The sequence below is a fragment of the Heterodontus francisci genome, chromosome 7, assembly GCF_036365525.1.
Source record: "Heterodontus francisci isolate sHetFra1 chromosome 7, sHetFra1.hap1, whole genome shotgun sequence".
Lineage (NCBI taxonomy): Eukaryota > Metazoa > Chordata > Chondrichthyes > Heterodontiformes > Heterodontidae > Heterodontus > Heterodontus francisci.
This window is the reverse complement of record NC_090377.1, coordinates 115,847,681-115,991,859: the sequence shown is the minus strand read 5'-3', so window position 1 is coordinate 115,991,859 and position 144,179 is coordinate 115,847,681. Positions and strand designations below refer to the sequence as shown.

Genomic DNA, 144,179 nt, shown 5'->3' with positions numbered 1-144,179 from the left:
TGAGGCTGCACTTGTGTTCAGCATCAGCCTTATTGTAAGATGCTAACTATGAAAAGCACACTTTTCAGGCGAGCGCCGTCCCTGTGTCCAGTCCACATCCCTCTTCATGTTCAAATCCCTCCATGGCCTTGCCCCTCCCTATCTGTGAAATCTCCTCCAGCCCCCACACCCCTCCGAGATCTCTGTGCCCTTCTAATTCTGGCCTCCTGAGCATCCCCAATTTTCATTGCTTCACCATTGGCGGCTGTGCCTTGTGCTGCCAAGGCCCTAAGCTCTGGAATTCCATCCCGAAACTTCTCTGCCTCTCACCTCTCTCTCCTCCTTTTAGATGCTCCTTAAATCCTACCACTTTGACCAACCTTTTGGTCACCTGTCTGAGTGTCTACAAAGCGCAGGGACCGTCTTGTTCATGGGAGATAATTGCAATTCCAAATCCCTATCACAAATGGGGTTGAATGGGCTACAAACACTTGAAGGCACAGGGTAGACATACATTGATCTGTTCGGTGAAGCGTGCATGTAGCCCCGGACATCGAAGGGCATCACAGAGTTGTTATTGCTCCATCTCATATGGCTATGCACCACCTGTCCTTCTAGGAAGTGGGAGATGACCTGCTAGGGTATATGGTGCTATCGTGTTATGTTAATGGCATAATAATCCAGAGGTCTGTATTAATGACAGGAAGACTTAGGTTCAAATCCTACCATGGGAGCTGGGGGATTTAAGTTTAATTAATTAAATCTGGAGTTTTGAAAAAAAAGCTACTGGTCAGTCATGGTGACTCTGAAGCTATTGGATTGTTGTTAAAAGCTATCTGGTTCACTAATGTCCATTAGGGAAGGAAATCTATCATCTTTACCTGGTCTGGTCTACCTGTGACTCCACACCCACAGCAATGTAGTTGACTTTTAATAGCCCTCTGAAATGGTCTGGCAACTCACTCAGTTATATTCATGAGGGTGGCTCACCACCATTTTCTCAAGGGGCAATTCAGGATGGGCAATAAATGCTGGCTTTACCAGTGATGTTCACAACCTGTGAATGAATGAAAAAAGTCTCCTTATGTGGTTTGGTGTCAAATTTTGCTTGATGATGCTCCTGTGAAGAGCCTTGGGAGGTTTTACTACATTAAAGGTGCTATATAAATGCAAGTTGTTGTTATTGATGTTGGATAATTGCATTCCAATGCTACACCTGTTTCCAGTGGCAACACAGCTTCCAATACTGGATGTGTTCACAGTGCAAGGTGTTTTTGTGACCCACAAAAAGTGATTTCACTGTGATTAAAAATATATTCAAAGAAGAAAAGAGAAAAATTATCTCCCTTGTAACTTCCCCATGGGTTCTACAGCTCACAGTATATTTTGTGTATGCAAGGTGGGCGTCAGTAGTCATCTAACAAATGTCAGTTGAATACCTTTACTTTGGCACTCGTCTAGAAACTACAAACCTTCTTCCTGATTTGTTCACAGGTTCCCAGAATCTGGGAGACTCCATTCACTCTCTCTGCAACCTACAACCTGTAACCTTTAACCTCTGCTTTGATAGGAGAGTGACTTTTCCTTCCGAGCAGGGACAATTTTCTTTCCTGCACTTCCTGTAGCACAACCTCCAAAGAGAGGGTTTTCCCACATCCCTCCATTACATTTATCAGCACAGTGACTGTCCAGGCGACAGGAAATAAAAAGATCATGTGTGCTCAATAGCAAGCAGCAGCACTTTAAGAGCTGCTGCCTGTTTGGATTATCTGCCTTTCAGCTAAGCTGGCCAGGTTTACAGTGCACAAACAAGACAAGCTATTAAAGTTAGGAGGACGGGCTAAGATCCCAACTCCAGCAAGGCCAAGCCACCTGGTGACCACTGCGAAGCTGCCTAGGCCATGAATACTGACAGCCTGATTCTGCGGTGTTGCGGCTCAGTGTCCGATGGAAGTGGTTTTATTGCAGTAGCTGTATCTGGGCTTCCTATGAACAAATTGTTTTTAATAAGAGTTTAATTTGAGCATGTTTGAACACACAGTATCGCAATACAAATCAGACCTATCATGCAATGTGTTAATTCTTTCTATTGTACCTTCTATTTAATGCCCCGGTGTGAGTAAAACAATGAAAATTATATGGAATGAATACAAGGCGATATTTGATGCTATCACTTTCCCTGACAAAGAGAGGTAAATGTATAGGGCACACAGCAATTTTAATACCAACTTCCAGAAACCATTAAAAATGACATCACATGGTTTCTTATTATCACACCTGAATCCTGTCTTGGGGAATATTACTATATTGAAGAACATAAGAAATAGGAGCAGGAGTAGGCCATTCGGACCCTCAAGCCTGCTCCACCATTCAATAAAATAATGGCTGATCTGATTATGGTCTCAACTCCACTTTCCTGTCTGCCCCCCATAACCATTCACCCCATTAAAGATCAAAAATCTCTCTACCTCAGCCTTGAATATATTCAATGACCCAGCCTCCACTGCTCTCTGGGAAAGAAAATTCCAGAGATTAATGACCCTCTGAGAGAAAAAATCTTCCTCATCACCGTTTTAATTGGGAGACTCCTTATTTTGAAACTGTGCCCCCTAGTTCTAGATTCCCCCATTAGGGGAAATGGGAAATATTCTGTCAGCATCTACCCTGTCAAGCCCCCTCAGAATCTTATATTTTTCAATAGGATCACCTCTCAATCTTCTAAACTCCAATTACTATAGGCCCAATCTGCTCAACCTTTCCTCAAGAGACAACCCCTTCATCCCAGTAATCAACCTAGTGAACCTTCTCTGAACTGCTTCCAATGCAAGAATATCCCTCCTTAAATAAGGACACCAAAACTGATGGCAGTATACTAAGTGTAGTTTCACCGACGCCCTGTACAATGGTAGCAAGACTTCCCTACTTTTATACTCCATTTCCCTTGGAGTAAAGGCCAACATTCCTAAGTACTTGCTGTACCTGCATGCTAACTTTTTGTGATTCATGGACAAGGGCACCAAAATCCCTCTGTACCACAGCATTCTGCAGTCTCTCCGTGTAAATAAGATTCTGCTTTTCTATTCTTCCTGCCAAAATGGACTGCCTCACATTTTCCCACATTATACTCCAGTTTATAAATTTTTGCCCACTCTCTTAACCTATCTATATCCCTTTGCAGTCACCTCGTGTCCTCCTCACAACTTATTTTCCTACATATCTTTGTATCGTCAGTAAATTTGGCTACAAAGCACTCGGTTCATTGTTAACTGTGCTATGATACCTCTGCCGGCAATCTGGCACTTAGGAATAAAATCATCATAGAACGATTACGGCACAGGAGGAGGCTGTACAATCCATGCTAGCTCTCTGCAAGAGCAATTCAGCCCTTTCCCTGGAGCCCTCAAGTTTTTTCTCTTCAGGTACTTATCCCATTCCCTTATGAAAGCCACAATTGAACCTGCCACGTTCACACTCTCAGGCAGTACATTCCAGATCCTAACTACTTGCTGCATAAAAATTTTTTTTATTACGTCGCCTTTGGTTCTTTTGCCAATTGCCTTATATCGTTGTCCTCTGGTTCTCGAGCCCTCCACCAACAGAACAGCTTATCCCTATTTACTCTGTCCAGACCCCTCATGATTTTGAACACCTGTCAAATCTCCTCTCAATCTTCTCTTTTCTAAGGAGAACAGCCCCAGCTTCTCCAATCTAATTGAAGACCCTTATCCCTGGAAACATTCTTGTAAATTCATTTCTGCACTCTCTTTAAAGCCGGCACATTCTTCCTAAAGTGCGGTGCCCAGAATTGGACTCAATGCTCCAGTTGAGGCCGAACCAGTGTTTTATAAATGTTCATCTTCCATCAGATGGTCCTGGAGAATGGCAGTAAGAGGCAGTGTGAGATGGGAAATTGAGTCCAACGGCCTCTTGCCTGCGTTCACAGATATTGAGTGGAAATGTGTGGTGCTGGTGTGGGTAGAGGGGGAAGGAAATCCAGGTGTTGACATGGGGGGGGGGGGGGGGGGGGGCGATGCGAGGGGTGGTGAGTAGAGGGATGCATCAATGCCCCACTCTCCTTCTATACCCAATTTGAGATGAAACAGCAAAGGAAAATCCAGCCCCATTTTTCAATGCAATTTCCTCCTCATCGAGTTAATTTCTTGTTAGAATCCATTCTTGTTTTAAAATGAAAACCTGATTGTGTTAAAATATTGCAATGGCTTAAATAATGTTTCAGCTTTGTGACAGCACTGGATTGGATAGATTTGTAGAATTAGTTCTAGAAACATAAGCATGATTCATTTTCCCCATCAATCACTCTTCTAACCTTTAAGTCCAGTTTACACCCTGATCACATTATTGGGATTATCCTCTTTAATGTTGCCACTGATATCCTTTGTGCACCATTGCTCCTTGACCTTATCACAGCCCTTGGCCAATCCATTCTCCCTCAGTACAGCACTGGACTGCCAGTATAGATTGTGTTCACATTTCTGGAGTGGAGACACTGTCACTAAGCCAAGTTAAACAGCGCAGTCAAACAAGGATGCCAACGGTTTCTTCCATTTTTTTTTCACAAAGCAAGCAGGGGCGGGGTGGTGGTGGTGAAATTGGTCTTTGACAATTCCTCAACACAAGCATCCTCTAACCAGCAGCCCAAACACTCTATATAAAAAAAAAAAACCCCATTGCACTGTTCTCACGGAGAGCAGGGGAGTTCTCCCTGGTGCCCTGGCCAATATTTATTCTTCAACAACATATCAGATTATTTGCTTCATTATCACGTTGCAGTCTGTGGGAGCTTGTTGTGCACAAATTTGATGCTGCGCTTCCTACATAACATTACAGAAGCACTTTGGGATGTCCTGAGGTGGTGGAAGGTGTTGTATAAATGTAAACTCATTCTTTGTTTATTTATTTTCTACTGAATGTGAGTGTTGTGGCAATTAATTGGTAGCTGTTCACTGAGACACTTCCTACAGTATTTCATTGGCTGTAAAGGTCTTTGGGACATTCTGAGGTGGTGGAAGGTGCTATATAAATGCAAATCTTTCTCTCTTCAGTTTCATTGGAAAGGAATCTGTCAATGTGTAAATGGGCATCTGATTCACTATCGTCTGATTTGTGCTCCTGCCAAAGGCTGATTTTATCCTTAAGGTTCATCAAAAAGAAAACCCAACAGGTAATGATTCGACATTGACCCATATTGGTGACAGTGGTTAAACTTTATTCAGCACAAGCAAGACTTAATACATTACAGTTTCTGAGCAGTAGTTTACAAGGTATGATTGGGAGTTATGTTACCTCCTTTATGTCTTGGGTAACAGTCATGGTAACAAGTTCCTGTATCACTGGCCCGAACCCCCCTGACTCATCCTCCAAGTGTCTTGGCAGCACCCACTGACCCAAGCTCTGTTTGATTGGATCCCCCTTTTTATACCTCTTTCTATAAAACCAAAACCACTAAGTTTCACTCGACCAATCATTCATTGACTTACAGCTATCACCTTATTGTCCAATTATAGGAATAACATGTAAACGAGGCCCTGTTGTTACTCAGGTTCTAGTCTAATAACCCCTGATGTCACTTGTTTTCCTCCTGCTGAAGTTGTTATCAGTGCGGTTGTGACCATACAAAGGGGTATACAAGGGCCTTGATTCTGGCTAAAGGTGACCCCCACCACCCCCCCCCCCCCAGGCACTTACCCTGTCTCAACCAAAGACACCTGTACTTCCTTACTGTCAACAAGAGTCACTCCCCAAGCCTTCACCTTGACTGAACTGTCACATCACTCAACTGGAGATGTCTACAGGAACACAGACCCTCTACAGAGATATTACCCAGCTGTCCTCAGAGGAGTCACTACCTGAAGCCATAGCTTCTTGACTTGATGGGCAGAACATGTCCAGAGAGATCTCAATGCTAAGTGATCAATGGCAGCCGTCAAGGTCAATGAAGAGTTTGTGGCCTCTTGGTGAATCTCCTTATCAGCTGAAACACATTCTGACTGAAATCCCTTTTTCTAATTGAACGTTACCAACAGAAACTCACATAAAAACTAGTGTTAATGCAAAGAATTAACCCTTTCCTTTCAGTCCGCCACACTGCCCAGCCCCCGACAGTCTGAATACATAACTAAGTGTGTCACAAAACATCATTTCATCAGCATCATGTATCTATCTCAATCTGTTCTGTCATGCAAATTGGTCCCCATTTGTTTGACACAGCATATCATCACCTGGAATTAAAACATGCTTTGGTCTTATTTTATCTCCAGTGTGGATAATTTAAATATCCATTTTGAGGATTTACACTGAACTGGAATTTCCATCCCTCATCCCACAGACAGGTACTAGTGTGGTTAATTCTATCCTGATGGGTTCCTTTTTTATATTAGTTTGTGGGATGCTGGCAGGCCAGCATTTATTGCCCATCCCTATTTGCCCTTGGACTGAGTGGCTTGCCAGGACATTTCAGAGGGCATTTTAAGAGTCAACCATATTCTTTATGGAGCACGTGTCAACTTCTCGATTAAAAGGTTTTCTCCCTCTCCTGAGCCACATTAACCATTTCATGTAACAGTGTTGTCAGCATGGCTGATCCTGGCTGAGCCCTGATCTTCCACAGAAATACATCACACATTCCACATACTGATTCAGGTGCAACAGATCACATCTACACACATCCCAGTATCCCAAAATAATGCCATACCTGACTGCAGATACAAACCACTCAGGGGGGGCTGGGAAAAGAGAGAAAGAGAGAGGCCGGGATCGGGGAGGGGGCGAGAGGGGCCGGGATCGGGGAGGGGGCGAGAGGGGCCGGGATCGGGGAGGGGGCGAGAGGGGCCGGGATCGGGGAGGGGGCGAGAGGGGTCGTGATGAGGAAGCGGGGACAGAGGCCGGGATCAGGAGGGGGAGGGCTGGGTGGGATTTGGGGAGAGGATGGAGAATGGGCTTTGACCCACATGGAGTGCTGGAAGAAGCACTACTTACTGCAGCTGTCTGCTCCCACCTCCCCTTCACTGCTGGTTTGCCCGACCCCTGGAAAACTCGCACAACAGCAGTGGATGTTAAAATGGGCTCCCAGTTGCACCTTGGGAGCCCAATTTAAATATGTTAGTGAAGTATCCCACCTCTCTGTGGCGAGACTCTCAGATGTCTCGATAACAGCTGCTGTATTAAAGGCAATAGATGCGTGCACAGTGTGTTAGGGACGCATTTCTGTATTTAACCACCCCCCACCCCCCTCTCCCGACCCCCTCCTGTCCATTGTGAGGGGTTTGACTATCAAGGCTGCAGTTTGTAAACTCAGGTTAGTTAACCTGACTTACTCCACTCTGATCAGACCCACAAAAAGAAGGACTCATAATTGTAAAATAATATAACACAGGACACAGATAGAGGAATAGGATGGCACATGCTTATGAATACCCAGTATGTTATGTCAATTTCCTGTTCGTCATTTCATCAGGTGCCAAAAGATTATCATAGAGAGAGAGAGAAACAACACTGAAACAGGCTATGAAACAGACTGAAACTGAATGTAACTGAACAGAAACGTAGCTTTCACAGTTAAACAAAATCTTTGTAACATTCTGACACAAAAGGCGTTAACATCTGCAGGCTGAGAAAGGATGGAGCTTCCCATAGTGAGTGGGCTCCGAAACCCAAGGGCTGAATTTTACCAAAAGAGGGGGTCGGGGTACAATACGGATCAAACGGGCACATGGCAGCTGGCAGGACATCCTTGGGGATTTTGCCGTCTGCAGCCAATTAATGGCCGTCTGGTGGAGGCAGTTCATGGGTGCCATTTATGACCTGCAGGGATGTGAGCTGGCTATTGTGAATATCACTCACCGTGCCAGACCATAGCATATCATTGAAATGCTTGGGGCACTGCACCCATGTTTGTGCAACGAAGTTCCGCCAGATTAAAGGCTGGCGCCATATTTAACGGGAACACAGAAGCCTTCCTACGGGCCACACACAAAGGGCATTACAAAGGGGGCTGAGCAGGAATGGCTGGAGTCAGAGGAAGGGTAGCACCAAGGTTTGGTGACGCCTCCCTGGAGGTGCTCCTGCAGGTGGAAAGGGAATGAGAGAAGTGCTCCTCCCAGTGGAAGAAGGCATGGCTGGAAGTGGCCGAGGAAGTCAGCAGCTGCGGGGTGGTCGCACAAAATTGGGTGCACTGCCCCAAGTGTTTAAATGATCTGGTACGGTCTGGCAAGGTGAGCCACATTCATAGTAGCAAGCTCACATCCCTGCAGGTCATAAATGGCACCCATGAGATGGAAGCCTATGTGGCCAGTTCATGCATCGGGCATGACCAGGGACCAGTGTCCACAGTGAGACGCAGAGTAGCCTCACATTGGAGGCCCAGAGTCAGTCAGAGTTTATTGCTGCAGTGCAAAGACTGAATGGCCACTTGGAGCAGGTCTCCCAGTGACTTAATGTTGGACCTGGAAGCTGGCACAGGCTGATGGGCGGCAAGGGGCGAAGAGAAACAAGTGACATGGTGTACATATGTGCTTGCAGGAGAAGTGCACTCACAATGCCAAGGAGTGGAGAAGAACTGGAAATTGTGTGCCATTCATAACTGTAGTGGTGGCAATGGAGCAGGAGGCAATACAAATAGGATGGGTTGCAATAAGGCAGCCTGTCGCTGAGGGCAAAGCGGGAAGCGTGCACATGCCTGTAGGATCCTTTCGTGATGATCCAGACTAATTGAACATAGAATCATAGAAGCATAGAAAGTTTAAGGCACAGAAAGAGGCCACTTGGTCCATCATGTCTGCCGGCTGAAAAACAATCCACCCATTCTAATCCCACCTTCCAGTATTTCGTCCGTAGCCCTGCAGATTACGGCATTTGAGGTGCATATCCAGACTCCTTTTGAATGAGTTGAGGGTTTCTGCCTCAACTACACTTTCAGGCAGTGAGTTCCAGACCCCCATAACCCTCTGGGTGAAAAAAGCTTTCCTCATCTTCCCTCTAATCTTTCAACCAATTTTCTTTGGCCTCCTTATCTCGAGAGACAATGGATACGCGCCTAGAGGTGGTCAGTTGTTTGTGAAGCAGCGCCTGGAGTGGCTGTAAAGGCCAATTCTAGAGTGACAGGCTTTCCTCATCTTCCCTCTAATCTTTCAACCAATCACTTTAAATCTATCTCCCCTAGTCACTGACCTCTCTGCTAAGGTGAATAGACCCTTCAGCTCCACTCTATCCAAGCCCCTCAAAATTTTGTACATTTCAATCAGATCATCCCTCATCCTTCTCTGTTCCAAGGAGAACAACCCCAGCCTATCTAATCTTTCCTCATAGCTGCATTTTTTCAGTCCCAGCAACATAGTCATAAATCTCCTCTGTACCCTCTCCAGTGCAATTACATCTTTTCTGTAATGAGGTGACCAGAACTGCACTGGGTATTCAAGTTGTGGCCTAACCAATGAGTTATACAGTTCCAGCATAACCTCCCTGCTCTTATATTCTATACCTTGGATAATAAAGGAAAGGATTCCATATGCCTTCTTAACCAGCTTATCGACCTGACCTGCTACCTTCAGGGATCTGTGGACATTAACTCCAAGGTCCCTCACTTCCTCTACACTTCTCAATATTCTCCCATTAATCGTGCATTCCTTTGCTTTGTTTGACCTCCCCAAATGCATCACCTCACATTTCTCCAGGTTGAATTCCATTTGCCACTTTTCTGCCCATCTGACCAGCCCATTAATATCTTCCTGCAGCCTATAGCTATCCTCCTTGTTATCAACCACACGGCCAATCTTTGTGTTGTCGGCAAACTTCTTCATCATGCCCCTCATATTTACATCCAAATCATTAATATACACCACAAAAAGCAGGGGACCCAGTACTGAGTCCTGCAGAACACCACTGGAAATGGCCCAACGGTTGTAAAAACATCCATCAACAATTACCCTCTGTTTCCTGCCGCTGAGCCAATTTTGTATTCACCTTGCTGCATTTCCCTCGATCCCATAGGCTTTTATCTTTTTAACCAGTCTTCCAAGTGGGACCTTGTCAAATTCCTTGCTAAAAGCCATGTAGACCACATCAACTGCACTACTCTCATGTATCTTCCTTGTTACTTCTTCAAAAAATTTGATCAAGTTGGTCAGACAAGATCTTCCCTTAACAAATCTATGCTGATTATCCTTGATTAACCTGTGCCTTAATCTAAGGATAGTTTATCCTGTCTCTCCGAATTGATTCCAATAATTTGCCCACTGCTGAGGTTAGACTGACTGACCTGTAATTATTTGGTCTATCCCTCGCTCCCCTTTTAAACAGGGGTACAACTTTGCAGTCCTCCAATCGCCTGGCACCACACCTGTACCCAGTGGGGACTGGAAAATGATGGCCAGACCTTACACTATTTCCTCTCTTGTTTCTTTTAATAGCCTGGGGTACATTTCAACCAGCCCTGGTGATTTATCCACTTTCAAAGATGCTAATCCCATTAATACTTCTTCTCTCCCTATGTTTATCACATCCAATACTGCACACCCCTCTTCCTTAACTCAACTACATAGTCCCTCTCTTTTGTGAAGACAGACTCAACGTATTCATGAAGAACAATACCAACACCTTCCGCCCCTGCACATAGGTTATCCTTTTGGGTTTTTTTGGGCCCTACTCTTTCCTTAGCTATCCTCTTACTCTTAATGTATTGATAAATCATTGGGTTCACCTTGAATTTGCTTGCCAACATTCTTCCATGCCTTCTCTTAGCTTTCCTAATTTCCTTTTTGATTTCACCCCTCCACTTTCTCTCCTCCTCTCAGCTTTCTGTAGTATTGAGTTCTCGGTGTCGGAGCTTTCCTTTTCTGCCTTATCTTACCCTGTAAGCTCCTTGACATCCATGGGGCTCTAGATTTGGCCGCCTCACCCTTTTTCTTTGTGGGAACGTGATTACTCTGAACCCCTTCAATCTCCCCTTTGAATGTCTCCCACTGCTCTGACACTGAATTACCTACAAGTAGCTGTTTCCAGTCCACTTTCGCTAAATCATTCCTCAGTTTAATAAAGTTGGCCTTGCCCCAATTGAGAACTCTCACTCCTGTTCTATCCTTTTCCATAATTAAAACTGACTGAATTATGATCACTAGCACCAAAATGCTCTCCCACTACCACTCCTTCCACCTGCTAATCTTCATTTCTGAAAGTCAGGTCTGAAACTGCACTCTCTCTTGTGGGACTTGCTACATACTCGCCAAAAAATCTCTCCTGAATGCACCTCAAGAATTCTGTTCCCTCAATTCCTTTCGCATTAAAACTACCCCAGTTAATATTGGGGTAATTAAAATCCCCTATTACTGCCCTATTGTTCTTGCACTTCTCAGAGATTTGCCTACCTATCTTCCACCGCCCTCCGACTGTTTGGGGGTCCATAGTACACTCCCAGCAGTGTGATTGCCCCTTTTTTGTTCCTTAGCTCAATCCATATGGCCTCATTTGATGAGCCTTCCAACATATCATCGCTCCTCACAGCTGTAATTGTTTGACCAAAATTGCCACTTCTGAAAACCCTGCAACCAGGAACATTCAGCTGTAACTAGGAATGTTCAGTGAGTTGAACCCCTTCCTGTTCATGGAGGCTCCTGGCTGATCTGCAGGAGCCTTGACAGCTACAAGCGTGCACTCAATTACCCGCTGCATCTGATGGACCCGAATCCTATTGTCCTGACTTGGCCTAAGCTTTACTAAACCTGATTTATTGCCCCTGCCTCTGGTACATAGCATTCATCATCTAAATGATGCAGTGATGGGCCGCTGACTGAGATGTCTCCAGACGATCCCCACAATGATCCTGAGGTGTAAATGTTGAGCACCACGATTACCTTCACTGCCACAGGGAATGGATGGCCATCACACCCTGTTGGCCTCAATTCCCCCTCCATCATTCCGCACAGGTCTGCTACCAACTGCCTGGACAGACACAGGCTTCGGAGACACTGGTGCTCCGACATCTCCAGGAAGCAGACCCTCTGTCTGTAAGCCCTTGCAATTGGGTAGCCTCTTCTGCGAACATTAGCCTGCATTCTTGGTCTTAGGTGGCCTCCTTATCAGTGTTCCCTCACTCCCTCATGAGGCTGCTGCTCCTCTGGCCCTCTTGTGGCAGAACCTGTCTCTCCCTCTCTCTCCTCCTCACTGGCAGATTTAAACTGATTCCGTACCACCCATTGAGAATTGCAGCCCTCAAGGCTCAAAGCCCCTCAATGCCCTCACTATCTGAAGTGGAACTGGGAGAGACCCTTCCAATAAGTGGCCTCTGATATGCACTCCCACTGTGGAATCCCTCACTGGGATTCACTGCCTAGCTTGAATGAACCTCAGTCCGCCTGACTGACCAAGCAGCTGTACTCAACGGCTTGCAGCTCCTGCCACCACTCACCTGCTGCTGAGCTCTCACCTCCTTTTAGCATGCGAGCCGCCGCCGCCGCTCTCTGGAATTTGTACGCCCCCAGTAAAATTTAAAATTCACCTGAAAATCGCTGACAATTGACTGCTCGACAACCTCAATTGCCTGATGTTTGCACGATTGTGATTCCGCTGCCCGCCTCTGGGAATTTGCCTGGTGGCAGGAAGACATCGTGGTTCCACACGAATGCGTTGCCCCGCCATTTTGCTGACCCCACCAGGCCTATTGTACAGGGCTGGTCAAAATCCGCCCCAAAGACCACACACACTTTGAAAGAAATTGTTGACCAGAAACTAAAGGAATAGTCAGGACTGAATTTCACAGCCCCCCCGAACTTCGGGGGTCATGGCGGGACGGGTGGGGGCTGGAAAACACTTCCAGCAGAGGCCCGCTATGGGCCTCGACGCCGGGTAGGCCCAGCCCAATAATGACGCCGGTGACGGGAGCACATTTATAAAAAGCGATATTGGTGCGCGGCACCTCCATGTCCGGGGGTCCTGAGGCACAACACTGGTGGGGAGGGGGTCGCGGGGTCAAACTCATCTGATTGGTGTCGGGGCTGGTGGGAAGGGTTAGAGTTTAAAGTTTATGTACTTGACGGGGGGGGGGGGGGGAAGGTCAGGTGGGCAGGGGAAGTCTTTTTGGGGAGAGAAGTCAAGTAATTAATTTTATGGTTATTGGAGGGAGAGGGGCAATTTAAATGGATCTAAAATGTTTTTATTACATTTAACCTTAAAAAATTTATATTGAATGTTAGGGCTCGAAGCCCTTTAAAAAGGGCATCAGCACCTGCGCAAAGGCTGTGATGCCATTGCAAGGGATGGACCACCCGCCTCCTCCATGTCATCGGGTGGGTTGTCCACCCCGGCCATTTAAATGAGCCACTCCATTTAATATCACAGCGGCTCCACGACGTGCAGTCCGGCCATTGTTTACGTTGGTGGCGGAAATGTAACATGCAGCCCTCAGCCTTTTGCTTGCATTATTTTCTGCTCACCACAGCTTTACTTTCTGCCTCTCGCTGTGTGGTTTTAGCCTTTCTCCTTTCATTCTAACTTCGGACAAAGGGTGGGGTGAACTGATGCAGAATACAGGTGGATAGTGGCATCAGGGCACCAGGCAGAGGTCTTAGATTTCCTGCATGTGTCACTGCTGGTTCCAATCTCGACACACCTCACTGAACTTATTACTCAGAGCTGAGACCTGTATCCAGACTTGGCAGATTATAAAGAACCCACAGACCATTAGGTTCTGTTTTGCCTTAGAACCCTCATCAAAGGGGCTCTGAGCCATTTAACTAGGCCTTTGTGTCCAACTGTATCCAACACAGGTTGTGATGATTGGATTGCAAGGATAAAATTGCCTAAGCTCTTATCTAGTTCTGAGTTTGATAATGGCCACATTTACTACAACATCGCAGAGAAATACAGGTCGCAATTCAAAAAAAATGGCCTACAAAATATATATGCCAACATGTCCGGCATGGTCTCGATGGACTGAATGGCCTCCTTCTGTGCATAATGCCTCTATGACTTTTGCCCCCTTCATCTGGATGTGCCAATGGTTAGGGAATCGATGTTCTTACTTAGAAATAATTCCTCATGATAATGGGGTAAATGGCATTTATTGACTTTCATAGGAATTAAGCATAGAATGATAACTATTATTAATAATAATTACACACCTATTGTACAAGTAACTGAAAATTCACCCATCACCGTTCTCGAGCTCGAGGGGATCTACTGGCCAAGCCTTGTTGAGTTCTGAAGTATCTTTTCTAACACCCACCTTTGAAACTTTTCTTTCTGCCCTGCTACGAGTCACATGCTCCATCGCATTACCTCATTCAGTTAGCTGCAGTAACATCAGTGTTAACAAGAGTCACTCCCCAAGCCTTCACCTTGACTGAACAGTCAATCAACTGAAGACTGCTACAGGGAACTAAGGCCCTGTACAGGGAGGATACACAGCTGTCCTCGGAGAAGTTACTACCCAAAACTGGTCAGTTCCTTGCAGCTCTCTCCACTCACATCCCTCTTCCCACTTCCCCCTCCCAACATCACTTCCTTCTGCATCCAGCTCTGCTACATGCTCTCGACCAAGTCATTTCCAATGGCATTTTCAAAATTCCAACTGTCTAGCCTTTGGCCTTCCATTTGCTATAAAATTTCTGCAGCTACCGATCTGTTATAAATGGGAAAAATTTATATCAAGTGATATGGGGATAGTATGGAAAAATGACATTGAGGGAGAAGATCAGCCATGATCTAGTTGAATGGTGCAGCAGGCTCGAGGGGCCGAATGGCCTACTCCTGCTCCTATTTCCTATGTTCCTATGCTCAACCCCCGTCCCCATTAAAACCATCACTATTTATCACCCTGGTCGTTACCACTTGTATGGCCTTCATTTTCACTCCCTTAAGCCCTTGGCCATGTGAGCCGCATGGAAGATGGCAGGATCCCCAAAGACACATTGTACAGCGAGCTCGCCACTGGTATCAGACCCACCGGCCGTCCATGTCTCCGTTATAAAGACGTCTGCAAACGCGACATGAAATCGTGTGACATTGATCACAAGTCGTGGGAGTCAGTTGCCAGCATTCGCCAGAGCTGGCGGGCAGCCATAAAGACAGGGCTAAATTGTGGCGAGTCGAAGAGACTTAGTAGTTGGCAGGAAAAAAGACAGAGGCGCAAGGGGAGAGCCAACTGTGCAATAGCCCCAACAAACAAATTTCTCTGCAGCACCTGTGGAAGAGCCTGTCACTCCAGAATTGGCCTTTATAGCCACTCCAGGCGCTGCTTCACAAACCACTGACCACCTCCAGGCGCGTATCCATTGTCTCTCGAGATAAGGAGGCCCAAAGAAGAAGAAGAAGAAGAAGAAGAAAGTCCAAAACACTAACCTGGTGCTCTCTCAATAATATTCCCATTAAACTGTTGACTTCCTTTCCAGGCCACCACATTAGCTGATACTGTTAATGGTTCTATCTCCTCAGGTACTGTCCCCATCCCCTTCTATTTTGCAGTTATCATCCCTCAAAATAAACCTTGGAACATAGAACAGTACAGCACAGTACAGGCCCTTCGGCCCACGATGTTGCGCCAAACATTTAACCGACTCTAAGATCAAACTAACTACCTGCCCTTCATTCTACTATCATCCATGTACCTATCCAAGAGTCGCTTAAATGCCCTTAATGTATCTGCTTCTACTACCACCGCTGGCAGCGCATTCCACGCACCCACCACTCTCTGTGTAAAGAACCTACCTCTGACATCTCCCCGAAACCTTCCTCCAATCACCTTAAAATTATGCCCCCTGGTGATAGTCCTTTCCACCCTGGGAAAAAGTCTCTGACTATCCACTCTATCTATGCCTCTCATCATCTTGTACCCCTCTATCAAGTCACCTCTCATCCTTCTTCGCTCCAATGAGAAAAGCCCTAGCTCCCTCAATCTTTCTTCGTAAGACATGCCCTCCAGTCCAGGCAGCATCCTGGTAAATCTCCTCTGCACCCTCTCTAAAGCTTCCACATCCTTCCGATAATGAGGCGACCAGAACTGAACACAATATTCTAAGTGTGGTCGAACCAGGGCCTTATAGAGCTGCAGCATAACCTCGCGGCTCTTAAACTCAATCCCCCTGTTAATGAAAGCCAACACAACATGCGCCTTCTTAACAACCCTATCAATTTGGGTGGCAACTTTGAGCGATCTATGGACATGGACCCCAAGATCCCTCTGTTCCTCCACACTGCCAAGAATCCTGTCTTTAAGCCTGTATTCCGCATTCAAATTCGACCTTCCAAAATGAATCACTTCACACTTTTCCAGGTTGAACTCCATCTGCCACTTCTCAGCCCAGCTCTGCATCCTGTCAATGTCCCGTTGCAACCTACAACAGCCTTCCACACTATCCACAACTCCAGCAACTTTCGTGTCATCGGCAAACTTGCTAACCCAGCCTTCCACTTCCTCATCCAAGTCATTTATAAAAATCACAAAGAGCAGAGGTCCCAGAACAGATCCTTGTGGAACACCACTGGTCACCCAGCTCCATGCTGAATACTTTCCATCTACTACCACCCTCTGACCTCTATGGACCAGCCACTTTTGTATCCAGACAGCCAACTTTCCCTGAATCCCATGCCTCCTTACTTTCTGAATCAGCCTACCATGGGGAACCTTATCAAACGCCTTGCTAAAATCCATATACACCACATCCTCTTCCTTCATCAATGTGTTTTGTCACATCTTCAAAGAATTCAATAAGGCTTGTGAGGCATGACCTGTCCCTCACAAAGCCATGCTGACTGTCTCTAATCAAACCATGCTTTTCCAAATAATCATAAATCCTGTCTCTCAGAATCCTCTCCAATAATTTGCCCACTACCGACGTAAGACTGACTGGTCTATAATTCCCAGGGTTATCCCTATTCCCTTTCTTGAACAAAGGAACAACATTTGCCATCCTCTAATCATCCGGTACTACTCCAGTGGACAGTGAAGACGCAAAGATCATCGCCAAAGGCGCAGCAATCTCTTCCCTCGCTTCCCGTAATATCCTTGGGTATATTCCGTCTGGCCCCGGGGACTTATCTGTCCTCATATCATTCAAAATTTCCAGCACATCCTCCCTCTTAACCTCAACCTGTTCGAGCATATCAGCCTGTTCCACGCTGGCCTCACAAACGACCAGGTCCCTCTCACTAGTGAATACTGAAGCAAAGTATTCATTTAGGACCTCCCCTACCTCCTCCGACTCCAGGCACAAGTTCCCTCCACTATCCCTGATCGGCCCTACCCTCACTCTGGCCATTCTCTTGTTCCTCACATAAGTGTAGAACGCCTTGGGATTTTCCTTAATCCTACCCGCCAAGACTTTTTCATGTCCCCTTCTAGCTCTCCTAAGTCCATTCTTCAGTTCCTTCTTGGCTACCTTGTAACCCTCTAGAGCCCTGTCTGATCCTTGCTTCCTCAACCTTAAGTAAGCTTCCTTCTTCCTCTTGACTAGCTGTTCCACTTCTCTTGTCATCCAAGGTTCCTTCACCCTACCATCCCTTCCCTGCCTCATCGGGACAAACCTATCCAGCAGTCGCAGCAAGTGCTCCCTAAACAACCTCCACATTTCTGTCGTGCATTTCCCTGAGAACATCTGTTCCCAATTTATGCTCCCCAGTTCCTGCCTAATAGCATTGTAATTCCCCCTCCCCCAATTAAATATTTTCCCATCCCGTCTGCTCTTGTCCCTCTCCATGACTATAGTAAAGGTCAGGGAGTTGTGATCACTATCACCGAAATGCTCTCCCACCGAGAGATCTGCCACCTGGCCTGGTTCGTTGCCAAGCACCAAGTCCAACATCGTCTCCCCTCTAGTCAGCCTATCTACATATTGAGTCAGGAAACCTTCCTGGACACACCTGACAAAAACTGCTCCATCCAAACTATTTGCACTAAGGAGGTTCCAATCAATATTAGGAAAGTTGAAGTCACCCATGACAACAACCCTGTTACTTTTGCACCTTTCCAAAATCTGCCTCCCAATCTGTTCCTCCATGTCTCTGTTGCTATTGGGGGGTCTATAGAAAACTCCCAACAAAGTGACTGCTCCTTTCCTGTTTCTGACTTCCACCCATAATGACTCAGTAGACAAACCCTCCTCGACGACCTCCCTTTCTGCAGCTGTGATACTATCCCTGATTAGCAATGCCACTCCCCCACCTCTTTTACCTCCCTCCCTATTCCTTTTGAAACATTTAAACCCCGGAACATCCAACATCCATTCCTGCCCCTGTGATATCCATGTCTCCGTAATGGCCACAACATCGTAGCTCCAAGTACTGATCCATGCTCTAAGTTCATCACCCTTATTCCTGACACTTCTTGCGTTAAAATAGACACACTTCAACCCATCATACTGGCTGCAACTTTGCCCTGTCAACTGTCTAACCTTCCTCACAGACTCTCTGCACTCTGTATCTGTCTGTTCAACAGCTACCCCATCCACTGATCCGTAGCTCCGGTTCCCATCCCCCTGCCAAACTAGTTTAAACCCTCCCGAAGAGCTCTAGCAAACCTCCCGCCCAGGATATTGGTGCCCCTCCAGTTCAGATGCAACCCGTCCTTCTTGTACAGGTCCCACCTTCCCCAGAAGGTATCCCAATGATCCATATATCTGAATCCCTCCCTCCTACACCAGTTCTGTAGCCACGTGTTAAGCTGCACTCGCTCCCTGTTTCTAGCCTCACTAGCACGTGGCACCGGTAACAATCCTGAGATTACTACTCTGCTCGTCCTGTCTTTCAGCTTCCAACCTAACTCCCTATATTCGCTTTTCAGGTCCTCATCCCTTTTCCTAGCTATGTCATTGGTACCGATATGTACCACGACCTCTGGCTGCTCCCCCTCCCCTTTAAGAATCCTATAGACTCCTTGACCCCTTTATTCTTGTAAACTACTGCCTCATTTCCAACCTATCTTTCCTCGCCAAAGTCCATGAATGTATTGTTGCCTCATTATTCCCACACTCCATGTTTGACTCTTCCTATCAGGATTTCTGCTCCTTCCACAGCAATGAGATGCCCCTTATCAAAGTCATAGATGACATCCTATGTGACTGTGACAAAGTAAAATATCCCTCCTTATTCTTTTTGACCTGTCTGCAGCCTTTGACACAGTTGACTCTACTATCTGACTCCAGCACCTCTCTTCCTTTATCCACTCACCTCACCCAGTTCCATTCTTATCTGTCCAGTTGTAGCCACAGAATCACCTGCAGTACCTTCTCTTACCCCTCCTGCAGGATTACCCCGAACCTTGACCCCCTCCAGTTTCTCATCTACATTCTGTCCCTTGGTGACACCATCTGAAAACACATCAGTTTCCACATATACACGGATGACACCCAGTTCTCCTTTAGCAGAACCTCTCTCAGCCCCTCCACTGCCTCTATATTGTCAGACTGCTTGTCCGACACACAGAAATTTCCTCCAGCTAAATATTAGAAAGACCGCAGCCATTGTCTTTGGTTCCTGCCACAACTGCATTCCCTCACCACTGACTCCATCCCTCTCCTTGGTAACTGTCTGAGGTTGGACCAGACTACCTGCTTCCACCTCTGTAAAATTGCTGGCTTCTGACTCAACCTCAGCCCAACTGCTGCTGAAACCCTCATCCATGCTATTGTTACCTCCAGACTTGACTAGTCCAATGCTCGCTTGGCTGGCCTCCAATATTCCACTTTCTAAAAAACTTGAGCTCATCCAAAACTCTGCTACCCGTGTCCTAATTCGCACCAAGTCCCGTTGCCCTGTCACCCCTGTGCTCGCTGACCTACATTAGCTCCTGGTCCCGCAGGTCTTGATTTTAAAATTCTCATTCTTGTTTTCAAATCCCTCATGGCCTGGCCCCTCCCTATCTCTACAATCTCCTCCAGCCCCTCAACCCTCCAAGACAACTGTGTCACTCCAATTCTGGCCTCTTGAGCATCCCCGATTTGGTGGCCGCGCCTTCAGCTGCCGAGGCCCTAAGATCCGGAATTCCCTTCCTAAACCTCTCCGCCTGCCTACCTCTCTTTCCTCCTTTAAGATGCTCCTTAAAACCTACCTTTTGACCAAGCTTTTGCTCACCTCCCTTAATATTTCCTTATGTGTCTCAGTGTCAAATTTTGATAATGCTTCTGTGAAGTGCCTGGGGATGTTTTACAACATTAAATGCGCCACATAAATACAAGTTGTTGTTATAGCTTCTCGACTTGATGGGCAAAACGCGAACATAGATATCTCAGTGCAGAGAGACCACCGACAGCTCTCGAAGATAAATGAGCAGTTTGTGAGTTCTGGTGAAACTCCTTATCAACACTGACTGACTGGAATCCCTTTTAAGAACTGAACATTGCCAACAGAAACTCAGTTAAAAGCTTTTGTTAATGTAAAGAATTAACTCTTTCCTTACACTTCAGTGATATTGAAATCATTTCAAGCTGGAATTTCTGGATTGCAGTCAGATTGAAACAGCAACTTTGGAATTTTCTGAAAATCTTAGTTTAAATCTGGCATAAAACAAGTGTAAACAATTAGAACCCGAGGAATGATTAGAACATAGACCATTTTTCTTCTTTAAGTCCCTCTTTATCTTTCTAGTTAGAGAATTAATGGTTGAAGCCATCACAAAATACAACCTTGGAAGCTTTCCTCTTTTTTAATGAAACACATTCCGATGTCATAAAACAGCGTTCAACGAGAATAGAAAATAAAGTTGTCAGTTTCAGAAGAGAAACGAAAAACTAGCTATTAAACACCAAAAATAGTGACTTCTGGTTCTAATGCGCCTAAAATTTTCTGTGTAAACCAGAGAGCAGGGGTAAACACAGGAAACTCGCTTTCTCTGGTCTTTTGAATGGGGTCAGCGTTATGGTGAATGAGCTGCAAATGAGAAATGTCAATTCACTATTTTATTTAGAGATACAGCACTGAAATAGGCCCTTTGGCCCACCGAGTCTGTGCCAACCAACAACCACCCAATTATACTAACCCTGCAGTAATCCCATATTCCCTACCATCTACCTACACTAGGGGCAATTTACAATGGCCAATTTACCTATCAATCTGTAAGTCTTTGGCTGTGGGAGGAAACCAGAGCACCCGGCGAAATCCCACACGGTCACAGGGCGAACTTGCAAACTCTGCACTGGCAGTACCCAGAATTGAACCCGGGTCCCTGGAGCTGTGAGGCTGCGGTGCTAACCACTGCGCCACTGTGCCGCCCAGTGCACTATGTTAATGAGATATGTTAATCTTCTGCATTACTGAGCTATGTTAATCCACTATGTTAATCTACTGGTTATAAGTTGTATTAATGAGTCAAAGCAGGTTTTTGGTGGTGACCGGCTAACCGGGGAGCAGCGCAACCGATCAAGGAAAATCCGACATAGCGATGTTTCCGAGTAAAACCGTTATAAACCAGTTTCTCACGAATTTCCTTGGAAAGAAAGGAGTTTTGTAGTAGGACCATGGGCACAGGTCTAAACTAGTAAAAGACACATTAAGGACTGATAGCAGGCAGCTCCTCTTCTCTACAGAGTGATGGACACATAGAATGGATGGCTCAGTAGGGTTTGGTAGTGGGGGCACAAACCCTGTGTAATTTGAATATCAGCTGGCCCTGGGATCAGAGGACTATGGATTCTGTCTGGATGGATGAAGGGCCGAGTGGCCATCCACATGCATACCTATTTTCTGTACCATCTACAAGATGCAGCAACTCCCCAAGGCTCCTTCGACAGCATCTTCCAAACCTGCGACCTCTACCACCTAGAAGGACAAGAGCAGCAGATGCATGGGAACACCACCACCCCTCCAAGCCACACACCATCCTGACTTGGAACTATATCACCGTCCTTCACTGTCGTTGGGTCAAAATCCTGGGCCTCATTCTCTAACAGCACTGTGGGTGTACCTACACTACAAGGACTGCAGCGGTTCAAGAAGACGGCTCGCCACCACTTTCTCAAGGGCAATTAAGGATGAGCCTGGACAGAGATGCTCATGCTCCATGAACCAACAAACAAAAATCCAGCTTGTTTGTTCTCAAATATCAGCTTGTCAGGATTAATTTCTCCACCTTACATTGTAAATGTATTAAGAGTTCACAGTGAGAGGTGTACAATTTACAATGTAACTGAACAGGCTACACCTATATGATGTGTATTGTCATTCTGGGAACGTAATGCTCTCCCTCAAAGAATTAATTGAGAGATCTGGGGGTTTACATACACAACTCTGAAGGTGGCAGGACAAGTTGAAAGAGCTGCTAAAATATCATATGGGATTCTGATCTTTATAAATAGAAGCGAAGAGTATAAGGGTGAGGAAGTTATGCTAAACCTTTATAAGTGACTGGTTGGGCCTCCGCTGGAGTCTTGTGTTCAATTCATGCTTTAGGAAAGGTGTCCGTGACCTTTGAGAGGCTAGGGGAGATTTACTAGAATGGTACAAGGGATGAGCAACTTCAGTTGCATCGAGAGACTGGAGAAGCGGGGATTGTTCTCCTTATAGTAGAGACAGTAAAGGGGGATTTACTAGTACCGGTCAAAATCATGCAGATTTTGATTGAGTAAATAGATGGAAACTGTTTCCAGTGACAGCAGGGTCGATAACCAGAGGACACAGATTTAAGGCAATTGGCAAAAAATACAGGGTTGAGATGAAAAGAATTATTTTTATGGAATGAGTTGTGATCTGGAATGCACTGCCTGTAAGGGGGTGGAAGCAGGTTCAATAGTAACTTTCAGAAAGGAATTGGATAAATACTTGAAGGGAAACCAATTGCTGGGCTAGGGGGAAAGAGCAGGGGGGGTGTGGGATTAATTGGATAGCTCTTTCAATGAGCCGGCACAGGTACGAGGGCCGAATGGTCTCATTCTGTGCTGTATGAAGCTGTGATTCTATTGTCTGTCCAATGGGCTCCACTTCACTCCATCGTCACAATGCTTTCTATAATTTTAATACAGTTTGTTTAGGTAGATTAAACTTTAATTTTCCCTCTCTTTTTATCTCCCTCTCCCTCTAGACTTCTGAAAGCCATGGGAGTGTCCAGTGAAACCGCCGTGGAATTCAGTGTCAAATATTTTTGCCTCTTGGCGAGCAAACCTGAGAGATGTTCACAACCTTTCTCCCAGAATCCTTCTTGTGACTCAGACTATCGTCTATCAAAAGACCCTCTGACTCTCCCAGGACAGGATTTAATCAGAAATGGATCCAATTTGAAAACGCCATAAATAGATGGATTGTTTGAGGAATTGAAAAATACATCCAATTATTGTCAGTTTTTATTGAATAAAGGACAGACGTCCGTTTTAAACAGCTCATGTACATCAGATACTGTCTCTTGTAGTGAATGAGAGTATTGTCTTATCATCTCTGGGACTGGGATACAAATGCACCCAGAATGATGTGATAAGAATCCCTTTAAATAGCGTTCCCACCCCTCCACCCCGTCCATGACCTGTATCACTTACAGTTTGCAAACAGGTTGAGGTAATAGAGGTGGGAGAGCTAATTGACAGAAAAATGGTGTTGGAAGGTTCTGTCGATGTCAGTTAACCCCTATTTTAAATATTTTCATTCCCCCTGCTGCCCCAACCTGCTTCCCATGGAAGCTCTGGAACCTAAAGAGTGAACTTGCATTCATATAGCGCCTTTCATGACCTCGCAACATCCCAAAGCCAAAGAAGTACTTTTCGAAGTGTAGTCACTGTTGTAATGTAGGAAACGTGGCAGCCAATTTGTGCACAGCAAGCTCCAACACACAGCAATGTGATAATGACTGGATAATCAGTTTTTGTGATGTTGGTGGAGGGATAAATATTGGTCAGGACATCGGGGAGAACTCCCCTGCTCCACTTTGAAATAGTACCATGGGATATTTTATAGCCACCTGAGAGAGTTGATGCGACCTCGGTTTAAGGTTTCATCCGAAAGAACTCACCTCTGACAATGCAGACTGGGAGCACTGACTTAATTTACCTGCTCAAGTCTCTGGGTGGCAACTCCTCAGATAATGAAGCAGTCCGTGCCCACATGTAACAAGACCGGGACAACATTCAGGCTTGGGCTGATAAGTGGCAAGTAACATGCAGGCCACGCAACTGGCAGACAGTGACCATCTCCAATCAGAGACAGTTGTAATTTGTAACAAAAACAGAAAATGCTGCAAACACTCAACAGGTCAGGCCGCAGCCGTTGAAAGAAAAACTGAGTTAACGTTTAAGGTCTGTGTGACCTTGAATCAGAACGTGCAAAAGTTAGAAATTTAATAGGTTTTGAACAAGTGAAAGGGGAGGGGGGAAGAAGCACAAAGGGAAAGTTTGTGATAAAGTGGAGGGTGGGAGAGATTAAATGACAAAAAGTTTCATGGTATAAAGCCTAGTAAAGAAATAAAAGATGTGTCTGGATGAGCTGTAAATGACAGGATAGCAGCTGTTCCAGCACAAAATAAAGAGTTTAAGAAAGAAACAAGGGATGGGGGATAGAAACGAACCAGCAAAAAACTCTAAAACAGAAAAAAATTGGGTTAGAGATTATGTTCTAAAATTATTGAACTCAATGTTGAAGTCAGGAAGACTGTAAATTGCCCAGTCGAAAGCTTGTGTTGAGCTTCATCAGAACACTGCAGCAGGCCAAGGACAGAAAGGTCAGAGTGGGAGCAAGGTGGAGAATTAAAATGACAAGCGACACGAAGCTCAGTGTCGTGCTTAATATTTAATATAATAATCTTACTGAAACATATAAGATCCTGAGGAGACCTGATAGAGTGGATACCAGGAGGATGTTTCCTCTTGAGGGGAAGACTAGAACTAAGGGACGCAGTTTAAGAATAAGAGGTCTCCCTTTTAAGATGGAGATGAGGAGAATTTTTTTTCTCAAAGGGTCGTTAGTCTGTGGAATTCTCTTCCCCAGAAAGCAGCGGAGACTGGGTCATTGAATTTATTCAGGGCTGAGTTAGATAGACTTTTGATAGACAAGGGAGTCAAGGGTTACTGGGGACAGACAGGAAAGTGGAGTTGAGACCACAAACAGATCAGCCATGATCTTATCAAATGGCAGAGCAGGGTCGAAAGGCCAAATGGCCGACTCCTGCTCCTAAATCCTATGCTCCTTGCAGACTGAACGGATGTGTTCTGCACAGTGGTCATCCAATCTGCATTTTGTCTCCCCAGTGTCGAGAAGACCACTTTGTGAGTAGCGAATACAGTATACTAAATTGAAAGAAATACAAAACAAATAATGTTTCATGAGGAAAGAGTGTTTGGGGCCCTGGAGAGTGGAAATGGAAGAGGTAAAAGGGCAGGTGTTGTGTATCCTGCGCTTGCATGGAAAGGTGCCGTAGGAAAGGGGGGAGTTGTTGGGGGTGACTGAGAAGTGGACCAGGGTGTCACGGATAGAATGGTCCCTTTGGAATGCTGAAAGGAGAGGGGAGGGGTGTTAATCTGTTAATTGTGTATCAATTGTTTGATTATATGCAGGTGGAGGGTGTTAACTGGGGTCTTACTTATAAGCAGACACTTACTGAGGCTGGTGAAGGGTTTTAAGTGAGGAGCTATATGCTTTTAATCCTTGTTATTCTGATACAATAAATGTGAAACTGAATAAAGATAGGCTTTAGCATTATCCTTCCATAACAAGCTTTCTGGAGTTTAACATGGTAGCAGATGGTTGCCGAAAGCTGAAGGTGGGAAACTAGGATTTTTTTTTACATAGAAAACTATAACCTCACAAGCTATTCTGGAAAATATGGCAGAAAGCAAGTGTACATTGTCAGGGTATGATTACCCTCCGATGTTCTCTCAGTCTGAACCATATGACCAGTGGAACAATTAAGTGGATATGTGGACACGGGTTACATCTCTACCAAAGAGGAAACAAGGTATGGCCTTGGCGTTGTCACTTTCTACCAAGCATAAAATCAGAAGTAAAGTGTTTTGTGAATTCGGTGACTCGTCAGATGGATGCTGATGAAGGGTTGGATCTTCTGTTAGAATTCTTGGTTGAAATTTACAAGAAAGATGACCTATTGAACATGTATGAAGCATAGCCAATCTTTGATAGATTTTGGAAAACAGATGTTTATTCAATGGAGGAATATATCATGGACTTTAACAGACTGTACAGAAGATTGAGGACATTCAATTTGGAGATCCCTGAAAAATGTGATAACATTTAACGTGCTAGATTGTGCTAGAGTGTCACATATGGGCAGGCTCCTGGTTCTAACTGGGGTTTCGTTCTTGGACAAAGACTCCCTGTTGGATCAAATGTCTGCTGCCTTAAATAAATTCCTGGGGAAACAGTCATTTCCTGCAGCCCTGGTAGAACAAGCAGGGCATTCTGCAGTGACACAAAGAATGGAGGACTCAATGTTTACTAGATTTTGAAATGGTCCAGATAGAAGCAGGCATAAGTACAATGGAAGAGTTAAAGACAGGAGGAATGAGGATGAAAGCACCTTTAACAGGTCTGACTGTTACAGTGGAAGACAGAATTAGATCAGCAATCATAGGTGAATGAATCTCAGGAACACCCAAGGAGCAGTTAATAGATGCTTCAGGTGTGACTCAAAGTATCATTATGCAATGAACTGCCCTAAGCGGAGGGGCAGAGTCCTCGAAATAACACATGACACAGAGAATACTGAGGCAGAAGAGGAAGATACTAATGAATCTGAATGAAGTGCATTAGTCACAAGGAGTTTTAGTCCTGTGATGAATGTGTTAGTTGCGAATTTGTTTAACTGTGCTGTATTGGATAGTCCTTACATGCTGGCAGTGTGTGGAACTGATTGGTTACAATGTTATCTGAATTCACTTAGTAGTAGAGATCACGCAAGGTTAAGGAGTATAAAAGTACTACCAGCTTTAGGTTTGGTGATGCCAACACATTGAAATCACTGAAAAGAGTAGTAATTCCATGTAAAATAGCTGGAGTAAGCCACTTTATCAGTACTGATGTAGTCTCTAGTGAGATACCTTTACTGTTGAGCAAGCCTTCAATGAAAAAGGCACAGAAGAAACTTGATATAGAGCATGATAAGGCAATTGTTTTTGGAAAGTTAGACAGGGCATTATTGTATACCCTTAACAAAACCTGAGTGTTAGACTCTAGTCAGAGTGTTAGAACAGTATGAATGGCATCAGGTGTAAAGAATCAGAGAGATAAAAAGCAAATTGTCTTAAAATTACAGACAATTTGCTCACCTTTATTGTCAGAGATTAAAAACCCTGCTAAAGGATGCAGGTGTGATTGATGAAGAGTATACAACAATAATAGAAGAGTTTACTGAAATGTATGAAATCTGTAAAAAGTATCAGAGGACATTATCACGTCCTACTGTCAGGCTTCCATTGGCACGTGACTTTAACAAAATAGTTGCCATGGATTTAAAGGTGTGGGACAAAGACAAGAGTATTTTCATTCTACATTTTCTAGACCTAGCAACTAGATTTAGTTTTTCTACAATAATAAATAGCAAGGACAAAGGGTGATTATAGAAAAAATTATGGAGAAATGGGTAGGGACTGGACGTGGGGCACTGGCTAAGTTTCTGTGATAATGGAGGGGAATTTGCCAATGATGAGTTCAGAGACGTGTGAAAACATGAACATTATGGTGATGAATACTGTAGCTGAAAGTCCTTTCAGCAATGGGCTCTGTAAAATGAATTTTGCAATGGTTGATCAAATGCTGCATTAAATCTTAGCTGACCAACCAAACTGCAAGTTGACAATTGCCCTGGCATGGGCGGTTTACGCAAATAATTCGCTTCAGATGGTTGGAGGATATAGTCCCTACCAATTGGTCTATGGGCGGAATCCCAAATTGTCTCTGTACCGTGTTACAGTCCTCCTGCTCTAGAAGATACTGCAATTAGTTTCATTTTTTTCTGCACATTTGAATGCTTTACATGCAGGGAGACGGGCTTTCATCAAGGCTGAAGTCTCTGAGAAAACTCGGAGAGCTCTGAGGCATTGTTTAATGCCATCTGAGGTGGAATTTGGTTCAGACGATTTGGTGTATTATGGAAGAGAGGGTCATAGAGAATGGAAAAGCCCTGGTCGTGATGGTAAGACAGTAGTTATTAAGCATGGAAATCAAACTGTTAAGGTTCATTCCTCACGGTTGATCAGGGTTGATTACAAAATCTCAGAATCTGAGCAGTTGATTGAGGGAAACGATGCACCTTGTACCTCAAATACTCATGTGTTTTGTAATGAAAGTCCTGAGAAACAGAATGAGGTAGATCAAGGGTTGGATAGTAATATGAGGGATCATGATGCTCAAGAAAGAGCTATCGCATCCAAAGGACATATGCCCCCAAGTAGGGATTCGGGTGATATATATTCCTGAGGGGTCTAATAGATGGACGGATGCAACAATTGTGGGACGTGCAGGATCAGTGTCTGTGCTGGGTTTAGTGTGTGTGTTGGGATCAGTTTCTCTGTGTGCTAGGTTCAGTGTGTGTCTGGGATCAGTGTCTGTGCTGGGTTTAGTGTGTGTGCTAAGATCAGTTTTTCTGTCTGCTAGGTTTAGTGTGTATGCTGGGATCAGTTTCTCTGTGTGCCAGGTTCAGTGTGTGTGCTGGGATCAGTGTCTGTGTTGGGTTTAGTGTGTGTACTGGGAACAGTTTCTCTGTGTGCTGGGATCAGTGTGTGTGCTGGGATCAGTTTCTCTGTGTGTTCAGTTTAGTGTGTCTGCTGAGATCAGTGTCTGTGCTGGGATCAGTTTCTCTGTGTGCTGGGATCAGTGTGTGTGCTGGGATCAATTTCTCTGTTCAGTTTAGTATGTCTGCTGGGATCAGTGTCTCTGTGTGCTGGGATCAGTTTCTCTGTGCTGGGATCAGTTTCCCTGTGTGCTGGGATCAGTGTGTGCTGGGATCAGATTCTCTGTGTGCTGGGACCAGTTTCTCTGTGTACTGGGATCAGTGTGTGTGCTGGGATCAGTTTCTCTGTGCTGGGATCACTGTGTGTGCTGTTGCTGCTGTGTTGATTGTGAGGAGAGCTGCATTCAGTCATGTGCCTGGGATAGTTATTGCGAGCACACACTGAGCCTGCAGGCTCGGCTCTGTGCAGCGTTTACACTGACACAGCGAGCCGGGCTGAGGCTGCCATCTGTGGCTGCTGGTGCGCTGGGATGCTGTGCTGGTTTGTGCCGAGTCACTCCACCACCACCGAAGCAGCGTGTCCGGAATGAAGACCCTGAGGCAGGCTGCAGCAGAGACACTAACCCGGTTAGGTGAGCAATGAACACGCAGACTGCCCAGAGCCCCACGATATCTCACTCAGTCTCTGTCCGCGCTAGGGCCCTTCTATTGAAACCGCAGGTTTGCTTCTTGCGACCTTCCTTGGGCTGTTCCAGCACTGAAACTACCAGCACTGGCTATATTCACAGATCGCTGTTAACCCTTCGAGGTCAAGGACAGATGGTTCTTTTCCTCTCTCATGGAGAGGAGAGCAGGTTGATGTTGTCCAGTTTAGGGGTTATAGAGGGAGGGGGCTTTCCACAGTGAAGGGGAATCAGTGGAGCAAGGACCAAAGCATTGTCAATCCAGAGACGCAGCTCTGATAGCTCAGCCTGGCGTGGAACGGAGATGCACAGTCCAGGATTCCTGCCGCTGTTCTCTTTCCCCACATCTTCTGCGATTCCTGTTCCGGATCTCTATCCCTTAATTCCCTGTGGAGATTCTAGCCCCTGAACTATATCCCTAATCCCCTTATGGATTGTCTGTGTTTGTGTACATGTGTGTCTCTGTGCCTGTTTGTGTATGCATGTCTGTGTGTGTGTCTGTGTGTGTAAGTGGCTGTGTGCCTGTGTGTCTGTGTATCTGTCTGTGTGTACATGGACGTCATATGAAGACAGGGCCAGGTTAGCTGCTGACACCGAGTTTCTCGACTCACTCTCGCAGATGACCTCTTGAGTGAGGCACCTGGGAGAGAATGTCCCAGCAGCAGAGGAGAACAGAGGAGAATATTCCAGCAGGGGAACAGTTGGAGTGATGGGGGGTGGGGAGGGGGGAGGTGGGGGGGGGGGGGGGTGTTGGTGTTAAGGGTGTTGGGAAGAATATACCAACAGCGGGTACGGCGGTGTAGTGGCTATGTAATAATGGCTATGGCTATGGGACTAATAATCCAAATTGGATCATCATTATAACCCACCTTGATGTCCTATAGGGAAGGGAATCTGCCATCCTTACCCAGTCTGGTTTATATGTGACTCCAGTCCCATGCTAATATGGTTAACTCTTGACTGCCCGTGAAATGAGCAGGAAGCCACTCAGTCACATCAAAGCTGTTGTTATCACTTCCAGAAGAAGGCAACTGACCACCACTTTCTCAGGGCAACTGGGGATGAGTAATAAATGCTAGCCTTGCCAGTGACGCTCATATCCAGAGAATGAATGAGAAACTGTGGGAGAGGAGATCGAGGGTGGAGGTAGGGGTCAGTGGGTGAGGAGAACAGAAAGGAAGTTGATATTAAATTTAAGGAGGGCTGCAGGAGGAGTTTTGTGTGGTAAAGATGCGACTTGTTGCCTCGCTGGGGTCAGTTCATGTTGCTGTTTGGGTTTAATACCCGAGACTCAGCAGCACTCAGCTGATTGAGGGAGCTGAGTACAGTGAGGCCCAGGGCACCACCAACTGAGCATGTTATAATCAGCAGGTAACTGGCCAAGACAGGGCGTGGCACTGGGAGGGCCAAAGGAACAGGAGGAGGCCATTCAGCCCCTCGGGCCTGATCCACCATTCAATGAGATCATGGGTGATCTGTATCTTAACTCCATTTACCCACTTTGGTTCCAGATCCCCTACTATCCACGCCTAGCAAAATCAATTCATCTCAGTTTTGAAATTGTTAATTAACCCCCAGCCTCAACAGCTTCTTGGGCGGGTGTGTGAATCCCAGATTTCCACTACCCTTTGTGTGAAGAAGTGCTTCCTGACATGACCCCTGAACAGCCTGCCCCTTGTTCTGGACTCCCCCACCAGAGGAAATAGTTTCTCTCTATCCACCCTATCAACTCCTTTAATTATCCTAAACCCCTCAATTCAATTACCCCTCAATCCTCTGTACTCAAGGGAACACAGGGCTAATCTGTACAACCTGCCCTCATAACTTAACCCTTTTAGTCCCAGTATCATTCTGGTGAGTTGGTGCAGCAGCCCCTCTAAGGCCTATATGTTCTTCCAGAGCTGCAGTGCTCACAACCGAGAGCCTTGGTGAGGCCCAGGCATCCTCCAATGTGCTATAATCTGTGCAAGGCCTCAGACTCCAGTGAGGATGACTTGGCTCAGTCCTTGGGGGTCCTGTGGAACCTTTAAGGGGGCCTTTGGCCCATTCAGGCAATGCCGTGGCGGCCTCACTGGATCACTGCCTGGATCTTCTGGGAGTGGGGGATGGGGGTCCAGGGGAAGCAGGAAAATCCATCCCTGAGTGGCAGACAGTTAGTTAACATGGGACAGGCTTTGGATCAAGTCTGGGGGAATCGCCTTTCCCAGCTGAGCCACTGAGGCCACCGTACATTGCTGGGATTGATCAAGGTTTCAATGATTCAGACAGCTTTTTCAGACGCTGATCACTCTGTGTCCTGGGTCACGGGACTCCCACAAACAAACAAGATCGTTTTCTCCCAGTTTAAAGAGGTTTGGAATGAAAATGTCCTGCAGCAGAGCAAGGAGGATTGCTATGGAAACTAAAAGGGTTGCCATAGCAAACCTTGCCTTTCACAGGATGAATGTGTATTTACTTCACGCTTAAAGGGGCCATCCTTTGGGTTTAGGAAAGGGAATGGGAATACTTCATTGCTTCGAGTGGTTAACTACCAAGAGTCAGTGAATTAAAGATCAGCTCTGTGGTAATCCCTTTCTAGACCAGGCATGGATGAAAAGCCAAGTAGTTGGGAGAAACAGCCAGAACAGCAGGATTTCTGACTCCACGAGTGATGCTGGAGTTTTCCTACTGATCTCACTTACTGTTGGCTATCCTGGGCACTGCTCCATAAAAAGCATTTACAGACATCAGAGGGAGTGCAAAGCTACAATGCTGATCCCGCTGTAAAGGGGGATGGGCAGTGGAGGCTTAGAGAAGTTCAGCCTCCAAGGCAGGAGGCAAGGGCTCAGGTCGAGACCCTCGGAGGGAGATCAATGTTTCGACCTGGAGAGAGAAGGGAGCTTAGAATAATCCTGTAAGTTAAACCAAGGAAGCGTAAGCAGACTGGAGAAACATCCATTAATCAAAAGAAAATTTAAATTAAATATCTGGGAGAAACGTTTTACTCAAATTGATGAAATAATCTACCAGGTGTGGGCTTCAATGGGAGAGTTGACACACCAATTGGAGCCCAGTGTTAGTATTGACATGTACACTGGCAACACTCAGCTCTCCCTCACCAAACCCTCTGTCGACTCCTCCACTGCTGCTAAATTATCAGACTGCCTATCCAACATCCTGTACTGGACAAGCAGAAGTTTCCTCCATTTAAATATTGGAAAGACTGAATTCATCGTGTTCGGTCGCGGTCCAATCTCTATTCCCTAGCTACCCACTCCATCCCTCTGGAATGCACTGCCTGAAAGTGTGCTGGAGGCAGATTCAATTGTGACTTTCAAAAGGGAATTGGATAAGCACCTGAAGAGGAAAAAATTTGCAGGGTTACGAGAAAAGGGCTTAGAGAGTGGGACCAGCATGTTCTTGTAGAGAGCCGGCATGGACACGAGGGCCGAATGGCGTCCTTCTATGCTTTAACCATTCCATAAGGCTATGAGTTTCCCTGGCCACTGTCTGAGACTGAATCAGATTGTTCACAATCTTGGTGTCATATCTGACCCTGAGATGATCGTCCAACCACATTTCCATGCCATCACTAAGACAGCCTATTTCCACCTGCATAACATCACTCAACTTCAGCAGCTCACCTGCTGTTGAAACCCTCATTTATGCTATTGTTACCACTTGACCATTCCAGTGCACTCCTGGCTGGTCCCCCACATTCTGTCCTCCATAAACTTCAGGCCGTCCAAATGTCTGCTGCCTGGGTCGCTACTTGCAACAAGTCTTGTTCCTCTATCACCCCTGTGCTCACTGACCTACATTGGCTTCCGGTCAAGCAAAGCCTCCATTTGAAAATTCTCATCCTTGTTTTCAAAATCCCTCCATGGCCTCGCCCCTCCCTATCTCTGTAATCTCCTCCAGCCCCACGACCCTCTGGGATATCCGCACTCCTTTAATTCTGGCCTCTTGTGACACTCCGATTTTAATCACTGCACCATTGGCGGCCGTGCCTTTAGTTGCCTGGACCCTAAGCTCTAGAATTACCTCCCTAAACCTCTCTGCCTCTCTGGCTGGAATTTTACTCCACCCCGCAGGAGCGGGCTGGAGATGGGTGGGACATAAAATTGTGTGTGGGGTGGGGGGGGGTGGGGTGGTGGATACCGTTCCCATCGCCTTCACGCCCCCAGTGCAATTTTACAGACGGCAGGGCAGGTGGCAAACGACCCGCCTGCCTCAGGCCAATTAAAGCCCAATTAAGTGGCCAATTACTTGCCACTTAAGAGCCTCCTCCCACCGCCGCTGATATATTACCAGCGGCGGCCGGGCACTCGTCAGCTGTGGAGGCTGCCCAGTAATATCTTGCGGGCCCGAGGGGGATGCCCTCCTGCTTGGGAACCCTCTGTCCCACAGAGCGCCCCCCCCCCGCCCAAGCGGGACAAGCTGCCTCCACTGGAGCAGCTCTCCCCTGCCCTCCTGAACGATCCCCGCCATCCTTGCCGGGTCCCAGCCGATTGTCCCCATCGAGGCCCAAAATTCCACTCACCTTTATAGAGGCCGACGTCCATTGCCCCCTTCTTGCTGGGTGCAGTCCCAGCACTGGCCACCACTCCCAGTGGCACTGTTGGGGCTGATTGACCGCCAGCTCTTGGAGGTGGGACTTCCTGTCGCAGAGGGGTGGAAGTCCCGCCCGGGGCCAATTAAGGGCCTGGGCCACGTAAAATGACTGCATGACTTCCAGGCCCAGTGGAGGTGGGCTCGCCCCCAACTTTTTGACTGGTGGGCGGGGCCTTCGACCCAATGTAAAGTTCTGGCCTCTACCTCGCTCTCCTCCTTTAAGATGCTCCTTAAAACCTGTTTGACCAAGCTTTTGGCAATCTGCCCTAATATCTCCTTATGAGGCTCAGTGTTGAGTTTTGCTTCATAACGCTCCTGTGAAACACCCTGGGGCGTTTTATTACATTAAAGGAGTTATATAAATACAAATTGTTGTTAAAATCGTTGGCCTCTTCTCCAGTTGTTGAGGGATGTGCAACGAATTTCTAGCATTTTCTGCTCTTATTTCTAATTTCTGCTTTTCTTTGTTCTCCTCATCATCGACTATATTTGATAACTCGTCAGAATACTCACTCTTGTTATTTATTCTTAACAGGTCTGACACACCGACATCCTGGATACAAAGAGGTAAAAGGTTGTGCTGGTCACTGATAGTGGGATTGATTCCCCCCCGCACCCCCCCGGAACTGTTTTTCTATCTGTTCCCAGGTTGTGGATGGCACCAGCAAGGCCAGCCTTTATTGTCCATCTCTAGAGCAGATAGGGAGTTTGAGGGTGCTGGACAGGTGAGCAGGAGCTTGGTGGGTGGGAGAGGGAGGTGCAGGTGGAGGGGGAAGAACAGGCCCCTCCCTGGACAGTGTCTCTTCCCTTCTTAGACCGTTTCTGGAGCCCGGCTTTGGGCCTCCACCCACTGGGCTCTATTTCTCCCCTAGATGCTGGCTCCTCCCCCATTCTCCAGCCCCTCCCCCTGGGCTCTAGCAGTGATCCCAGTACCCTTCCCCACTCTGGCTTTCCCCTTGCTGCTCTGTCTCTCTCCCTTTCCCCATTCACAGCCCCTCTCCTGTTTGTTACCTTGCCTGGATCTGGGTTGAGCAAAATGTGGAATTTTTATGTTCGCTCATCCTGACGGGCTCCCAGGTCTGGAAAATGCTGGGATTGATCCAGCAAACTGTGTGCTTGTTCTGTTTTGGAGTTGTCTGCATGCTGACAAGAAAGGGCCTTGTTGTAAAGAGTCATGAGACTGTGGCCCTGTGATTGAGCAGTGGTGTCTGAGGTCTAATCTGGAAGGGGCCTGTACATTCAGGCAGAATGTCGCAGTGGAGAACATGGGGAGGAATCTGCTGCTGTGCGGGACCTGAGTCCAAGCTAGGGAACATCCGGAATGGAGGGGAAAATTCTGTTGAGGTAATTCCGGCCTGTCAGCTGAGGGCTTTCCACTAAACAAGGGTAATAAAAAGACTGAGAATGAGTAGTTGAGGCGAATCATATTGATGCATTAAAGGGGAAGCTAGAGAAGCATATGAGGGAGAAAGGAGTAGAGGGTCCTGCTGAGAGAGTTAGATGAGGAAGGATGGGAAGAGTGTGTGGTGAAGCATAAACGCCAGCATGAACTGGTTGGGCCGAATGGCCTGTTCCTGAGCTGTGCATTCTGATTAATTCTATGTAAAATGTTCCTCGGAGTCTCTTAAGTGTGAGAGGTGTGTGTGGCCTTAGCTTCAAGAGAGTGTGGTGATGACCAGTTCAGGGCAGCTTGAGGGCTGAGGTGGGAGTGTGGCAGAAACTCCAACTGTTCAGGAAGGACGTCTGAACGTAGAGAATGAGCAACAAAGAGGAGTCACAGCCTCAGGGAGCTCGAGAACTAAAAGCAAAATTCAGAATCACAAGAAATATTGGCTTACATTTAAAATCTTCAGTTTAAACCACTGTCACCTAATGCCTTTCTTGGGAATTATGCCTACATTCAGACTGGATTTGGTGACTTTTCGCTGTGTTTGTTTTGAGTTATTACCTGTTTCCCCACAGTTGATGAATGTCCACAATACATGCGTCAGGATGTCCCCATAAACAGGAAGTTGTGCACTGTAAAGGGATAGGTTCCTGTTGGGAGGGTCTGGACAGGGACTGATTGTTTTAATTGTTTGTTAACAGCACGAGTCGTTGCTACTCACTTCAACAGTAGCCAACATGGGAGTGGTAGGAGGAACTTGCAATGGCCCTACTCACAGTAATAGAGCTGGGATAACACTACTCCTAATAACAGGCCTGTTTCACACTCTAGGAATTGGGTTAACCCTGCCCCTAAATACAGGCCTCCCTTCACTAGGGGAGCCAAGATAATCCACCCCCCCCGCCCCCCCCGCCACCATGTCCACCTAGATGATGCGCTATAGTCCCTAGAGTGGGGCTTAAACCCAGGACTTTCTGACTCAGGGGAGAGTGATACCAAGTGAGCCAAGCTGTCAGGGTGAGAAAGTTGTGAGTGTCACTGGAGATCACGTGATGTTGTAGATGGTCAGGGCGGAGTTTAGTGGTCTGTTTGAGACGGGCTTTATCACAGCGATGGTGATTATTCGGCGTACATCCTGGCACTGTCTCGATACGAACGCTGTTTTCTCTTTTTCCAGCTGACTGAGGCTGCTGAGTCGCCGAGAAGTCCATTCGTCTGTGAGCCCCGTCTCTACCACACACTGCAGGCCCGCAAACCCACCGGGCACAGGAACCGCAGCAACAGCATTCCGATAGGGTGCAAGAACTACACCCAGGGTCACCAATGGGTATGCTGCATCAACAATAATCTCCGTACAACAGCCCCCATCTGTATAACAGGCTACTTCCTCCCCAAGTCCAACACTCCACTTAAACTGGGATGTCTTTTATGTTATGATATATCCCTGACAGCCCCCTCGAGCCATTATCCCCAAACTCACAGCCCATACTAGCCATTATCCCCAAATGCACAGCCCCCTCTAGCCCTTCCTCCAAACTTGCATCTCCCTCTAGCTGTTACCCTGAAACTCACAGCCCTCTCTAAACTTTACCCCCAAACTCACAGCCCCCTCTACATCTTCCCCCAAACTCACAGCCCTCACTAACCTTTACCCCCAAACTCACAGCCCCCTCTACATCTTCCCCCAAACTCACAGCCCCCTCTAACCTTTACCCTGAAACTCACAGCCCTGTCTAACCGTTACCCCCAAATTCACAGCCCCCTCTACATCTTTCCCCAAACTCACAGCCCCCTCTAACCTTTACCCTGAAACTCACAGCCCTGTCTAACCGTTACCCCCAAATTCACAGCCCCCTCTACATCTTTCCCCAAATTCACAGCCCCCTCTACATCTTCTCCCAAACTCACAGCCCCCTCTAACCTTTACCCCCAAACTCACAGCCCCCTCTACATCTTTCCCCAAACTCACAGCCCCCTCTAACCTTTACCCTGAAACTCACAGCCCTGTCTAACCGTTACCCCCAAATTCACAGCCCCCTCTACATCTTCCCCCAAACTCACAGCCCCCTCTAACCTTTACCCCCAAACTCACAGCCCCCTCTACATCTTTCCCCAAACTCACAGCCCCCTCTAACCTTTACCCTGAAACTCACAGCCCTGTCTAACCGTTACCCCCAAATTCACAGCCCCCTCTACATCTTCCCCCAAACTCACAGCCCCCTCTAACCTTTACCCCCAAATTCACAGCCCCCTCTACATCTTCTCCCAAACTCACAGCCCCCTCTAACCTTTACCTCCAAATTCACAGCCCCCTCTACATCTTCCCCCAAACTCACAGCCCCCTCTAACCTTTACCCTGAAACTCACAGCCCCTTCTAGCCTTTACCCTGAAACTCACAGCCCCCTCTAGCCTTTACCCCCAAACTCACAGCTCCCTCTAGCCTTTACCCTGAAACTCAAAGCTGCCTTTGGCCTTTACCCCACAAAGTCACAGCCCCCTCTAGCCTTTACCCTCAAATTCACAGCCCCCTCTAGCCTTTACCCTGAAACTCAAAGCTCCCTCTAGTCTTTACCCTCCAAACTCACAGCCCCCTCTAGCCTTTACCCTCAAATTCACAGCTCCCTCTAGCCTTTACCCCCCAAACTCACAGCCCCCTCTAACCTTTACCCTCAAATTCACAGCCCCCTCTAGCCTTTACCCCCCAAACTCACAGACCCCTCTAACCTTTACCCCCAAACTCACAGCTCCCTCTAGCCTTTACCCTCAAACTCACAGCTCCCTCTAGCCTTTACCCCCCAAACTCACAGCCTCCTCTAGCCTTTACCCTCAAATTCACAGCCCCCTCTAGCCTTTACCCCCAAACTCACAGCCCCCTCTCGCCTTTACCCTCAAATTCACAGCCCCCTCTAGCCTTTACCCCCCAAACTCACAGACCCCTCTAACCTTTACCCCCCAAACTCACAGCTCCCTCTAGCCTTTACCCCCCAAACTCACAGCCCCCTCTAGCCTTTACCCCTAAACTCACAGCCCCCTCTAGCCTTTACCCCCAAACTCACAGCTCCCTCTAGCCTTTACCCCTCAAATTCACAGCCCCCTCTAGCCTATACCCCCAAACTTACAGCCTCCTGGAGAGATACAGCACTGAAACAGGCCCTTTGGCCCACCGAGTCTGCTCTCACCATCAACCACCCATTTATACTAATCCTACATTAATCCCATTTTCCCTCTCACATTCCCACCTTCCCTCAATTCTCCTACCACTTACCTACACTCGGGGCAATTTTTGCAATGGCCAGTTTTGTTTTTGGCATGTGTGAGGAAACTGGAGCACCCGGAGGAAACCCAGTCGGTCACAGGGAGAACTTGCAAACTCTGCACAGGCAGTACCGAACCTGGGTTGCTGTGAGGCTGCGGTGCTAACCACTGTGCCGCCCCTACCCCTTCCCCCAAATTCACAGCCCCCTCTAGCCCTATCCATAGGTTGAACAGTGTCAGCCATGGCTCAGTGGGTAACACTCTCATCTCTGAAGCAGGAGGTTGTGGGTTCAAGTCCCACTTTATAGACGTCAGCACAAAACTCAAGGCTGCACTCCAATGCAGTGCTGAAATGCCCTCTTTTCAATGGTCCATTAAATGGAGGCACCATCTGCCCTCTCAGAAGAGCAGGGGAGTTCTCCCCAGTGTCCTTGGCAACATTTACCCCTCTAACAACATCACTAAAACAGATTATCTGGTCATTATCCTATTGCTGTTTGTGGAAGCTTGCTGTGTGCAAATTGGCTGTCACATTTCCTACATTACAACAGGGATTACACTTCACAAGTATTTCTTTGGCTGTAAAACACTTTGGGACGTCCTGAGGTCATGAAAGGCCCTAAAGAAATGCAAGTCTTCCATCAAAGGAAATTGTAATATTAGTTTCTTTATTTCAGCGAAGGGGTCTACGATTTGGGACAGCAGCCTCCTACCTAAACCTGGAGAAACTGGGGGAAGGATCCTACTCCACAGTGTACAAGGGGATCAGCAGGTTAGTTATTTTTACCCTCCTTTGACCCCAGTAAGGGCTGGTCCCACAGCACTGAAAACCTTTGAGATCCATTGGGGTTGGGGGGGGGGGGGGAGGTGGGGGGAGCGTGGATAATAACCAACATGGCGTCCATCAATCTCAACAAACTATTATCTCCAATTTCCTGAAGGAGGGAAAAAGGGAAGGAGCAGTTACAGGGAGGGGGTATGATGGGGTCGGGGGAAGAGAGGGGGAGTGATGGGCTCAGGAGTCCGGGAGGGGGAGTGATGGGGTCAGGAGTCAGGGAGGAGTAAGGTGGGGTCAGGGGTCAGGGTGGGGGAGTGGTTGTGGAAGTGGTGGGAGTGATGGGGGCAGGACAGGGGAATGATGGGGGTCAGGGGTCAGGGAAAGGGTGTGGCGGTCAGATCACTCCTTTACTTGTAGCTCCCAGGACTCCAAATCGGTCCCTCATTAAATCTCCTCTTAGCTTTCTCTGCTCCCGTGGAAACAGTCCCATGATTTCCAGACTCTTCTCTTTACTATAGTTTCCCATCCCTGGCATCATCCTAGTGAATGTATGCTGTAAGCTGTCTCTCACTTTAATGTTCTTTCTACAAAGGGGCACCAAAAACTGTCTTAAAATGCCCCTATTTGTAGAACCCCAAATTGACCCTTTTATCTCCCCAGCCATAAAGGTGGGGCTAAAGTGTGGCGAGTCGAAGAGACTTAGCAGTTGTCAGGAAAAAAGACAGAGGCGCAAGGAGAGAGCCAACTGTGTAACAGCCCCGACAAACAAATTTTTCTGCAGTACCTATGGAAGAGTCTGTCACTCTAGAATTGGCCTTTATAGCCACTCCAGGCGCTGCTCCACACACCACTGACCACCTCCAGGCGCTTACCCATTGTCTCTCGAGACAAGGAGGCCAAAGAAACTCAAACTTCCGGGAATTGTGTATTTGGACCCCATGGGCTCCATTCATCCAAACACTTCACTGTCTTTTCATTCAGTGTTCACTCCCATTCCCTGTTTTCCCTCCAAAAATGTATTATCTCTCACCTGTCCACATTAAACTGGATTTTCCCCCCTCTCTGCCTATTCTGCAAACCTGCTTACCTTCCTGAGATCTTTCGCACTCCTGCTGACTGCATACCAAACCCTGTGTGTCATCAGCTAAGTTTTAGATTGTTCTCTCTGTGTCCAAGACCAAATCATCGATGCCACTGAGAACTGGAGTGTGTCTAGCACTGACCCTGGGATATTCCATTCTCAACACAAGCCCAATCTCAGTAATACTATTCATCCTAACTGTGACTCCTGTCAGTCTGCCAACTCTCTATCCATGTTGCTACATTTCCTCTTACACTAAACACTTGAATTCTTTGGCTGAGCCTCTTGTGGGTCACCTTATCAAATGCTTTTTGAAAATTCAGACACTCCACATCCAGTATTGCTGAAAATAGAGACATTTTGTCGAAGCTTTTCGTCTTGCACTCATTAGGATAATGCACAAGAATACCAAAGTAAGGGAAAACAACAAATTTATACTGTATGAGAAGAGAGTGCTGATTGGTTGGCAAGTGGTAGAGGCGTTGCCATGGAGAATGTACCAGTTTATGGTGACTGACAGTTAACTGCCAAGCTGTGTTTGAAATTTAAACCTTGACTCTGATTGGTCAAGGCATTGCCCTGAGGAATGAACCAGCGAAGGGCTGTCACTTATTTTGTTTAGCTGAAACAGGTGCAATGTTTGTACATGTTCTTTCTGTCTGCAACTCCACATCCACTTCATTCCCTTTCCCTACTCAATGACACCGCTTCAAAACTTGTTCGTCCATTGGTGTCATCTTCTTCCCAGAAGGTTGACTATCATGGATCTCCAGCTCTGTCTGTGCTGTGCGGCCCTTACACATTCCGCATTGGTCAACTGCATCCAGACCATTATATCCATCATCCATTTTCTCCTCTACATTTTCCGTCGATCTTTCCTTCCAACAATTGCTTCAAAATAAACTCTATTAAATATTTCAAATGCAACTAAGCTTTAACAAATCTGTGCTGTCTGTCTTTGATTAACCTGTGCTTTTCTGAATCATCACTAAATTTATCTCATTTGATAGATTCCAAGGCCAGTAGTTTCTGCTTTGCACTGGTCAGCTTGCTCTTTGCACCCATTTTGCCAATTACCTTAAATCTGTGTCCTTTGCTTTTGACCTACCCACAATGGAGTCAGGTTCATCTTATTAACTCTATCGAAACTGCAGATTTAATTCCTCGGCCATCCATTCAGCTATTAGATCCCACAGCACTATTCAAAAAGAGCTGGGATTTCTCCCCGAAGCATCACCAAATTAACTGGAAATCCCGACTGACACTGCTCCTGAAAGATGGTCCTAATTCCCCACACAACTATCACTACACCTCAAATGATGGCAAATGCTCTGGGATATTTCAGAGAGATGGGATCAGAGACTGTATAAGTGTGAGTATTAATATCACTGGTGTTAACCAGCGTCTCACTCTGCACAGGATAAATGGCAACCTTGTTGCCTTGAAGGTGATTAAGATGCAGGAAGAAGAAGGTGTTCCTTTTACAGCAATTCGTGAAGGTAGGTACAGAGTAAGGGTGTGTTTTATATTTATAATACCGTAAATCACTCAAGTGGGGTATAGTACAGAGTGAGGGTGTGATGTATGCACTGTATTTCACTCCAGTGAGGAATGGTACAGAGTGAGGGTATGTTATATATACCATACTCCAATGGAGGATGGTACAGAGTGAGGGTGTGGTATATATACCGTACTCCAGTGGGGAATGGTAGAGTGAGGGTGTGGTATATATACTGTAATCCAGTGGGGGATGGTACAGAGTGAGGGTGTGGTATATATACCGTAATCCAGTGGGGGATGGTACAGAGTGAGGGTGCGGTATATATACTATACTCCAGTGGGGGATGGTACAGAGTGAGGGTGTGGTATATATACCGTAATCCAGTGAGGGATGGAACAAAGTGAGGGTGTGGTATATATACCGTACTCCAGTGGAGGATGGTACAGTGTGAGGGTGTGGTATATATACCGTACTCCAGTGGGGAATGGTAGAGTGAGGGTGTGGTATATATACCGTAATCCAGTGGGGGATGGTACAGAGTGAGGGTGTGGTATATATACCGTAATCCAGTGAGGTATGGTACAGAGTGAGCGTGCAGTGTATCTATACCAGAGGTCACTCCAGTGAGGGTACAGAGGGAGCGTTTGGTGTATACATGCGGTAAATCACTCCAATGAGGGTAAGGAGGGAGGGTGTGGTGTATACATACTGTAAATCAGTTTGATGAGGAGGTGGGTCACTATGATTTGATGAGGAGGTGGGTCACTATGATTTGATGAGGAGGTGGGTCACTATGATTTTATGAGGAGGTGGGTCACTGTGATTTAATGAGGAGGTGGGTCACTGAGATTTGATGAGGAGGTGGGTCACTATGATTTGATGAGGAGGTGGGTCACTGTGAATTGATGAGGAGGTGGGTCACTGTGATTTGATGGGGAGGTGGGTCACTGTGAATTGATGGGGAGGTGGGTCACTGTGATTTGATGGAGAGGTGGGTCACTGTGATTTGATGAGGAGGTGGGTCACTATGATTTGATGAGGAGGTGGGTCACTGTGATTTGATGAGGAGGTGGGTCACTGTGAATTGATGGGGAGGTGGGTCACTGTGATTTGATGAGGAGGTGGGTCACTGTGAATTGATGGGGAGGTGGGTCACTGTGATTTGATGGAGAGGTGGGTCACTGTGATTTGATGAGGAGGTGGGTCACTATGATTTGATGGGGAGGTGGGTCACTGTGATTTGATGAGGAGGTGGGTCACTGTGAATTGATGAGGAGGTGGGTCACTGTGATTTGATGAGGAGGTGGGTCACTGTGAATTGATGGGGAGGTGGGTCACTGTGATTTGATGAGGAGGTGGGTCACTGTGAATTGATGAGGAGGTGGGTCACTGTGAATTGATGAGGAGGTGGGTCACTGTGATTTGATGAGGAGGTGGGTCACTGTGATTTGATGAGGAGGTGGGTCACTGTGAATTGATGAGGAGGTGGGTCACTGTGATTTGATGAGGAGGTGGGTCACTGTGATTTGATGAGGAGGTGGGTCACTGTGATTTGATGAGGAGGTGGGTCACTGTGATTTGATGAGGAGGTGGGTCACTGTGAATTGATGAGGAGGTGGGTCACTGTGAATTGATGAGGAGGTGGGTCACTGTGATTTGATGAGGAGGTGGGTCACTGTGATTTGATGAGGAGGTGGGTCACTGTGAATTGATGAGAAGGTGGGTCACTGTGATTTGATGAGGAGGTGGGTCACTGTGATTTGATGAGGAGGTGGGTCACTGTGAATTGATGAGGAGGTGGGTCACTGTGATTTGGTGAGTAGGTGGGTCACTGTGAATTGATGGGGAGGTGGGTCACTGTGATTTGATGAGGAGGTGGGTCACTGTGTTTGATGAGGAGGTGGGTCACTGTGAATTGATGAGGAGGTGGGTCACTGTGAATTGATGAGGAGGTGGGTCACTGTGATTTGATGAGGAGGTGGGTCACTGTGATTTGATGAGGAGGTGGGTCACTGTGAATTGATGGGGAGGTGGGTCACTGATTTGATGAGGTGGTGGGTCACTGTGATTTGATGAGGAGGTGGGTCACTGTGAATTGATGAGGAGGTGGGTCATTGTGAATTGATGGGGAGGTGGGTCGCTGTGATTTGATGAGGAGGTGGGTCACTGTGAATTGATGAGGAGGTGGGTCACTGTGAATTGATGGGGAGGTGGGTCACTGTGATTTGATGGGGAGGTGGGTCACTGTGAATTGATGAGGAGGTGGGTCACTGTGAATTGATGGGGAGGTGGGTCACTGTGATTTGATGAGGAGGTGGGTCACTGTGAATTGATGGGGAGGTGGGTCACTGTGATTTGATGAGGAGGTGGGTCACTGTGAATTGATGGGGAGGTGGGTCACTGTGATTTGATGAGGAGGTGGGTCACTGTGAATTGATGAGGAGGTGGGTCACTGTGATATGATGAGGAGGTGGGTCACTGTGATTTGGTGAGTAGGTGGGTCACTGTGAATTGATGGGGAGGTGGGTCACTGTGATTTGATGAGGAGGTGGGTCACTGTGTTTGATGAGGAGGTGGGTCACTTTGATTCGATGAGGAGGTGGGTCACTGTGATTTGATGAGGAGGTGGGTCACTGTGAATTGATGAGGAGGTGGGTCACTGTGATATGATGAGGAGGTGGGTCACTGTGATTTGATGAGTAGGTGGGTCACTGTGAATTGATGGGGAGGTGGGTCACTGTGATTTGATGAGGAGGTGGGTCACTGTGATTTGATGAGGAGGTGGGTCACTGTGTTTGATGAGGAGGGGGTCACTGTGAATTGATGAGGAGGTGGGTCACTGTGATTCGATGAGGAGGTGGGTCACTGTGATATGATGAGGAGGTGGGTCACTGTGAATTGATGGGGAGGTGGGTCACTGTGATTTGATGAGGAGGTGGGTCACTGTGAATTGATGGGGAGGTGGGTCACTGTGATTTGATGAGGAGGTGGGTCACTATGATTTGATGAGGAGGTGGGTCACTGTGATTTGATGAGGAGGTGGGTCACTGTGATTTGATGGGGAGGTGGGTCACTGTGTTTGATGAGGAGGTGGGTCACTGTGATTTGATGAGGAGGTGGGTCACTATGATTTGATGAGGAGGTGGGTCACTGTGATTTGATGAGGAGGTGGGTCACTATGATTTGATGAGGAGGTGGGTCACTGAGATTTGATGAGGAGGTGGGTCACTATGATTTGATGAGGAGGTGGGTCACTGTGATTTGATGAGGAGGTGGGTCACTGTGATTTGATGAGGAGGTGGGTCACTGTGAATTGATGGGGAGGTGGGTCACTGTGATTTGATGGGGAGGTGGGTCACTGTGATTTGATGAGGAGGTGGGTCACTATGATTTGATGAGGAGGTGGGTCACTGTGAATTGATGGGGAGGTGGGTCACTGTGTTTGATGAGGAGGTGGGTCACTGTGAATTGATGAGGAGGTGGGTCACTGTGAATTGATGGGGAGGTGGGTCACTGTGATTTGATGAGGAGGTGGGTCACTGTGATTTGATGAGGAGGTGGGTCACTGTGAATTGATGGGGAGGTGGGTCACTGTGTTTGATGAGGAGGTGGGTCACTGTGAATTGATGGGGAGGTGGGTCACTGTGTTTGATGAGGAGGTGGGTCACTGTGATTTGATGAGGAGGTGGGTCACTGTGATTTGATGAGGAGGTGGGTCACTGTGATTTGATGAGGAGGTGGGTCACTGTGAATTGATGGGGAGGTGGGTCACTGTGATTTGATGAGGAGGTGGGTCACTGTGATTTGATGAGGAGGTGGGTCACTGTGAATTGATGGGGAGGTGGGTCACTGTGTTTGATGAGGAGGTGGGTCACTGTGAATTGATGGGGAGGTGGGTCACTGTGTTTGATGAGGAGGTGGGTCACTGTGATTTGATGAGGAGGTGGGTCACTGTGATTTGATGGGGAGGTGGGTCACTGTGATTTGATGAGGAGGTGGGTCACTGTGATTTGATGAGGAGGTGGGTCACTGTGAATTGATGAGGAGGTGGGTCACTGTGATTTGATGAGGAGGTGGGTCACTGTGTTTGATGAGGAGGTGGGTCACTGTGAATTGATGGGGAGGTGGGTCACTGTGTTTGATGAGGAGGTGGGTCACTGTGATTTGATGAGGAGGTGGGTCACTGTGAATTGATGAGGAGGTGGGTCACTGTGATTTGATGAGGAGGTGGGTCACTGTGTTTGATGAGGAGGTGGGTCACTGTGAATTGATGGGGAGGTGGGTCACTGTGTTTGATGAGGAGGTGGGTCACTGTGATTTGATGAGGAGGTGGGTCACTGTGAATTGATGAGGAGGTGGGTCACTGTGATTTGATGAGGAGGTGGGTCACTGTGAATTGATGAGGAGGTGGGTCACTGTGATTTGATGAGGAGGTGGGTCACTGTGAATTGATGAGGAGGTGGGTCACTGTGATTTGGTGAGTAGGTGGGTCACTGTGAATTGATGGGGAGGTGGGTCACTGTGATTTGATGAGGAGGTGGGTCACTGTGTTTGATGAGGAGGTGGGTCACTGATTTGATGAGGTGGTGGGTCACTGTGAATTGATGGGGAGGTGGGTCACTGTGATTTGATGAGGAGGTGGGTCACTGTGAATTGATGAGGAGGTGGGTCACTGTGAATTGATGAGGAGGTGGGTCACTGTGATTTGATGAGGAGGTGGGTCACTGTGAATTGATGGGGAGGTGGGTCACTGATTTGATGAGGTGGTGGGTCACTGTGATTTGATGAGGAGGTGGGTCACTGTGAATTGATGAGGAGGTGGGTCACTGTGATTTGATGAGGAGGTGGGTCATTGTGAATTGATGAGGAGGTGGGTCACTGTGATTTGATGGGGAGGTGGGTCACTGTGAATTGATGAGGAGGTGGGTCGCTGTGATTTGATGAGGAGGTGGGTCACTGTGAATTGATGAGGAGGTGGGTCGCTGTGATTTGATGAGGAGGTGGGTCACTGTGAATTGATGAGGAGGTGGGTCGCTGTGATTTGATGAGGAGGTGGGTCACTGTGAATTGATGAGGAGGTGGGTCGCTGTGATTTGATGAGGAGGTGGGTCGCTGTGATTTGATGAGGAGGTGGGTCACTGTGATTTGATGGGGAGGTGGGTCACTGTGAATTGATGGGGAGGTGGGTCGCTGTGATTTGATGAGGAGGTGGGTCGCTGTGATTTGATGAGGAGGTGGGTCACTAAGATTTGATGAGGAGGTGGGTCGCTGTGATTTGATGAGGAGGTGGGTCACTGTGAATTGATGAGGAGGTGGGTCACTAAGATTTGATGAGGAGGTGGGTCGCTGTGATTTGATGAGGAGGTGGGTCACTGTGATTTGATGGGGAGGTGGGTCACTGTGAATTGATGGGGAGGTGGGTCGCTGTGATTTGATGAGGAGGTGGGTCACTGTGAATTGATGAGGAGGTGGGTCACTGTGATTTGATGAGGAGGTGGGTCGCTGTGATTTGATGAGGAGGTGGGTCACTAAGATTTGATGAGGAGGTGGGTCGCTGTGATTTGATGAGGAGGTGGGTCACTGTGATTTGATGGGGAGGTGGGTCACTGTGAATTGATGAGGAGGTGGGTCACTGTGAATTGATGGGGAGGTGGGTCGCTGTGATTTGATGAGGAGGTGGGTCACTGTGAATTGATGAGGAGGTGGGTCACTGTGAATTGATGAGGAGGTGGGTCACTGTGAATTGATGGGGAGGTGGGTCACTGTGATTTGATGAGGAGGTGGGTCACTGTGAATTGATGAGGAGGTGGGTCACTGTGATTTGATGAGGAGGTGGGTCGCTGTGATTTGATGAGGAGGTGGGTCACTGTGATTTGATGGGGAGGTGGGTCACTGTGAATTGATGAGGAGGTGGGTCACTGTGAATTGATGGGGAGGTGGGTCACTGTGATATGATGAGGAGGTGGGTCACTGTGATTTGGTGAGTAGGTGGGTCACTGTGAATTGATGGGGAGGTGGGTCACTGTGATTTGATGAGGAGGTGGGTCACTGTGATATGATGAGGAGGTGGGTCACTGTGATTTGGTGAGTAGGTGGGTCACTGTGAATTGATGGGGAGGTGGGTCACTGTGATTTGATGAGGAGGTGGGTCACTGTGTTTGATGAGGAGGTGGGTCACTTTGATTCGATGAGGAGGTGGGTCACTGTGATTTGATGAGGAGGTGGGTCACTGTGAATTGATGAGGAGGTGGGTCACTGTGATATGATGAGGAGGTGGGTCACTGTGATTTGATGAGTAGGTGGGTCACTGTGAATTGATGGGGAGGTGGGTCACTGTGATTTGATGAGGAGGTGGGTCACTGTGTTTGATGAGGAGGGGGTCACTGTGAATTGATGAGGAGGTGGGTCACTGTGATTCGATGAGGAGGTGGGTCACTGTGATATGATGAGGAGGTGGGTCACTGTGAATTGATGGGGAGGTGGGTCACTGTGAATTGATGGGGAGGTGGGTCACTGTGATTTGATGAGGAGGTGGGTCACTGTGAATTGATGGGGAGGTGGGTCACTGTGAATTGATGGGGAGGTGGGTCACTGTGATTTGATGAGGAGGTGGGTCACTATGATTTGATGAGGAGGTGGGTCACTGTGATTTGATGAGGAGGTGGGTCACTGTGATTTGATGGGGAGGTGGGTCACTGTGATTTGATGAGGAGGTGGGTCACTATGATTTGATGAGGAGGTGGGTCACTGTGATTTGATGAGGAGGTGGGTCACTATGATTTGATGAGGAGGTGGGTCACTGTGATTTGATGAGGAGGTGGGTCACTATGATTTGATGAGGAGGTGGGTCACTGTGAATTGATGGGGAGGTGGGTCACTGTGATTTGATGAGGAGGTGGGTCACTATGATTTGATGAGGAGGTGGGTCACTGTGATTTGATGAGGAGGTGGGTCACTATGATTTGATGAAGAGGTGGGTCACTATGATTTGATGAGGAGGTGGGTCACTGTGATTTGATGAGGAGGTGGGTCACTATGATTTGATGAGGAGGTGGGTCACTGTGATTTGATGAGGAGGTGGGTCACTGTGAATTGATGAGGAGGTGGGTCACTATGATTTGATGAGGAGGTGGGTCACTGTGATTTGATGAGGAGGTGGGTCACTATGATTTGATGAGGAGGTGCGTCACTGTGATTTGATGAGGAGGTGGGTCACTATGATTTGATGAGGAGGTGGGTCACTGTGATTTGATGAGGAGGTGGGTCACTGTGATTTGATGAGGAGGTGGGTCACTATGATTTGATGAGGAGGTGGGTCACTGTGATTTGATGAGGAGGTGGGTCACTAAGATTTGATGAAGAGGTGGGTCACTATGAGTGCTGCATGAAAACAGGACGGACGTCCTGTTCTAAATGATCTTTATTCCTAAAACGATCTCTGCTCTGGACACTTTCCTCTCTCGTTTCCAGCGTCACTCCTGAAAGGTTTAAAGCACAGCAATATCGTGCTTCTGCATGACATCATCCACACGCAGGAGACTCTGACCTTCGTCTTTGAATATGTGGTGAGTTAACAGTGTCCAGTCAGGAAGGAGTGCATCACCAAATATAGCTGGCGAGTGGAATTTCAACATCAGGATTTTATATTTAGAAGCAAAAGTGAAAGGGGAGAGAACTGTTCTTGTCAACCAAGGTAAATAGAGTAGGACGTGACATTCATTCATTAATGAGTTAGTGACACCAAGGTTGGTGTTTGAAAGCTTACCATTTGTAGAAAGACTGTGGAGGGGGGTTGAATTTTGATGCTCTGAATTAACAGCTGGCCTTTATATAGCGCCTTCCCCAGGTGCTTCACAGGAGCGTTAACAGACACAAATTTGACTTTGAGCCCCATAAGGAGGTATGAGGGCAGGTGAGCAAAGGTTTGGTCAAAGGGGTGGGTTTTAAAGAAGGAGAGAGTGGTGGAGAGGTTTAGGGAGGGAATTGCAGTGTTTAGGGCCTCAGCAGCTGAAGGCTGGGCCACCAATGGACGGGGCAAAAGAAATCCAGAATGCGCAAGAGGTGAGACTTGGAGCAGCACAGAGATCACAGAGACACTGTTGGGAAACATGGGATCCGGCGGGGAGGCCATTCAGCCCCTTGAGCCAGTTTGGACATTCAGTTAGATCACGGCTGATGTGTATCTCAACCCCATTTAGCACTGGTCTGGGAATGTCACTCAGCTTGCTGACTGTGATGTAGTTACACCCATGCACAGTGCTGATAGACCCACCAGATAACAACGGTGTGCATTCAGACACAGGGAGCGAAGGAGTTTGGGTGGAGGAGCACAGAGACCATGGCCACAGTGATAGATTAATGTGTCACACAGCTGGGTTATGGTGGCCTGGGGTGATGGTGGGTGATGAGTGTACTGCACCTGGAACCAAGGTGAAGATCAGTAGACAGATTTCCTTGCACTTGTTTGAAGAGGTTTGGTCTTTTGGGGGAGGAGTGATGAGGTCAGGGGCAGGGAGGGTTTTTTCTTTGTCCAGAGTGAAAAGGGTCAAAGGTTCAGCCTGTGGCCTATAGCTGGAGATTTCCCAGAGAGGGTTGAAGATGGTGTGGAGATTTGCAGACGACGGTAAGGATTTTGAATTCGATTTAAGGAGTGAGAAGCCACTGGAAACAGGACTGCTGGGGTGTGTGGGATTAGTTGTAGGTTGCCTCAGGCAGGGAGTCCAACAGCAAGAGGGTCAAGGAAATCAATGCTGGAGGCTTCGACCCAACAAGCTGGGATGAGAATAGGGGGCAAAGTGTTGGGGGTGCGGAAGAAAGTGATTTGGTGATGGAGCAGGTGGGGGTTTATAGCACCAACACGGAGCTGCATATAACACTGAGATTGTGCGGGCAGTTCGTATCAGAGTGGAGAGACAGGGATTGAGAGAGTTGGACTGAGAAGCATATTGTTGCTGGTGAGATCCACACAAACCAACTTCACACAGGCATGAGCTGGTAGGGCCGAATGAACTGTCCCTGTGCTGTATGTTCTGTGTAATTCAAAGTAGTTTGTGCAGACAGAGGAGAGGAAGGAGGGGATATTGAAATTAATAAGAACGTCACCCGCAGACAGGGTAACGTTGAAAATGGCGGCAAGCAATTGGACAAAGAAGGGGAAGTTTATCTATGATACACTCTTATGTAATATCACACCAGTGCTTAGTAATGTGATTCAGGATTTACTCAGGACTGTTTGCAGTCTTCTGGCCTTGCTGACTGTGTCTGCTATTGTACCCATTTCAGTTTCTTTCTCCCTCTAGCAAACTGACCTGGCACAGTACATGACTCAGCACCCAGGAGGGCTGCACACACACAATGTCAAGGTAAGGTGGGGTTCAGGAGGTCCAGGCCTTTGTTTCAGTGCCCTTGTTAACAATTCTAACACAGGGAGAGTGTGATCTCTGTCAGACGTCATCCACTAGTCAACCACTGAGTGGCAGCTGAGCCAGTAACACACAGAATGCACACACGTGCGATTGGTGGGCTGCATTAACTAATGATATTGCACCTCAACTGCACATCTCCCCCCTCATTCTGCTGATTCTACTCACCCTCCAGTTTTCACTGTTCCTTCCCTGAAGGTGCTGATACAAACTGGAGTGAATCTGCAATGGCAATGGTCACTCTTTGGTTGCACTGCTGCTGGTCACTCTGTGCTTCCATTAACGCTGGCCACTCTCTGTTCCACTGGCGCTGGCCACTCTCTGGTTCCACTGGCGCTGGTCACTCTCTGGTTCCAGTGGTTCTGGTCATTCTCTGGTTCCACTGACACTGTTCACTCTCTGGTTCCACTGGTGCTGGCCACTCTCTGGTTCCACTGACATTGGTCACTCTCTGGTTCCACTAACACTGCTCACTCTCTGGTTCCACTGACATTGGTCACTCTCTGGTTCCACTAACACTGCTCACTCTCTGGTTCCACTGGCGCTGGCCACTCTCTGGTTCCACTGGCTCTGGCCACTTTCTGGTTCCACTAACACTGCTCACTCTCTGGTTCCACTGACATTGGTCACTCTCTGGTTCCAATAACACTGCTCACTCTCTGGTTCCACTGGCGCTGGCCACTCTCTGGTTCCACTGGCTCTGGCCACTCTCTGGTTCCACTAACACTGGTCACTCTCTGGTTCCACTGGTGCTGGTCAATCTGGTTCCACTGACATTGGTCACTCTCTGGTTCCACAAACACTGGTCACTCTCTGGTTCCACTGGTGCTGGTAACTCTCTGGTTCCACTGAAATTGGTCACTCTCTGGTTCCACTGGCTCTGGCCACTCTCTGGTTCCACTAACACTGGTTACTCTCTGGTTCCACTAACACTGGTCACTCTCTGGTTCCACTGACATTGGTTACTCTCTGGTTCCACTGGTGCTGGTCACTCTCTGGTTCCACTGACATTGGTCACTCTCTGGTTCCACTAACACTGGTCACTCTCTGGTTCCACTGGTGCTGGTCACTCTCTGGTTCCACGAACACTGGTCACTCTCTGGTTCCACTGGCTCTGGCTACTCTCTGGTTCCACTGGCTCTGGCCACTCTCTGGTTCCACTGGCTCTGGCCACTCTCTGGTTCCACTGGTGCTGGTCACTCTCTGGTTCCACTGGCTCTGGCTACTCTCTGGTTCCACTGGCTCTGGCCACTCTCTGGTTCCACTAACACTGGTCACTCTCTGGTTCCACTGGTGCTGGTCACTCTCTGGTTCCACTGACGCTGGTCACTCTCTGGTTCCACTGGCTCTGGCCACTTTCTGGTTCCACTGGTACTGACCACTCTTTGGTTCTACTGGCACTGGTCATTTTCTAGTTCCACCGGCACTGGTCACTCTGGTTCCACCGGCACTGGTCACTCTGGTTCCAATGGCGCTGGTCACTCTCTATCATTCTGGTGAGTCTACACTGCATCTCTTCCAAGGCCTATATATCCTTCCTGAGGGTTGGTCGCCAGAACTGACTCTCGCTAACACTTATCATAGGAACATGAAAAGGCCATTCAGCCCCTCGAGCCTGCTCTGCCATTCAATTAGATCATGGCTAAAATGTATCAACTCCATTTACTTGCCTTGGTTCCATATCTGTTAACATCCTTAATGAACAAAAATCTATCAACCTCAGTTTTGAAATTTTCAAATGACCTCCAGCCTCAACAGCTTTTTCTGGGCGGAGAAAGTTCCAGATTTCCAATACTCTTTGTGCGAAGAAGTTCTTCCTAACATCACCCCTGAATGGCCTAGCTCTAATTTTAAGGTTTTGTCCCCTTGTTCTGGACTCCTCCCACCAGGGGTTTGACAAAGGCTTTAGACAGCCAAAGCATAACATCCTCTCCTTTATATTCCAGTCCCTCTCGGATAAAAGGCAATGTTCTGTTCGTCTTTTTGATTATTTCAGTGCTTTTATATGATTGTTGTAAACACCCAATTGATTTGCTAATGTCCTATAGGGAGGGAAAACATCTGTCCTTGCCCGGCTCGGCCTACACGTGACTCCAATCCCACACCAATATAGCTGACTGCGAAAACTGCCTCTGAAGTGGCTGAGCAAGCCACTCAGTTGCAGCAAACCATGTCACCGGCAGGGCTTCAGGAAGAAGGTTCAGCATCATCTTTCTCAGGGCTACTGAAGATGTGCCGGCTTTGCCAGTGATGCCCACATCCTGAGAATGGTTAAAGACAAAGTCCAGTGAAACCAGTACTTGTTGCGGAAGATCTGCTCAGCTCAGGGCTGACCATTCTTCAGTATTCTGCCATTCTCCTGGACTTGGCTCAGCTCTGACCCGGTCTGGAATTGCATTGTTTCCTGAATAACAAACCAGCTGCTTTCTTCCCTTTTAGCTCTTTCTCTTTCAACTCCTGCGAGGCCTAGCATACATCCATCACTGCCACATCCTCCACCGCGACCTGAAACCACAGAACCTGCTCATCAGCTGTGTTGGAGAACTCAAGCTGGCGGACTTTGGTCAGTCCATTGTATGTGTCTGTGTCTGTCTGTGGAGGGTTTATGTTCCAGAGGGAGGGAGGGGCTACGATGGGAGGGTTTATGTTCCAGAGGGAGGGAGGGGCTACGACAGGAGAGTTTATGTTCCAGAGGGAGGGAGGGGCTACGATGGGAGGGTTTATGTTCCAGAGGGAGGGAGGGGCTACGACAGGAGAGTTTATGTTCCAGAGGGTGGGAGGGGCAACGACGGGAGAGTTTATGTTCCAGAGGGTGGGAGGGGCAACGACGGGAGAGTTTATGTTCCAGAGGGAGGGGCTATGATGGGAGAGTTTATGTTTCAGAAGGAGGGAGGGGCTACGATGGGAGAGTTTATGTTCCAGTGGGAGGGGCTACGACGGGAGAGTTTATGTGCCAGAGTGAGGGGCTACGAAGGGAGAGTTTATGTTCCAGAGGGAGGGGCGATGACGGGAGAGTTTATGTTCCAGAGGGAGGGAGGGGCTCCGAAGGGAGAGTTTATGTTCCAGAGGGAGGGGCTTCGACGGGGGAGTTTATGTTCCAGAGGGAGGTGCTACGACGGAAGAGTTTATGCTCCAGAGGGATTGGCTACGATGGGAGACTTTAGGTTCCAGATGGAAGGAGGGGCTACGACGGGAGAGTTTATGTTCCAGAGGGTGGGGCTACGACGGGAGAGTTTACGCTCTAGAGTGAGGGGCTACGATGGGAGAGTTTATGTTCCAGAGGGAGGGGCTACGATGGGAGAGTTTATGTTCCAGATGGAAGGAGGGGCAACGACGGGAGAGTTTATGTTCTGGAGGGAGGGGCTACGATGGGAGAGTTTATGTTCCAGATGGAAGGAGGGGCAACGACGGGAGAGTTTATGTTCCAGAGGGAGGGGCTACGATGGGAGAGTTTATGTTCCAGATGGAAGGAGGGGCTGCGATGGGAGAGTTTATGTTCCAGAGGGAGGGAGGGGCTACAATGGGAGAGTTTATGTTCCAGAGGGAGGGAGGGGCTACAATGGGAGAGTTTATGTTTAGAGGGAGGGGCGACAATGGGAGAGTTTATGTTCCAGCGGGAGGGAGGGGCTACAATGGGAGAGTTTATGTTCCAGAGGGAGGAAGGAGCTACGATGGGCGAGTTTATGTTCCAGAGGGAGGGGCTACGATGGGAGAGTTTATGTTCCAGAGGGAGGGGCTTCGATGGGAAAGATTATGTTCCAGAGGGAGCGGCTACAATGGGAGAGTTTATGTTTTGGGGGAAGGAGGGGCATTGACGGGAGAGTATATGTTCCAGAGGAAGGGGCTACGACAGGACAGTTTATGTTCTAGAGGAAGGGGCTCTGACAGGAGAGTTTATTTTCCAGTGGGAGTGAGGGGCTTCGATGGGAGAGTTCATGTTCCAGAGGGAGGGAGGGAGGGGCTTCAATGGGAGTATTTATGTTCCAGAAGGAGGGGCTACGATGGGAGAGTTTATGTTCCAGAGGGAGGGGCTACAACGGAAGAGTTTATGTTCCAGAGGGAGGGGCTACAATGGGAGAGTTTTTGTCCCAGGGGGAGGGGCTTCGACGAGAGAGTTTCTGTTCCAGGGGGAGGGGCTTCGATGAGAGAGTTTCTGTTCCAGAGGGAGAGGCTACGATGGGAGAGTTTATGATCCAGAGGGCGGGGCTTTGATGGGAGTGTTTATGTTCCAGAGGAAGGGGCTACGACAGGACAGTTTATGTTCCAGAGGAAGGGGCTCTGACAGGAGAGTTTATTTTCCAGAGGGAGTGAGGGGCTTCGATGGGAGAGTTCATGTTCCAGAGGGAGGGAGGGAGGGGCTTCAATGGGAGTATTTATGTTCCAGAAGGAGGGGCTACGATGGGAGAGTTTATGTTCCAGAGGGAGGGGCTACAACGGAAGAGTTTATGTTCCAGAGGGAGGGGCTACAATGGGAGAGTTTTTGTTCCGGGGGAGGGGCTTCGACGAGAGAGTTTCTGTTCCAGGGGGAGGGGCTTCGATGAGAGAGTTTCTGTTCCAGAGGGAGAGGCTACGATGGGAGAGTTTATGATCCAGAGGGCGGGGCTTTGATGGGAGTGTTTATGTTCCAGAGGGAGGGGCTTCAACGGGGGAGTTTATGTTCCAGAGGGAGGGGCTACGACGGGTGTGTTTATGTTCCAGAGGGAGGGGCGACGACGGGAGAGTTTATGTTCCAGAGGGAGGGACTACGACGGGAGAGTTTATGTTCCGGGGGATGGGCTTCGACGAGAGAGTTTCTGTTCTAGAGGGAGGAGCTACGACAGGTGAGATTATGTTTCCGAGGGTGGGGCTATGACGGGAGAGTTTATGTTCCAGAGGGAGGGGCTTCGACGGGGGAGTTTATGTTCCAGAGGGAGGGGCTACGACGGAAGAGTTTATGTTCCAGAGGGTGGGAGGGGCTACGATGGGAGAGTTTATGTTCCAGAGGGAGGGAGGGAGGGGCAACAATGGGAGAGTTTATATTCCAGAGGGAAGGAGGGGCTACGATGGGAGAGTTTAGGTTCCAGATGGAAGGAGGGGTGACGACGGGAGAGTTGATGTTCCAGAGGGTGGGAGGGGCTACGATGGGAGAGTTTATGTTCCAGATGGAAGGAGGGGTGACGACGGGAGAGTTGATGTTCCAGAGGGTGGGAGGGGCTACGATGGGAGAGTTTATGTTCCAGAGGGAGGGAGGGAGGGGCAACAATGGGAGAGTTTATATTCCAGAGGGAAGGAGGGGCTACGATGGGAGAGTTTATGTTCCAGAGGGAGGGGCTACGATGGGGGGAGTTTATGTTCAAGAGGGAGGGGCTACGATGCGAGAGTTTATGTTTCAGAGGGAGGGAGGAGCTACGATGGGAGAGATTATGTTCCAGAGGGAGGGGCTCTGACGGGAGTGTTTATGTTCCAGAGGGAGGGGCTACGACGGGAGAGTTTCGGTTCCAGATGGAAGGAGGGGCTACGACGGGAGAGTTTCTGTTCCAGAGGGAGGGAGGGGCTACGACGGGACAGTTTATGTTCCGGAGGGATAGAGGGGCTACGACGGGAGAGTTTATGTTCCAGAGGGTGGGAGGGGCTACGACGGGAGAGTTTATCTTCCAGAGGGAGGGGCTACGTCGGGAGAGTTTATGTTCCTGGGGGAAGGGCTTCGATGAGAGAGTTTATGTTCCAGAGGTAGGGGCTATGACAGGAGAGATTATGTTTCCGAGGTAGGGGCTTCGACTGGAGAGTTTATGTTCCAGAGGGAGGGGCTGCGATGGGAGAGTTTATGTTCTAGAGGGAGGGGCCAAGATGGGAGAATTTATGTTCCAGAAGGAGGGGCTACGATGGGAGAATTTATGTTCCAGAAGGAGGGGCTATGATGGGAGAGTTTATGTTCCAGAGGGAGGGCGGGGCTACGATGGGAGAGTTTATGTTCTAGAGGAAGGGGCTACGATGGGAGAATTTATTTTCCAGAAGGAGGGACTATGTTGGGAGAGTTTATGTTCCAGAGAGAGGGAGGGGGTACATTGGGAGAGTTTATGTTCCAGAGGGAGGGAGGGGCTACGATGCGAGAGTTTATGTTCCAGAGGGAGGGGCTATGATGGGAGAGTTTATGTTCCAGAGGGAGGGGCTACGATGGGAGAGTTTATGTTCCAGAGGGAGGGAGGGGCTACGATGGGAGAGTTTATGTTCCAGAGGGAGGGAGGGGCTACGAAGGGAGAGTTTATGTTCCAGATGGAGGGGCTATGATGGGACAGTTTATGTTCCAGAGGGAGGGAGGGGCTACGATGGGAGAGTTTATGTTCCAGAGGGAGGGGCTATGATGGGAGAGTTTATGTTCCAGATGGAGGGGCTATGATGGGAGAGTTTATGTTCCAGACGGAGGGAGGGGCTACGATGGGAGAGTTTATGTTCCAGAGGGAGGGAGGGGCTACGAAGGGTGAGTTTATGTTCCAGAGGGAGGGGCTATGATGGGAGAGTTTATGTTCCAGAGGGAGGGGCTACGATGGGAGAGTTTATGTTCCAGATGGAGGGAGGGGCTACGATGGGAGAGTTTATGTTCCAGAGGGAGGGATGGGCTACGATGGGAGAGTTTATATTCCAGAATGAGGGGCTATGATGGTAGAGTTTATGTTCTGGAGGGAGGGGCTACGATGGGAGAGTTTATGTTCCAGAGGGAGGGGCTACGATGGGAGAGTTTATGTTTCAGAGGGACGGAGGGGCTACGATGGGAGAGTTTCTGTTCCAGAAGGAGGGGCTATGATGGGAGAGTTTATGTTTTGGAGGGAGGGGCTGCGATGGGAGAGTTTATGTTCCAGAGGGAGGGAGGGGCTACGATGGGAGAGTTTATGTTCCAGAGGGATGGAGAGGCTACAATGGGAGTGTTTATGGAGAGCTCTCTGTGATATATTTGTACAAAGACACTCCATGTACATCAGTGTACTCTGACTGACATTTTGTCAGTGAACCAATTTTTGCAACCCTCTTTCCTCCTGTGAGCTTTGTTTATCTCAATGTGCACCTGAAACAAATAGTTTCAGCCACTCCATCATCTCCTTTCTTGTTGGCCTCAGAAGTGGTCAATCTCAGTCTGCCTGTTCTTGTTTATTTTGATCGCAGGGTTGGCTAGAGCGAAGTCTGTTCCCAGCCAGACCTACTCCTCACAGGTGGTGACCTTGTGGTACCGACCCCCGGACGTTCTTCTCGGGGCCACTGATTACTCCACTGCTCTGGACATCTGGTGAGGGCACTAAACATCCTTTCAGATCAAAACCGGGGAGCTGCTGCATGAAGGTGTCGAATCAGGAGCACTTTCCTTGAGCAGGGTGGTCGTGGGAGTCATTAGAGGTGAAGTCCAGAATTAGCAGCTCACTAACGCATATCATTGCAACATGACTAGGCCATTCAGCCCCTCGAGCCTGCTCCACGATTCAGTTAGATCATGGCTGACCTGTATCTTAAGTCCATTTACCCACCTTGGTTTCATATCTCTTAACTAACAAAAGTCTATCAACCTCAGTTTTGAAATTTTCAATTGACCTCCAGCCTCGACAGCCTTTTGAGGGAGACAGTTCCAGATTTCCACTACCATCTGTGTGAAGAAGTGCTTCCTGACATCACCCCTGAACAGCCTGGCTCTAATTTTAAGGTTATATCCCCTTGTTCTGGAATCCACCCACCAGAGGAAATAGTTTCTCTCTATTCACCCTATCAAATCCTTTAATCATCTTACACACATCAATTAGATCATCCCTTAATCTTCTGTACTCGAGGTAATACCTATGCACCCTGTCCTCATAATTTAACCCTTGTAGCCCTGGAATCATTCTGGTGAATTGGCTCTGCACCCCTCCAAGGCCAATATATCCTTTGTTGTGTCAATGATGATCCAAGGCAAGGGGGCCTCACTGAAGGAGTGCTGCACTGTCGGTGATGCCATCTTTCGGATGAGATGTTAAACTGAGACCCTGTCTGCCCTCTCAGGTAGACGTAAAAGATCCGATGATGCAATGCCAAAAAAGAGCAGGGGAGATCACCCCAGGCCAAAATTTATCCCTCAATTAGTATCACAAAAGCAGATTATCTCGTCATTATCACATTGCTGTTTGTGGGATCTTGCTCTGTACAAATTAGATGCTGCATTTCCTACAGTACAAAAGTATTCCACTGGCTGTAAAGTGCTATATAAATGTAAGTTGCTTAACTCCACAACCGAAGCTCATCTTCCCACCAGGAGCGAGCCTCTTGTCAGCAGTGTAATCCTCTAAACTAGGGCCCCTCCGAACCTGTATCCTGCGCCGCTGTTACTGCTGTTGTTAGTGGTCTTGTTGCCGATTTTCTGCCACTATTGTACCCTCTTCTCCTGCCTGAAGCGATGCTGTGGATGTGGCATTCCTCCACCCCCTCCACCCTGACTATCCCTCTGGCCCAGTTAACCATTCTTCACTTGTAAATCTGGACAGCAAGCGCTGGCAGTATGAATGACCATGAGGGAGCATCATGCCAAGCCCCATTGCACCTCACCCAACATCCAGCACGAGTCACAGGGTAACAATTGGGGGCTGGGGAGCTGGTCCATCCTTCCACCTCAGGGGCACTGAGGCCAGTTCTCAGGCCTGGTTGAGGGCAGCTAACTCGGCAGTGGTGAGAGTCCTGGTGTGTAGACCTCAGTTATGCCCTAAAATAAAAGCAAAATACTGCGGATGCTGGAAATCTGAAATAAAAACAGGAAATGCTGGAACCACTCAGCAGGTCTGGCAGCATCTGTGGAAAGAGAAGCAGAGTTAACGTTTCGGGTCAGTGACCCTTCTTCGGAACTGGCAAATATTAGAAATGTCAAAGGTTTTAAGCAAGTGAGCCGGGGGTGGGGCAAGAGATAACAAAGGAGAAGGTGTAGATTGGAAAAGGTCACATAGCTGAGCAAAAGGTCATGGAGCAAGGTCATTTCATTGTAGTTTGTTCAGTTTGCTTACCCACTGTTTTTTTTCATGTTTGTTCTTGCTGCTGTTCATTCTTCAGTTCATTAACACCCTATCTGTACTAATGCTTTGTCTTTCAACACACCATTAACATATTGTTTGCCTTTGCTCCATGACCTCTTGGTCAGCTATGTGGCCTTGTCCAATCTACACCTTCTCCTTTGTTATCTCTTGCCCCACCCCCACCTCACTTGCTTATAACCTTTGACATTTCTAATATTTGCTAGTTCCGAAGAAGGTTCACTGACCCGAAACGTTAACTTTGCTTCTCTTTCCACAGATGCTGCCAGACCTGCTGAGTGGTTGCAGCATTTCTTGTTTTTATTTCAGTTAAGCCCTGCCTTTGCCAAACGGGTTATTGGGCGAGCTGGTTATGTGACTGTCATTGTCTTGCAGTGATGATTATAGAGAGTAATTGTGTGCATCCTTCACAGGGGAGCGGGCTGTATCTTCATTGAGATGGTGGAAGGTTGTCCAGCTTTCCCAGGTGTGTCTGATATCATGGAGCAGCTACAGAGAATCTGGGCAGTAAGTGGACTGGACTTTGGATGTTGCAGTAACCCAGAGAAACTCCTTCCCCCTCTGCAATCAGGATTCAAACCCAGCTGAGACTGAGGGGAGGGAGTGACCATCTGCCCATTGAGAGCAGCTCTGGAGTCTTGGTTTGAATCTAGCTCGGGTAGGGGAGTGGCTTCTTCCTTTTCTTGAGATTCTTTTTAATTTGCAACAAAGCAGGGCAGCAGCGTCTGGTGCTCAGAGACCATGATGGCATTGGAGGCCCAATAATGTCACTTGACCCTAATTTGCACATGTGCAGAATGGTGCATGTCTGTTTCCAGTGTGAGCTCCGGGCCCCAGTCTGGATTCAAGTCTGTCCGAAACTCGAGGGGGGGGGGGGGGGTCATTGAGACCGGAGCCTCTCCCTTGGGTCCGTGTTTACTGAATGTAAACGTGGTGAGAGTGAGGCTGCAGTCGACCATGGTGAATCTGAACTGCGGACATAGAAATTGCTCGTGTGAATGTGAAAAGTATTGAGATGCCATTGGGTGCAGTGTGAGGTCACGGCTCAGAACCTGACCATGCAGTCTCTGTTTCCAGGTCCTGGGAGTTCCCACAGAAGAGAGTTGGCCTGGAGTCACCGCACTCCCAAACTACAGCACAGGTAAACGCTCCAAACCACTCACCCATCAAGGAGTCAGTCTGTGTGATATATTGGGGTCAGACTGTGTGATAGATTGGGGTCAGTCTGGATGATATAATGGGGTTCAGTATGGGTGATATATTGGGGTTCAGTCTGGGGTGATATATTGGAGGTCAGTCTGTGTGAATATTGGGATCAGTCTGTGTGATGTATTTGGGGGTCAGTCTGTGTGATATATTGGGGCTGGTCTGTGTGATATATCGGGGTCAGACTGTGTGATAGATTGGGGTCAGTCTGGATGACATATTGGGGTTCAGTATGGGTGATATATTGGGGTTCGGACTGTGTGATATATTGGGGTTCAGTCTGAATGATATTTTGGGAACAGTCTGAATGATATATTGGGGTTCAGACTGTGTGAATATTGGGGTCAGTCTGTGTGATAGATTGGCAGTCAGTCTGTGTGATATATTGGGATCAGTCTGGATGATATATTGGGGTTCAGTCTGTGTGACATATTGGGGTCAGTCTGTGTGATATATTGGGGCTGATCTGTGTGATTATATTGGTGGGGATCAGTCTGTGTGATATGTTGGGGTCAGTCTGTGTGATATATTGGGGGGTCAGTCTGTGTGATGTATTGGGGTTAGTCTGTGTGATATATTGGGGGGTCAGTCTGTGTGATGTATTTGGGCTGATCTGTGTGATATAGTGGGGGGTCAGTCTGTGTGACATATTGGGGGGTCGGTCTGTGTGATATATTGGGGCTGGTCAGTCTGTGTGATATTTTGGGAGGGCAGTCTGTGTGACATATTGGGGCCAGTCTGTGTGATGTCTTGGTGTCAGACTGTGTGATATATTGGGGCTGATCTGTGTGATATAGTGGGGGGTCAGTCTGTGTGATATATTGGGGCTGGTCAGTCTGTGTGGTATATTGGTGTCAGTCTATGTGATATATTGGGGGGTCAGTCTGTGTGATGTGTTTGGGCTGATCTGTGTGATACATAGATGTCAGTCTGTTTGATATATTGGGATCAGTCTGTGTGATATATTGGGGGGGTCAGTCTGTGTGATAGATTGGGGGGTCAGTCTGTGTGATATATTGGGGCTGGTCAGTCTGTGTGATATTTCGGGAGGGCAGTCTGTGTGACATATTGGGGCCAGTCTGTGTGATGTCTTGGTGTCAGTCTGTGTGATATATTGGGGCTGATCTGTGTGATATAGTGGGGGTCAGTCTGTGTGATATATTGGGGGGTCAGTCTGTGTGATATATTGGGGTCAGTCTGTGTGATATATTGGGGCTGGTCAGTCTGTGTGATATATTGGGGCCAGTCTGTGTGATATATTGATGTCAGTCTGTGTGATATATTGGGATCAGTCTGTGTGATATATTGGGGGGGTCAGTCTGTGTGATAGATTGGGGGGTCAGTCTGTGTGATGTATTGGGGCTGGTCTACGTGATATATTGGGGTCAGTCTGTGTGATAGATTGGGGCTGGTCAGTCTGTGTGATATATTGGGGGGTCAGTCTGTGTAATGTATTGGGGCTGATCTGTGTGATATATTGCGGTCAGTCTGTGTGATATATTGGGGGGTCAGTCTGTGTGATGTATTGAGGTTAGTCTGTATGATACATAGATGTCAGTCTGTTTGATATATTGGGGCTGATCTGTGTGATATAGTGGGGGGTCAGTCTGTGTGATAGATTGGCAGTCAGTCTGTGTGATATATTGGGGGGTCAGTCTGTGTGATGTATTGGGGCTGATCTGTGTGATATATTGGGGTCAGTCTGTGTCACATATTGGGGTCAGTCTGTGTGATATTTGGCATGGTCAGTCTGTATGATATATTGGGGTCAGTCTGTGTGACATATTGGGGTCAGTCTGTGTGATATATTGGGGCTGATCTTTGTGATTATATTGGGGGGATCAGTCTGTGTGATATGTTGGGGTCAGTCTGTGTGGTATATTGGGGGGTCAGTCTGTGTGATGTATTGGGGTTAGTCTGTGTGATCTATTGGGGCTGGTCAGTCTGTGTGATATATTGGTGTCAGTCTGTGTGATATATTGGGGGGTCAGTCTGTGTGATGTATTTGGGCTGATCTGTGTGATACATAGATGTCAGTCTGTTTGATATATTGGTGCTGATCTGTGTGATATAGTGGGGGGTCAGTCTGTGTGATATATTGGGGGGTCGGTCTGTGTGATATATTGGGGCTGGTCAGTCTGTGTGATATTTTGGGAGGGCAGTCTGTGTGACATATTGGGGCCAGTCTGTGTGATGTCTTGGTGTCAGTCTATGTGATATATTGGGGCTGATCTGTGTGATATAGTGGGGGGTCAGTCTGTGTGATTGATTGGAGGCCAGTCTGTGTGATATATTGGGGTCAGTCTGTGTGATATATTGGGGCTGGTCTGTGTGATTGATTAGGGTGTCAGTCCGTGTGATATATTGGGGACTCAGTCTGTGTGATATATTGGGGGTCAGTCTGTGTGATAGATTGGGGGGTCAGTCTGTGTGATATATCGGGGTTGGTCAGTCTGTGTGATGTATTGGGGGGTCAGTCTGTGTGATATATCGGGGTTGGTCAGTCTGTGTGATATATTGGGGGTCAGTCTGTGTGATAGATTGGGGGGTCAGTCTGTGTGATATATTGGGGGGTCAGTCTGTGTGATATATCGGGGTTGGTCAGTCTGTGTGATGTATTGGGGGGTCAGTCTGTGTGATGTATTGGGGCCAGTCTTTGTGATATATTGGGGGGTCAGTCTGTGTGATGTATTAGGGCTGGTCTACGTGATATATTGGGGTCAGTCTGTGTGATAGATTGGGGCTGGTCAGTCTGTGTTGATATATTGGGGTCATTCAGTGTGATAGATTGGCAGTCAGTCTGTGTGATATATTGGGGGGTCAGTCTGTGTGATGTATTGGGGCTGATCTGTGTGATATATTGCGGTCAGTCTGTGTGATATATTGGGGTCTGTCAGTGTGATAAATTAGCGGGGTCAGTTTGTGTGAGATATTTGCGACAGTCTGTGTGATAGATTGGGGCTGGTCTGTGTGATATATTGGGATCAGTCTGTGTGATATATTGGGGCTGGTCAGTCTGTGTGATAGATTGGGGTCAATCTGTGTAATATATTGGGGTCAGTCTGTGTGATATATTGGGGCTGGTCAGTCTGTGTGATAGATTGGGGTCAATCTGTGTGATAGATTGGGGCTGGTCTGTGTGATATATTGGGGCTGGTCAGTCTGTGTGATAGATTGGGGTCAGTCTGTGTGATATATTGTGGGGTCCGTCTGTGTGATATATTGGGATCAGTCTGTGTGATATATTGGGGTCAGTCTGTGTGATAGATTGGAGGCCAGTCTGTGCTGATATATTGGGGTCAGACGGTGTGAAATATTGGGGTCCGTCTGTGTGATAGATTGGCGGTCAGTCTGTGTGATACATTGGGGCTGGTCAGTCTGTGTGATATATTAGGGTCAGTCTGTGTGATATATTGGGGCTGGTCTGTGTGATAGATTGGAGGCCAATCAGTGTGATATATTGGGGTCAGCCTGTGTGATAAATTGGGGCTGATCTGTGTGATTATATTGGGGGGTCAGTCTGTGTGGTATATTTGGGGGGTCAGTTTGTGTGATATATTGGGGGGGGGTCAGTCTGTGTGATTGATTGGAGGTCAGTCTGTGTGATTGATTGGAGGTCTGTCTGTGTGATATATTGGGGGGTCAGTCTGTGTGGTATATTTGGGGGGTCAGTTTGTGTGATATATTGGGGGGGGGTCAGTCTGTATGATTGATTGGAGGTCAGTCTGTATGATAGATTGGGGTCAGTCTGTGTGATAGATAGGGGTCAGTCTGTGTGATTGATTGGAGGTCAGTCTGTGTGATATATTGGGGGGGGTCAGTCTGTGTGATATATTTGGGGGGTCAGTTTGTGTGATATATTGGGGGGGGGTCAGTCTGTGTGATTGATTGGAGGTCAGTCTGTATGATAGATTGGGGTCAGTCTGTGTGATAGATAGGGGTCAGTCTGTGTGATTGATTGGAGGTCAGTCTGTGTGATATATTGGGGGGGGGTCAGTCTGTGTGATATATTGGGGGGGGGTCAGTCTGTGTGGTATATTGGGGTCAGTCTGTGTGATATATTGGGGTCAGTCTGTGTGATTGATTGGAGGTCTGTCTGTGTGATATATTGGGGGTCAGTCTGTGTGATATATTGGGGTCAGTCAGTGTGATTGATTGGAGGTCAGTCTGTGTGATATATTGGGGTCAGTCAGTGTGATATATTGGGGTCAGTCAGTGTGATTGATTGGAGGTCAGTCTGTGTGATATATTGGGGTCAGTCTGTGTGATTGATTGGAGGTCAGTCTGTGATATATTGGGGTCAGTCAGTGTGATAGATTGGGGTCAGTCTGTGTGATATATTGGGGGGTCAGTCTGTGTGATAGATTGGGGTCAGTCTGTGTGATTGATTGGAGGTCAGTCTGTGTGATATATTGGGGGGGGGTCAGTCTGTGTGATTGATTGGAGGTCTGTCTGTGTGATATATTGGGGGGTCAGTCTGTGTGATAGATTGGGGTCAGTCTGTGTGATTGATTGGAGGTCAGTCTGTGTGATATATTGGGGGGGGGTCAGTCTGTGTGATATATTGGGGGGGGGATCAGTCTGTGTGGTATATTGGGGTCGGTCTGTGTGATATATTGGGGAGGGTCAGTCTGTATGATTGATTGGAGGTCAGTCTGTATGATAGAATGGGGTCAGTCTGTGTGATTGATTGGAGGTCAGTCTGTGTGATATATTGGGGGGGGGGGGGTCAGTCTGTGTGATATATTGGGGGGGGGGTCAGTCTGTGTGGTATATTGGGGTCGGTCTGTGTGATATATTGGGGTCAGTCTGTGTGATTGATTGGAGGTCAGTCTGTGTGATATATTGGGGGGCCAGTCTGTGTGGTATATTGGGGTCGGTCTGTGTGATATATTGGGGTCAGTCTGTGTGATTGATTGGAGGTCAGTCTGTGTGATATATTGGGGTCGGTCTGTGTGATATATTGGGGTCAGTCTGTGTGATTGATTGGAGGTCAGTCTGTGTGATATATTGGGGGGCCAGTCTGTGTGGTATATTGGGATCACTCTGTGTGATATATTGGGGTCAGTCAGTGTGATAGATTGGAGGCCAGTCTGTGTGATAGATTGGAGGTCAGTCTGTGTGATATATTGGGGCTGGTCGGTCTGTGTGATATATTGGGGTCAGTTTGTGTGATGGATTGGAGGTCAGTCTGTGTGATATATTGGGGGGTCAGTCTGTGTGATATATTGAGGGGGGGGGTCAGTACGTGTGATAGTTTGGAGGTCAGTCTGTGTGATAGTTTGGAGGTCAGTCGGTGTGATATATTGGGGGGTCAGTCTGTGTGATATATTGGGGTGGGTCAGTCTGTGTGATATATTGGAGGTCAGTCTGTGTGATATATTGGGGGGTCAGTCTGTGTGATATATTGAGGGGTGGGGGTCAGTCTGTGTGATAGTTTGGAGGTCGGTCTGTGTGATAGTTTGGAGGTCAGTCTGTGTGATATATTGGGGGGTCAGTCTGTGTGATATATTGAGGGGGGGGTCAGTACGTGTGATAGTTTGGAGGTCAGTCTGTGTGATAGTTTGGAGGTCAGTCGGTGTGATATATTGGGGGGTCAGTCTGTGTGATATATTGGGGGGTCAGTCTGTGTGATATATTGGGGTGGCTCAATCTGTGTGATATATTGGAGGCCAGTCTGTGTGATGTAATGGGGCTGGTTGGTCTGTGTGATATATTGGGGGGTCAGTCTGTGTGATAGATTGGGGTCAGTCTGTGTGATTGATTGGAGGTCTGTCTGTGTGATATATTGGGGGGTCAGTCTGTGTGATAGATTGGGGTCAGTCTGTGTGATTGATTGGAGGTCAGTCTGTGTCATATATTGGGGGGGGGTCAGTCTGTGTGATATATTGGGGGGGGGGATCAGTCTGTGTGGTATATTGGGGTCGGTCTGTGTGATATATTGGGGAGGGTCAGTCTGTATGATTGATTGGAGGTCAGTCTGTATGATAGAATGGGGTCAGTCTGTGTGATTGATTGGAGGTCAGTCTGTGTGATATATTGGGGGGGGGGGTCAGTCTGTGTGATATATTGGGGGGGGGGTCAGTCTGTGTGGTATATTGGGGTCGGTCTGTGTGATATATTGGGGTCAGTCTGTGTGATTGATTGGAGGTCAGTCTGTGTGATATATTGGGGGGCCAGTCTGTGTGGTATATTGGGGTCGGTCTGTGTGATATATTGGGGTCAGTCTGTGTGATTGATTGGAGGTCAGTCTGTGTGATATATTGGGGTCGGTCTGTGTGATATATTGGGGTCAGTCTGTGTGATTGATTGGAGGTCAGTCTGTGTGATATATTGGGGGGCCAGTCTGTGTGGTATATTGGGATCACTCTGTGTGATATATTGGGGTCAGTCAGTGTGATAGATTGGAGGCCAGTCTGTGTGATAGATTGGAGGTCAGTCTGTGTGATATATTGGGGCTGGTCGGTCTGTGTGATATATTGGGGTCAGTTTGTGTGATGGATTGGAGGTCAGTCTGTGTGATATATTGGGGGGTCAGTCTGTGTGATATATTGAGGGGGGGGGGTCAGTACGTGTGATAGTTTGGAGGTCAGTCTGTGTGATAGTTTGGAGGTCAGTCGGTGTGATATATTGGGGGGTCAGTCTGTGTGATATATTGGGGTGGGTCAGTCTGTGTGATATATTGGAGGTCAGTCTGTGTGATATATTGGGGGGTCAGTCTGTGTGATATATTGAGGGGTGGGGGTCAGTCTGTGTGATAGTTTGGAGGTCGGTCTGTGTGATAGTTTGGAGGTCAGTCTGTGTGATATATTGGGGGGTCAGTCTGTGTGATATATTGAGGGGGGGGTCAGTACGTGTGATAGTTTGGAGGTCAGTCTGTGTGATAGTTTGGAGGTCAGTCGGTGTGATATATTGGGGGGTCAGTCTGTGTGATATATTGGGGGGTCAGTCTGTGTGATATATTGGGGTGGCTCAATCTGTGTGATATATTGGAGGCCAGTCTGTGTGATGTAATGGGGCTGGTTGGTCTGTGTGATATATTGGGGGGTCAGTCTGTGTGATATATTGGGGGGTCAGTCTGTGTGATATATTGGGGGGTCAGTCTGTGTGGTATATAGGGGGGTCAGTCTGTGTGGTATATTGGGATCACTCTGTGTGATATATTGGGGTCAGTCAGTGTGATAGATTGGAGGCCAGTCTGTGTGATATATTGAGGGGGGGGTCGGTCTGTGTGATATATTGGGGGGTCAGTCTGTGTGATATATTGGGGGGTCAGTCTGTGTGATATATTGGGGGGTCAGTCTGTGTGGTATATAGGGGGGTCAGTCTGTGTGGTATATTGGGATCACTCTGTGTGATATATTGGGGTCAGTCAGTGTGATAGATTGGAGGCCAGTCTGTGTGATATATTGAGGGGGGGGTCGGTCTGTGTGATATATTGGGGGGTCAGTCTGTGTGGTATATTGGGGGGGGGTCAGTCTGTGTGATAGTTTGGAGGTCAGTCTGTGTGATAGTTTGGAGGTCAGTCGGTGTGATATATTGGGGGGTCAGTCGGTGTGATATATTGGGGGGTCAGTCTGTGTGATATATTGGGGTGGGTCAGTCTGTGTGATATATTGGAGGCCAGTCTGTGTTATGTAATGGGGCTGGTTGGTCTGTGTGATATATTGGGGGGTCAGTCTGTGTGGTATATTGGGATCACTCTGTGTGATATATTGGGGGGGGGGTCAGTCTGTGTGATTGATTGGAGGTCAGTCTGTGTGATATATTGGGGGGCCAGTCTGTGTGGTATATTGGGATCACTCTGTGTGATATATTGGGATCACTCTGTGTGATATATTGGGGGGGGGTCAGTCTGTGTGATAGATTGGAGGCCAGTCTGTTTGATATATTGGGGGGCCAGTCTGTGTGGTATATTGGAGGCCAGTCTGTGTGATGTAATGGGGCTGGTTGGTCTGTGTGATATATTGGGGGGTCAGTCTGTGTGGTATATTGGAGGCCAGTCTGTGTGATGTAATGGGGCTGGTTGGTCTGTGTGATATATTGGGGGGTCAGTCTGTGTGGTATATTGGGATCACTCTGTGTGATATATTGGGGGGGGGGTCAGTCTGTGTGATTGATTGGAGGTCAGTCTGTGTGATATATTGGGGGGCCAGTCTGTGTGGAAGATTGGGATCACTCTGTGTGATATATTGGGGTCAGTCAGTGTGATAGATTGGAGGTCAGTCTGTGTGATATATTGGGGGGCCAGTCTGTGTGGTATATTGGGATCACTCTGTGTGATATATTGGGGTCAGTCAGTGTGATAGATTGGAGGCCAGTCTGTGTGATATATTGAGGGGGGGGTCGGTCTGTGTGATATATTGGGGGGTCAGTCTGTGTGGTATATTGGGGGGGGGTCAGTCTGTGTGATAGTTTGGAGGTCAGTCTGTGTGATAGTTTGGAGGTCAGTCGGTGTGATATATTGGGGGGTCAGTCGGTGTGATATATTGGGGGGTCAGTCTGTGTGATATATTGGGGTGGGTCAGTCTGTGTGATATATTGGAGGCCAGTCTGTGTTATGTAATGGGGCTGGTTGGTCTGTGTGATATATTGGGGGGTCAGTCTGTGTGGTATATTGGGATCACTCTGTGTGATATATTGGGGGGGGGGTCAGTCTGTGTGATTGATTGGAGGTCAGTCTGTGTGATATATTGGGGGGCCAGTCTGTGTGGTATATTGGGATCACTCTGTGTGATATATTGGGATCACTCTGTGTGATATATTGGGGGGGGGGGTCAGTCTGTGTGATAGATTGGAGGCCAGTCTGTTTGATATATTGGGGGGCCAGTCTGTGTGGTATATTGGAGGCCAGTCTGTGTGATGTAATGGGGCTGGTTGGTCTGTGTGATATATTGGGGGGTCAGTCTGTGTGGTATATTGGAGGCCAGTCTGTGTGATGTAATGGGGCTGGTTGGTCTGTGTGATATATTGGGGGGTCAGTCTGTGTGGTATATTGGGATCACTCTGTGTGATATATTGGGGGGGGGGGTCAGTCTGTGTGATTGATTGGAGGTCAGTCTGTGTGATATATTGGGGGGCCAGTCTGTGTGGAAGATTGGGATCACTCTGTGTGATATATTGGGGTCAGTCAGTGTGATAGATTGGAGGTCAGTCTGTGTGATATATTGGGGGGCCAGTCTGTGTGGTATATTGGGATCACTCTGTGTGATATATTGGGGTCAGTCAGTGTGATAGATTGGAGGCCAGTCTGTGTGATATATTGGGGGGCCAGTCTGTGTGGTATATTGGGATCACTGTGTGATATATTGGGATCACTCTGTGTGATATATTGGGGGGGGGGGGGGTCAGTCTGTGTGATAGATTGGAGGCCAGTCTGTTTGATATATTGGGGGGCCAGTCTGTGTGGTATATTGGGATCACTCTGTGTGATATATTGGGGTCAGTCAGTGTGATAGATTGGAGGCCAGTCTGTGTGATAGATTGGAGGTCAGTCTGTGTGATATATTGGGGCTGGTCAGTCTGTGTGATATATTGGGGTCAGTCTGTGTGATGGATTGGAGGTCAGTCTGTGTGATATATTGGGGGGTCAGTCTGTGTGATATATTGAGGGGGGGGGGGGGTCAGTCCGTGTGATAGTTTGGAGGTCAGTCTGTGTGATAGTTTGGAGGTCAGTCGGTGTGATATATTGGGGGGTCAGTCTGTGTGATATATTGGGGTGGGTCAGTCTGTGTGATATATTGGAGGTCAGTCTGTGTGATATATTGGGGGGTCAGTCTGCGAGATATATTGAGGGGGGGGGTCAGTCTGTGTGATAGTTTGGAGGTCCGTCTGTGTGATAGTTTGGAGGTCAGTCTGTGTGATATATTGGGGGTCAGTCTGTGTGATATATTGGGGGGTCAGTCTGTGTGATATATTGGGGTGGGTCAGTCTGTGTGATATATTGGAGGCCAGTCTGTGTGATGTAATGGGGCTGGTTGGTCTATGTGATATATTGGGGGGTCAGTCTGTGTGATATATTGGGGGGGTCAGTCTGTGTGATATATTGGGGTGGTTCAGTCTGTGTGATATATTGGTGGCCAGTCTGTGTGATATATTGGGGGGGGGGTCAGTCTGTGTGATATATTTGTGTCAGTCTGTGTGATATATTGGGGCTGGTCTGTGTGATATATTGGGAGGTCAGTCTGTGTGAAATAATGGGGCTGGTCTGTGTGATATATTGGGGGGGTCAGCCTGTGTGATATATTGGGGTTAGTGTGTGTGATACATTGGTGTCAGTCTGTGCGATATATTGGGGTCAGTCTGTGTGATATATTGATGTCAGTCTTTGTGATATATTGGGGGGGTCAGTCTGTGTGAAATAATGGGGCTGGTCTGTGTGATATATTGGGGTTCAGTCTGTGTGATATATTGGGGTCAGTCTGTGTGATATATTGGGGTCAGTCTGTGTGATATATTGGTGTCAGTCTGTCCGATATATTGGGGTCAGTCTGTGTGATATATTGATGTCAGTCTTTGTGATATATTGGGGGGTCAGTCTGTGTGATATATTGGGGGTCAGTATGTGTGATATATTGGGGGGTCAGTCTGTGTGATGTATTGGGGCTGTTATGTGTGATTATATTGGGGGGGGGGTCAGTCTGTGTGATAGATTGAGGTCAGTTTGTGTGATGTATTGGGGCTGATCTGTGTGATATATTGGGGTCAGTCTGTGTGATATATTGTGGCTGATCTGTGTGATTATATTGGGGGGGTGTCATTCTGTGTCATAGATTGGGGTCAGTCTGTGTGATATATTGGGGGGTCAGTCTGTGTGATATATTGGAGCTGGTCAGGCTGTGTGACATATTGGTGTCAGTCTGTGTGATATATTGGGGGGTCAGTCTGTGTGATGTATTGGGGCTGATCTGTGTGATATATTGGGGGGTCAGTCTGTGTGATGTATTGGGGCTGATCTGTGTGATATAGGGGTCAGTCTGTGTGATATATTGGGGGGGGGGGTCAGTCTGTGTGATTGATTGGAGGTCAGTCTGTGTGATATATTGGGGGGCCAGTCTGTGTGGTATATTGGGATCACTCTGTGTGATATATTGGGGTCAGTCAGTGTGATAGATTGGAGGTCAGTCTGTGTGATATATTGGGGGGCCAGTCTGTGTGGTATATTGGGATCACTCTGTGTGATATATTGGGGTCAGTCAGTGTGATAGATTGGAGGCCAGTCTGTGTGATATATTGGGGGGCCAGTCTGTGTGGTATATTGGGATCACTGTGTGATATATTGGGATCACTCTGTGTGATATATTGGGGGGGGGGGGGTCAGTCTGTGTGATAGATTGGAGGCCAGTCTGTGTGATATATTGGGGGGCCAGTCTGTGTCGTATATTGGGATCACTCTGTGTGATATATTGGGGTCAGTCAGTGTGATAGATTGGAGGCCAGTCTGTGTGATAGATTGGAGGTCAGTCTGTGTGATATATTGGGGCTGGTCAGTCTGTGTGATATATTGGGGTCAGTCTGTGTGATGGATTGGAGGTCAGTCTGTGTGATATATTGGGGGGTCAGTCTGTGTGATATATTGAGGGGGCGGGGGGTCAGTCCGTGTGATAGTTTGGATGTCAGTCTGTGTGATAGTTTGGAGGTCAGTCGGTGTGATATATTGGGGGGTCAGTCTGTGTGATATATTGGGGTTGGTCAGTCTGTGTGATATATTGGAGGTCAGTCTGTGTGATATATTGGGGGGTCAGTCTGCGAGATATATTGAGGGGGGGGGGTCAGTCTGTGTGATAGTTTGGAGGTCGGTCTGTGTGATAGTTTGGAGGTCAGTCTGTGTGATATATTGGGGGTCAGTCTGTGTGATATATTGGGGGGTCAGTCTGTGTGATATATTGGGGTGGGTCAGTCTGTGTGATATATTGGAGGCCAGTCTGTGTGATGTAATGGGGCTGGTTGGTCTATGTGATATATTGGGGGGTCAGTCTGTGTGATATATTGGGGGGGTCAGTCTGTGTGATATATTGGGGTGATTCAGTCTGTGTGATATATTGGTGGCCAGTCTGTGTGATATATTGGGGGGGGGGGTCAGTCTGTGTGATAGATTGGAGGTCAGTCTGTGTGATAGTTTGGAGGTCAGTCTGTGTGATATATTGGGAGGTCAGTCTGTGTGATATATTGGGGCTGATCTGTGTGATTATACTGGGGGGGGGTCAGTCTGTGTGATATATTTGTGTCAGTCTGTGTGATATATTGGGGCTGGTCTGTGTGATATATTGGGGGGTCAGTCTGTGTGAAATAATGGGGCTGGTCTGTGTGATATATTGGGGGGGTCAGCCTGTGTGATATATTGGGGTTAGTGTGTGTGATACATTGGTGTCAGTCTGTGCGATATATTGGGGTCAGTCTGTGTGATATATTGATGTCAGTCTTTGTGATATATTGGGGGGTCAGTCTGTGTGAAATAATGGGGCTGGTCTGTGTGATATATTGGGGTTCAGTCTGTGTGATATATTGGGGTCAGTCTGTGTGATATATTGGTGTCAGTCTGTCCGATATATTGGGGTCAGTCTGTGTGATATATTGATGTCAGTCTTTGTGATATATTGGGGGGTCAGTCTGTGTGATATATTGGGGGTCAGTATGTGTGATATATTGGGGGGTCAGTCTGTGTGATGTATTGGGGCTGTTATGTGTGATTATATTGGGGGGGGTCAGTCTGTGTGATAGATTGAGGTCAGTTTGTGTGATGTATTGGGGCTGATCTGTGTGATATATTGGGGTCAGTCTGTGTGATATATTGTGGCTGATCTGTGTGATTATATTGGGGGGGTGTCATTCTGTGTCATAGATTGGGGTCAGTCTGTGTGATATATTGGGGGGTCAGTCTGTGTGATATATTGGAGCTGGTCAGGCTGTGTGACATATTGGTGTCAGTCTGTGTGATATATTGGGGGGTCAGTCTGTGTGATGTATTGGGGCTGATCTGTGTGATATATTGGGGGGTCAGTCTGTGTGATGTATTGGGGCTGATCTGTGTGATATAGGGGTCAGTCTGTGTGATATATTGGGGTCAGTCTGTGTGATATTTTGGGGCTGGTCAGTCTGTGTGATGTATTGGGGCTGATCTGTGTGATATATTGGGGTCAGTCTGTGTGATATTTTGGGGCTGGTCAGTCTGTGTGATGTATTGGGGCTGATCTGTGTGATATATTGGGGTCAGTCTGTGTGATATATTGGGGTCAGTCTGTGTGATATTTTGGGGCTGGTCAGTCTGTGTGATATATTGGGGTCAGTCTGTTTGATATATTGGTGTCAGTCTGTGTGATATATTGGGGCTGGTCAGTCTGTGTGATATATTGGTGTCAGTCTGTGTGATATATTGGGGGGTCAGTCTATGTGATATATTGGGGTCAGTCTGTGTGATATTTTGGGGCTGGTCAGTCTGTGTGATGTATTGGGGCTGATCTGTGTGATATATTGGGGTCAGTCTGTGTGATATTTTGGGGCTGGTCAGTCTGTGTGATGTATTGGGGCTGATCTGTGTGATATATTGGGGTCAGTCTGTGTGATATATTGGGGTCAGTCTGTGTGATATTTTGGGGCTGGTCAGTCTGTGTGATATATTGGGGTCAGTCTGTTTGATATATTGGTGTCAGTCTGTGTGATATATTGGGGCTGGTCAGTCTGTGTGATATATTGGTGTCAGTCTGTGTGATATATTGGGGGGTCAGTCTATGTGATATATTGGAGTCAGTCTGTGTGATGTAATGGGGCTGGTTGGTCTGTGTGATATATTGGTGTCAGTCTGTGTGATATATTTGGGGGTCAGTCTGTGTGATAGATTGGGTTCAGGCTGTGTGATATATTGGGGTCAGTCTGTGTGATATTTTGGGGCTGGTCAGTCTGTGTGATATATTGGGGTCAGTCTGTTTGATATATTGGTGTCAGTCTGTGTGATATATTGGGGCTGGTCAGTCTGTGTGATATATTGGTGTCAGTCTGTGTGATATATTGGGGGGTCAGTCTATGTGATATATTGGAGTCAGTCTGTGTGATGTAATGGGGCTGGTTGGTCTGTGTGATATATTGGTGTCAGTCTGTGTGATATATTTGGGGGTCAGTCTGTGTGATAGATTGGGATCAGTCGAGATGATATATTGGGGTTCAGTCTGTGTGAATATTGGGGTTCGTCTGTGTGATAGATTGGGTTCAGGCTGTGTGTTATATCGGAGTCAATCTGGGAATGATATACCTCGAGTCATAGAGTCATTTACAGCACAGAAGGAGGCCATTCAGCCCATCAAGTCCATGCCATCTCTCCACAGAGCTATGCAGTCAGTCCCACTCCTCGACTCAATCCCTGTAGCCCTGCAAATCTCTTTCTCTCATGCGGCCATCCAGCTTCTTCTTGAAGTCATTGATTGTCTCCACTTCCACCATCCTTGTGGGCAGTGAGTTCCAGGTCATTACCACCTGCTGTGTAGAAAGGTGCTTCCTCATATTCCCCCTGCATCTTTTTCCCAAAATCTTCAATCTTTGTCCCCTAGTCCTTGTACCACTTGTAAAGGAGAACAGTTTTTCTTTGTCTAACTTATCTAAACATACCATAATCTTGTACACTTCTATTAAATCTCCCCTTAATCTCCTTTGTTCTATGGAGAACAAAGCCAGCTTTTTCAACCTAACCTTATAATAAAATCCCCCATCCCTGGAACCATTCTAGTAAATCTCCTCTGCACCCTCTCAAAGGCCCTCACATCCTTCCTAAAGTGTGGTGACCAGAACTAGACACAATACTCCAGTTGGGGCCTAACCAGAACGTCATAAAGGTTCAGCATAACTTCTCTGCTTTTGTACTCTATACCTCTATTTATAAAGCCCAAGATCCCATATGCTTTACTAACCACTCTCTCAATATGTCCTGCCACCTTCAAAGATCGATGCACATGCACCCTCAGGTCCCTCTGTTCCTGCACACTCTTTAGAACTGTGCCATTAAGTATAAATTGCCTCACCCTATTCCTTCAGCCAAAATAAAACACCTCCTTCTGGTCAGTATTAAATTCCATCTGCCACTTCTCTCCTCGTTCTGCTAGCTTATCTATTGCAGGTGATTCATATCATCCTTACTGTTTGCCTCACTTCCAAGTTTGGTGTCATCAACAAATTTTGAGATTCTACTCTGTATTCCAAGATCCATGTCATTTATATATATGCCAGCACTGGCCCTTGGAGAACACCACTGTCTACCATCCACTAGTTTGAAAAGCAACCATTTACTATGACTCGCTGTTTTCTGTCCTTCAGCCAATTTTTTATCCAATTGGACACTGACCCTCTTATTCCATGAGCCTCAATTTTGTTAACCAGCCTTTTATGTGGCACCTTATCAAACGCTTTCTTAAAATCCATATAAATGATATCCACCGCACTCCCTTCATCAACCTTCTCTGTTACTTCATCAAAAAATTCAATTAGATTAGTCAGGCATGATCTGCCTTTTATCCATGCTGGCTGTCCTTAATTAACTCGAACCTCTCTAAGTGTGTGTCAGTATTTTCTCTGATTATTGTTTCTAAAATCTTACCCACCACTGATGTTAAACTAACTGGCCAGTGGTTTCTAGGACTGTCCTTACACCCTTTCTTGAATTTGAATTGAATTGAATCTCCAATTCTCTGGCACCTCCCCCGTATCCAGGGAAGATTGAAAGATTATGGCAAGTCCTTTCGCTATCTCCACCCCCACTTCCTTTAGCAACCTGGGATACAAGCTATCCAGACCAGGTGACTTATCAGCCCTAAGCATTGCCAGTCTTTTTAGTACCCTCTTCTCTCAACTTTCATTCTATCCATTGCCTCTGCTCTCTCTGCTTCTACCAATATTTTGTCAGCCTCCATTTCCTTCGTGAACGTTGATACAGAGTACTCATTAAGTATAATAGCTTTGCCCTGTGCCTCTAAGCATATATTACCCTCTCTGTTCCTATAGGCCCCACTCCTCCTTTTACTACTCGCTTACTATTTACATGCTGATAGAAGATCTTTAGGTTCCCTTTGATGTTGACTGCCACTCTATTCTCATATTCTCTCTTTGCCAGTCTTATTTTCCTCTTCACCTCCACCCTCAACTTATTGTACATGGCCTGGTCCTCCCTTGATGAGTTCACTTGACATGCATCACGCACCCTCTTTTTTTGTTTCATCATCATCTCTATCTCCCTCATCAACCAAGGAACCCTGTTCCTGGTTCCTCTACTTTTCACCCTTGTTAGAATATTCCGAGCCTGTATCTGAAATATCTCTTCCTTAAAGATAACCCATTGTTCAAATACAGCTCTTCCTGTCAGTCTTTGTTTCCATTCTACCCTGGCTAGATCCCTTCTCATTGTGTTGAAGTTAGCTCTCTTCCAATCTAGACATTCTACCTTATTTTCTGCATTACTAATCTAAACCTAATGATATGATCTTCACTGTTACCTAAGTTCTCCCTCACAGATACTTGGTCCACTTGGACCACCTCATTTCCCAGCACCAGATCCAGCAATGCCTCTTTTCTAGTCAGGCTGAAAACATACTGATCAAGGAGGTTCTCCTGAACACATTTGAGGAATTCCTCCCCCTCCTTACCCTTTACTTTAACATTATCCCAATTGATATATGGGTAATTCGAATTCCCCAATATCACCACTCTATAGTTCTTGTACATCTCTGTGATTTCCCTGCAGGTTTGCTCATCTCTCTCTCTCTCATTATTTGGAGGCCTATAGAATACCTTAGTAGTCTGATCATACCTTTTTGCTCCTCAACTCTAACCAATGGATTCTGTCCTTGCCGCTTCAAGGACATCCTCCCTTCCCAGCACTGCAATGTCTTCCCAATCAGGACTAACACCCCACCTCCCTTTTTTCCTTCTCTATCCTTTCTTAACACTTTATATCCTTCCATATTAATTGCCCAGTCCCTGCCATTTTAAACCACATTTCACCTATTGCCACTACATCATATTCCCATCCTGCTATTTGTGCTTGCAGCTCACCAACTTTATGTACCATATTTTGTGCGTTTACACATATTTACTGAGCTCAGAATGGGGATATACTGTGGTCAGGTCAGATGGTGAGTGTATGAGGGGTTGTGTATGAGTGTATTTAAGTGTGTGGGAGTGTGTGGGGATATATGTGAGGGGGGGGGAGTGATGGGGAGGTGTATGAGGGGTTGTGTGGGGGAGTCTGGTGCTAAAGGTGTTGATTTCATGGAAATTCCTCAGGTTACCTTTTAGCGTTTGAATGTGTGACAAGCTGCGCATTCTTTTAACGAAGCTAGAAGCGATTGGCTGCAACTTAAACTGGGTTTTGTATTCCAGTTAAAGTTGCACCAATGTGCATGTCATAATCAATTGTGTATCTAAATCTGATAACCAGATGTTTCCTGATTTCAGTCCGTACTAGAATTATAACAAAATTCTGTTTTGTAAAATGTTCAATAAACCTGCCTCCCTTTTTTTTCATTTTGCTTTTTTAAATGTTGTTCTCCAACTCTATTTTATGAGGGAGTGCATGTGTGTGGTTGGGTGCTGGGAGGTGTATTATGAAGTAGTTGTGTGCATATCTCCTGTTGGTGGGTGTACTGATGTCAATGTTGGAGCAGGCCTGTAATGTTTCTCTCTCTTGTCTTGTGGTAGAGCACTTTATACCTCATCCACCTCAGAAACTGGGCCACGTTTGGAAAAGGTAAGTGCCGTTTTCTATGAATTTACCACATGGAGCAGCCCTGTGGGATCAGTCAGCCCAGCAGCTGTTCAAGTGGAGATGTTGCCTCTCTTGTGTTTTCCATGCCTCTCCTGGTTGGCTCACTTTCCACCTTTCAGACTCTTGTAGTTTTAGCTGTCCCTGTGTTAAAGCAGAAAGTGCAACTGGAATGTCACTAGCTTACTCCACACTCCTCTCAAATCTCTCCTGTAATCTCTCTCCACTCTTTCTTGTACTTTATCTTTCTCTTTCTCTCTCTCTCTGCCCATGTTTCTTTCTCGCTCGTGCTCTCTCCATCTGTTTCTTTCTCTCCCTCTCTCACCCTCCCTCTTTCAAAGTACTTTTCCTATTTAGCCAGTGGCCTCTTGAGTGGCACTTGTCTCTGGAGACAAGATGCCTGAGTGACCCATTGTGGTTTAGTATTGGTGTATGATAGAACCATTTATTGCTCAGCTCTGAAGAATGCAGTGTCATTAAGAGGCAGGAACAGGTGTATGCAGAACCCTTCATTTTACAGAGTATATGACCTCTTCAGACGAGTCCTTATTCCCTTCCCCTGCCCTACTCATCAAAGCACAGTCTGGAGATTCCCCCATCTACATTTCGATGACATCCCTAGATGCCTAAGTTTGTCTGGTGTGAACCATCTTGCACCAACCAGCCATTCAGTTTTGCCGGCCAGATTTGAGATTTTGAGCAAGAACCCTGGCTGACTGAGTGAATCCATTAATCTGTTCCGATGAAGGTCAGACCATGAAATCCTGAACTAACTGGTCTTTATTAAAGCACTTATACAATTCTCAGCATTTTAATATTAAACATTTAAAAGTAGCAGGATGCTGAAACCAATGTTATGAACTGACAGAAGCATTAAACATCAGGTTACAAATTTCATTTGAGTGTATCACTGTAACTCAGCTGGACTTGACTTAATACAATATCAAGGTAAGGTCAATGTCCAAGATTGATGTAAGGTTAGTTCAGACTAGGCCCCATGTAAAGCTGACAAGTTAATAGCTTTGAATAGCTGACCTACCAGAATACATTAAAATCCATTTAGTTCAGCTTATTATTGATTTAGCTCCCAGCAACAGGTTTATACAAGCTTCTGAGAGGGTTCAGTGGACTGCATTGTCTCCTCTCTCAGGGTTGACCCGGAATGTGAGTGCTGTGTGTCAGATGTGGCATAAATTCCTTCTTGGAGTTGTCAGTCTGTCCTGGGTAGATTACCTTACACATCAGTAGCTAAACCGGAACCAAAGCCAGTTCAAATCTCACTTCCTTTATTCTTTATTTCTTGTGAAAGTGTCAGACTTGGACAGTTACCTCCATCTGACTGGACTTCCGACTTTCTTCAGCCTCGGGGTTGGATTTTAAGTCTGCCATGTGCTGGGAGCCTGGCTGGTAGGGTGGGGGTGGGGGTGGGGCGGCGGCTGATAGCACGCAGGAAACCCGAAAGTAAGTGCATTGCGACTGTCACTGGCTTTTTAACACAGCCAGTGCATTACCCCATGATCTTCAGGTGTCCTGACCAGTTAGCGTCAGCGGATGTACGGCATGATGTGATTTCAACTCCACTATTTAAAGGGGCACCCCAAATGTGCAAGTTGAAGCATCTGGAGGTGGAATAGGGGGAGAATCAAGTCTTGCCATGGAAGTTAGAAGGTCCAAGTCCACAGCCCACCTCAGTGACACTTCTCTGGATGTGCCGGGGGCTGTGAGGACCCCGTAGGAGATACAGTTCCCTAGCGATGGGCAGAAACAGCTGGCTGGGGAGACCAAGAAGGCACATTTAGAGGTAGCACAAGAGGTCAGCAGTGTGGTGCCACACGCCTGAATACAATGCAGGAAGCGTTTCAACGACCTAGGCAGGGCAGGAAAGGTCAGAGAGCAATGGCACCTTGCCATCCTGATGTATCACCCCAACTCCCTCACTCTGCTTTCTCGAGTCTACTCCAGCACTTCAAATCTCACATCAACTTAACTTGGAGACACACCCACCCCTCTCTGGCTGTCTGTGCATTTCCTTGGTTGTTTGCAGGATTGCATTGAGCTGCTGGCAGTTTTGGGGGGTGTGTGGGGATGGGTGGTTGGTGGTGGGTCATGTGTTTGTTAGATGGAACTAGTGGAACCTAAATGAACCTTGCAATAGTAAGGGTATCCCGGGCAGTGAGATGCACTGCAGGTGGTGCTGTACTCACATCACCATCTGCCTCCTTCTCTGAATTGTCTGAAGAGGCTCTGTACTGTACACATTGTTCCTGCTGCAGGTTCAAACCTTGCTGCTGTGCAGTGTTGTGTAGAGTGCAGCACACCACGACCAATCGGGACTGCCTGGCTGGTGTGTACTGAAGGATGCCTCAGATCTGTCCAGGCCCCTGAAGAGTATCCTCAGCAGGCCAATGGCCTGCTCGATGACTCAGCTGCTGCTGATATGGCTTTCACTGTATTGCGCCTAGGCCTCATTCCTTGGATTTCTGAAAGGTGTCACCAGCCTTGTTTTCAGTGGATATCCCTTGTCTCCGAGCAGCCAGCCGGTAACTCTGCTTCCAGGTATGGAGAGATCAGAGAGGGTGGGCTGCCACAGGGTGAAAGCATCATGACAGCTGCCTGGGAATCTTGCACACACCTGCATAAAGATCTCTTTGTGGTTGCACACCAGCTGCACATTGACGGACTGGAAGCCCTTGTGGTTAATGAACACTTTTGAGTGATTTGGAGGTGCTGGGATCGTCACATGTTTGCAGTCTGCACATGTGGGAAGCCAGCCAGAGCCACATACCCAAGTGCCTGCTCACTCTGACTGGCATCAAGGGTGGCCAAGTTGACATAATTGGCGATCCTGGCAAACAACCTTTCTTATGCATTTGTGTCCCATCTACTGTGAGATCCTGCAAGTGTCTCCAGCAGATCTCCGGAAGGTTCCAAAGACAAAGAAGTTGATGGCGGTGATGACTTTGACAGCTACTGGTAAAGTGCAGCCAGTAAGTCCACTTGGCAGCAGGTCTCGTTGCAGCCAGCTACAAATGTCTGATACCAACTGGCGTGATAACCTGAGCCTCCTAAGGCGCTGGTGTTGACGTATTGAGGAAGCTTATCCTCTGCCTGTAAACCCTGTGTGCTAGGTATGGCCTCCTGCAAACTGCACCTCTCTGCTACTCCCCTTTCCCCTTGGAGCTACAGGTGTGTGAACAGCAGCCTATTGCTGCTGCTGCTGTGATATGTTCATCCTCAACTGAGGTCCAATAGAAGGCAGTGTAAGTATCACATACTGATCTGGGAGAGCAGAGCTCCAATGCTTCAAAGTGTAGATGACACTTCCAAAGTGAGTAAAGCTGCGCCCCTAGCCAAGCTGTTCCTGTACAGCTACAACACTGGGATCTACCCGGCAATGTAGAAAATTGCCCAGATATGTCCTGTCCATAAAAAGGAGGACAATTCCAAGCTGGCCGATTACCATCCTATCAGTCTACTCTCAATCATCAGTAAAGTGATGAAAGGTGTTGTTGATAGTTCTATCAAGTGGCACTTACTCAGCAATAACCAACTCAGTGACACTCAGTTTGGGTTCCGCCAGGGCCACTCCTGACCTCATTACAGCCTTGGTCCAAACATGGACAAAAGAGCTGAACTCCAGAGGTGGGGTGAGAGTAACTGCCCTTGACATCAAGGCAGCGTTTGACCAAGTGTGGCATCAAGAAGCCCGAGCAAAACTGGAGTCAATGGGAATTGGGGGAAAGCTCTCCGCTGGTTGAAGTCATACCTAGCATAAAAGAAGATGTTTATAGTTGTTGGATGCCAATCATTTCAGTCCCAGGACATCACTGCAGGAGCTCCTCAGGGTAGTGTCCTAGGCTCAACCATCTTCAGCTGCTTCATCAATGACCTTCCCTCCATCATAAACTCAGAAGTGGGGATGTTCACTGCTGGTTGCTCAATGTTCACCATTCACCATCCTCAGATACTGAAGCAGCCCATGTCCAGATGCAGCAAGACCTGGGCTGATAAGTGGAAAGTAACATTCACTCCACACAAGTGCCAAGCAATGACCACCTCCAACAAGAGAGAATCTAACCATCTCCCCTTAATGTTCAATGGCATTACCATCGCTGAATCCCCCACTATAAACATCCTGGGGGGGGTTACCATTGACCAGAAACTGAACTGGACCAGCGACATAAATACTGTGACTGCAAGAGGAGGCCAAAGGCTGGGACTTCTGCAGTGAGTAACTCACCTCCTGTCTCCTCAATGCCTGTCCACTGCCTGCAAGGCACAAGTCAGAAGTGTGATGGAATACTCTCCACTTGCCTTGATGATTGCAGCTCCAACAACACTCAAGAAGCTCAACACCGTCCAGGACAAAGCAGCCGCTTGATTGACATCCACCATCTTCAACATTCACTCCCTACACCACTGGGCACAGTGGCAGCAGTGTGTACCATCCACAAGATGCACTGCAGCAACTCACCAAGCCTCCTTTGACAGCATCTTCCAAACCCACGACCTGTATCACCTAGAAGGAGAAGGACAACAGATGCATGGGAACAGCACCACCTGCAAGTTCCCCTCCAAGCAACACACCATCCTGATTTGGAACTATATCACCGTTCCTTCTCTGTCGCTGGGTGAAAATCCTGGAACTCCCTTCCTAATAGCACTGTTGGTGTACCTACATCCCAAGGACAGCAGTGGTTCAAGAAGGCAGCTCACCTCCACCTTCTCAAGGGCAATTCGAGATGGGCAATAAATGCTGACCTGGCCAGCGAAGCCCACATCCCACAAACGAATTTAAAAAAAAGTAACCTCTCAGCACAAGTAGACAAGAAAGCAGCTGGGAGTACTGGATGCTTATTGGCTCATGTCCCTGTCACAGCTTCACCTCCTCAATTGTCATTTTTCTTCTCACTTTACTTTCACTGACGAGTTCTAGGGAGCCCATTGAAACTGCAAAACCCACGTTAATATCACTCTAATAACCTCCTTAAAATTTACCTCCTTGACCTGTTCAAATATCTCTTCATGCAGCTCAGTATCAGTTTTTGTCTGCTAACACATCTGAGGTGCTTTGGGACACGTTACTATGTTAATGGTGCTATATAAATGAGAGATGTTGTTTTGGAGTGTGATGATGGTATGTTGCTGCAGTGTTGTCTTTTGTCTCTCCTAATAACTCTTCTGTTCCCTTGCTCAGATTAGGCCTGGTTCCACGAGCAGAGTCTCTAACATCGCAGCTCCTCCAGTGCTATCCACGGGACAGGAGTTCCGCGGAGGATGCCCTTGCACACGAGTACTTCAGCAGTCTACCCCTTGCCCTGTTCCAGCTCCCCGACAGTATGTGCACATTCATTCCTGTTACAAACCAATTAAATAGATTATCCGGATTGGATAAGAACAATTGCCAGGAAGAGTTGAGAATGAAAACGTGAGCAACAAGGAGAATTGTCACAATGTAGTGTAGCCACCATCGCACAATAATTCCTTCAGTAACTAAAAAAAAAGAAAAAAACTGTGTAGATTATGATAGAACCTTGCGAATGAATTGGAGAACGATAAATAGAGAGCTAGAGGGCAATGATTAAATTCTTGAGTAAATGATAACGCAATAGTGAGTAAGTACTACAGCTCCTGGTAAATAATGACAGCATTGGGAATGGTTGAGTCAGTGTCCTGGTGTGATAGAGGGCTAGTGCGTTTTACTTTATGTCCCATTGTGCTCAGTGCCAGTGTTTGTGACAATATCGGTGCGTGTCCAGGAATGGGGGCTAGTCCTCGTGCCAATTGCAGTAACACAGTCCCCGATATTAACGGGGAGATGCACTGGGAGCACTGGGCTGTGGGCCAGTGTGGGTGGTGTGATATCAGGTGGGAAATCTGGAAATAGGTTCAGTGTGCATGTCAGCCACCACATTATGATTTTACTTCCGGGTTTCCCATCCAATCCGCGATAGTGATTGTGATCAGGACCTGCATGGCCCAATCACTACTCCAGTATTTAAAGAGCTGATCCAAGGATGGAATTTGGATGAGTTGGGAAGAAGAGATGAGAAAGTTCCAGAAAAGTTTTGAGATGTTCAAAGGATGTGCCCCAGTTCACTAATGCCTCCTTTTGCTGGGGGCTGTGAAGGGCCGGAGGGATATACGATTCCCCAGTAATAGGAGGAGTAAACCTGTGGCAGAAACAAAGGAGGCATGGATGGAGCTTACCCAGGAGGTGAGCAGCAGGAGCCCTAGTGCCATGCTTCTGGATGTGGTGCAGGAAGTAATTTAATGACCTTACTAGGTCAGGAAAGGTGAGTACAGTTGCACATTCACCCACATCCTGCTCCGGACATCACCTCAACTGCCATACTCAGCCTTCTCCATCAAATCACTCCATTGCATTCACTTACTTTGCAATTGCACCCATCCTTCTCTGTCTCTGCACTTCTTCTCACCCCCACCTATTCATCCACCACTGCCATTCACCCTCAACCATATGCAGTTTCATACCTCCCTGATACCCAACCGAGCATTCTCCATCCATTGCCATTACACTCATTCATAGGACTGTTCAATCCCTTATTGTAGGACAAGAGAGCACAGAACATGAGGGGAAAAGGAGAGAACTGGAGGTGGTCCTCCAAACATCTCACAATTGACATGCACAGAGGAGGAGCTGGAAATCAGTAGGGTTTCAGTGTCACTAGCCATCGAAGATGGGGCGACAGAAAACTGCCAGCTACCTGGTGACACAATTCAATATCAGTGACCGCCCATGTCACATGACACTCAGCCATGTTGACTTGATTTCAACAGTGGATGAAATATGATCATCTTCAGAATGATAACTTGCAACATATTCGTACCTTCCGAGGACTAATTCGTGCTTTTTCTCTGTGACAGGGTCTTCACGTGTGCAGCAGAAGTCGGTGGAGTTTGTCAACGATGATTCCTCAGAGGAGCTGAGTCTTTCCGAGGGTGCACCATTCACAGAACTCGTGCAGACCACGCATCAGCTCAGTTACTCACACTTCAGTGGGACCAGTTAGACAGAGTTTTTCCCCAAAAATATACTTTATTCATAAAAATTTGCAACAATACATTACAAAACAGTTCAAATTTCACATTTCGTAAAGTACAATAGAAATCAGATTTCATCGATACATTTTAAATGCAATGTACATTAACATTACATAGTTGATTAACACATGGGAGTATGATATTATTGCTGTCACTGAGACATAGTTAAGGGAAGGGCAGGACTGGCAGCTTAATATCCCAGGGTATAGAATCTTCAGACGTGATAGGGAAGGGAGTAAAAGAGGAGGTGGCATTGCACTGTCGATTAAGGAGTCAATTACTGCAGTAAGGAGGGATGATATCTCAAAAGGTTCCTCTAATGAGGTCATATGAGCAGAACTTAAAAACAAAAGGGGGGCTATTACTTGGCTGGGAGTGTACTACAGGTCTCCAAACAGGCAGTGGTAGAGGAACAAATATGTAGGCAAATCTCAGAGAAGTGCAATAATAATAGGGTAATAATAGTAGAGGATTTCAACTTCCCCTATGTTAGAGGGGATAGAATTAGTGCAAAAAGCTTAAAGGGGGCAGAATTCTTCAAGTGCATTCAGGAGAGCTTTTTGAGCCAGCATGTAGAGAGTCCTACAAGAGGACTTAATCCTAGTGAATGAAGCCGGACAAGTGGTAGAAGTGTCAGTGGGGGAAGCATTTCGGGGATAGTGACCATAACTCTGTAAGATTTAAGGTTGTTATGGAAAAGGACATAGAGGAACCGGAAATAAGAGTACTGAATTGGGGGAAGGCAGATTTCAATATGATAAAACAGGATCTGGCCAAAGTGAACTGGGAGCAGCTTCTTATAGGAAAGTCTACATCAAACAGTGTCATTTAGAAGGGAAATTGGGGGCTCAGGTGCAGCATGTTCTTGTAAAGGTGAAGGGTAGGACCAACAGGACAAGGGAACCCTGGATGTCAAGGGATATAGAGGATTGGATCAGGAAAAAAAAAGGTGCGTGGCAGATTCAGAGTGCTGAAAACAGCGGAGGCCCTGGAGGAGTATAGAAAGTGTAGGGGAGTACTTAAAGTAATTAGGAGAGCGAAGAGGGAGCATGAAAAATCACTGACAGACAAGATAAAGGAAAATCCTAAGGCACTTTATAAGTATGTTAGGGGCAAGAGGATAACCAGGGAAAAAGTGGGGCCCATTAGGGATCATAAAGGCAATCTGCGTGTGGAGCCGGAGGACATAGGGGAGGTTTTGAGCGATTACTTTTCATCTGTGTTCACTATGAAGAAGGATAATGTAGGTGTAGTGATCAGGGAGGGGGATTGTGATATACTTGATCAAGTTAGCATTGAAAGGGAGGAGGTATTAGCTGTATTAGTGGGCTTAAAAGTGGATAAATCCCCAGGCCCAGATGAGATGTATCCCAGGCTGTTATGTGAGGCAAGGGAAGAGATAGCAGGCGCGCTGACACAAATTTTCAGATCCTCTCTGGCCACAGGAAAGGTACCAGAGGACTGGAGGACAGCGAATGTGGTACCATTATTCAAGAAGTGTAGCAGGGATAAACCAGATTATTAAGGCCGGTGAGTCTAACATCAGTGGTAGGGAAATTATTGATAAAAATTCTGAGGGACAGGATTAATCTCCACTTGGAGAGGCAGGAATTAATCAGAGATAGTCAGCATGGCTTTGTCAGGGGGAGATCGTGTCTAACTAACTTGATTGAATTTTTCGAGGAGGTGACTAGAGGTGTAGATGAGGGTAAAGCAGTTGATGAAGTCTACGTGGACTTCAGTAAGGCTTTTGATAAGGTCCCACAATGGAGATTGGTTAAGAAAGTAAAGGCCCATGGGATCCAGGGTAATTTAGCAAATTGGATTCAAAATTGGCTTAGTGGCAGGAAGCAGAGCGTGATGGTAGAGGGTTGTTTTTGTGAATGAAGGCCTGTGACAAGTGAGGTACCGCAGGGATCGGTGCTGGGACCCTTACTATTTGTAGTGTACATTAATGATTTAGACATGAATATAGGAGGTATGATCAGTAAGTTCGCAGACAACATGAAAATTGGTGGTGTCATAAATAGTGAGGAGGAGGAAAGCCTTAGACTACAGGACGATATAGATGGGCTGGTAAGATGGGCAGAGCAGTGGCAAATGGAGTTTAATCCTGATAAGTGTGAAGTGATGCACTTTGGGAGGTCTAACAAGGCAATGGAATATATAATGGATGGTAGGACCCTAGGGAGTACAGAGGGCCAGAGGGACTTGTCCATAGATCACTGAAGGCAGCAGAACAGGTAGATAAGGTGGTTAGGAAGGCTTACGGGATACTTGCCTTTATTAGCCGAGGCATAGAATATAAGAGCAGGGAGGTTATGATGGAGCTGTATAAAACGCTGGTTAGGCCACAGTTCGAGTACTGTGTACAGTTCTGGTCACAATGCCATAGGGAGGATGTGATTGCAATGGAGAGGGTGCAGAGGAGATTCACCAGGATGTTGCCTGGGTTGGAACATTTCAGATATGAAGACAGACTAGATAGGCTGGGGTTGTTTTCCTTGGAGCAGAGAAGGCAGAGGGAGGACCTGATTGAGGTATACAAAATTATGAGGGGCATTGATAGGATAGATAGGAAGAAACTTTTTCCCTTACCGGAGGTGTCAATAACTAGGGGACATAGATTTAAGGTAAGGGGCAGGAGGTTTAGAGGGGAGTTGAGGAGGAATTTTTTCACCTAGAGGGTGGTTGGAATCTGGAACGCACTCCCTGAAGGGATGGTAGAGGCAGGAAAACTCACGACATTCAAGAAATATTTAGATGAGCACTTGAAACGCCATAACAGATAAGGCCAAGTGCGGAGAAATGGGATTATTTAGGGCAGGTGCTTGATGGTTGGTGCAGGCGTGTTGGGCCGAAGGGCCTATTTCTGTGCTGTAAAACTCTATGACTATAGTGAAAAACATTTTGGTGTATACAGCCCGAGGGGTTTTACACAGGTTCCAGCCCCGCGGTTCACTATGGCGGGAGGACCTTACACAGTGGCCTTTCCCCATTGAGCCTTTGCAGCGGCTGCCCCAAGCCTTAGTGGGTCCCTCAGTACGTAGTCCTGGACCTTGGAATATGCCAGTCTGCAACACTTGGTCGTGGATAACTCTTTGCGCTGGAAGACCAGCAGACTCACACTTCACAAGTGAACAACAGCAGATGCTGGTGACAGGGACAGCAGGGGAGAGTCCACATCAGAGGGCACAGCCCTCTCCAAGCTCTGCTCAGTTCGACGCAGATACTGTAGCACAGGGGCCATCAATGCACTGACAGACCTTCCCGTTCCAATCACCATCATTGCAGAGGGAATGGAGGAGTCCACCTCAAGCATGAGTAGGTCGATGTCGTAGGGCATTGTGGTGATGTGTTCTTGCATAGATAGAAAGGCCAAGTCCGTAGAGCATCAAACGTGCCAATCAACAGGGTGGGATAGAGAAAGGGCAGCACAGGAGGTGGGATAGAGAGGGCGGGGGCAACATTTTCGTAGCTTCTGAGGACTAATTCACGCTAATTCTCCAGTAATTCAGTGGAGTTTGTCAGTGATGATTCCTCAGAGGAGCTGAGTCTTTCTGATCACAGCCGTGCAGACCTGAAATGCCAGCATGTCTGGCACCTGGAATAGGTGAAGAGATCCCTTCACCTTGGCCTTACAGCACTGCACTGATCTTCACCAAAGCTCATTGCTAACAGGGAAGTGCAGCTGTGCCATGAAAGGAATGAATGCGAAAGTCAACATGAAAGTACGGATTTTACTCAAAACCCGACGTTAAACTTGATCATCTGTTAATTGGCAACCTGCCTCTCCCGAGGAGGATGCACTTACACAGCATAATGTGCTGGAGTGCAATGGGGAAGTCAGTGGCTTAGTGCCAGCACCCAACACACTAATTTAATGCCAAACCCCCACCCACCAAAACCCACACATTCCACCTGGTCAAAATTCCTGTCATTGTCAGTGTTAGCAAGAACCACCACCTATTCCACAATCGGGGGCAGCGCCGGGGCAGAGGTCATTGTTTTTCTTTGGAATTGCTGGCGGTTTATTGAGTGTCGATCACAGGTCCGTGGGACATGGTGTTGCTGTCCATATCCGATTGAATTCTAATGGCAGCGCTGAGTGTTTAGGTTCTCCGGTACTTTCCATTCCCACTGATTGCTGCATTTGGCTCTCTTGCAGTGGTTTCCATCTTTAGCGTGGCTGGAGTTCGGCTGGAGCCTGAGGCCCGGAATGCTTTCCATCCCTTCCGGAAGGACAGGTGCACCTCAATTCTTGCCTGAGGTGGGAAGAAAATGGAACAGGTAGAGAATACACCCTGTGCTGCCCACTCTCAATCACCCTGTGCTGCCCACTCTCTCTCTCACCCTGTGCTGCCCGTGCTCTCACCCTGTGCTGCCCGCGCTCTCTCTCATCCTGTGCTGCCCGCCCACTCTCACCCTGTGCTGCCCGCACTCTCTCTCACCCTGTGCTGCCCGCGTTCTATCTCACCCTGTGCTGCCCGCACTCTCTCTCACCTTGTGCTGCCCGCGTTCTATCTCACCCTGTGCTGCCCGCGCTCTCACCCTGTGCTGCCTGCACTCTCTTTCACCCTGTGCTGCTCGCTCTCTCTCTCACCCTGTGCTGTCCACTCTCTATCTCATCCTGTGCTGCCCGCTCTCTCTCTCACCCTGTGCTGCCCACTCTCAATCTCACCCTGTGCTGCCCGCTCTATATCTCACCCTGTGTTAGCCACTCTCTATCACACCCTGTGCTGCCCGCTGTCTATCACCCTGTGCTGCCCGCTCTCTTCCACCCTGTGCTACCCGATCTCTGTCACCCTGTGCTGTCCGCTCTCTATCTCAACCTGTTCTGCCCACTCTATGTCACCTTGTGCTGTGCGCTCTCTTTCACCTTGCACTGCCCACTCGCTCTCACCCTGTTCTGCCCGCTCTCTATCACCCTGTGCTGCCTTCTCTCTATCACACCCTGTACTGCCCGCTCTGTATTCCACCCAGTGCTGCCCACTCTCTATCTCACCCTGTGCTGCTCGCTCGCTAGCACTCTGTGCTGCCTACTCTCTATACCAATCTGTACTGCCCACTCTCTATCTCACCCTGTGCTTCCCGCTCTCTTTCCTAACCGGTGCTGCTCGCTGTCTATCCCACCTTGTGCTGTCCGCTCTCGATCCCAACCTCTGCTGCCCCCTCTCTATCTCACCCTCTGCTGCTCTCTGTCTATCCCAACCTGTGCTATCTGCTCTCTAACCCAACCTGTGTTGCCTGCTCTCTTTCACCCTGTGCTGCTTGCTCTGGCATTCTAATTGAGCAACTTCAAACCAGTTCCCAGTGGGCAGGGAAGCTCACAGACTGCACTGGCAACGTCTCCTTCAGCAGCCAGTGTTTATTTTCCAGAAGCAGTCACTAGACAGTAATCATGAATAGGAAGCCAGGCTGGGTTTCTTCCTCCTCACCTGGACCATTGGTGCTGGTTGCAGTGTCCACCTGCTCCAGCATTCAAACTGTCCCAGCTGAAATCTGCTGACTCACAGCAGACTCTTTGCACCCCATACTCTCGTGGCTCATTGTTGCAAACCAGGCAAAGCATTTGGCCATATCAGCATTTGGAAGTGTGCAGTTTATCATTTTAGAGCCTGGACAGGCTGTGATCTTCCTGTGGGCTCCACTTGCCTCTCCCCATTAATATCAGCATGGATAACTCCATATTTGGATACCCAGCGATTTCACCTCCGTAATGTCAACTCTATACTTTGCAGATTGTTCCTTGTGAGACAGTGACGTTCGATTGTCCAGACCCTCAACATCGAGAGACTGAAGTCCTCTGACTCGTGTCCTGGCCTTATCTTCCTAAACTCATAGTGGATCAACTTCTCACCGATGGTGCTCCATCCATGCTGTACCTGCCTTGGGAGTGTTTGATGGGACAGTGTAAAGGGAGCTTTACTCTGTATCTAACCCCGTACTGTACCTGCTCTGGGAGTGTTTGATGGGACAGTGTAGAGGAAGCTTTACTCTGTATCTAACCCGTCTTTTTTTTTGATGGGACAGTGTAGAGGGACCTTTACTCTGTATCTAACCCCATGCTGTACCTGCTCTGGGAGTGTTTGATGGGACAGTGTAGATGGAGTTTTACTCTGTATCTAACCTGTGCTTTACCTGCTCTGTTTGTTGTGGCAGTGAGTGCCAGAAGTGGAATTCACTGTCAATTTTTGCTTTGATGAGCTTATGTCATTGTAAATACACAATGAATACATTTTATGGTTGAGGACGTGTGTGATTGACAACTGTCATTCTGGGTTAGTTAGGCCAGGTGTAGTTCTCGGCTCAAAGTTGGCTCCACTAGAGAACAGGGGTGGTGACTTAAAAACCATGCACGTGGCCGACCATCTCAACTCACAGAGTGAGCGACACCCATCATGGTGGATTTGCCTGGCGTCACTTACTATCTGGGTTTACATCTGAAGAATTGGACACCCGAATGAGTTATGGAGGGTGGCTCTTCTCCTCAGTAACCATATCCCTGTGAGATGTCTGTGCCTCCTGCAGGAGTGAGGGGCGGGAAGGTGGTGGGCTTTCTGGGTGAGGGGGGGATATGGGATTGAACTGAATATCAGAACAGTCCCACCAAATCTGTATTGGAGGAGTTTTGATTTGGGTGTCCCCCCCCCCTCTCTTTTACACAGTGCCATTTCCCCTCAGTTTGAAGCATGCTACGTTCTTGTGATTGACGTACCAACAGGGCCAGTCATTGGCCACTTCTGGGTTGATATCTCGTCAAAGACGAGGTGTGAGCTAATGGGGACAGTTAGATTAACCAATCCAGGCAAGAGTTGCCCTCTCTATTCAAAAAGAAAGTTTCCACATTGGACCAACTACCTGCCTTTCACCTTCGACATATCCCATAGAATTATTCCAAGGATTGTCTGATGAGAATTGGGATTATTTTCCAATGTGACTCCACACTATCTTTGTACAACTTCCCAATGTACAGGAATGGCTACAGCATGTGGAAATTCAAAGTCAGAAGTGGGTCTTCTTCGTACATAGCCTTGGCTCAGTGGGTAGTTCACCTCCCTGTGACAGAAGGTCATGGGCCCAAGCCCCAAGACTTGAGTGCATATTCTAGACTGACACTCGGTCTGAATTTTGAAGTTGGCGGTCCGCCCGTGCAGATCGGCCGTCGCTGTGTCCCTGCTATATTACGCGTGGGGGCTTATTTAAATGGAGGGGGGGAGGGGGGGCGGGACGGCACCCCGATGGTGTAGAGGGGACGGCCGCTCTGTCCCCAGCAATAGCGTCCGGTCCCACCACGCAGGCGCTGGGGCGATGCCATTTTTGAAGGGGTTCAAGCCCTGACAGATCATTTGAATGTTTAAAGGGATCATTACCTTAAATTTAAATAAAACAGCAAAGTCACATCAAAGAGCCTCTTCCACCCCCCCCCCATCATCAGACAATAAATTTATTTCCCTCTCCCCCACCTCCCCCCACCTGAGAAACCATTTTTGCCAGTCCCGACCTTTCACGCGCAAACTTTATAATCTTTGCCCTTCAGCACCTTCCCACATCCCCTCAGCCAATGGAATCAGTTGTCTCCATTGCACCCCCCCCCACCCCCGATCTGAAAATTACACTCCTCCCCCCTCCCCACTAGTGTCTCGCCTCGGAACCCCAAACAAAATGGGATCCGAAGGCATGGATCTTAAGGCCAGCGGCCGGAATATCAGCATGGGACAGCCACCCAGTCCAGGTAAGTTTATTAGCATCTATTTGCATTCATTTTATTATGCAAATGAAGGCTGCACCACTGTGCAGCGGGGGGGCTGCACTGAGGCCTTGCCGCCACCGGTAAAATGCGGCAGGGCCTTCTCGGCATTGGGGGTCGAGGCGAGCCTCTCCCGAGAAAATTTTCCGGCCCCTCCACCAGCATTACGATCCCTGATGTCGACAGGCTGCTAAAATTCATCCCCCTGTGTGCAGTACAGAGGGAGTGCTGCACTGTTGGAGGTGCTGTCTTTTGTCTGGGATGTTAAACGGAAGCCCCATCTGTCCTCATGGGCAGGCATAGAACATTCCACACAGAAGAAATGGGGATTTTTCTCCAGTGTCCTGGTTAATATTTAATCCCTCACTTAAAAAGAAATTATGTGGTCATTATCTGATTACTGTTGATGCAATCTTCATGTGCACAAATTGACGGCTGCAATTCCTACATTCCAACAATGAGTACACTCAAAATTACTTCATTGGCTGTGAAGGGCTTCGGGATGTCCTGAGGTTGTGTGAAAGGCGCTATATAAATGCAATTCTTTCTTCCTTAAACTATTTTCAAAAATCATGAAATCTCATTGTCAAATGTGTGCTTCATGAACCGGCCTGAATGGACTGTTCCATGTAAATCTTATTACCTGCTCAACACGTGGTGCAGTCCAGTGGATCAGTTCTTGGACACCACAGGGTCACACGGTCTTGGTGTTGCGAGCTGGGTCTGACGCCCCCTACCTTTGGTGTAGCTTTGCACCACATTCATTCAATGTCAGAACATTGTCCTGTGGGTGCATTGCCCTGGGGGAATGTTGCTCTGGGAGCCCCTTACTCTTTAGTGATGCCCACCTGCACTTTTTCCTGTTTGTCCCTGATGGACAGAGCTGAGGGGTCTGGCCATTAACTGGCCCTGTCTGTTGTATCTACACATGTATATCAACTGAAGGTCAGTGTGAGGAATTCCGTGTGTAACCAATCCAGATTAAACCTTGTCTGATGTGGCTGTCTTTCTGGTGCCAGTTCTACTTTGATTGAAAACATTTTGTACACGCTGAAGGATGGTACAATTCATTCTCTAGTTTGGCAGATTCCAGCTCAATTCAAGCTGGTTAACTCAGTGCTGAGCATAGGACCAATGTCCAGGTGGTGAGAAAGCCCCCCATCCCCCCACCCGGGACATTTGTTGCTCTGTATTTATCTTCTCTTCTGTGCTACCGACAGCCCGTCACCCTGCTGGACACACGGAAGAGTAACGGAGAGTGACCGGACACACACACACATTCAATGGTTACTCGGTCCATTAAAGTGCTGCAGATGGGACCCCCGCACCCCCACCTCACTCTCTCCAACAGCCGGGACAGAGACCCTCCCAAGGAGCTGCAGAGACCACCCTTCACCAATATGTGGGACACCACTTCCACTCACCTGTCTGCTGAAGATTGTCACCCTGTTTCTCCTGGAATGGCCCAAGGGCCTAAAGAGTCTCTTCCCAGCGGGTGACGTGGTGGAGCAGTGTTGGAGGGGCCCAATCGCAGGAGAGGGTGGGGTCGTAAGGGGCTCCCTGCAAGAATAGCTGGGCAGGAGAGCTCACAGAATGTGGAGGAAGTAAATCCACAGACACTGAGCAGAATGGAAGAAAGGAGAGTTTGAAAGGGCACGGGACTCGTTGGTAGACAACAGTCTTCGGGAGATTTTAGAACGCAAGGAGGGAGGAGGCGAAGAGGAGAGGCTTAATGTGGAAGTGCCAGTGGGAGGGTGGGGTGGGGTTGGGGGGAGGGAGAGAAGACAGAAATGGGGAGAAGGAGGAAGAAAGAGACAGACAGAAACAGGGAAAGATGGGAACATATACCGAGAAAGAGACACAGTGCAGAGATGATAGAGGAGATAGAGAGAGAGAGAGAAAAACATGGGGCTGGATTTTACCAGCCCTCTGGTGACAGGCTGGGAGGGCAAGGGAAGGAGGAGTGCCCATCTTCCCACCACATGCCACCTTGCCAGCGGTGGGGAAGGTGGCGGATGGTCCTCCCGCCTAGTGGCCAATTAAGGGCCTCTTCCCACCGCTGACATTTTATTGCTGCTGATGTTGCTTCCAGGCTGCGAGCTCTCCAATTGGTTGGCAGCTCCTGGGGGCAGGCAGCCATCCTTAATAGGGATGGCAGCCCCGAAAGCAAACAATTAGTCGCCTGCCCTCCGGAAAATGCAGCTCCAGGTCCCGCAGAATGCTGAAGTGGGGTCGCGCCCCCCCCTATCCGCCCCCCCCGCCTTCGGGCCCTTTGGCGGGACCCCCACTTGGAGAAAAATTTCTGGCCATGGAGAGAAAGGCAAGCAGGGAGAGACAGAAAGAAAAAGAAATCAATGACAGAAAGACAGGGCGTAGGTGAAAGAATGATCAGTGATCATAAGAAATAGGAGTAGACTATATAGTCCTATGTGACTGCTCTGTCATTCAATAAGAGCACAGATGAACTTCTACATCACTGCCCCTTTTCCACCCTATTCCTATATCCTCTGTTCCTCTTAGGGTCCAAAATCCTATTGATCTCAGACTGAAATATACTCAAAGACTGAGCATCGAGTAGGCAGAGAATTTCAAAGATCCATGAAAACAATTTATATTTATACAGCGTTTTAAACATCATAAAACATCCCATGGTGCTTCACAGGAGCATTATAAAATAAAATATGACACCAAGCCACAAAAGGAGATTTTAGATCAGCTGACTGAAAGCTTGGTCAAAGAGGTAGGTTTTAAGGACTGTCTCAAAGAAGGAAAGAGAGCTAGAGAGGTGGAGAGGTGTAGGGAGGGTATTCCAGAGCTTGGCACTGAGGCAACTGACTGTGCGGCCTCCAGTGATGGAGCGATTAAAATCAGGGATGCACAGGAGGATAGAATTAGAGGTGGCTATGTAGCTGTGGGTTGTGGAGCTGCAGGAGATTACAGATGGGGCAGGGCGAGGCCAATGGAGAGATTGAAAACAAGGATGAGAATTTTAAAATCAATGTGTTGCTTGACCGGGAGACAATGTAGGTCAGCAAGACCAAGGGCGATAGGGGGATGGGACTTTGTGCGAGTTAAGACACGAGCAGCAGAGTTTTGGATGTTCTCAAGTTTACGGAGAGTTGAATGTGGGAGACTAGCCAGGAGTGCATTGGAATGGTCAAGTCTAGAGGCAATGAAAGCATGGACAGCGGCAGATGAGCTGATACAGGGCGGATATAACAAAGGTGGAAATAGACGGTCTTACTAATGGCATACATTTAAGGTCAGAAACTCATCTCGGGGCCAAATGTGACACCAAGGTTGCAAACAGCCTGGCTTAATCTCAGTCTGTTGCCAGGGAGAGGAATGGAGTCAATAGCTAGGAAACAAAGTTTGGAGTGGGGACTGAAACCATGGCTTCAGTCTTCCCAATATTTAATTGGAGGAAGAAAGGCCTCTGAGTGAAGAAATTTCTCCTCATCTCAGGCCTAAATGGACAACGCCTTATCCTGAAACTGTGACTCCAAGTTCGAGACTCTCCAGCCAGGAGAAACAACCTCTCAGCATCTACCCCATCAGCCTCAAAGAATTTTATATGTTTCAATAAGATTACCTCTCATTCTTCTAAACTCCAGAGTATATATACATTCTTCTCAACCTCTCCTCAAAAGACAGCCCACTCATCACATGAATCAATCAATTGAACATGTGCTGTACTCTCTCTAAGGCAAATATATCCTTCCTTGGGTAAGAAGACCAAAACAATACACAGTATTCCAGGTGTGGTCTTACCAAAGCCCTGTATAATTTCAGCATGCCTTCCTTATTCTTGTACTCCAATCCCCTTGCCTTCCTAATTGCTTACTGTACCCACATGTTAACTTTTGGTGATTTTGTATACAAGGACACCCAAATCACTCTGAATATCATAAGAACATAAGAAATAGGAGCAGGAGTAGCCCATTCAGTCCCTCGAGCCTGCTCCGCCATTCAATATGATCATGGCTGATCAGTGGCCTTAACACTACTTTCCTGCCAGCTCCCCATAACCCTTTTCTCTCTTGATCAAAAATCTGTCAAACTCAGCCTTGAATAAATTATATGATCCAGCTTCCGTTGATCTTTGGGGAAGAGAATTCCAAAGATTAACAATCCTCTGAGCAAAATAATTCCTCCTCATCTCCATCTTAAGAGGGAGACCCCTTATTTTTAAACTGCGCTCTCTAGTTCTAGATTCCCCCATAAAAGGAAACATCCTCTCAGCATCTACCCTGTCAAGCCCCCTCAGAATCGTATATGTTTCAATAAGATCACCTCTCATTCTTCTAAACTCCAATGATTATAGGTTCAATCTGCTTAATCTTTTCTCATAAGACAACCCCTTCATCACAGGAATCAGCCTGGTGAACCTCCTCTGAACTGGTTCCAATGCAAGTATATCCCTCCTTAAGTAAGGAAACCAAAACTGTATGCAGTCTCACCAATGCCCTCTACAGTACCAACATTCACTAGTTCGTCACATTTTCTATTCTGGCAACTAAAGTAGTTATTTCATACTTCCCCACATTAGACTCCATCTGCCACCTTCTTGTCCAATCACTTAACCGGTCTATATCCCCTTGCAGCCCACTTGTGTCCTCCTCACAGCTTACTTTTGCAGCTAGCTTTGTATCATCAGCAATCTTGGATATATTACTCTGGGTCCCCTTATCTATGTCATTGATACAGATTGTAAATAGCTGAGGCTCAAGGACTGACCCTTGCAACATTCCATTAGTTTCAACCTGCCATCCCGAAAATCACTCATTTATTTCTACTCTCTGTTTTCAGTCCATTAACAAATCCTCAATTCATGCTAATATATTACCCCTAATCACATGAGACCTATGTGTTCCAACCTATTGTGTGGCACCTTATCGAATGCCTTCTAAAAATTCATATGTACTACATCCACTGGTTCCCCATTTATCTGCTCTGCTAATTAACACCTTCAAAAACTCAGATAGATTTGTTGAATACAATTTCCCTTTCATAAAACCATATTAATTCTGCCCTGTTACCACCTCAATAATAATAGATTTAAGCATATTGATATCAGGCTAACTGAGAGATAGTTCCCCCTTTTCTCACTCCATCCTTTCTTGAATAGCAGGGTTATATTTGCTACCTTTCAATCCACAGGGACTGTTCCAGAATCTAGGGAAATCTGAAAGTTCAAAACAAATGCATTCACTATCTCTGCAGCCACCTCTTTTAAAATCCTCGGATGTAGGTCATCAGATCCAGGGGATATGTTGGCCTTTTATCCCATTAACTTCTCCAGTACTTTTTCTTTACTAATATTAATTACTTTTATGTTCCTCACTCTCATTAGATCCTTGGTTCCCCACAATTTCCTTTCTGTTCTTTGTCTCTTCTACCATGAAGATAGGTACAAAGCATTTGTTTAACATCTTTGCCATTTCCTCATTCCCCATTATAATTTCTTCTGTCTCTGCCTCTAAGGGATCCGTGTTTACTTTTGGTACTCTCTTCCTTTTTACGTACTCGTAAAAACTCTCGCAATCTGATTTTATATTTCTTGCTAGTTTACTCTAATTCTATTTTCTTCCTCTTTATCAATTTCTTGGTCATAGAGTTACACAGCACAGAAACAGGCCCTTCAGCCCATCGTGTCCATGCTGGCCATCAAGCACCTAACTATTCTAATCCCATTTTCCAGCACTTGGCCCGTAGCCTTGTATGCTATGGCGTTTCAAGTGCTAAATACTTCTTAAATGTTGTGAGGGTACCTGCCTCTACCACCTCTTCAGGCAGTGCATTCCAGATTCCAACCACCCACTGGGTGAATTTATTTTCCCTCAAATCCCCTCTAAACCTCCTGCCCCTTACTTTACATCTATGCCAACAAAAACAAGAAATGCTGGAATCACTCAGCAGGTCTGGCAGCATCTGTGGAAAGAGAAGCAAAGTTAACGTTTCGGGTCAGTGACCCTTCTTCGGAAAAAGAGTTCCGAAGAAGGGTCACTGACCCGAAACGTTAACTCTGCTTCTCTTTCCACAGATGCTGCCAGACCTGCTGAGTGATTCCAGCATTTCTTGTTTTTGTTTCGGATTTCCAGCATCCGCAGTATTTTGCTTTTACATCTATGCCCCCTGGTTATTGACCCCTCCGCTAAGGGAAAATGTTTCTTCCTATCTAACCTATCAATGCCCCTCATAATTTTGTATATCTCAATCATGTCCACCCTCAGCCTTCCCTGCTCTAAGGAAAACAACCCCAGCCTTTTCAGTCTCTCTTCATAGCTGAAATGCTCCAGCCCAGGCAACATCCTGGTGAATCTCCTCTGCACCCTCTCCATTGCAATCACATCCTTCCTATAGTGTGGCGACCAGAACTGTACACAGTACTCCAGCACTGGCCTAACTAGCGTTTTATACAGCTCCATTATAACCTCCCTGCTCTTATATGCTATGCCTCAGCTAATAAAGGCAAGTATACCATATGCCTTCCTAACCACCTTATCTACCTGTGCTGCTGCCTTCAGTGATCTATGGACAAGTACACCAAGATCCCTCTGATCTTCTGTGCTTCCTAGGGTCCTACCATCCATTGTATATGCCCTTGCCTTGTTAGTCCTCCCAAAATGCATCACCCCACACTTTTTAGGATTAAATTCCATTTGCCACTGCTCTGCCCATCTTACCAGCCCATCTATATATTGTCCTGTAATCTAAGGCTTTCCTCCTCACTATTTATAACACCACCAATTTTCATGTCATCTGCAAACCTACTTATCATACCTCCTATATTCATGTCTAAATCATTAATGTACAGTACAAACAGCAAGGGTCCCAGCACCAGTCCCTGCAGTACATCACTGGTCACAGGCTTCTACTCGCAAAAACAACCCTCGACCATCACCCTCTTCCTCCCGCCACTAAGCCAATTTTGAATCCAATTTGCCAAATTGCCCTGGATCCCATGCGCTCTTATCTTCTTAACCAATCTCTCATGCAGGACCTTATCAAAAGGCTTACTGAAGTCCGTGTAGACTACTTCAACTGCTTTACTCTCATCTACACATCTAGTCACCGCCTTGAAAAATTCTGTCAAGTTAGTTAGACACGATCTCCCCCTGACAAAGCCATGCTGACTATCCCTGATTAATCCCTGCCTCTCCAAGTGGAGATTAATCCTGTCCCTCAGAGGTTTTTCCATATTTTCCCAACCACTGATGTTAGACTCACCGGCCTGTAATTACCTGCTTTATCCCTGCTACCCTTCTTAAATAATGGTACCATATTCGCTGTCCTCCAGTCCTCTGGTACCTCTCCTGTGGCCAGAGAGGATTTGAAAATTTGTGTCAGAGCCCCTGCTATCTCTTCCCTTGCCTCACATAACAGCCTGGGATACATCTCATCTGGGCCTGGGGATTTATCCACTTTTCAGCCCACTAAAACAGCTAATACTTCCTCCCTTTCTATGCTAATATGTTCAAGTATATCAATCCCCCTCCCTGATCTCTACACCTACATCATCCTTCTCCATAGTGAACACAGATGAAAAGTAATCATTTAAAACCTCACCTATGTCCTCCGGCTCCACACACAGATTGCCACTTTGGTCCCTAATGGGCCCCACTCTTACCCTGGTTACCCCGTTGCCCTTAATATACTTATAAAATGCCTTAGGATTTTCCTTTCTCTTGCCTGCTAGTGTTTTTTCATGTCCTCTCTTCGCTCTCCTAATTACTTTTTTTAGTACCCCCCCCCCCCCACAACACACACACTATCTATACTCCTCTGGGGCCTCCGCTGTTTTCAGTGCTCTGAATCTGCCATAAGGCTCCTTTTTTTTCCTGATCCAATCCTCTATATCCCTTGAGATCCAGGGTTCCTTGGACTTGTTGGTCCTACCCGTCACCTTAATGGGTACATGTTGGCTCTGAACTCTCACTATTTCATCTTTGAATGACTCCCACTGGTCTGATGTAGCCTTTCCTACAAGTAGCTGCTCCCAGTCCACTCTGGCCAGATCCTGTTTTATCATATTGAAATCGGCCCCCTCCCCCCCACCACCCCCCCCCCCCCCCACCCCCCCAATTCAGTACCTTTTATTTCCGGTCCATCTTTGTCCTTTTCCATAACTACCTTAAATCTTACAGAGTTATGGTCACTGTCCCTGAAATGCTTCCCCACTGACACTTCTACCACTTGTCCAGCTTCATTCCCAAGATTAGGTCCAGTACTGCCCCATCTCTTGTAGGACTTTCTACGTACTGGCTCAAAAAGCTCTCCTGGATGCATTTTAAGAATTCCACCCCCTTCAAGCCTTTTACACTAAGACTATTCCAGCTGATATGAGGTAACTTGAAATCCCCTACTATTATTAACCTAATATTTTTACACCTCTCTCAGATTTGCCTACATATCTGCTCCTCTATCTCACCCTGACTGTTTGGAGGACTGTAGTACACTCCCAGCCAAGTAATTTCCCCCTTTTTGTTTTTAAGTTCTACCCATATGGCCTCATTTGAGGAACCTTCTAAGCTATCATCCCTCCTTACTGCAGTAATTGACTCCTTGATCAACAGTGCAATACCACCTCCTCTTTTATCCCCTCCCCTGTCACGCCTGAAGATTCTATACCCTGGAATATCAAGATGCCAGTCCTGCCCCCTCCCTCACGTCTCTGTGATAGCAACAATATTATAATCCCATGTGCTAATCAACGCACTCAATTCATCTGTCTTACTGGTAAGATTCCTTGCATTAAAATAGATGCAATCCAGCCTTGCATTTTTTTTTGTGCCTTAACAGGTCTATATTTGCTCTGCTTCCAGACTGACTCAGTTTCTCTTCTATATTTGACTGAGCATCACCCCCTACTGTACCTCCTCTCTGTATCCCATTCCCCTGCCAAATTAGTCTAAACCCCCCTTCCCCAACCCCCCCACCAACAGCACTAGCAAACCTCCCAGCAAGGATGTTGGTCATCTTTTGCTGAATTTTTAAAAAAACCCTTCCAATCCTCAGGCTTATTACTCTTTTTGGCAACATTGTAAGCCTCTTCTTTTAATCTAATACTATCCTTAACTTCTCTAGTTAGCCATGTTTCCAGTGGAGTTTTTATTCCTCAAGGAAATGTATATTCCACTCTTGCTGAATTATCAGACTGCTTTTCTGACATCCAGTACTGGAGTAGCAGAAATTTCATCCAGTGACATATTGGGAAGACTGAAGCCATTATGTTTGGTCCCCGCTACAAACTCCATCCCTCTCCTTGGCAACTGTCTGAGGCTGACCAGACTGTTCGCAACCTTGGTCATATTTGACCCTGAGATGAGCTTCCGACCACATATCTGTGCCATCACTAAGACCACTTATTTCCATTCTGTAACATTGTCCGACTTTGCCCCTACCTCAGCATATCCGCTGCTGAAACCCTCATCCATATCTATGCTATCTCTACAGTTGACTATTCCAACGTACACCTGTTCGGCCTTGCACGTTCTACCCTCCGTAAACATGAGTCAATCGAAAACTCTGCTGCTCGTGTCCTTACTCAGACTAAGTCCTGTTCACCCAACACCCCTGTGCTCGCTGACCTACACTGGCTCCCAGTCAAGCAACGCCTCGATTTTAAAATTCTTATCCTTTTTTTCAAATCCTTTCATGGCCTCATCCCTCCCCATCTCTGTAATCTCCGCCAGAGCCACAACCCTCCGAGATACCTGTGCTCGTCTAATTCTGGCCTCCTGAGCATTTTATTCCCTCCACCACTGGTGGCTTTGCCTTCATGTGTCTAGGCCCTAAGCTCTGGGGTTCCTTCCCTAAACCTCTCCGTCTCTCTACCTCTGTTTCCTCCTTTAAGATATTCTTAAAACCCACCTCTTTGACCAAGCTTTTGACCATTTGCCCTAATATCACCTAATGTGGCTCAGTGTCAAACTTTGCTTTATAACACTCCTGTGAAACATCTTGGTATGTTTTATTACATTAAAGGCACTATATAAATGCACGTTGTTGTATATCCATTGAAAATTATGAATTATTTCCTTAAATGTTTGCCATTACTTATCTACTGTCATATCTTTTAAATTAAGTTCTCAATCTGCCTGAGCCAACTCACCCCTCATACCTTCCAAGATTGGCTTTACTTAAATTTAAGACCCTAGTTTCAGACTTAACCACAACGCTCTCAAACTTAATATGAAATTCATCATATTATGATCACTCTTCCCCAGATGATCCTTTACAATAACAGAAAAATGTCAACGGTGGGGGTTCAATCCCCATACCGGCTCTGATAGTTCATGGAGGCCTGCTTCCTCACCTTGCCCCATGCTTGAGGACTGGTGACCCTCAAGCTTTCCATCACCAACTATCCCTCTAATGAGGAGAGATGCCTATGGTCCTTCAGGGATTATGGCTAGAGCTAATTAAGCTATGGCAAGCTAATTAACCCCTTCTTATTACATAATTCTAGACCTAAAATAGCCTGTTCCCCACTTGGTTCCTTTATATATATTTCTAGAAATCTGTCTCGAATGTATTCCATGAACACGTCCTCTGTTATGACCAATTTGGTTTGCCCAGTCTGTATGAATATCAAAGCCCCCGCAGGATTATTGCATACCCTTGTTATATGCTCCTCTAATTTGTTTGTTTATATTCTGTCCAACACTATGATTACTGTGAGGGGGTTTATAAATGACTCCCACCAGTGTTTCATGCCCTTTATTATTTCTTAGCTCCACCCATACTGATTTCACGTCATGACTTTCTGAACTAAGAACCTTTTTCATTCCTGCCTTTATCTTAGCCTTTATTGTCAGGGCTACCACACCTCCTTTTATAAAGGTTAAGGTATCTGGAATATTTAGATCCCAACCTTGGTCACCTTGCAACCATGTCTCAGTAATGGCGACGAGATCAAACCTATTAAACTCTATTTCTGCCATTAATGCATCAATCTTGTTATGAATGCTTTGTGCCTTAAATTTAGCTTTTTACTATTTTTCCCTGATCTGGCTTTAGTCTCTCATACCTTATTACCATGGTTAAACTCTCTCTCCTTTCCTGACACAATCTGCTTGATCTTACCCAAATCGCTACTCTGCTCCACACGTTTGTCCTTTCTCTTCAGATTACGGATTTACTCTTACCTGAACCCTCTCTCCCATTACGGGTTACTGAGGTGCCCATATATGGTGCCACAGCCTCACTGTGTTGACCTTTCTAAAGCAGGCCAGTTCCCTGTTTCTGCCCATTTTAGGGGGCAGCTGGTCAGTGAGATGTAACTGAAGCCCAGGAGTTAAAATAGCGACAGCCTCAAACTAATGATATGGGCGGGTTTAGCCCTCGGGAACACAGTTAAATTCCTCCTATCTGCCAACCCCGCATTCCACCCCTCCCCCAACACACACACCAGTGTCCTAAACTCAAGATGTCAAAATGTTGACATAGAATCTTAACATTGGCAATTCTTCACAAGAAAGCCATTCACAGTGTACTTGCTCCTGGAAGGGAATTCAGAATTTCTCAACTCAGTTTAAAGACAATCTTGATTAGTTTTTCAGGTCTTGGTGCAGTGCTTTGCATCATTTACAGAGAGTGAGCCATAAAACCAGGTCTCTCATGGGCAACCAAGCATCAACTACAGGCCAAAGGGCAGCCAATGAAAAATAAAGCGTTGAGTTTTCCATTACATATCAGCTTTTTCCTACATAAATGAATGAAAATTCAGCTTACTCAGATAACAGAGGAATTTATTGACGATTGGAATAGCGATGGCAAATAAACCTAACAGAGCTTCCATCGCTTCACAGACCTTCACATCTCGAGGTTGTTGACCTCTGATCTAATGGTCACAGGCTGACCGTATTTTTCTCAAGGACCGGCTACATTTATTTCTCTACATTCTCTGGTGGTAGTTGAGGAGTAGGTTGCGGATTTGGGCGGGTGAGGAGAGCCTGTATTTCTGGTACAGGGCAGCGTGATCGCCCTCCTCAAACAACCGTGTCGCCATCCTGGTGCAGCCTCTGGCCAACAGCTCTCGCCAACATAGCTCACTGAGTCTGTTAATAAACACTCAGCAAGATTACAAACCATGGGCTGAATATTATCACCATGCCACGCTCTGCGGTGGCACGCTGTGAAAGAGGCGGCCTTCCAACATTGATGTGCTGCCGCCGAGCCCCCGTGATATAACGAGCGGGGCCTCATTTAAATAGAAGGGGTGGAGAAGCCGCCTCCGAAGAAGTAGAGGGGGCGGCCGCCGCAACCCCGGCAACGGCGTCTGGCGCCACTGAGCAGGCGCCGGTGCCATTTTTACAAGGCCTCCAGCCCTTAGAGGACATTTAAATGATTAAAGGGACCATTTAAAAAACTAATTTAACTAAAGCTTTGTCCACCTCTGCAAGCCCCTCTCCCAACAACCCCCCAGCCAATGTGGCCTATCCCCCCCCATCAAAAAAATTAGTTAGTAGTAACGACCTCTCCCCTCCCAAACTTTATACCTTTTGACCCTAAACCCCTTCCCACCATCCCCACAGCCAATGAAAAAGGTTTTCCATGCTTCCTGCCACCGCCCTGATAACTTTACTCCTCCCCCCCTCCCCGCCAGTATCTCGCCTCGGAACTCCATACAGTGTTCCGAAGGTGTGCGAGTTGCGATCAGTGGCGGTAAAATTGGCATGGGACGGCCGGCGGCGGCAGGTAAGTTCATATGCATTTTATTACTGCTCATTTAAATATTTAGATGAAGGCCCCGCACCAAGGTCCCCCTGCCACCAGAAATAAGCGGTGGGCCCTTCTCCACATCGGGGGTCGAGGCTGGACTCTCCCCACAGAATTTTACAGGCTGCCCCACCACAACCCACAGTGTCGAGGGGCTGGTAAAATTCAGCCCCATGATTCTAATCAGGTTGTCTCTCTCTCTCCAACCAGTGAGTTCTTACATATCACAGGCAGCTACACACGCATTTGAAATATGTGACTGAACAATGCAGTATGAGGTAACCATTGTTACGATCATCTGTTTGTATTAATTTTCGAGAGGTAACTTTTAATTTGGAAATTGGATATTTTTAATGCAAGTTAAATGAAAACACTAGTTTGAGAATCTGACAAACAAACCTGTGAAGGTGACAAATCAAATTTATTTAGTAAGGTCACAGTGGGAAGTGTGGAAACAGTGGCCGGAATTTTACAGTGGGCAGACAGGAGCCGGACTCCGACGTAAATGTCGGTGACGAACCCGCTCCTGCCCAGCCTGGGGATCCGTCCCGTAATTTACGGATCCCCAGGCTTTAATTGGCCTGAGGCAGGACTTCCACCCACTTGAGGGAGGAGGTCCCGCCTCAGTGAGATGCCGGCCAATCAGTGGGCTGGCAGCTCTTAGTCTCAGCAGCGCCACTGGGAGTAGTGGCCACTGCTGGGACTGTAACCCAGCTGACGCCATGGACCCGAGAGAGTGGGTAAGTTTAGGTTGCCTCACCAGGGGGATCGGTCGTGCCAAACCATGCTCCTCACCAAAATCACCCCCAGGGTGTCGACACTTGAGGGTTTTATCACATCATTCTGGGTGCATTTGTATCCCAGTTCCAGAGATGATAAGACAATACTCTCATTCACTACAAGAGACAGTATCTGATGTACATGAGCTGTTTAAAACGGACGTCTGTCCTTTATTCAATAAAAACTGACAATAATTGGATGTATTTTTCAATTCCTCAAACAATCCATCTATTTATGGCTTTCAAATTGGATCCATTTCTGATTAAATCCTGTCCTGGGAGAGTCAGAGGGTCTTTTGATAGACGTTAGTCTGTGTCACAAGAAGGATTCTGGGAGGAAGGTTGTGAACATCTCTCAGGTTTGCTCGCCAAGAGGCAAAAATATTTGGCACTGAATTCCACAGCGGTTTCACCGGACACTCCCATGGCTTTCAGAAGTCTAGAGGGAGAGGGAGAGAGAGAGTGAAAATTAAAGTTTAATCTACCTAAACAAACTGTATTAAAATTATAGAAAGCATTGTGACGATGGAGTGAAGTGGAGCCCATTGGACAGACAATAGAATCACAGCTTCATACAGCACAGAATGAGACCATTCGGCCCTCGTACCTGTGCCGGCTCATTGAAAGAGCTATCCAATTAATCCCACGCCCCCCTGCTCCTTCCCCCTAGCCCAGCAATTGGTTTCCCTTCAAGTATTTATCCAATTCCTTTCTGAAAGTTACTATTGAACCTGCTTCCACCCCCTTACAGGCAGTGCATTCCAGATCACAACTCATTCCATAAAAATAATTCTTTTCATCTCAACCCTGTATTTTTTGCCAGTTGCCTTAAATCTGTGACCTTTGGTTATCAACCTTGCTGCCACTGGAAACAGTTTCCATCTATTTACTCAATCAAAATCTGCATGATTTTGACCGGTACTAGTAAATCCCCCTTTACCGTCTCTACTATAAGGAGAACAATCCCAGCTGCAACTTTCAAGTCCTGGCAACATTCTTGTGAATATCCTCTGTACTCTCTCCAGAGCAATTATGTCCTTCCTGTAATGTGGAGACCAGAACTGTACGCAATAACTATGGCTGTACGCTGTGGCCTAACCAGCATTTTATACAGTTCCAGCATTGCATCCCTGCTTTTGTATTCTATACCTGGCCAATAAAGGAAAGCATTCCACATGCCTTCTTTACCACGCTATCTACCTGTCCTGCCACCTTCAGGGACCTATGGATATGCTCTCCAATGTCTTTCACTTCTTCTACTCCTCTCAATATCCTCCCGTTTATTGTGTATTTTATTGTTTATTCCCTCGCTTTATTTGCCCTCCCCAAATGCATTACCTCACACTTCTCCGGACTGAATTCTATTTTCCACTTTTCTGCCCACTCAACCAAGCCATTGATATCATTCTGGCGTCTGCAGCTATCCATTAACTATCAACTACACGGCCAATTTTTGTGGCATCTGCAAATTTCCCAATCATGCCTGCCACATTTAAATCCAAGTCATTAATATATATCACAAACAGCAAGGGACCCAATACTGAGCCCTGTGGAACGCCACTGGAAACTGATTTCCATTCGCAAAAACATCCATCAACCACTACTCTTTGTTTCCTGTCATTGAGCCAATTTGGATCCAACCTGCCACATTCCCCTCTATCCCATGAGTTTTCATTTTACTGACCAGTCTGCTATGCGGGACCTTGTCACATGCCTTACTAAAGTCCATGTAGATCACATCCACTGCACTACCCTTATCAATCCTCCTTGTTACTCCCTCAAAAAATTCAATCAAGTTAGTAAGACACGACCTTCCTTTAGCAAATCCATGCTGACTATCCCTCATTAATCCATGCCTTTCTAAGTGGCAGTTCATCCTGTCTCTCAGAATGGATTCCAATAATCTATCCACCACCGAGGTCAGAATGACCGGCCTATAATTATTTGGCCTAACCCTCGCAACAATGGTATAACGTTTGCAGACTCCAATCGTCTCGTATCTCTCCAGTATCTCGTGAGGATTTGAAGATGATCCTCAGTGCATCTGCTATTTCCTCCCTGGCTTCCTTTAACAACCTGGGATATAATCCATCTGGCCTGGTGATTTATCCACTTTCAAGGATGCCAGAACCTCTAGTACTCCCTCTCTCATTATACTTATCATATCTAATATTTCACACTCCTCCTCTTTAACTACAATGTCTGCATCATTCATCACCTTTGTGAAGACAGAGACAAAAAACTCATTAAGAACCCTGCCCACATCTTCTGCATCCATGCATAAGTTACCTTGTACATCTCTGATAGGTCCTACCCTTTCCTTAGTTATCTTGCTCTTATTGTACTGATAAAATATCTTTGAGTTTTCCTTGATTTTAGCTGCGAATAATTTTGCATGACCTCGCTTTGCATTCCTAATTTCCTTTTTTACTTCACTCCTGCATTTTCTATACTCCTTTAGGCTTTCTAAAGTATTACATTTTTTGTGACTATCGTAAGCTTTCTTTTTCTGCTTTATCTTACCTGTATTATCCTTCTAGATAACCAGGGGACTCTAGATTTGGCAGTATCACCCTTTATCTTTATGGGGACATGTCTACACTGTGCCTGCAGTATCTCGCTTTTGAATTCCTTCCACTGGTTTGCCACTGATTTTCCTTCAAGTAGCTGTATCCTGTATACTTTCGCCAGATCACCTCTCAGCTTCGTAAAATTTGCTTTCCCTCAATTTAGAAATTTTACTCCTGTTTTATCTTTGTCCTTTTCCATGATTATGCTAAAACTAACTGTATTATGGTCACTATCTCCAGAATGGTCACCCACTGCTAATTCATCCACTTGCCCAGCTTCATTACCAAAGACTAAAATCTGGAATTGTGTCCCCTCTCGTTGGGCTTGTTACGTGCTGGCTAAAAAGCAGAGTGACTCTTGTTCGCATGTTGCAGCGAATTGAATGAGGTAATGCTATGGGACATGTGACACAAAGCAGTGGGGAAAGAAAGGTTTATAAAGTGGGAGTTAAGAAAAGATATTTCAGAACTCAACAAGACTTGGCTAGTAGATCCCCTCGAGCTCGAAAACAATGATGGGTGAATTCTTCAGTAACTTGTACAATAGGTGTGTAATTATTATAGATAATAGTTATTATTGAATGCATGTTTTTAAAGCTTAATATCTTGAGGAATTAATTCTAAACCTCTTTATAAGAGCACCCATTCCTGAACAGATGGAGTATAGATGTAACCCGTGTATGTTCTTATGTCCATTACTTCACAGAAATCTGTTTAAAATTTGCCCAGTTCCATATTTGATTGAAAGTCAGTCCCCAGGTGCTTTTTTTTCTGATTTAACTGCCCCGCACCCAGTTCAAATTTGTACTCTCTGCAAATTTGATCCGTTTGTTTAGCTTTTCTGAATCTGAGTCATTAACCTGAATTAGGAGCAATAGGGGAACCACCACTGATCCTGGGCAGCCTATGAGAGTCAGTGGAGCTGGGAGGCCTTAGATAACTCCACAGTGTGGTCCAATCAAGAATCATTAGGCAGATCAGCTAAAAGGATCTGCTTTTCATATAGCTTTATACCTTTGTTCAGTTCTTTCCAGTGAGGCTTTAGCATTTTCCGGATCTTTCCTCAGATAGGCTTGATATAAAACTGAGGATCTCAGATATCCGATAATCCACGAGACAGGCATCTTGAACTTGATATAAACGTTTTCAGCTCTGTGACAAAGAATATGCCATTAATGTAAGATTAAAAATGACTTTACATATTTTGCATTCTTGGAGGGTGTTGGGGTATTTGGAACAGCCTCCAGTACATTAGTTGCTTATTCGGATAAATGATTAACTCTGTTGGAATATTGTTACCGTATTGTCACACTCACATAAGGAGCAATAATGAACTAATGAATTAACCTGCCAAAAATAGACATACTTTTTCTATAAGACAAAATGGAATAAGATATCAGGCGACCTCTCCGTACTACTAATATAGATAGTGACTGCTGGAGACTGACCCCATCATGATGTCTGGACCAGCCTTGAAGAAAGCATTAGAAATGCTAATGGCCCCACTTAATGTTAATTTCAACCAGTAGGACTAACAATGACCTTTGCCGGGACGAAAGTCGTGGGGGGGAGCGGGGGGGAGAGGGGGGAATCTCCCGCCTCTGCACCTTTTCAGGCTCCCGGAGCAATCCTCCAATCTTTGGCAGTCAAAGTTGAAGGAGGCGGGATGCCCGTCCCTTTAAACACTTAATAGGGAAGGGGATCCCGCACACAAGAGCTGCTGGCCAATCACAGGGAGTACTCTACTGCAGAGGCCTCGGACCCAGTCCCAGCCTTAGAATACCAGACCTGAGGTAGGTGAGGTGGGGTTGCCGGGGCCGGTCTGGAAAGGCCCGGTGAGGGGGGGTGGACGAACTGAGCCAGTTATGGACGAACCCCCCCCAGCCCACAGGGAGAGAGTCTCATTTTACAAGTCTGGTAATATCCCAGAGGTGGTGGTCAGAAGGCCACTTAAGACCTCAGTTGGTCTCTGCATGGGAAGGCCGGCATCGGCCTATCCTACCCCCAGGAACTCTGGGAAGATCGGGTATAGCAATCCCAGCGTCAGGTTCCATGCCGGCCACTGCTGCTCCCATTATCCGCCACTGTGCGCAACCCCCCCAACAACCGCCCCCCCCCCCCCCCCCCACCCGCCACAGAACCTGATGTCTGACTGGGAACAAAATCCAACCCACAGAGTCTCCAGACTCAAACTCAGAATAATAGGTGTGGCCAAACACTACTTTATCAAGACGAGCAACATTCAAACACCACTGTTTAATAATGGCCACACGTTCAGAAGCATTGTATGAAAACACCAGGAGAGAGCACCTTTGGTCATCTGACAGAAACCAAGCCTGATAAGGTTTTATTTAAACATAAAAGGGACTTTTTGGTGCAGAAAGCCAGAGCAGAGACAGAAAGCCAGCAGCCAGGAGGCTGATCTATTCCAGCCAAGAAGAAGACCCTGTCGAATACCATCTTTAAAAACTATCTAGAGGGAGAGACGAAAATGTGACCTTTGAAAACTGCCCATCTGAGAGATTGAAGTAGGATCTTTGCCATCGAACTGTAGCTGAGATTTAACCAAAGAAGTCTGCAGCAAAGCATCCTGAAATTCTTCAAAGTTTGACTCCAGTGAACCAGGAGGAAAGGAAGAACAGGTCTGCACCATTTAAATTTTCCTCCCGGGAAAAGAAACAAGGTTTCACAATGAACTCTTTAAAAAAAAAAGGACCCAAATGCATGTTCTCTTTTAATCTCTATCTTTTCTCACCTATGTGCAGGTGAAGTTGTGAATTTGCAGGTTTTTGTTGAATAGACTTTTACCTTTCTTTAAACCTATGAGAAAACCTATCATTTCTCTGTTTATCGACCATTAAAACACTCAAGGGTTAAAACACAATTGCAACACAGACTGTCTGAGGTCAGTTTTACACATCTTTAGCTGGAATCATCAAGCCCAGTATAAATGATACCCCTTTGTATGGTCACAGCTGCACTGATAACAACTTCAGCAGTAGGAAAACAAGTGACATCAGGGGTTATGAGACTAGAACCTGAGTAAAAACAGGGCCTCGTTTACATGTTATTCCTATAATCAACCTGGGTGTCCTTGTGCAACAGTCACTGAAAGTAAGTATGCAGGTGCAGCAGGCAGTTAATGAAGGCAAATGGTATGTTGGGCTTCATAGTGAGAGGATTCAAGTACAGGAGGAGGGATGTCTTACTGTAATTATGCAAGGCCTTAGTGAGACCACACCTTGAGTATTGTGTGCAGTTTTGGTCTCTTTATCTGAGGAAAGATGTTCTTGCTATGGAGGGAGTGCAGCGAAGGTTTACCAGACTGATTCCTGGGATGGTGGGACTGACGTATGAAGACAGACTGTGTCGATTTGGCTTGTATTCGCTAGAGTTCAGAAGAATGAGAGGGGATCTCATAGAAATCTACAAAATTCTAACAGGACTGGACAGACTAGATGCAGGAAGGATGCTCCCGATGAAGGGGCAGTCCAGGACCAGGGGTCACAGTCTAAGGATAAGGGGTAAGCCATTTAGGACTGAGATGAGGAGAGATATCTTCACCCAGAGAGTGCTGAACCGATGGAATTCTCTACCACGGAAATCAGTTGAGGCCAAATCATTAAATATATTCAAGAAAGAGTTAGATATAGTTCTTGGGGCTAAAGGAATCAAGGGATATGGGGAGAAAGTGGGAACAGGGGTACTGAGTTTGGATGATCAGCCATGATCATATTGAATGGCAGAGCAGGGTCGAATGGCCTACTCCTGCTCCTATTTTTCTATGTTTCTATGCCCCAGATAGCAATTTAAACAAATTATTTCCAACTCCAAATCTTCTCTTTGATTCCTGATACCCACATGAATAATTGATATTGCTAACAATGACAGAACAAACTCTCCTAAACTTTCTGGTTCCAATTACCCAACTAAACAAGGCCATCTGTGGTTTCCTGGCTCTCACCTCTCTAACTCTGTCTCTGTAAGCACTCATGGAGAGATTTTTGAATTTTAAATCTTGGGTGGTCTGCAACCTTTTGAAATTCTTACAAGTGCACATTTAATTTCCCAAAACTAAAAGTGACCTCTAAAATATTAATACAAAGCATGAACCAGGTGATCAGAACACTTGTGCTGAATAAAGTTTAATCACTGTCACCAATATGGGTCAATGTCGAATCATTGCCCATTAAGGGTTATCAAAAGGAAAGCCTAACAAGGGTAAAATCAGCCTTTAGCAGGAGCACGAATCAGACGATAGCGAATCGGATGTGTAATGTTAGTGTCTCACCCTCTCTCTCTCTCTCTCTGGTTGTCTTTTATAAGGTAAAACTGTCACTTCTCACCTACTGTTAAGAGACATTCAGGTTTCTTCCCCATGGTGATCACGCAATGGCCTAGGACTAAAAGAGAGAGGGAACTCTGCGAGAACTGTGGCAGGTCTGAGAACACAGCAGGGATAAAGCAGGGGTAGAGAGAGAGAGAAAGAGTGCGAGCGAAAGAGGGGGAGAGAGAGAGAGAGAGAGAGAGAGCCCGAGAGCACTGCCAGAACAAATCAACAACAAAAATTCAAGGAGTGATGTCAGAGGACAGCAGGTACATGATTGGTTGGTGAGTATTAATGTTTTTATTGTCTAAACTTGGCCAATGGTTTAAACTGGGACCGGGAATCTATAAAGTACTGCAATAAATTCATAGCTTAGCTAGTTAAACTAATAAATAAAACTACAAATAATCATTAAATAAAAACTTTAACTAACTAAAAAAATAAAACTAGGCTAGTCTATGATATGGCAGAGCAGACTGTGTGTCTGGGCTGCCAAATCTGGGAGTTGGTGAACGGTGAGACTGTCCCAGGAAAACACGTCTGCAGAAGATGTCTCCATCTCTGGCTCAGAGTACGATTCGTAAACACATAAGGGAGGGGGAGGAAATTCTGGACAGTTTTATCCAGAATAGAGTCACATCCGAGAGGAAAACACAGGTTCAGGAAAGAGAGGCTGTGACTGATAGGGAGCCGGGTAGCTGGGATTTAGGAGAGGTTGAGAAGGAGCTCCCGTGACACTGGTCCTATCCAAGAGGTACAAGGTACTCACTACCTGTGAGGACAAAGAGAAAGACTGCAGGGAGGACAGCCACAATGCAGACCAGGGCACAGTGGCTCAGAAAGCTGTCCAAGACGGGTAAGGGATATCTCACAGCAACTGGAGAGGAACTGGGAAAGGGAGGGGGTAAACCCAATTGTCGTGGTCTATGTTGGAACAAACAACATAGCTGGGAACAGGAATGAGATCCTGCTGAAAGAGTATGAGGAATTAGGCTCTAAATTAATAAGCAGGACCTTGAGGGTATTAATCCCTGGATTATTTCCTGAGTCACTTACACCTTGCCACAGGAGCAGACAGATCAGGAGAATTAACACATGGCTAAAGGGCCAGTGTGGGAAAGAGGGATTCTTTTTCATGGGACACTGGCACCAGGAAGGAGCTTTACCGATGGGACGGGCTCTATCTGAACTGGGATGGGACCCGTGTCATAGAGGAAAGGATAAATAGAGGGGTGGGGTGGGGGCGGTGGCTGCAAAGGCTTTAAGATAGTATGATGGTGGGGAGGAATCCACAAGAAATGTAAAGCAACCTAAATGTAAATAAAACAGGGAAGGAGAGCACTGAAAAGAATAAAGTAAGGGAGGACATTCCGATGAAGGGTCACTGACCCGAAACGTTAACTCTGCTTCTCATTTCACAGATGCTGCCAGACCTGCTGAGTGGTTCCAGCATTTCTTGTTTTTATTTCAGATTTCCAGCATCCGCAGTATTTTGCTTTTATATAAGGGAGGACATTGTTGCTTTGTTGGGTGTGCATTAGTAGCATTCTAGAGAAAGTCTTAGACTCCAGTAAAGGATTCAACTGACCAAATGGCCTCCTTCTGTGCTGTAACCACTCTATCATCATTCTGGACCGACTAATGTCCGTAAGTCTCAGATTGCTGCCAGAAGTATCATATCACAGTTAATGTTAAATCTAATATTATTCCCCCAGACAGAATCCAGGCACAATAATACGAAACAATATGATTTCATTGATAATGATTTTAGAAGTTGGTGTATAATTACAAATATGTGTTATACATTTACCTCTCTTTGTCAGGGAAAGTGATAGCATCAAATATCTCCTTGTATTCATTCAATACAATTTTCATAATTTTACTCTCATAGGGGGTTAGAGTTGAGAACAGCTACAAATAGAAGGTACAATGGAAAGAATTAACACATTGCATGATAGGTCTGATTTGTATTGTGATACTGTGTGTTCAAACATGCTCAAATTAAACTCTTATTAAAAACAATTTGTTCATAGGAAGCCCGGATACAGCGACTGCAATAAAACCACTTCTATCGGACACTGAGCCGCAACATCGCAGAATCAGGCTGTCAGTATTCATGGCCTAGGCAGCTTCGCAGTGGTCACCAGGTGGCTTGGCCTTGCTGGAGTTGGGATGTTAGCCCGTCCTCCTAACTTTAATAGCTTGTCTTGTTTGTGCACAGTAAACCTGGCCAGCTTAGCTGAAAGGCAGAAAATCCAATCAGGCAGCAGCTCTTAAAGTGCTGCTGCTTGCTATTAAGCACACATGATCTTTTTCTTTCCTGTCGCCTGGACAGTCACAGTGCTGGTAAATGCAATGGAGGGATGTGGCAAAACCCTCTCTTTGGAGGTTGTGCTACAGGAGGTGCAGGAAAGAAAATTGGCCCTGCTTGGAAGGAAAGGTCACTCTCCTCTCAAAGCAGAGGTTAAAGGTTACAGGTTGTAGGTTGCAGAGAGAGTAAATGGAGTCTCCCTGATTCTGGGAACCTGTGAACAAATCAGGAAGAAGGTTTGTAGTTTCTAGACGAGTGCCAAAGTAAAGGTACTCAACTGACATTCGTTAGTTTACGACTGAGGCCCAGCTTGCACACACAAAATATACTGTGAGCTGTAGAACCCATGGAGAAGTTACAAGGGAGATAATTTTTCTCTTTTCTTCTGTGATCATATTTTTAATCACAGTGAAATCACTTTTTGTGACACTTCAGGTGTTGGAAGCCTTGTTACCACTGGGAACAGGTGTGGCTTTGGAATGCAGTTATACAACAACAAGAGCACAACTTTCATTTATATAGCAGCTTTAATGTAGTAAAACCTCCATAGGCTCTTCACAGGAGCGCCAAACAAAATGTGACACCAAACCACATTAGGAGATTTCTTTCATTCATTCCCGGTGTTATGAATGCTGGATTTTGTAACAGGTTTATGTTTTAAATAGTGTGATTTTTAAAAATTTAAACCGGAGTCAGAGAAGTCAGGTGACCTCACCAACTCTGTTTAAAGACAAGACAGAAATCTTGGTTACCAGGACAACAAAGATTTTCTTTTAAAAGCAAGGTCTGCAGGGGCATAACACCTGAAAAACAATGGGTTTTACCCTCCCAGATTTTAACATCGTAAAACAAGGAGTCAGTGATTCTGAGGATGTAAATGTGCATGGCAGCTGCTAACTCCTGAAAACAATGAAAAGCCCAGGAGGTTTTGTGGAAGCCAGACTTGTGGACTTTACATATTGGAAATAGACAATGGGCTATTGACTCATGAGTCCACATAAATTTAACAGATTTTCTGATGGCAGACAGGCTATAAGAAAGGAAACTAGCGGTGGCAGATCCAGAGAGGCCATAAGAGAGGAAGACAACCAGAAGTGGTAGCCCCAAGGCAGAGAGTGAGAGACTGAGCCTTGGCTTAGAAAAAGAATAAATTGCCCCCTATATTACCACATCAAGCACAGATCCAAAACAAACAACCAGGTCCTCCGGCCAATCCTTAAACGTAAATGAAATGCACATTGTACAATATGAACTTTCACCTTTACAGCACTGAGAACAATTTTGTGTTTGAGTCGAAATTAGTTAGGCTACTAAGCCTCCTACACCAGCCATGGCTCTGTTGATAGTAATCTTATCTCCATGTCAAATGGTTGTGGGTTCAAGCTTTACTCCAGACACTTGAGCACAAATATCTAGAACTGGCACTCCAGTCCAGCATTGAGGAAGTGCTGCATTGTTGGAGGTGCTGTCTTTCAGATGAAATGTTGAATGGAGGCCCTCTACCTGTCTTTGTAGTTCAATAAAAAAAGTTCCCATTATACTATCTTGAGGTTGGTGAGTTCTCCAGGGAGCCGTGGCCAATATTTATCCCTCAATCAACATCACTTAAACAGATTATCTGCTCATTATGATGTTGTTTGTGGGAGCTTGCCGTGATATTGTGAAAGTCGCTATATAAATGCAAATCTTTCATCCTTCTATTTTACTTACGTCTTGAACAATCTGGTTCGGATCCTCAGAGCAGTCGTCATTCTGTAACACATGGGGAACTCTGTAGCAATAGAGAGCTATACATCCTTTGGGTTTTAGAATCCTGTCAACCTCCTTCATAAACTTCTCCATATCAAACCAATGTGCCGCTGCTCCCACTGTCACCAGGTCAACGGAACCATCCTCAAACTCCAGCTCGTCCGCGAGGCCCACTCTGTCGAGTGAATCAACAAACACAGGAATACAACAGCTTCAGTATCTCTGTAGTTTTAAATGAATTTCCCAATGACATCTAGTATCCCAGATGTGCGCTGGAATTTTATGAACCCTGGGAGACGGGATTGGTGGCAAGAGGGCCCATAAAATAGCACCAGAAAGCGGCAGTAGGAATGCCGATCACCTTCCCATCGGCATACGATTGTGTCAGGGGCAGAAAAGGGTGAAGATGACCTTTTCACCGAGGGACCAATTGAGGCTCTTAAGTAGCCAATTAATGGCCACTTAAGGGCCTCTCCCCACCTCTGCTGGTAAATTACCAGCGGCTGGTGGGAGCCCTGCCATGTAGGGAGGCGCCAAGTAAAACAAAGCAATTTGTGGCCTATGGAGGGCCCCTGGTGGCAAAGGCCGTCCCTCTGTCAACAGCCCCCTGCCCTCAACAATCACCCACCCCACAACTCCCCACCTCAGCTAGTGCCTGCCGGATTGGCCCGGTGACCCCGCAACACTTTGCTGTGGTCCGGTGCTCCAGGGATAGCCCTGCTCCCAGGCCTCTTGTACAATGGGCAGTGGTCATCGCTCCCAGTGGAGATGCAGATACGACTGAGCTGCCCGCCCTCTGATTGGCCAACAGCTCTGGGAGGTGAGATCCCCGTCTTCACAGGAATAGGGATCATGTCGCTGGGCAGTTAATTGCCCGAGTGCTGTTAAATAGAGCTGGGGTTGTCTACAAAGGAATGCAGCAGGCTCCCCTCACCTTTTGGTCCAGGCGTCAGGACCCCAGACAGCTCCATAAAATTCAACCCATGAATTCTTCCATGATAAAGGCATACAGAAAATAGGAGTTTCTGACAGGACTAATCGACATAGGACAATAGAATTCCACAGCACAAAATGTGGCCATTCAGCCCATCAATCCTATCCCTGCACTTAGAAAGAACGATCCAATTAATCCTACTCCTCTGCTCCTTGCCATTAGTAGTTTTTCTCCTGTATCAAATATTAATTCACTTCAAATACAAAAGGGATCTGTGTTGAGGCTCAATTATTCACCATATTTATTAACGACTTAGATGATGGGATAGAGAGTCACATCCAAGTTTGGCACAAAGACAGGCATCATTGTAAGCAGTGTAGATGGAAGCATAAAATTTCAAAAAAAGACATTGATAGGTAAACTGTGAGAAATGGATTTCTGTGTACTTACATCTTCCACTTTGGGAGATCAGAATGCTTTCTAAATGGTGATATTGAGGCTTTGGAAAGGGGTGCAGAGGTCTCAAGATCTAAAGCATCTTACTTACCCAGGATTGGGGTTGGGAACAGCAGGTAAATAGACTCCACACTTTAGAGAAGTGTAGACCTTGGGCTGAATTGATTTAAGGTTCATAAGATGATAAAGGGATTAGATTGCGTTTGAGTGGACAGTTTGTTTCAATTAACTAGATTAGGAAGGATCAGAGGCCACAATTTTAAATTGTATAAGGCAAGATCTAGGTTTGATGTCAGCGGGTAGCTCTTCTCCCGGAGAATAATGGACCTGTGGAACAGGCTGCAGTCCCATTCGGCACACGCTGATTCACTGAATTCCTTCAAGTGAGTTCTGGACTTGTTTCTGCCTGGGATGGAGATGATCTTGTACAAGAGGTAAATATCTGGTAACATTCATCAGGTCCAGAGCCAGCTCCTGGATGAGCTTTGATCATCAAAGGGGCACAGAGAGAAATTTCCTCCATGTTCCCCACTGAATTGCCTGGGTTTATCCGGTTCCTCAGCTCACCCAGGAAATCACATAGTTTTGGATGGGGTAAGAAATTGTGATAGACAAGCCATTGCAGTAATATGGGAAAGGCTAGATAGACCAGCGAGTCTTTTCATGTCCACCATTGTTCACATTCTAATTGTGACCAAACCAATAAATTATACAGGATTAACATTTAATTTGTAATTAAATCATTGCACTATGCTTCACAATACTGGATTGCTGATAATGGCAGCATTTTGACACAATGCTTTGAGTCAATGACCAATTATCACATCCAAATCCTTTTCCAAATTTCTCATGAAAACTCATTGCATCTGCATCCAAGATTCATATTTCCTGTTATCATCCATTAAGTTATATTAAAATGCATCAAGAATTTTCATGGTCATGAACTTTATTTGTCCAGATCTCTCTGAATGCGATCGAACTACTGAAACTAAAATTGATCACCCTCAACAAAATGAGAAAGGCTGCAACTTTAGTTTTTGTGCTCTGTAAAATCTTCAGATTACTATGGTTACCTGTAAGAGACATTATCAGGTCTATCCAGTTTCTTGGCCTCTTCAATCTGAGCTCCACTCATATCAATTCCAACCACTTTTTCAAAGTAAGAAGCCAGTCCCCGGGAGCTCTGACCTGAGCCACATCCCACATCCACTGCCAGGCTGAAGGGCTTCCCCTTCTGAAAAGGGAATCACATTTTAATCAAACACACATCTCTTCACCCTCTGTCCCCCCACTTCAAACCTCCCGCCATTGGTCTGCCAACACACCCACAGCCAATCAGAAAGTCAACTGTCTCTTCATTACCCAATGGTCATCAGAAAGAGAACACGCTCCTCATTACCCGATTGACCAACGATCAAGAATCATCCAAACAGCCAGTTTTATTCCCATGTCCGATATTTTTACAATCAGTAAACAAAACTGTGTTCTGAATGCCCTATGACTTTTCTCCTGGGTTTGGAGGCAGTCCAGGAGATTTGTTAAGTGTTGACCCATACAAAGCACAGCCCGAGTCGAGATTATTTTACTGACACATCCATCTCTTCACTATCACCACCATCTCCCCCACCCCAGAAAAAACCTTGCATTCAGTAATTCTGTGCCTGATAGCTTTATTGGAAAGCCTGCACATTGAGTTCCTAGAAATGGCAGAAACCATATAGTCCTCAACTGGAGACACAATAAAGGCAAGAAACCCCAAATTAATTCATCTAGTCACTCACTGTGATCTGTATAAGCAGAATTAACACTCACCTTTAACACAACAAAAAGACAGATTTAATTGGGTAGAAATTTAATTTTCCAGTGACTGACTGGTTGTTTGCTCTGGAGGTGTTAGGCCGCAGCCATATTAATGGTCTGGGCTTCACATTCCAAAAGAGCCTCCTGATACAGCTTGCCAGGAGGAGGAGTTATATCTGGTTCTTACTAAGCATTGCCAACCCTCCAGGATTGTCTTGCAGTCTCTGGAATTATGGAACGATTTTCCGGATACTGCTGCGAGAAACAGCCGGAGATAAAAATTGTAGGGCATCAAAGAAAAGGTTTGTATATTTTCTCTTCTTCTAAACACTTCAGTTGATTGGTTACAAATACACTGGAGTTGCGGAAAAGGCTGTTTGACTGGGGATAGAGCAGCTGGTGGTGGGTGATCATGTGATGAAATCTCTAGGAACATGTCCAAGCGGAGTTGTCGACCCTAGTTCTTACACCTGGACACCAGGAGAATTCCTGCTCTTTTTCCAAAAGTTTAAACAGAACAGGCTAATAGGACTTCATTATAACAGCATATCTGAAAGTCAGCACTTCTGACAGGGCAGCTCGCCCTCAGTACTGCGCTGAGGTTGTAAGCTCAAATCTGCAGTGAATTGTGAACCTGCCATCTTCTCACTCAGAGATGAGATCATTACCCCACGGTGAGAATACTACAACAATTCACATTTATATAGCGCCTTTAATGAAGTAAAACATCCCAAGCCATTTCTCAGGAACCACATGAAGAAAATGTGGGATAAATGACTGACAGTGTGGTCAAAGAGGTCGGTTTTAAGGAGCGTCTTCAAGGAGGAAAGTTGGGGAGGTTTAGGGAGAGAAATCCAGAACTTAGGGATTTGGCAGGTGAAGGCACGGCCGCCAGTAGTGGAGTGCCTAAAATTGAGAATGAACAAGACGTCAGAATTGAAATTTGAAAACCAGGATCAAGGAGTTGTCGGACCTGGATGATGGGTGAGTGGCTCTTGGTGCGAGTTAGGACACAGACAGCAGAATATTGGATGAGTTCAAGTTTCCGGAGTGTAGAATGTGAGAAGCCGGCCAGTAGGGTGTTGGAAAGTCAAGTCTAGAGGTTACAAAGACATGGATGAGGGTTTCAGCAGCAGATGAGTTGAGGCAGGAGTGGAGCTGGACAATGTAATGGAGGTGGAAGTAGGTGGTGTTGGTGATGGCGAACTACCCAGTGGTGAGAGGACTGGTAACAATCAAGTTGACATTGGAAAAAGTATCCCCAACATTTAACTATTAAATTCTGAAAATTACTCAGGTTTCATTTCACAGATTTCCATGTATTTTACACTTAACTATAAATCCCAGTCACTGCTGGAAAATATTTAAAGGCAATATCACACTTCAAAAGTATTTAGACAAATCAAAGTGTAACAGATTGGCCACTAGAGAAGATACATAGTCTTATCGTAGAATCATAGAATGGTTACAACACAGAAGGAGGCCATTTGGCCCATCGTATCCATGCCAGCTCTCTGCAAGAGCAACTCACCAAGTCCCACTCCCTGCCCTTTTCCCCATACCCCTGCAAAATTTCTCTTTGGATAATTATCCAATTCCCTTTTGAAAGGCTCGATTGAAGCTGCCTCCACCAAACTCTCAGGCAGTGCATTCCAGATTCTAACCACTCACTGCTTAAAAAAGATTTTCCACGTCGCCTTTAGTTCTTTTGCCATTCACCTTAAATCGAAGTCCTCTAGTCCTTGACCCTTTCACCAATGGGAACAGTTTCTCCCTATCTCCTCTGTCCAAACCCTCTCATGATTTTGAAAAACTCTATCAAATCTTCTCTTAACCTGTTCTCGAAGGAGAACAACCCCAGCTTCTCCTATCAATCTACGTAACTGAGGGACCTTAGCCCTGGAAATATTCTAGTTAATCTTTTCTGCACCCCCTCTAAAGCCTTCACATCCTTCCTAAAGTGTGGTGTCCAGAAATGTACAAAATTCTCCAGTTGAGGGCAAACAGGTGTATTATAAAGGTTCACCATTAACATCTTTGCTTTTGTACTCTATGCCTCTATTTCTAAAGCCCAGGATCCTGTATGCCTTTTTAAACACTTTCTCAACCTGTCCTGCCACCGTCAATGATTTGTGCACATATACCCCCAGGTCCCACGGCTCTTGCACCCCCTTTAGATAGACACCCTTCATTTTTATATTGCCTCTCCTTGTTCCTCCGACCAAAACGAATTACCTGACACTTCTCTGCATTAAATTATATCTGTCATGTGTCCACCCTATACACCAGCTTGTCGATGTCCTCTTGAAGTTTAACACTATCCTCCTCGCTGTCCACTATACTTTCAAGTTTTGTGTCATCTGCAGATTTTGAAGTTGTACCCTGCACACCCAATTACATTTCTTTATCCAGTCTTTTGCAATCTCAGGATGTCGCAAAATGCTTTACAGTAACAGCCAATTTGTGCACAGCAAGCTCCCACAAGCAGCAATGTGATAATGACCAGATAATCTGTTTTTCTGATGTTGATTGAGGATAAATGTTGGTCAGGACACCGGGGACAACTCCCCTACTCTTCTTCCAAATAGTGCCATGGGATCTTTTACATTCACCTGAGGGCAGACAGGGCCTCAGTTTAACATCTCATCTGAAAGGCAATAGTGCACACTGCCTCGGTACTGCATTGGGAATGTCAGTCAGGATTACGTGTTCATGTCTCTGGACTGGGACTTGAACTCCTGACCGTCTGACCCAGATGCTGATTTTTGGATCGGCCACATTCTCACCTTTCTCTGCAGATAGTTGAGGATGAGATTGTTGATTTCAGCAGGTGAAGGAAGCCTGATTTTCTGATACAAGGCAGCGAATTCCTGCTCCTCAAAAAAACAGCTCGCCATGTTGGTGTCTAATCGAGCAACTGGACCTCTGCCAGAATGAAAGCAAAATACTGCAGATGCTGGAAATCTGAAATAAAAACAGAAAGTGCTGGAAATACTCAACAGATCAGGCTGCAGCTCTGGAAAGAGAAACAGAGTTAACGTTTCAGGTCTGTGATCTTTCATCAGAAAGGCTCCAGCTTTTAAACTTGTTTCATGAGAGGTTACATGTCTCCAGGGCTGGCCAGCAGCTGGGCACTTCTATCCTTGGCCCCTCTTTCTCTGTTCCACTGTTTACATCGCCCTGGCTCAACAGTAGGTGTATTTCAGGACTAACTACAAGTGAATAGCTAATTTAAAGTTACCTGGGACTCCTTGCCAATCCCCAAACCCTGACCTCTGACCCTGCCCACTGCACATCTCCCAGTCCTGCACACTCTTTGCTAAAAAGTATCTTCCAAATTCCTGGACTCTGCCGCCAAAACACTGCTACTCCACTGACCACACTAAGACTGAACTCCTGCCATTCTGATCTGCTGTTTAGTTGCTTACATTTTAAGGCAACCATTTCCGGCCCATAGTCCGTGTTGGCCATAATTCCACAGTATACCCCAGGGACATTCACATTATATCCTGATCCCTCACAATGTACCCTGGGGTCTCTCACACTGTACCCTAGTTATATGGATGTATCACATGTGAGGCAGGATGGAATAAATCTGCTTGGATTTATGACATAACTCACAATTTGGGAGTTTTGGTTCTTTGTGCAGCCTAATAACCTTGTTTTCCACAGCCCAAATGTGTTTTTCTGCCATCTAGCTGAAGGACATTGCTGTATTCGGGGCAGTACCAACAATACTCTGAATTTTAAAATCCACCAGGACCTGAACACACCCATCACTCACCAGTGACAGGAACGAACATTAAGCCCCAAAGTGAACAAGCCCAGCTTCCAATCTCAAGCTCCGTGTTGTGCTGGAATTGAGCACAAATAATAAAACATGTCAGTGATAACGTTCAACTTTGACATAGTGGAAAGATTGACGGCTTTGGAATCGATCAATCGCCAGGCACCGCCCTCCACTTTCCCTTCAATCGGAGGCAATGGGGTGATGTCCCAGGCAGGAAGCTGGAGATGTGGGGAAGGGGAGAAGAGAATGGGAAGCGGGGTGAGGCGAAGGTGCATGGGAATGGGGAGGGGTAAGAGGGGGTGGTGCAGAGAATGCGGGAGGGAGTGGGAATGGGAAGAGGGAGACGGGGAATTATGGGAAGGGGGGGCTTGAGGGAGATGGATGAATTGGCCCTTTAGATATTGGAGTTGAGATCGCACCATGCGGGTCCTCTTCACACCCACTGCCACACAATCAACGCCAAAATAATAGTGAGGTGGCTGTGTTGAAATGCCGCTGACAGATGCACTGAGATTACTTCCGCCTCCCTCACTCAATGTCAAAGCCCTCCCTGCTCCCAACGTGCCTCTGAGTTAGTCTCAATATGATTGTCTGAATGGCCTTTTCTCATTCCACATTTTATAGACATATTGAACAGCTCAGTCACAACTCTCATCACAATGAACCACGGTACACCAACACCATTAAAAATTAAGTTAATATTGTAAACGCAGTCAAAAATTAAAATAAAACATTTAAAGCATTGAGTTAAATGTGCTGGGTTTCTAAAAGCTGTTTGGAACACAACTGTTATGAGCTCGCAGGACAACAGTCTGGTGTGTGCCGTGTCTTTTGTAAAACTGCTTGTGACGGCTGCCTGCAGTCAGAGTGTCTCATGGTGGAAGTCACATGACTACGGCAAGCCAGGAGGCACATTAGTACAGTATTGCATTTCTATCCCAAACATCCCCCTTGTCATACAAAGAAAAGTGCATGCATTATCATTGACATTGTGAGTTGCCAAGTTACCCACAATGCACACAACGTTCTCATGCATTAGTAGTTTGTAATTCTTGTCAGACTCTGCACAGGCATTGCACACATAGTCATTAAATTGTGCTTGTCTCTTAATAGTGCGCGTGCACGTTATCGTTGGTTGTTCATCTGGTTGATTTTCCTTCTCCGGCAAGTGTCGTTCCCTTGTCACTTGTTGCCATGGTAACTGTTGCTGTTCCGTATCCATTGTTGGGGTGCTGTGGACCTCTGGAGCTGGTGGTTGTTCTGGGTCTGTGCAGTTGGTGAGTTCTCACCTTCCTGATATGCCGCCTGCTGTGACGGAACAGCTTCTCCAATTGTACGTGTGTGCCTGTGCTTGCCACAGTATACCTGGACGTTCACTTCCACCGCATACAATTGAGGTGACAACTGCTCTACGCAGGTCCCAAGTTGCCAGTTGGGCTGACTCTTGTTGAGAGTATTGAAGGTTTGTACCCTTACTGGCTCTCCAATGCTCATTTCTGGCAATGTTTTGGTAGTTCTGTCAACGTGAAATTTGACTTTCTGCCATTTAACCTTGTTATTGTCACCCACACCTGTTACTAGTTCTGGCTTCAGTAGCTCTTTTACAATTGGAAGAGTAGTTTGGGTGCGACGTGACACTAGTCTTTGTACTGGACTACTTTCCATGTCTTCAGTAGGTGTGTTTCACCACTTGAGAATTGCCTTGTACACATCTGTGCCAGATTTGCTCAATTCCTTTATGATTCCTTTGGCGATTTTCACTGCCACCTCAGCCTTTCCATTTGACCGGGGATAGTGTGGTGATGAAGGATGGTGTTGGATTTCCCAATCCTTTTTGAAGTGGCTAAATTCTTCACTCGTGAACTGAGGGCCATTGTCTGTCAAAACTATGTCTGGAATACCGTAACGACTGAAGTGTGCTTTCAGGTAATCTATAATCTCACCGGTAGTCATTGAAGTCAGCTGGTTTACAGTGACAAGATAATTAGTTCCTGCGAGAGTGAAGATTTCTACTCCCAGCTTCATCCATGGTCTGTCTGGGATGTCATGTGCCATCAGCGACTCTTTAGTTTGCTTAGCTTGGTACTCGTTACACTCACTGCCCTGGCTGATGTGGTCCTTGATTTCATTGCTCATGTTTGGCCAGTAGAGCACTTCTCTCACCTTCCTCAGACTCAACTCAATTCCTTGGTTGCTTGCATGATGCGCTTTAGCATCTCTCCTCTCAACTCCTTTGGGATAATGACTCTCTTTCCTTTGTGCACAATGCCATATTGGGTTGTCAATTCATCTCTGTGAGCCCAATACACTGCTGTGATCACAGGAGTGTCCTTGTTGCTGTCAGGCCATCCTTTCATCACTATTTCTTGCAACACTTGGAGAGTTGGATCTTGTTGGGTAGTTCGCTTGATTTGAACAAGGTGCATGTCAGTCAGATTCAATGTCTCTGCTGGGTTGATGACTTCCCGATCATGTCGAGCTGCAGCTTCATGTTGGATCTGGAAGATTTCACACTCTGTTGTAGCATCCTCTGTACTCATAGGGAGAGCAGCTCTCGACAGCATGTCAGTGATGTACATCTGTTTCCCTTGCTTGTATGTCACTTCCAGATAGTATCTTTGTAAACGGAGTAACATCCTTTGCAGACGCTTTGAAGCAGATAGTAACGGCTTGAGGAAAATGCTTTGAAGTGGCTTGTGGTTGGACTTGACTGTCACTTTGTCTCTTCCAAGTCGCAATTGATGAGAATGTTTACAAGCAAAGTCAATGGCCAGGCACTCTTTCTCGATCTGAGCATAGCATCGTTCCGTTTGCATTAACATCCTGGATACAAATGGAACCGATTGTTCTTGCTGCATCAGGGTTGCTCCAAGTCCTGTCTCGCTGGCGTCACACTGCACAGTAACTTCATCTTTTACATCATAGTATTTCAGCACTGGCTTTGCAGTCACTAGTTGCTTGATTTTAGTGAACACTGCTTCTTGTTCTGTGCCCCAATACCACTGCACATCCTTGGCAGTGAGTTGCTTTAATGGTTCACACTCCAATGACAAATTGGGCAAAGGTTTGGCTAAATAGTTGACGAATCCAACAAATCGTTGCATTGCTTTTACATCTGTTGTTCACCGCATCGCTGCTCCTGCTCTCATCTTTTCAGGATCTGGGCAAAGACCTTTTTCTGTCAGTACATGACCTATGTACTTGACTTTGGGCATCTTTAATTGCAATTTTTTTTTTCAGCTTCCGGTTCATCTGGCGAGCTCTGTCCCTCAGTCGCACTAGATTTTGATCATGGTCAGTAATGTCTTCTTCCACTGAGTCTCCACATCCATAAACTAGCAGATCATCCACTCTCACTCCAACTCTGGGAAGATCACTATCTCATGTTTTCTGTGTTGAATCTCCTCTGGGGCCATGGAAATGCCAAACGGCATGTGCAACCATCGGTATCTCCCGAACGGTATCCAGAATGTAGTTAGAAAGCTGCTGCTTTCATCCAACTTCACTTGCCAGTAACCATCCTTCGTATCTAGTGTAGTGAAGATTTTTGCCAATGGTTGGTATGGGTGAGTGAGATCTCTTCAGAGTTTTATTTAGATCCTTTGGGTCAATGCATACTCTCAGTTTTCCCGGTTGTTTCACTGTTACCATGCTGCTAATCCATTCTGTCAGGGTTGTCACTTTCTTGATTACTCCCTTCTTTTCCAGCTCTTCTATCTTGTCTTTCAGGTTGGCCTTGAGGGCAGCTGACCTTTCCTCAGCAGATGCTGAATTGGTCTTACCCTCTCATCAACTTCACGATGATGTTCTCCTGGAAGACATCCTAGACCTGTAAATACATCATTGTACTCCTCTAGGATCTCTTCCGTGGTCAATGGTTTAGTGCGCTGTGACACGTTGCAAATCTCTTTTGTGCATTGAGGGTTACCAGTCCAATCTTTAGACTTGCTGCGGCTGAGATGAGTGGCTTTTGCTTGCCGTCTATGATCTGGAACTCCAGATCTTAACTCTTGTCATTGCATTGGGCTCTCAGAGTAATTTGTCTTCTCAGCACTAGTTTGGTGCCATCATATAGCCTCAAACTTACTTTTGATGATTTCATTTTTGGATCGCCATGTTGAGCTACTTCGCAGAGGTCTGTGAAGATCATGATGTTGCATGATGCACCGGTGTCTATCTGGCACTTGATGTTGACTTGATATTCTCCTTCTGCAGTCATCATTCCAACTGTCACAAACCATTCATCACCTATCAGTCTGACTGAACCAACCTGTTGGATGGTGTATAGTGATTTGTCAGAACCATCAGCTGACATCCCTCCAGTGGCCATCCGTACCTGTTTGTTGTGCTTCCTTCCAACCAAACATTTGTGTGTCGAATGATTCAGCTTCTTGCAGTGAGAACACTGCTCTCCCCATGCTGAACATGCCTTCTTTTCCTGTACGTGATCCCCTCAGCAGTATTTGAATCCTGCCCTTTGTCTGTGATCTTTCTGCCCTTTCGGCCTGGAATGTCTATCAGCATAATGCAAGGCCTGGTCTGTTCTGCCATGAATATGGTACCGCTGCTGATTTACAACCTCACCACTTCTGCACATGTCAATCGCTTTCCTGATAGTCAGTTTGTCTTCTCTCAGAAGACGTGCTCTCACTGAGGGATCTCTTATGCCTAATACAATCTTGTCTTTAATTAGACCATCTTTTCCAGTGCAAATTCACAGGATTCTGCGAGCTGTGTTAATTCAGTCACATACTGATCAATGGACTCCTTTTCACCTTGGGCTCTAATATTGAACACATACTGTTCAGAGGTTATGTTCACTTGGGGTTCAAAGTGTGACTTCAAGGTGTTCAAACTTTCAGATGTCTGTTTTTTATGCTCTTCAGAGAGATTTAGGGTGGAATACACTTTGTAACAGTCTCTCCCCAACAGTAATAAAAGTGTAGCTACTTGTAGCTGCTCTGGTTTGCTAATTAATTTTGTTGTAATTTCATAATTTTGCCATTGCGAGTGGAAAAACTGCCAGTTCTGCTTCATACCACCTTTCATTTCGACTGGCACAGGCAGAGGAAACATTTGCAGCCAATTTCATACCCTGTGCTTTCAGCTGTTTCTCTATTCCTTTTCTGTGGCTTCCTGTAGCTTTTAGCAGCTTTTAGCAGTTGTGACCATTCCTGTGACCTTGGTTCTGTAGCTGTGCTTCTAAACAGCTCTTCAACACTCACTCTGACACCATGTTATGAGCTCACAGGATAACAGTCTGGTGTGTACTGTGTCTTTAATGAAACTGCTTGTGATGGCTGCCTGCAGTCAGAGTGCCTCATGGTAGAGGTCACATGACTACGTCAAGCCAGGAGGCACAGGAGTACAGTATCGCATTTCTATCCCAAACAGCAACTTACTAGAGCTGCTAACAGTGCAGTTTAGAATCAGAGAAGATTACATCAATTAAACGTGATCAATCATGATAATTGCTAAGGGATTGTTTTTAGATTCTTACCAAAATGCTACACATGTCTCTGAACGGAGGAAGGCGGGTGTGGAGTACTGCGTTGCCGGGCAACGAGCCGGTTCCCCGACTCCATCCCACCCACTGGGCCATTTTCCAGGCGGCAGAAAGGGGTGGGTGAGGCCCTCCTACAAGCGGCAGGTAGCCGATTCAACTTGTTAAGGTAAAAGCAAAATACTGCAAATGCTGGAAATCTGAAAGAACAGAAAGTGCTGGAAATACTCAGCAGGTTCTGATGAAAGGACACAGACATGAAATGTTCACTGTTTCTCTTTCCACAGATGGTGCCAGAACTGTGAGTACTTCCAGCACTTTGTCTTCTTATTCAACTAGTTAAGGGCCGACTAAGGCCGATTGTCAGAGGCCAACTGGATTTTTCCAGTGGGCCTTCAGGTCCCAGAGGCGCTGGGAAGAGGCCAGCTACCTGGGAGCAGCCTCCCAGCAGCAGACCAATGGACCAGTGCTCCCGGCAAGCTCAGAGGCCCCCCCTCCCCCCACCCCCAGCCTACTTGACTTCAGTTACAGCTGTGGGCCGCCATGTGGACAGGGTGCCCCTTCCCACAATGGTGAGACCAGTTTTGATTTTACCATTGAAACAGTTGGAGAGAGGCCACCTCCATCTTGGGGCATCCTCTCCCTTAACTTACCTGCAAAGGCACTTTGGGAGTTGTTGTTCTTTGTGCAGACAAATAACCTGGTTCTCCACAGCCCAAACCCTCTTCGTCTTCTGTCATCTAGCGAGACAGCAATCTGGCATAAGGAGCAGTACAAACAATGCTCTGAATCTTAAAATCTGCCTGGACTTGAACACATCCATTACTCACCAGTAACAGGAAAGAACATCAGGTGACAAATTCAACAAGCCCAGCTTCCAATCACAAGCTCTATGTGGTGTTGGAATTTAGTCCACCCTGTCAAACCTGAACATTAATGACCTGAAGTGTTTTATTATTCACAAGCTTGGCAATCGACCAAATGTCAAAACCAGGCCTCACTGACCTTTCAATCCTTTCCAAATTAATTCCTGTACGGGAAGCTGGATGATATGGAGATGGGGATGGAGAGGAGCTTGGGTGAGGGGTGGGCAGGAGTGGCAGTGGAGGGATGGCAGGGGGGCCACAGGGAGGTGCATGAGGGGATGGGGGAAAGGAGGAGGGGGTGGAGGGGGGAAAGGAGGAGTGGAATGGGAAGATGGGGGAGGAGAGGTCAGGGGCGGAGAGGTCAGGAGGGGTGCTAGGAGGAGGGAGTAGTGGGATGAAAGGGAGGAGGGGAGAAGATGAGGGGGGAGGAGGAGGGGAGGATGGAGGAGGAGAAAGTGAGGATGCAGGAGCGAGGGGTTCAGAGAGGAGAGAGGAAGCAGGGAGGAAGTGGGACTGGCATCAGGGTCGAAAGAAGGGAGGGTCGAGGGAGGTGCAGGGAGGGGAAGAGTGAGGTTACCTGGCATAAATGCAAGTGGGCCAAATGGCACCATAACATCATAAGACACTTTGTCAGGCAAAGTTTTAAACATGTCTTGAAGTGTTTCAGTCATTTTGTACTTTAACCCAGTGCTGGATTTTTTTTCCTTGCAGCTTGAGACCACCAATCAATTTCATCCTGCATCCCTGTTGTTCCAGCTCATCCAACCTGGCCCACAATTCCTCCTCAGTTAGGATACTTGAATTGCAGTCACCACCACCATCACACCCTCCAAATCTGTCACAAATACCTTCTTGGACTTAGGGTTTTCCTTTGGCTTATGAGCTTTTCTGTGTCTCCCTTCAGAATTTAAATCTTTAATTTCTAGGTCTTCATTCTGAACTTCCTCCTGAACCTGGGTCAGTTTCCTGGGACCTTGGCGATAGGGATTTTTTATGGGAGGGGTCTCTCCTGCATCCACATGGTGTAGGGTTAGGGTCGTGCACCCTGGTTTGCCCCCGTAGATCTCTTTAAATGCTGAGAAGCCTTGTTAGATCTCCTCTCTGTTCTGTGTTTAAATAGGAGAGTACGGTGTCCAATTTCCCTAACATTTCATTGTTAGTGAACCGGATGGTAGGGGGTTTGATTTGGGAATCCTCCTGGCCTCCTTCTAACTCATCCTGACTGTCCCTTTCACCCTCCTCTTTCCTGACTGCCTTACAGAGCTGTGCTTGTTTGCCCCTTCATGGCTGTGATATTCTTTTAACATATTGATGTAGCACAGCCTTTGCTTTTTCCTACGATCTGTGGCGTCAATTATATAATTTACCTTCGCTTTACCACTCTGTATGGGCCACTGAATTGGGCTTTCAATGATTCTCCCTGTATTAGTAATCGCACTAACACATGGCCTGTGGGCTGAAATATTCTGGCCTTGGCATGTTTATCCGCCTGCCTATTCATAGCTGTCTGGGAGGTTTTGAGGTGTTCCTGAGCCACCGCACAGGCTCGCGTGAGCCATTCTCGGAACATGGAGATGTAGTCTAACAGGGAAGGATCGTCCCTGTGTACCCATGACTTTCTGAAAAATACTGGGTATAAAATTTGTGGCCTGATCTGACTGGATCTCAGCAGGCAGACCATATTGTGTGAACAATGGGTTCGTCCCTCCACCATTACCTTGTCAGAGATAGTTCTTTGAGGGATAGACTCTGGAAATTGAGTAGCCACATCCATAATGGTGAGCAGATACTGGTAGCCCCCTTTTGTTTTCGGCATGTGTCTCACACAATCTGCCAGCACTCTGCTGAACGGTTCCCCAAAAGCCAATATGGGAATTAAGGGTGCAGGTTTTATTGCAGGTTGCGGCTTCCCCACAACCTGGCACATGTAGCAAGTCTCACAGAACTCCACCACATCCTTGAGGAGTTGTGGCCTGTGAAAATGCTGTATGATGTGGCCTTAGGTTTTTCTGATGGTGACATGTCCAGCCATTGGAATGTCGTGGGCTATTCTCAATATTTCCCTACGCTACCTTGGCGACACCACTACCTGGTGAACCACTGTCCACTCTTCATCTGCAGGTCTGTGAGGAGGTTTCCACTTCTTCATCAGCACCTCATCCTTTAAATAGTCGCACTCTGGAACTCCCTCTGCTTCAGCTTCAGGTTGGGCAGTCTGTGCTAACTTTTTTAACCCTGTGTCGACTTGTTGAGTCTCGACCAAGGAAAACCTGCTTAATTCATCCTCTGGGTCCTCTAACTTCCCAAAGAAGGTTTCAGATAACCAGACAGTCGGGTCATCTGTCTGCAGTGCCAGTTCAGCCTCCTCTGACAGCTTGTTTGGCCATGGACCAGGTCACCACACAGTCAGGGAGAATACCAGGGACTTTTTCCTGTAACTGCTCTGTCTCCCTGACCTTTTTTGGTCTTTCAAAAACCACTGGAGATGCTACCACCTTTGCCCTCGCCAGATCATTACCCAGGAGCAGGTCGACCCCATCCACAGGTAAACGAAGGACAATCCCCATGGTTACTGGTGTTGAAACAAGGTCGCACTCCAGGTGCACCCGGTATCAAGTTATGGGCATATACTTTCCACCCATACTATTTACTAGCAGTCTTCCCAGAATGAGGGATTGGGTGGCCCCTGTATCCCTGAGGATGACTGTGGGCTTACTCACCTCACTCGAGAGGTATGGGGGTCACTTTTCCTCTGGACACAAAATCTTGGTCACTCTCTGGGATTTCGCTAAGTTTTCCCACACTCACAGCGATAGGTTTTACTGCCTCAGTTAGAGACACAGCCTGGTCTGCTGTGCTTTCCATCAGGGCCCCTTTTCCTGCACTGGTCTGTGTACCCTGACTAAACTTATGGGTTTTCTCTGTAACTTCCAGCAGTCAGCTCGAAGGTGACCTGCCTTGTTACAATGGAAACATACAGGTTTTTGGGCGTCACTCCTGCTCTCAGCACCAACCTTTTTGGCCCGAGGAGGGCCCCCTGTGTTTCCAGCTCTCCCTTCTTGCCCAGGGCTGTTCATCCTCCTATCACCCTCCCACCTTCTATTCTTTTCAGGATTTTGGAGCTGACTAGGGAATGGTTTCCCTTGGGGCAAGGGCTTGTGAATTGGGCCAGGATTGCTGCCTACCTGGCTCCTGGAACGTTTTGTTCTTCCACGTGGTTTCTTATGGAAAGGGGAAGTGAGTTTTTGAACTCGTCGAGGAGGATCACTTCTCTGAGGTTTTCATTGGTCGACTCTATCTTAAGTACCCGTACGCATTGGTTGAAAGCAAGCTGCTTAACTTTTCAAACTCAAGGTAAGTTTATTTAGGCTGTTTTCGGCGGGTTCAGAATTTTTGGCGGTACACCTTTGGTACTAGCTCATATGTACCCAGGATAGCATTTTAAAATCTCATAGTCTGATGAACTCTCATCAGGCAACAGTGAATAAACCTCATGGGCTTTTCCTGTTAGTTTGCTAAAATAATACAAACTTGCGCACGAAACTACAACCCAATTTGATGACACGTAACCAAAAGAAATGTAATGTTTACATGGTACGTCATCCAAAGGAAGGATGATGAAAAAATTTAAACTTGAACCTGAAATGGCTGCTATAAGCAATGTCAACTGTAGTTATTGTAAAATGGAGGAGTGAATGAAATGAATATGTACTGTTACAACCGACCGCTCAAGTCAAAGCCCCCAATCAAAATATACGATTCTGATTGTGGTGGGAGAAATGCAAAGTTAATTCAATCCCGTCCCTCTGCAGCTTTCCCCTTCATTATCAACCACACAGCCAATTTTTATATCATCTGCAACTTCTTAATCAGATCCCTACATTCAAGTCCAAATCATTGATATATACTGCAAAAAGCAAGGGACCTAGTACTGAGCCTTGTGGAACCCCACTGGAAACAGCCTTCCAATCACAAAACTACCCATCAGCCAATTTCCTTTGCTTCCTGCCTCTCAGCTGATTTTGGATCCAACTTGCCATTTTGCCTTGTACCCCATGGGTTATTACTTTTGTGACAGTCTGCCATGTGGGACCTTATAAAAAGCCTTGCTAAAATCCATATAGACTGCATCAAATGCACTACCCTCATTAACCCACCTTGTTACCTCCTCAAAAAAATTCACTCATGTTAGTCAGACATGCCCTTCCCTTAACAAATCCATGTTGACTGTCTTTCTAAATGAAGCTTTATCCTGTCTCTCAGAATTTTTTGAAATAGTTTTCCCACCACCAGGGTTGGGCTGACTGGCCTGGAATTACTTGGTCTATCACTTTCCCCCTATTCAAACATTAGTACGCTGTTAGCTATATTTATTTAAAAAATCTTTGTTCTTTCATTGATTTTACTTACCAATTTTTTTCACCCCTCCATTTTTTATACTCCACTAGGTTTTCCACAATATTGAGCCCTGTTATCAGCTTCCCTTTTTTTCTTTATCCTCTCCTTTAAGACCCTCGACATTCAGGGGCTCTGGATTTGTTAGTCCCACCCTTTTTGGTTAAGGGAACATACTTGCTCTGAATCCTCATTAGCTCTTCCTTGATGCCTCCGAATGATCCGGCACTGATTGACCTTCAAGTCGCTGATTTCAGTCCACTTTAGCTAAATCACATCTCAGCTTAGTAAAATTAGCTTTCCCCAGTTGAGCTCTTTTATTCCTGGTCTTTCTTTGACCTTTTCCATAATTAATGTAAATCTAATTGAATTATGATCACTTCCACCAAAGTGCACCCCCATTGATACCCCTTCCACCTGCTCAGCTTCATTCCCTGAAGCTAAGTCCAGAACAGCCTCCTCTCTTGTTGGGCTTGCTACGCACTGGCTGAAAAAGTTTTCATGAATACATTTTAAGAATTCCGCTCTCTCTGTGCCTTTCACACTAATTCTATCCCAATTAATATTGGGTTTAGTTTAAATCCCCCACTATTACTGCAGTATTATTTTTGCACTTCTCAGAGATTAGCTTCATATTTGTTCTTCTATCTCCCTCTGACTGTTTGGCGACCTGTAGTACACTCCCAGCAGTGTGATTGCCCCATTTCTGTTCTTCAGTTTAACCCATATGGCCTCATTTGATGATTCCTGTTCCATATCTTCCCCCCCACCCCCCCACACCCCACAGTTCGATTTGTTTTCTTAATCAATGATGCCACACCACCCTCTTCTTTAACCCTCTCTCTATCTCGTCTGAAAACCCAGTAACCAGGAATGTTGAGTTGCCATTCCTGCCCTTCTTTCAGCAATGTCTCAGTAACAGCTATAATATCATACTCCTATGTGTCAATCTGTGTCCTCAGCTCATCTGCCTTATTCCCTAGACTTCTTGCATTGAAGGATATATCATTTAGCACTATCAAACTACCTTGTCTATTTTCGAGCCTTTGTTTCCTCTGCCTTCCAAACACACTTACTAATTGTCTGCTTTCCATTTGCTACTTTTCTCCTCTCCCTTCTGAATCTACTCTCAGGTTCCCATCCCCTGTCAAGATATTTTAAACCCTCCCCAACATCACGAGCAAAATTCCCTGTGAGTATCTGGGTCCCAGCCCTGTTGAGCTGCAGCCCATTTGGCTTGTACAGGTCCCACCCCCCCCCCCCCAGAAGTGGTCCCAATATCAGGAATCTAAAGTCCTCCCTCCTGCACCATCTTTCCAGCCTTGTATTCATGAGATCTATCTTCCTCTTTCTGCACTCACCAGCAGGTGGCACCAGGATTAATTGGGATATTACTATCTTTGAGGTCCTGCTTTTCAATTTCTCTCCCTAAATTCGGCCTTCAGGTCCTCATCTCTCTTTATGTCTATGTCATTGGTGCCAATACAGACCACAACCTCTGGCTGTTCACCCTCCCCATTCAGAACGTCCCGCAGCCGCTCAGTGATGTCCTTGACCCTGGCACCAGGGAGGCAACATATGATCCTGGTGTCACAACAGTGGCCGCAGAGCACCTATCTGTTCCCAATATCAAATCCCCTACCACTATTGCTCTTCTACTCTTCTTCCTCCCCCACTAGTCAGCTCAGCCACACATGATGCCATGGACTTGGCTCTGGCTGCACTCCCCAGAGGAACCATCACTCTCACCAGTATTCAGAACCAAATACTGGTTGGAGAGTGAGATGCACTCATGGGATCCCTGCCCTGCCTGTCTTGTCCTCCTTGTGGTCACCCACTCCCTCTCTGCCTGCACATTGTTAAGCTGCGGGGTGACCACCTCCAGAAATTTGCTATCCATGAAGTTCCAGCCTCGTGGATGCCCCGTAGTGACTCCAGCTGCCGTTCAAGTTCCAAAACCCGGAGAGAGAAATGCACCTCTTCCCTCACTGTGCTGAATTCCCTCACAGACCTGGGATCAAACCTTTTACTCAGCAAACCATCGAGTGGGAGAATGATTAAAAAAGTGACAACTTCTGTTGGGTTTGTGGGCTTTGCTTTGTGGAGTACTTTCGTGTTTGGTGGGGTTGTTGATCCAGTGAAGGTTTACTCTGTGGGCTGACAGTGGGTTAATTAAATATTGGAACATTAACATTTTGAATATCCATGGTGTAACATGGCAACTGAAGTCAGGGGGAACGTCCTCTATCTAAGAACAGAGCTTGTCTCTTCTAATCTCTGCCATCCTATATAACTGGAGTTCCCACTGTATCTACTCATGTGTGCATTCTGGCTGCTGCTCTTGACCACATCTATTATTTCTACCTCTCCTTCTTTCCTCCTGTTTTCTCTTGGGACCTTGTCTCCTGACTCCTCCCCTTCCTTACCTCCCAGTAAAACCTCTTCTCATTTCTCCTCCCTTGGGTACTTTGTCCACCCTAATCCCTACTCCAACCCAGCACAGTTTCTCTGCCTTCCTCCTCTCCTGCTACACTTCCGAGCTTGAATTCCCCTTGGATAACCCACATCTTCCCTCTGTGCCTCTCCTTGTGTTCCCTGAAGTGTTCATTGAGGCACTCACTGCTGTCATACATGCTATGTGCTTGTGATGTTACCTGTGCCTGGATTTGACTTTCTGTCTTCCAGGATTTTGATCAAGACTCGATCTTTATCTTTAAATTGTTGTGATGGAACAGCAACAACTGCCCCATCCTCCTCTCTTAACCTTCCCCCAGCAGGGGGTTAATCTCATCGACCTTCTTCCCATCCTGTCTGCCCCATTTGCACTATCTTGTTGGACTCTGCCAGCTCATATCACTCTGATCCCCTTGTGCATCACAATACGGATACTCCCCACCCTTCCAGAGCCATGGGAGAGGTGAGAGAAAACAGCTGGAAATCTAGGCCGTTCAGAGCAGAAAATATCCTGAACATTCCTCTCCAATCTCTTCAGTCAGCAGTCCAGGAGATCACAATGACCTTGATTTATTCTGTAGGATACCAGCCTACTGTATGTGGTGATCTCCAGAAACAGATCCAGCTCGAGATTATATCCCATCTCTGGTCCACCCACAGGAGAATGCCATATCAGGAGAGGGGATAGAACCTGCCGCGGTAGCAAGTGCTAAATTAGCAATGATACTTCCGATGTATGCATCATGAGGGATAACACACAGATATCTGCATGTGCTCAGTGTGAAAGTTTAGCCAAACCAAAGAACGTTGCAGGTTAATAATACAAGCAGATTACGAATCAAAGATTAAGAGGTTGTTTGAGGTGTTTAATATGAAGACAAATTATTTCTGCTGGAGGGCGAGTCCAGAACATGGGGACATAAACTATGAATTGGAGCCAGGGGTCATTCAGGGGTGATATCCGCAAGCATCAATTCACAGTTTTTTGAGACTTAGTTCAAAGATTGTTTGCTGTATTATCCAGTCTCACCTCCCTTTGTCAGAGAACGTGATGGCATCAAATATTTCTTTGTATTCATTCCGAACAATACAAGTTGTTGTTGCATTGTAAGAATTGGATTCCTGGGGCCTACCACAGTGTGGGGTTAATTGTTCATTTGTGGCCTCCACGAACCCATTCATAGCAGAGAATATGAATGTATATTTCAGTTTATACACAAAGCCCTGGTTAGACCACACCTGTAGTATAATGAGCAGTTCTGGACATCACACCTTAAGAACGATACATTGGGCTGGATTTTACAGTCGCCCCCTGACATCGTGACTCCTGGCTGGGGGAGGGGAGGGGTGTGCAGCAAAATGCCTCTGCCAAAGACCCAGCACGGCCTCGACGCTGGGAAGACTCGACCCAATATTGCCGGCGGTGGACAGGCCTCAGGCTGCCCCCCCTACCCCATCCGCTGCTCGGAAATGGGAGCCCAATTTACATATTCAAAAAAATGCAAATGAAGGAATGAATTACTTACTCAAGCCCTCTGTCATTCCGCTCCAATATTAGTGCCGACAGCCAGCACTCCCGTGCCATCAGATCTCCATCTGGAGATCCAAGGCGTAACACTGGTGGTGGAGGGTGGTGGGGAGCAGGTAAGTTTCTCTGTGCGGTGGCGGGGAGCGGTGTCAGAGTAATTTGATTGGTGTAGGGGATGGTGGGATGGGGTAAATATTCAAGTTTGTGAACTTTGTGGAGGGGGGAAGGTCAGGTGCACATTAAATGTATGGTTGTTGGGTGGGTGGTGGGAGAGGGGCTAGATCAAAAAATTAAACTTTTTACAACACATTTCCCTTTAAAAATGTAAATTGCAATGTGGGGCTCGAAGCCCTTTAAAAATGGCGTCGATGCCTGTGCAGTGGCGCCTGATGACATTGCAGGGGACGGACCGCCCGCCCCCTCCACGTCAATGAGCCACCATGTTTAATATCACGTTGGCTCCGTGAACTATGGTCCGCGCATGTGGGTCGCCATTGTTTGTGGCCGCTGAACATAAATTTCAGCCCATTGTCCTTCGATCCCTCAATGATGGCAGAGCCCAGCACAGGAGCGCAGAAGACAAGGCTGAAACATTTGCAACCATCTGTAACCAGAAGTGCTGAGTGGATGATCCATCTCGGCCTCCTCTTGAGTTTCCCAAGATCAGCGAAGCCAGTCTTCAGCCAATTCACTTCACTTGATGTGATATCAAGAAATGGCTGAGCACATTAGATACACAAAGGCTATGGGTATTGACAACAGTCCGGTTGTCGTGCTGAAGACTTGTGCTCCAGAACCAGCCACGCCCCTACCAAGCTGTTCCAATACAGTTACAACACTGACATCTGCCTGGCAATGTGGAAAATTGCTCAGATATGTCCTGTCCACAAAAAGCAGAACCAATGCAATTATTGCCCTATTCTCAATCACCAGAAAAGTGATGGGAATTGTCATTGACAGTGCTAACAAACTGCAATAACTCAACAATAGCTTGCTCACTGATACTCAGTTTGGGTTCCATGAGGGCCAGGTGGTTCCAGACCTCATTACAGCCTTGGTCCAAACATGAACAAAAGAGCTGAATTCCAGAGGTGCGGTGAGAGTGACTGTCATTGATATCAAGGAGTCCTAGTAAAATTCAAGTCAATGGGAATTGTGGAAAACTCTACCCTGGCTGGTGTCATACCTGGCACAAAGGAAGATGGTTGTGGTTGTTGGATGCCAATCATCTCAGCCCCAGGACAGGAATGGACTTGCGTGAGGAGCATGCCTTGAGCATTTGCCTTCCGGGACAGGAGTGGACCTGCAGGGAGAACATGCCTCGAGCACTTACCTTCCAGGAGAGCAGCAGACAGAAGTCCAGGCACACCGGAGTTTAAAAAAACAAAGTGAGCAGTAATGTCACAGAAAGCTGCAATGTTGCTGAGTAACTGCTGTTAGGAAATAACACGAAATAGCTGGATTAGTACACTACTGTTAGGGTGTGTGTGTAAATAGCTTCATAATTAGAAACAAGTGAGTAGCTGTTTTTTTTGAGTAAGTTTTATTTTAACTAGTGAACTGTATTGATTATTTTAGCAGAATTTATCAGTACTAGTAAGGTATTATTAATAATTCGAAGGTGTTGTAATATTGTTAAAGTTTTTTTTTAGCAGTAGCAAAGGGTCAACGAATAAATAAAGGAATGGCAGGGTTGCGTCAACCTCAAGAGTGCACCTCCCATGCTATGTGGGAGCTTGAGAATGCTTCCCATATCCTGGAGAACCATTAGTGCAGGAAGTGTCGTCAATTGCAGCAGTTTGAGCTCCGGTTTTGCAACTTGAGCAGCAGCTGGTGACACTGCGGTGCATTCATGAGGATTTGAGCTACGTAGATAGCACGTTTATAGATGTGGTCACTCCACAGCTTACGAGTATGCAGGGAGAGAGGGAATGGGTGATCACCAGACAGTCAAAAAGAATCAGGCAGATAGTGCAGGAGACCCTTGAGTGCATCTCACTGTCTAACAGGTATTCAGTGCTGAACACTGAGGAAGTGATGCTTTACCTGGGGAGTGCAGCCAGAGCCAAGTCCGTGGTACCACGGGTGTCTCAGCTGCACAGGGGGGTACAGGGAAGACTGGAAGAGCCATAGTGATAGGTGATTCAACAGTCAGGGGAACAGACAGGCGTTTCTGTGGCCGCAGACGTGAATCCAAGAGAGTGTGTTGTTTCTGGTGCCAGGGTCAAAGATGTCACTGAGCGGCTACAGAGCATCCTGAAGGGTGAGGGTGAACAGCCAGCAGTCACGGTTCACAGTTCACGGAACCAACGACATAAGTAGAAAGAGGGATATGGTCTTGCAGTCAACATTTAGGGAGCTAGGGAAGAAATTAGTAAGCAGGACCTCAAAAGTAGTAATCTCTGGATTACTCCCAGTGCCACGAGCAAGTGAGTATAGAAATAGAAGGATAAGACAGATGAATGCATGGCTGGAAAGATGGTGCAGGAGGGAGGGCTTCAGATCCCTGGGACATTGGGACCAGCTCTGGGGCAGATGGGACCTGTACAGGCTGGATGGGTTGCATCTGAACAGAGCCAGGACTGAGTTCCTTGCGGGACGTTTTGCTCGTGCTGTTGGGGAGGGTTTAAACTAGTTTGGCAGGGAGATGGGGACCTGAAGGTCGACTCAGCTAGGACAAAATCAGAAATTAAAATGGAAGGCGGAAAATTAATGGATGAGTCTGGAAGGCAGAGGAAACCAGGGTTGGAAAATAAAGAGTTTGGCAGTGCTCAAGGGTATCTATTTCAATTAAAGGTGTACAAAGGAAACCCGACCCGAGCCTGAATGCCGGACCCGGAAGTCCGACCCGACCCGAACCTAACCTAACACATGTCATCGGGATCCTTTGGGGTCGGGTCAGGTAGCAGGCCTTTACCCATGTACTGATGTAAAGACCTGCTACCCGACCTGACCCCTATTACAGAAACATGGCTGAAGAAGGGACAGGAATGGCAGCTCAACATTCCTGGTTACAGGATTTTCAGACGCCATAGCATACACGGCACAGCATAGCATACGGGACAAGTGCTGGAAAATGGGATTAGAATATTTAGGTGCTTGATGGCCGGCACAGACACGATAGGCTGAATGGACTGTTTCTGTGCTGAAGAAACTCGATGACTCTATGATAGGGAGGGAGATAAGAAAGGAGGGGTGGTGGCAATTTTGGTCAAGGAAACTATTACAGCTGTGAGGCGGGATGATATGTTGGAAGGTTCATCAAATAAGGCCATATGGATTGAGCTAAGGACCAAAAAAGGGCCAATCACACTGCAGGTAGTGTACTATAGACGCCCAAACAGGCAGAGGGAAATAGAAGAACAGATATGTAGGCAAATCTCTGAGAAGTGCAGGAACAATAGGGAAGTAATAGGGTATTTTAATTATCCCAATATTATCTGGGATAGTTTTAGTATGAAAGGAATTGTGGGAGCAGAATTCTTGAGGTGCATTACATTCAGAGTAAGAGGACAACTAAGGAGAGAGTAGGGCCCATAAAAGACCAAAAGGGTAACCTATGAGTAAGAACAGAAGATATTGGCATGGTTCTGAATGAATACTTTGCGTCTGTCTTCACTAAAGAGGGGGACGATGCAGATATTATAGTTAAGGAAGAGGGGTGTGAAGTATTGGATGTGGTACACATCGGGAGAGAGGAAGTATTAATGGGATTAGCGTCCTTGAAAGTTGATAAATCATCAGGGCCAGATTAAATGCATCCTGGGCTGTTAAAAGAAGCAAGAGAGGAAATAGCAGAGGGTCTGACCATCATTTTCCAGTCCTCACTGGATTTAGGTGTGTTGCTGAAGGATTGGAGAATTACTAACGTTGTACCTCTGTTTAAAAAGGGAGCGTAGGATAGGCTGAATAATTACAGGCCAGTCAGTCCGACCT

General features: G+C 46.7%; 2 protein-coding genes across 8 annotated transcripts; one reads left to right on the top strand and one right to left on the bottom strand.

Moving 5' to 3' along the window:
- The first annotated feature begins 29,003 nt into the window (after window positions 1-29,003).
- On the top strand, window positions 29,004-95,055 carry cdk15 (cyclin-dependent kinase 15). Its single transcript, XM_068035968.1, has 15 exons — window positions 29,004-29,211; window positions 34,391-34,422; window positions 36,420-36,569; window positions 39,176-39,270; window positions 41,777-41,856; window positions 49,329-49,423; window positions 51,158-51,220; window positions 53,720-53,843; window positions 58,418-58,538; window positions 60,711-60,804; window positions 61,375-61,438; window positions 79,180-79,228; window positions 84,441-84,580; window positions 90,477-90,598; window positions 92,050-95,055. Exons 1-14 carry the CDS (start codon window positions 29,166-29,168, stop codon window positions 90,575-90,577), a joined length of 1,254 nt encoding a protein of 417 aa, XP_067892069.1. The 5' UTR covers window positions 29,004-29,165; the 3' UTR covers window positions 90,578-90,598; window positions 92,050-95,055.
- A 12,113-nt stretch (window positions 95,056-107,168) lies between these two features.
- LOC137371781 (putative methyltransferase DDB_G0268948) lies at window positions 107,169-141,656 on the bottom strand. Of its 7 annotated transcripts, none has more exons than XM_068034648.1 (7): window positions 141,577-141,619; window positions 131,654-131,756; window positions 120,981-121,141; window positions 118,479-118,692; window positions 116,268-116,368; window positions 111,145-111,282; window positions 107,169-107,999 (listed from the first exon to the last, which is right to left on the bottom strand). In XM_068034648.1, exons 2-7 carry the CDS (start codon window positions 131,738-131,740, stop codon window positions 107,867-107,869), a joined length of 834 nt encoding a protein of 277 aa, XP_067890749.1. In that variant the 5' UTR covers window positions 131,741-131,756; window positions 141,577-141,619; the 3' UTR covers window positions 107,169-107,866. The 7 variants fall into 7 exon arrangements, with proteins under 7 accessions (XP_067890749.1, XP_067890751.1, XP_067890752.1 ...); XM_068034650.1 differs by lacking the exon at window positions 141,577-141,619 and adding an exon at window positions 141,430-141,564; XM_068034651.1 differs by lacking the exon at window positions 141,577-141,619 and adding an exon at window positions 141,430-141,563 and having other exon boundaries at window positions 131,654-131,740.
- Window positions 141,657-144,179: the final 2,523 nt, after the last annotated feature.

Excerpts from the sequence above, each read along its gene's own strand:
- cdk15 (XM_068035968.1), top strand. The coding sequence starts at position 29,166 with ATGAAGACCCTGAGGCAGGCTGCAGCAGAGACACTAACCCGGTTAG. Across the intron at positions 39,271-41,776 it reads GTGTACAAGGGGATCAGCAG|GATAAATGGCAACCTTGTTG; the intron begins GTTAGTTATTTT and ends CACTCTGCACAG. Across the intron at positions 53,844-58,417 it reads ACTCAAGCTGGCGGACTTTG|GGTTGGCTAGAGCGAAGTCT; the intron begins GTCAGTCCATTG and ends TTTTGATCGCAG.
- LOC137371781 (XM_068034646.1), bottom strand. The coding sequence starts at position 124,604 with ATGGCGAGCTGTTTTTTTGAGGAGCAGGAATTCGCTGCCTTGTATCAG. Across the intron at positions 121,142-124,493 it reads TCAACTATCTGCAGAGAAAG|AAGGGGAAGCCCTTCAGCCT; the intron begins GTGAGAATGTGG and ends TTCCCTTTTCAG. Across the intron at positions 116,369-118,478 it reads CGAACCAGATTGTTCAAGAC|CTGTTCTCAACTCTAACCCC; the intron begins GTAAGTAAAATA and ends TTCTATTTGTAG.